Source organism: Mercenaria mercenaria, chromosome 4 (genome assembly GCF_021730395.1).
Source record: "Mercenaria mercenaria strain notata chromosome 4, MADL_Memer_1, whole genome shotgun sequence".
Classification (NCBI taxonomy): Eukaryota; Metazoa; Mollusca; class Bivalvia; order Venerida; family Veneridae; genus Mercenaria; species Mercenaria mercenaria.
Genome location: NC_069364.1, coordinates 67,741,465 through 67,865,907, shown reverse-complemented (window position 1 = coordinate 67,865,907; position 124,443 = coordinate 67,741,465). Strand labels below are relative to the sequence as shown.

The window sequence follows — 124,443 nt, the reverse complement described above, 5'->3', positions numbered from 1 at the left end:
ATATTTAGAGTCGGCAAGAAGTCAACATTACAACATAAGCTCTGAAGAGCTTTTGAACAGACTATTACACAAGATGAAAACATTAATGACATATTATATAAAAAGCTAAATAAAGAGAGGTTACTCAAACAGGTCAGAATTAAAGCTATGCCGGATTTGCTGATCTTGACCCAATGGTCTAAAACTACTATAACAGGATTTGTGTAAAAAACTGAAACCAAATACAACACAATCGTGTTAGCTAGAAAATGGTTTTAAAAGACCTATAATTAGCACCCCGAATCAGATTTTTAAGGGAACTGATCAAGTAACTCCCTCACAGAGGTACAAGTTACAAAGCACTCATGGATAAAACAAAGGCAATAAACATCTAAAAGAAACACAAAAACCTGTAAAGGCGCAAGAAACATGTTATCTGGGATTATACATATGAGCAGATGGTAGTTAAATACGTAAGCGGATGAAAACACCACCAGATGAGCATGACTCTATAGCTTAGTTCAAATAATACATTTACAAGTACATGCAGGTTGTGGGAAACATAGGCAAGCAAATTGAAAGCAATAAATGGAAAGAAAATTAATCGACAAAATAATAAACAAAAGGACCATGATGGTCCTGAATCGCTCACCTTTTCCCACATGACCCAGTTTTGAATATGACGTCGTTTTTTCTATTATTTGACATAGTGACCTAATTTTTGAGCTCATGTGACCCAGTTTTGAACTTGCCCTAGATATTATCAAGATAAAAATTCTGACCAATTTTCATGAAGATCCATTGAAAAATATGGTCTCTAGAGAGGTCACAAGGTTTTTCTATTATTTGACCTATTGACCTAGTTTTCGAAGCTACGTGACCCTGTTTTGAACTTTACCTAGGTATCATCAAGGTAAACATTCTCACTAATTTTCATGAAGATCTCATGAAAAATATGGCCTCTAGAGAGGTCACAAGGTTTTTCTATTTTCATACCTACTGGCCTAGTTTTTGACCGCACGTGACCCAGTTTCAAAATGACCTAGATATCATCAAGGTGAACATTCAGATCAATTTTCATGAAGATCCATTGAAAAATATGGCCTCCAGAGAGGTCAAAAGATTTTAATAATTTTAGACCTACTAATCTAGTTTTTGACCGCAGTAGACCTAGTTTCAAACTTGATCTAGATATCATCAAGATGAACATTCAGACCAATTTTCATACAGATCCCATGAAAAGTATGGCGTCTAGAGATGTCACAAGGTTTTTTTTATTATTTGACCTACTGACCTAGTTTTATAAGGCACGTGACCCAGTTTCAAACTTGACCTTGATATCATCAAGGTGAACATTCTGACCAATTTTCATGAAGATCCATTCAAGGGTATGACCTCTAGAGAGGTCACAACGTTTTTCTATTTCAAGACCTACTGACCTAGTTTTTGATCGCAATTGACCCAGTTTCAAACTTGACCTATATATCATCAAGATAAATATTCAGACAAACTTTCATACAGATCCCATGAAAAATACGGCCTATAGAGAGGTCACAACGTTTTTCCATTATTTGACCTACTGACCTACTTTTTGATGGCACGTGATCCACTTTCGAAGTTGACCTAGATATCATCAAAATGAACATTCTGACATATTTTTATAAGGATCCATTCACAAGTATGGCCTCTAGAGAGGTCACAAGGTTTTTCTATTTTTAGACCTACTGACCTAGTTTTTGACCGCACATGACCCTGTTTCGAACTTGTCCTAGATATCATCAAGATGAACATTCGGACTAATTTTCATACAGATCTCATGAAAAATATGGCCTTTAGAGAGGTCACAATGTTTTTCTATTATTTGACCTACTGACCTAGTTTTTGATGGCACGTGTACCACTTTCGAACTTGACCTTGATATCATCATGATGAACATTCAGACCAACTTTCATACAGATCCCATGAAAAATATGGCCTCTAGAGAGGTCACAAGGTTTTTCTATTATTTGACCTACTGACCTAGTTTTTGACCACACGTGACCCACTTTCAAACTTGACCTTGATATCATCAAGATGAACATTCTGACCAATTTTCATGAAGATCTCATGAAATATTTGGCCTCTAGAGAGGTCACAAGGTTTTTCTATTTTTAGACCTGCTGACCTAGTTTTTGACCGCACGTGACCCAGTTTCAAACTTGACCTAGATCTCATCAAGATGAACATTCTGACCAATTTTCATGAAGATCGTGTGCAATATATGGCCTCTAGAGAGGTCACAAGGTTTTTCTATTTTTAGACCTACTGACCTAGTTTTTGAAGGCACGTGACCCAGTTTCGAACTTGACCTAGATATCATCAAGATAAACATTCTGACCAACTTTCATAAAGATCCCACAAAAAATGTGACCTCTAGAGTGGTCACAATCAAATGTTTACGGACGCACGCACGCACGGACGGACGGACGACGGACGCTGCGTGATCACAAAAGCTCACCTTGTCACTATGTGACAGGTGAGCTAAAAATAGCACAGAGAAAACAGAAACAATCAGCAAATAAATGAAGAAGAAAAAAACAGGAAATTAATGCACAAATAAATAAGGAAGGAGATCATGACAAAGGATCTTCACTGAATATTGGGAGCAGCCCATGTGTTGTGTCACTCCTTACGAACATTCAACTCCCTTACAATCAGTTCCCGTCCATGAACTGACTGAATCTTGTTTCAGTTCTGTAATCATCTGGTTAAGAGTTCTGCAGCACGAGGGCAGCATACCTAAAGGAATTCTTACCATAACGTGTTGTTTTTACTCTCGGAACCTGCAAACTTCGTAAGATCTTGGGTCATGGTAATTTTCCAAATGTATTTGGTAAAATTATAAAACGTTTTATTAAAAAAGGTTACGACCCAACTGTTTTGAGACATACCGCATGTTTAGTGTTCAACCCGTTTACAGTTGGACACTACGCTTCCCTCTTTGATTCTGTCTGACGGAGGAGGGGGAGGACTCTTTGATTCTGTCTGACGGAGGAGGGGGAGGACTCTATGATAAGCAGTTTTTAAATGTTTCGTCGGGCCATTAAGGGTGTTTCTCTTGTTGCTCTGACTTCTGAAAAGGCATTGAGTACATACGTTTTTGGTTCTAAAGGTTTGCTTTTTATATTTTTATACACGAGCATTTTTGTGTTTTACATGCCATGCCTTTTTGTTTCCGTTACGTGTGTTAGAGATTCACCTGGAGGGGATTACTTTTATTTACACTGTCCCGTGTCTTTGGAAAATAGTGGGGGTAAGAGTGAGGTTGGGTGCGCACCATAAACCGGTTTAAGCTCCCCAGTGGTGTTTTTGCCACTGACCGTTCCAAGGCGGTGCCCCACTGTGTTCCTTTGTTTGTTCGTTTTGTCCTCTTGTGTAGGCTTTGTGTGTGTGCGCCTGTATGTGTGTGTGTTCCTTTGTTTGTTCGTTTTGTCCTCGTGTGTTGGCTTTGCGTGTGTGGTGTGCACGTCTTGGTACTGTAGGTTTCGTTTTGGGGAGGCTGCGATTTTGGTACGTGGTATTCCTTGTTTGATATCTGTTTTTGTTGTTTAAGTTGAACGATGAATTCCCTTTTAAAATAAGATTTGAAAGTACAACTTGATAATTTCAATTAAGATTCTATATATTTCCATTGCCATTATTCTCATTTTTATTTTTTATCAGAAGATCGTTATCACTGGAATAGTAATTTAAGTTGGTGTATCTCCGGCAAGGTCGCTGATATTCGTAAGTGTCCAAATTTGGTTTAGCTCCGACAACGGGCGCTGTAAAAGGTCTTTTGTCTTGTTCATATTTTGGAACAGTTCAGACGATGATGTGTAATTTGACCATCTGTTTCAGCCATGACGGAAAGGTGAAACTGAAAGCAGAAAACACAGGAAAGAAAAAGGGTCGGGGAAGTGGTGGGGTTTTGTTTTATAAATTAAATGAATATTAAACGTACAATTTAAGAAATGTAAATAATTTTTGATGTCTACCTTGCAATGGAGCTGTCGTGGAAAGAGAAAGTTCTAGAGATCGCTTTATTTATATAGAGGATGAGTTGTCCCCCTTGAAAACTCTCTTACACAAAAAGAAATCTAAGGAGGCCCTTATGAGATATTTGGTTCCGGTGATGTGTTGGATAAAATATTTATCCTTAAACGAATAAATAGAGTATTATCCAACAACAAAACCGGAAAGTATTAAAACTAACAAACTGTAATTTTAGACTCATTTATTTTAAAAAAATATTGGCATGAAAGTGGCCATGGCTGAAAAATTATTGGAAATTTATATACTAATGATTTGCCCCGGCAACGGATGCAAAAAAGTATTTTATGCTAGAAAATGCCATAAGGCCACGATCACAGTGTAAGAAACTGGGAGAAGTGGGCTTCCGCCAAAGCGGGCTAGCATAAAAGAAAAACCCTTCAGACAACAACAGAATTAAAAGTCCTAATTGCCCCTGTTATGTTGTTTAGCATTAAACTATAGCCAAGGTTTGACAGATGTGTATCGTCTTGTGCGAAGAATCTTTGACTTTCATCAATGTCTGGATATTTAATGTAAAATCCTCCTTGTTTAATAAAAAATGTACTAATACAACTGTTGATTCTAGAACGTATTTTATTGGCTATAACATTATCAGAAATATATCTCCAAGATCTCCTCGGTAAAATTTGAGACCAAATTATTTTTGTTTCTGGCATTTTAACCAATACTGTTTTAGTAATGAAGTCTTTGATAGCCCATGTAATTTCGACCATAGGACGTTGACCAATGTCATTGCCGCCACAATGAATAATTAAAAATTTTGGTGGACGGTTAAAATTAAGAAGATATGTTATGGTATCACTTAGGTCAGAAACTTTCATTCCCCCTAAAAACTCCCACAAAACATTACCGCTAATAGACTGGAGTCCCAACTGTTCGCCATTGATCCTTTGGCATGCGGTGAGATATGCACCTTTAATTAGAGAGGATCCCACAATCCAAACCGTGAAGTTCGGTTGGGAGTCTGAAAGCATGGAATTTAGTTTGTATCTTATAAATTGATAAGGTAATGATTTGTCAAGTAATAAATCGGACTGCGTATATCGTCTGCACATAATGCAATATATATATCAAATATCATACATCATTTTGCACATTTAACCTAGAACATTATTATTTGCACATTATGCAATAAAATAAGAAATCGCACATTATGCGTTACATATCCATAGCACATTATGCTTTTAATATGAACTATTTATTATCCGCAGAATGAACTGGCAGTTTCCTACAAAAAATGGATGTGTAATGGCCCGGCAACGGCGCCATACACAATGAAAAATATCATTAGTTTGCCAAAGTTGGATCGCCGGCATTCACATTACAGCCATTTGGCAAATCCAGTCAGATAATTTTGAAAATATATTACTAGCGGATATATGATTTATAGGCATTTGACTGCCATCTTCCTCTGTATTTTATATCATTAATCGAGCAGCCTTCTTTAAACATATTTGTAGCCCCGCCTATTCTGAAGGAATGTGTTTTGAAATTGTTTGTTTCCAGTCCTACCCATGCCAGCGCTTTATTTAAAACGGCATTAAATTGGTATGTTGTGAGTGGACTACCGTCAAAATGGCAAAATAGTGGGCCCTGTATTTTCGTTCTATATTGTAGAAATATTTTTATTTTTTCATAACAGAACTTGTTTTGGTCAGTTATTGGGACATCAATCGAAGATCCCATGTATCTCTGATCAGTTTTTGAACATTTGAAATAAATGCGTATCATATCTTGACTAATAACTAAATCATCTATATTCAAGATGGATTTTTTCGCGTTTTTCTTAGGCAAAGCGAAATCACCAACTCTTAGAAGAGCCATGTAGGCCAGACTAAAAGCGGCGGAAAACATCAGACATTCATACTGTGTATGACAAACAAATCTTAAGGCTTCAGTAAGGCTTGTCAGTACGCCTTGCGTTATCGGTCGTCTGATGTCATGACTTTTTCTGATCCTCCGTAAACCTTCTAACATACTTTTGATAACAAACTGTTTTGTATGATCTAAAAAATTGTTAATTTTGTTTACATAACTGATCGCCGATATATGGCAACTAACTGTTGAATATGCGTATTGTCTTAAAGACATGAAAGAAATATATTCTGCTATTTCCTCAACGCTAGGTGGCCAGGACCGGGAATATCCCGTTTGGAGTCGAAATTCTTCAAATGACTTTAATCCCGCTTGATAATTTTTGTGTGTACTCTGAGATAAAGATGCGTCAATTAATCGTTCTTTTTCCGCTCGAAGATACGGAGAAATGCTTCCGGAATTGGACAAGGTTCTTTTGCCCCATTGTGTGGTAATGCCTGGTACAATCTCTGCCACTGAAATCGACTAATACTATCACATATTGTATTCTTTGACCCTTCAATATGTTTAGCTTTTACTTGAATGTTATTCTTTAACAGTAAAAGCACAAAGTGACGAATCAAATCCATGACAGGTTTGTTTTTGGATGATTTTTTATTGATAATTTCTACCAAGGCATTATTATCGGACCAAAGTATAATTTTCTTGTTGCAAATTTTTTCCCCCCAGGTATAAAATGCCAGAATAATAGGTACAAGTTCGAGGTATGTAATGTCTTTGTAAATATCGTCTTCCCAAAGATGTGGCCATTTAAAAACAGTCCACTCGCCATTGAAATAAGCCCCGCATCCTAAATTTTTATTGCCCGAGGAATCTGTGTACAATTCTAGCTGAGTATTGTCAATCCATTCTTGTTCGCTAAATATGCAATAACCATTAAATTCATCAAGAAATGTTAACCAAACATTTGCATCACTTTTCATACCTTTGTTGATGCGGACGAAATGATAAGGTTTTTTCGCATAAGCCATTGCGTCATAGAAACGCCGGTTAAATGCTCTTCCTGAAGGTATTGCTTTTGAAATAAAATTTAAGAGACCGACAATCGATTGTAATTCTTTCAACATAAGTTTCTTAGCGTTAATGAGCTGTAAAAGGGATTGTTTTGCTTTCTGTATTTTTTCCAAGGGGACCCGGACAGTCTGATGAACAGAGTCTATTTCAAGACCTAAATATGTTATATTTGTAACAGGCCCCACCCATTTTTCGTTGCTCAGTGGTACATTTAGTTCCTTGCATGTGGTATAGAAAGTTTGCATGAGATAAAGGCATTCTTCGAAAGACCTTCCGGCCATGAAAAAATCATCGAGTAGATGGTCAAAATTTTTTGAACCTGCTTCTTTGCAAACTAACCATTGCAGAAAATTGGAAAATTTTTCGAAGATAAAACATGAACAAGATGCTCCTTGGGGAAGCATCTTCTGTATCCAAAAACCTTCATCCGATTTAATGCCGAGAATTTCAAAATCTCCCGGCCAGATTGGGCATAAATTGAATGCAGACGAGATGTCAGCTTTTGCCATAAATGCGGATCTCCCTAACCCTTGGACCATTCGAACTGTATTGTCAAACTGCGAATATTGTACGTGACAGAAACTGTTGTCAATAAAATCATTTACACTGTTTCCAGTAGGGAATGAAAGATGCGTAATTAACCTCCAGCCCCCGGTGTTTTTTGGAACAAGACCTACCGGATTGATTCTAAGATTCGAGAGTGGCGGAAATCTGAATGGTCCAAGCACCCGGCCTAATGATAAATCTTCATAGAGTTTAGAGGTTAAAGCTTCTTTCTGATTTATTGCAGATTTTAGATTCTTTGAAAATATTGAAATACGCGGACCCATATATTCTAGCCTAAAACCTGTACTGAAACCATGTAAAAGGTAATCGGAGTCGTATTTATTTGGATACTGAACAAGTTTTTCTGCAAGAACACCAATATTAATTGGTGAAACTCCTAGGTCCCATAAACCTCTTTTGAGTAGACTGTCCGAATAATGGTCTGGGATACTGTGGTTGGTAGCCTGGTCTGAAACGTATAGAAGGCCTTATAGGACGCATAGACTGGAATTGTGGGGGTTTAGCGTAACAATATATAGATGGGTGAATTCCGTTGCATTTAATGCATTTGTGCATGAAAATACACGACTTAGCGGCACAGAAACCTTTATTGTTAAAATCATAACATTTTTTGTTACCGTTCTGGAACGCTGGCTGGTTCTGGCCCTGGATAGGTTGCATATACAACATCCATAATTCTGGGTCAATGTTTTCCCAGGAAACGTTTACTTGCACGGACATTTTCAATCTGAACTGCCGATCATACTCGAACCAGCCAACGTTTCTAGAAGCCGCTAGCCTTATATTAGATAGATATTTTAATAACTTATTTGCCTGTTCAGGATATTTATCAATATAAATGCTGATAAAAATGATAAAAGCGTCTGACCAAACTTCAATTTTTTCAACTTGTTTTGGGTTTTGCTCTTTCTTACTAACCAAAAATTCACCATCTATAAATTGAATTTTTTGCTTATCTTCCTGCGTCACCGTTTTTGGTAATAAAGTTTGCAATTCAATAAATTGATTGTTCCATATCTTTTCTTTTAAACTTGAAGGAACATGAGCGGCAAGCATTGAACCTGAACAAGCGTTAATCATTAATGTATTAGAAGAAACAGAAACTGTGGCTGACTGCTGCTGCTGCTGAATTGTGTCTGCAGATGACGACGCCCTCTGATGGATATCTTGCAGATTGTTATCCAGAGGAAGCTGGGGTGGCAGCTGATTACCTTGAGGTTGAGGACCGTTTTCTGTCTGAAATGGTGGTTGCACCTGGTTCGCTTGGTTAAGAGGAGGTTGTGGGAGCTGAATCCCTTGTGGAAGAATCTGGGTTCCTGGATGTTGATCATTAGCCATAAGGTTAGACGGTAGCTGGTTCCCGCTGTTACTGACAGTTTGAGACCGTTTTCTACCATAGCCAGTCCGCCTTCCAGATAGTGTTGCAGGTTGTGGGGGATCAGTATTTCCGTCTGCGACCCGTCGGCGTGAGGTCCCGGTGGATTTCGCTGTTTTTGTGCGTGATTTTGGCATAGTTCAATATGAAAGGAAAACATAAATGTCAGTAAAATTGAGCTAGTTTAAGATATAATTAGATCTATTTATATAGATTAATATTAATCATTAAATTCATTATGAAAAGTAAATAAAGTGTACTCTGGGACTAATCAGAAAAAGAAAAGAAAAATAATGGTCAAGATATATATTGAAAATGACCGAAATATCTTTTGTTGAGACCGATTCACCGAACAATTGTTTCACTGTCTGGTTTGACCTAAATGTATCTACCTCATCAGGTCAATCAGTGCGTGTGAACTACACATTCCACAGACATTACGTAATCTTCGCTTTATGTTATTGTAAAGTCACTCGATTGATTAAACTTATATCAAGCTGAAATACCAATATTTATCTTACGTTGTCTAATATTTTATTGTGGGACTGGGAGGAAGATTTAAAAGGTCCAAAATATCGTCTAGAATTAAATAATGGAATACCACGTGGTCACCCACTCAACGCAAAGTCGACGTCTTCTTCGCCAAGAATGACAAGATTAGATCTAAATAATCTGAGAAACTAAATTATACGTTTTTCGTCTCATAAATTAGTCAAATTTCTTAATTGTTTTAGTAAAAACGATTGTTAAAAAAAATAAAATAAAATTTTAAAATCAACATGGCGCTGTTTGAAAATGTGGTCGCCATGTGCTTCGGATTAAAATAAAGCAGAAATTGTCACTAGTAATTATTTCGTATCAATAAAGTATTTTTAAAATGTTAATAATTTATAAAAACATCAATAATAGTTTTGTTTTATAAATTAAATGAATATTAAACGTACAATTTAAGAAATGTAAATAATTTTTGATGTCTACCTTGCAATGGAGCTGTCGTGGAAAGAGAAAGTTCTAGAGATCGCTTTATTTATATAGAGGATGAGTTGTCCCCCTTGAAAACTCTCTTACACAAAAAGAAATCTAAGGAGGCCCTTATGAGATATTTGGTTCCGGTGATGTGTTGGATAAAATATTTATCCTTAAACGAATAAATAGAGTATTATATACAAATCTTAACGGCCTTTCTTGCAGCTTTTCCAATTTCTTAATGTTATATTCTGAGCAAAAATGCAATGCCATTGGACAGAAATTATAGTTCGAAATTATAAAAGTATGAAAGATTGTAAGTTTGTTAAGCTTATTTAAGTTATATCCAAGGATTTGAAGGATATTTAATTGCCTACCTGGTTTTTGCAAATATTGCCAATATGGAAATTACAGTTTAGCTTAGGAGTAAAAAAAAAATGCTTGTTTCCGGTATCCCGACCTACCCTAAGTTTTTGACCCGACCCTTAATGTTTTATGGCCTTAGAGAATTTTTTTTCAACCTGCATAGTTATATAAAATAGAAAACGTGGAAACTCCACAGATCGATCAACACAACAAAAATGAAAATGCTGCAGGCTCGGCCCGATCGAGCCCGCCCACGGACGGCAGCTAAAATACACGCCACCGTCCACGCCCTCCAGCCCCGGGCCGAGCAAAACTCAAGATTTACACATGCTATAAGTACAAAAAACAATTTAGACATCCGCAGATGTGTTCATACGGCGGTGCACATGGAACCTTCAATGCTACACTAGCGTGTAATTCCATGAAAAGCGGCGTATGGTCCCCAGTTAAAATAATGGGTTTGCCCTAAACGATGAGCAGAACTAAACAGTCTGGAATTTAGAAAGGGGATCTGAGGTTATGGAACCTGCATATCACAGGAACTGCCAAAAGACAAGCACCATATCCGACGAGTGATTAAACAATACCCAAAGCTATGAAAGCGGGAGTATTGGAACCACCCAGGCCGAAATGTTCATGCTGAGAAACTAAATAGTACCGGTAACACGACATAAAAATCGTGCTGAACGATCTGAGAAGATCGAAATATAACAGCCCTGTATAATGTGCTTCATTTTGTATGAAGTAGAAAATATCATTTACAAAGAAGTTAAATAGCAAATGTCCTAAAATAGAGCTCTGGGTAAAAAACAAAGACAAATATCAAACAGGGAATGCCACGAACAAACAAAGGAACACACACACATACACGCGCACACACACAAAGCCTACAAAATAACCCTTATTTACTTTGGCCCACGGACTGACACTGTTTCCAATTTTTATTTGTTTTTTTTCTGTTTCTAAGATATGACTGCAGAAGAGTGGGGGCAGACCCTGACAACCTGTATGCCCTAATTTGAAAGAAGTATATTGTGTGGAATGCAGTCAAATGCCTTAGAAAAAGACATTAATATTGCTGTTACGTATTCATTTTTGTCAATAGCCTGTCTCCAGTCCTCCAGCAGTTTAAGAAGACTTGTCTGGCAGCCATGACCTTTTCTCAATGCACAAAAAAGTTATCAAAAATGTTTTCAAAATATGCAGTTTCTGTTGTTTTTTTTCAATTTTAATTTTTTTCTAAAATCGCCTTATTTGATCAGCAGGTTTGTAAAACGAAGAATAAAAAAATAACGCCCTTTGTATTTGTATGCTGTCATGTTTTCCGCTGTATTTGTATTTTGTCTAACTTGTATTAATTTTGTAAATTGCCTTTTATCACATGTATTTGTAAATTGTGTGGTTATTCTATGCGGTATTGCAGCGGCCGAGCCATGTGTCCAGAAAGTACATAAATTATGTGATTCTACTGACAATGATGTCTCTGCAGTGTTAAAATAGTCTCAAACATATAGTCAAACAGAAGGGATATGTGCCAACAAAACAAGTATGTTTATCAGTTATTGTCGAACATTTACGTATTTTATGATATTTAAGCCGCGTTTGTAATAAATTCAGTAGGAAATGCAGTATAAAGATTCCTGTTAGTATTTGGTCGACCGTCGACTATTCACGTTATAATGTTGTTCTAGAATATAGTCGGAAATAGTTTTTTTCAGTATGTTTTCTTGTCCGGTGAAGTTTAGAATTACATTGTCCAAACTTGTGAATCGGCGCTACAGACACGTTCAAAATTATCAGTCTGATAGAAGGCTCATATACAGGTCCGTTTGTTTTGCTGATTTTATGTTATAACACTTTTACAAAATGGTTGACGAGATACATTGGTTCAGACAAATATAGAAAGTGTGTATCAAAAGAGGACTCTAATGACACGTGTAGGTAAGAAACTTCCGTGATATGTGTTGTGCAATCAGTACTTCTTAACAGACTCGAATATTCTATATTTTGCTTGAACTCGTGCTATGCTTCAAAACAATTTGTATAGATTGTATTCAATTTGCTGTTCCGGATAAATGCGTTTCAGGTAATCTGACAAGAAATTACAAACTTTGAATTAAGGTGACTGTGCATGAAGAAATGACGACCAGTCATACTTTCTGCCTCTCCAATATGAACATGAAATTGAAATAGTGATAACTGGCATTTGAAAACAAGTTCTCCAAGACTTTAAAAGCATTCAGCTGCTGAAAAGACCTCACAAAATGTGTTACACTGCATAAATTAAATTGTATGTTTATAAACAAATACGTATCAAACTTGATATACACTGTACATGTAAATTACATTTGCTATACCTTATATATTTTATTTTATAATGCATGGTTTGCAAGATAGAAATCTTGATATATAATACTCAGTGCGAGAGTTCAGACTCTTTTGCGTCTTCAGTATTCAGCCTAAATTCCATCCAAAAGATGCGCCCGTCAAGTGTAGAATTCTACAGTAAGCTCTTTTACACTGCATTGGTAGTACGTAACGTTATATCTGCGATAACCACCTCAGGTGTGAAATAATTATTAAATCTGTTTCTTGATACTTTCATATGATGATGTATCTGAAGGAAAGTCATATACAAACAGATCTAGGATAAGCTGATCGGAAACTTTCATTCTTTACAGGAAACATTTTAATACTTTTAAATACTCACAGCGCCATAAAATATATTTGGAAACCTTGCAACATTATTAAGTGTCACAGAGAAATGTCGCACGTTTTGCTTACAGTACTCAAACTAGAACTTTAACAAACCGGACGGACTGTTTGTATTTATGTTAATTTCTTTTCATGAACACGCGTTTTCCAGGCCATACTCTCGCGATTATCATATACCAATACTTGTCAAGTCTGAGCAGAAGGTATCATTAGTAACAACGCATTAACATATCAAGTCAACATATGAAACGTCACACTTCTTGTCTGGTCCATAATTCTGCCTCCCATGAAGGGATTTTAAAAAATACTGACACATACGTTCCCTATAATGAGACGACGTGTCCTGCGCAACACCTAAACCCGTAGCTCCAAGGTCATGGTCACACCTAAAAATAAAATGTTAACAGCGTCTATTTTGTGTTGGCCCAGGGTGGGCGTTTGTCTGGTCTGTTACGTTTTTGTATTGGTGTATATTTATATAACTTGGCATAAATATTCAGCAATACAAGACAGTATCATGTGCAAAGGTCAAGGTCACAGGCAGCCAATCTATTTTAATAGATTTACCTCCCTTTTATATGATAAAGTACAATACATTTGTTTTATATCAGTTTTCTCACAAATTTAAAATAGAAGTATGTTTCAAGTAAGATAATTGGTTTTGAGATAAATATATAAATCTCTTTACAGTTGTAGGATTCAAACCCATGCACAAGTTAAATGTTATATGCATTTCATTTGTTTCTTAGTTAACTTCCTTTGATAAAACAAATCGTCGTGCGTCCTTTCTTGATACGCGCGTACTTCTAAGTCTTAACAAACAATTATTACCTGTGGCCTGGCAGGTATATTGGAGTACAACAAGTAGTGTTACAGTAGCACATGGTGACTGTGTGATTTCACGTGACATTTTACCGATATGCGATTTGCATATCGCATTTATGGAACTCCGTTTTTGCAATATAGCTGGCACTCTATATGATATATAGGGAAACGTTTGTGACCTGAATTCCTCATTCATTATTTCATATAATTCATTCAAACATTCAGCAATGATCAATATTGATACCTAGTTGTGCATAAGGATTTTTGTATTAATTGCTCTTCAGTTTCCTGGATTAGGGTCCTGTGTTGTCAACGAAGTCCAGGTGAAGGCATGAATCACGTTTGTGAAAGCTCTAGTAAAGTATTTCAATATGGTCAAGTCATGTGACCAGTTGAGCTAAAAGTTATGTTATACATGAAAGGGAAATATAGTTATTTTTGCTCAAAACAATAACTTTCAAAATGAAGAAATACATACATTTCATAGATCTACTTGTAAATCATGTACAATGGAGTAATATTTCCTACATTAAAGCGTAATGGTATAATAAAAAGTAACAAGTATAAGTTACTTTTTAGGCTGAGTGGTCACATATATATCCATACCAATTTCTGGTCTGTATAACATCTGGCCGCAGGAAATCTTTTGACTTGTTTATATCTTGAGATTCACATTGTCGTGTCCGTTACTGTTTCGCTGTGGTAATGTTTTCAAATTGAGTTGCCACACACGTATATAAGGTGTGGATATATACAAGTCTTGATTTCACACATTCGATGAATTTTAAATTTCTAAATGATAAATGGCAGACATGGACTTAACAAAATGAAAAACAAATGATTTTCAGTCTTCTAACAAAACATAGTTTGCGTATATGTGTATTTTTATGATTGTATATTTGAATAAAAATCGTCTGTAGAATGCGGCACCGAACGTTGAACATTGTCATCAAAATAATGTTAAATGAAGCGGTGGTTTAGTCTAGTTAAGGAGTCGGCGGCTCAATTTGTGGCACGTGGGCTGTAGCTCTACTGTGGTCACGATAACGCCTTCTCATGTGTCACAGTTCTGTTTTTTTTTTCTCTCAAGGAAGTGGACTCGAGAGTGATTAAATAAATGCTTGAAGCTTTCATCTACACTAGCTACTATCTGATAATAAGTTTATCTTTTATATACTCATATTTCCTAGTCAGAGAACTTTCATTTATAGATAGCTCCCTGCTCTGGCTGTATTATCTTATTCGGCATCAGGAAAAGGTAACCGTCTTATAACTATGAAGGGAAGTAATTTAATATAAACTATAAGAAGAGCCTATGACGGGCAAATGTAAGAAAAATATGAGAAGAGACTATGACTGGCAAATGTTAGGATTGTGACCAATCTAGCTTTCACCACAATCGAGCTTTTATAGTTTTAAAATGAATTAAAATGTATTTACATTTTCCACATATTCATTGTCTAAATCATAAGGTGCAATGTGACCTTACACGTAAACTACAATGTATTATGCAAATTTTATATCCGGTTTATGACAATATTTCTGATGTTTTTTTATGATTCATCTCGATAAAAAAGATAGAAAAAAAAAACGCCGATGTATTCAATTTTACCTAGTAGGCTGACATATAATATAAATGCGTATGAAATAAATAGATTATTAGTTTGCGCCATGAAATATGAACCCTGTGCTTTATTTGAGTAAAGCTGTGCTGCTAATAATATCTGCAGAACATCTCGTGCAGAGATACAAATTAAATAACATATAGTTAAACGAATCTCAACCACCAGTCGATTTCTTCAAAACTTGAAACATAGAGCCATAGAACAGTAATAACACCGACTGCATTAACACCATTCGAATACATCAGTCCTCCATAACGGATGTTAACCGACATAAAATATGGCTTAGTGCCGGAAGTGGCAACAGTTTATGCAAGTTGAAAGAGACTTTTGTGCCACTACATTCCACACCCACATTTCATTGCAACGTGATTGGATTGCTGTTTATGTTGACAAATTTCTATTTATAACTGATATCATTTTTGCAAGATCTGTTATCATTAATAAAGGGGATTGCCTACAGACGCACATCCAAACATCAATTTGAAAACAAAAATTCAATGACATATTTTAAAACATAGCAACTTAGTCATTGGTTTATAATGAAATTGAATTGTAAATACTATAACAGTAACTGTTACTGATGTTAAGATCTTTATATCATAACTAAACATTCTTATCTTATGAAAGAAACTGTGGTCATATGAGTATTTTATTGGTTCAGTCATGGGTGCAACAGAAGGTATTAAATAGCCATGATATATATGTTATATTAATAATTAATGAATAATTCTCCGTATTACTGTCCATTTGCAAAGTTTCATGCGACTGGCTGATTGGCGGACAGTTGTTTGTTTGTTTTGTTTGGAGAGATGCAAATTCGAAAGTCCCCTCTGGTGAAATACTGGCGGAGAAATGAATCATTCAGTGACGTCAGTACAGTAGTTCGATTGTAATACAAATGAGCATATACGTACCAAAGCTGTCACTAACAGGTTTTGTATTGTTCTGATTTGGTCAGTGTAAATCTTTGCTAAGCTTATATAAATAGATAAAAAGGAGTGCAAAAAAAAGTTTCCTTTTAGACCTTTGTACAACCGAAATTTGAAGAAGTAAAATAAAATAAATCGCTGTTAGATAAAATTCTCCTTTAAATTTCATTTACCTCAGTTAGAAACTAGGTAGTGAAATAATAACTTTAGGCTTATACGTATCGACTAGACATTAATTAATTGTCGGCAGACTATTACATTGACTTACATTTAAAAAAAAAAAAAAAAAAAACAGAACAATTAAAAACATTGTCATTAAAATAATCAGAGCAAGATCACGTTACATAATCATGGAAACTGAAAATATAATAAAATCAGTAAACAAAATACTTTGCCATTTAAATGATGAACTGAAAGACGAAAAATCTCCTTGTTTTTGCTCGTTTTCTTCATCCACGTACAAACATAGATTAAATCTTACTTTAAACTTGTGGTGTATTAAGTTTGAGTGGTTTACACACGAATTGTTTTATGTTGAAATGTTGTTAATGCATTTCAAAATACGTTGCTGAAGTCTATATATAAAGTAAGATGATTTAAGCAAGTAAACATAAAGTATTTGTTTACGTTTGTTTAACTCGTAAGCCAAGTAGATCAGGATTTCAGTACTGAGGTAAGTCACTACCGAATGGATAAATGGAAATATAAAAATATTTTACTAAACAAATGAATTTAATTAAGTCGATGAATATAGAAATACTAATGTAAAGTTACTACCTGGAATCAATTAATTGAGGGTACTCAGTAGAAAGCTAAGTTTCATTTAGATAATGCTATGCTTTGTTAAACAAAGTCTGATTATGGAGATAAAGGTTTCTGTCTGTGGACGAAATAAGATGAATAAAATTACAGTTCATAAATTATGAAGTAAAGATTAACTTTTTTGATCCGCAACATCCTTCGCGAACTGCGGCTTAAGCCGCACCATGAGAAAACCAACATAGTGCATTTGTGACTAGCATGGATCCAGACCAGCCTGGTCAGGATCAATGCTGTTCACTTTCAAAGCCCATTGTAATTAGAGAAACTGTTTGCGAACAGCATGGATCCTGATCAGACTGATGCTGGTCGCAAACGTACTACGTTGGTTTTCTTATGGTGCGGCTCATTTCAAGATCCTCATTTAAATTATGTATCATGTCGAAGATTTTCGTTGAATGAAATATGTTCCTTAATGTTAAACGCGGACAAATTCTTAATTCTGTAAAATGATCTTCGCATTTTTTGCATGGAAAGGTTTAAAAGTTTGATCTTCACCAAAAAAACCAAAAATGTTTTGATGTCCAAAATTAGATATACAAAGAAGTAAGTATTACACAGATGTTCAACAATCTATTTATTCGTTTGTGAGTAAAGACTTTATCGGACACAACACCGGAAATAAATTAATATGTTATTTGGGCCTGCTTGAAGTTATTTTTGTACAAGAATGTTTCCAAAGGATATAATTCATCAACTGTATAAGAAAACAGATTTCTGGAACTTTCCTTTTTTCTTGTCAGTTTCACTGCACGGTAGTCGTCAAAAATTATTCAAGTATCTTATATTGTTAATTTGGTATTTGATGTATGAAAAGTTGCTTTTGTAAGATAAGGATTTCTGTTTATATACTTTTCTTTACATTTTAGACAGTATTAGTGTCTTTACATCCATTCGTCTTGTGAAATTTTAAGCTTTGGCCAATATCACCATATAGGGCAGCTTTAAAACAAAATCGAAAAGAAAACCTTGCACTTTTTCCTGTTTGAGCAATCTAAACTATTTTTTTTTTCACAGTGTTTTGGAGATCAGCATCCGGCCGATAAACTTGTATTAATTTACTAAAATAACCATACAATCGCAGTTAAAACCACATGTCATATTGACTACAGAGCTATGTCACAACGCAGCTTGAATTAAATATGTAGTCAGGATGATGTGTTTGTACGTAATATCAATTCGCACATGTAATTTAAATATAACGCACCAAGTCAGATGTGAATTTACATACGCCCAATAGTCGTAGGCAGTCATCCTAAATTTTGCAATGAAACCTATTTATGACCAAGCAAATTGTGTTTGTTTTACATAACCGCGCGAGTATGGTTATACAATGTAACAAGTTAATAGCTAAAATGCAATGGTACATTATGTGTGGAAATTAAGAGTAAACTTTGTTGAATTCTTAAAGAATGTATAGTTAATGTAACTTAAAGCAATGGTAAAACAAACGTATATACAGTAATGAGTATTATAATCATTGTGATAGATTGAGTAGTGAAGTTAAGCTCACATACTACCAGATGCTCGCTCGTGATGTAAAAATGCACGGAGTGGCACCTGGGGTCTTCCTCCACCATTAAAGATGGATAGTCGCCATATGACCCATCATGTGTCGGTGCGACGTTAAATCAAAAAAAAAAAAAAAAAAAAAAAAAAAGCTAACATACATTTTTCGACAGTTTTTATGCGAGTATACCATGATGCAAATTATTTAGTGCCCTTGTATCTTGTTTTGTCCACCTGTCATTTATGACGCTCGATTGGACACTTTTGTTTACAACTGGAACATGAAATTCAGTAAAGATACAGAAATAGATAGCATATACGTGAAAGATATGCATTATAACAATGACATCTATTTCTGACCTCTATCCTAGTAAGCATGAATTATCAACGACTTTACTAACAAGGTCGCAGGAGTTGTCTTCACTTTCTGAAAATGGCATACATTTCAAGACATTTAATATTTGTGATTATTAACTGTATAATTTGTGTTCAAGTTGCAAAAGGGAAAAACAGATTTTAATTGCAAGAAAGTATTTCTTAACTTGGCCCAAGCTCAGTAATGTTTATTCGTAGATTTTGAATATTTTACAGTGTATCTGTCGAAAGAGTCAGTTCTTATAATTCATAAAAATAATTCAATGGAAATTTTTGATATTTTTCAGTTTAAGTGACATATTCACCTTTGATTTAATATTTCAGTTGTAAAGGATATAAGTGCGGAAAAGCCATCTTCATTTTATTTATCAAAGTATGCATCTATAAAATAGCATACGTTAGTCTTTACGTGTCATTTGAGTATTAACGCTAACTTATGTCCTATTTATTTGCTAAATTGAAGTGTTTACTGTAGCTGTAAAAAATATTGTTCACTTAATTATATATTCTGTTTGCAACTAAGCAAAAGCTTATTTTAAAGTAGTTTTATTGTTCAATTTTACTTCAATATGTCTTATTCAGTGTTACTTACCATCATGAAGTTACTAGTGACATTATCAATGCTGTTTTGTATATGGCTTGGAAGTTCCGGTACGTATCACATAGTAGTACATGTATTGTTTTAAAATTCTTATCACTCATCAAATGTACACTATATAAAAAGAAAAAGAACATTGTCGTTCCGTATATTTAACAAAATTCTGTCCGAAACCAAATTAAAGTGACTTTGATTTTGTATAATTTAGAGTAATTTGTTCATCGTATAATAAACTTGATAAATATACAGGAATGAGTTTAACAGATACAGGAGTATTTACAAAAGTGTAATTCTTTTCTTTACCTACTGCACAGAGCTAGTAACCATGGTAACTGAGAGAAAATTTTGAAACTGCACTAAATGACTCCAGATGCAGCTTGTTGTCAAGGTTTAATTTAAGTAAATACAGTTCCTATTTCACAGCAGGTTGTATAATAGACGATGTTCCCAAATAACAAGGTAGAAGGTTGGATGTTTACCCATGATGCTAGTATGTCAATTTTGCTGCCCCCACTCAAAATTTGATTTGTCATTGTTCATGTGTGAAGGAAGACTGAAACAAAACCATCTCTTTCAGATGTCCTTATGACGTTTTATTTCCTATAATATAATATGAATATGCATATGACAACGTTGCTACTGAGTTTATCATGACCAAATTCAATGCAGTTAGCATTTGTCACTATATTTATGTATTTTTTTTAACATCTAAGTTTCAGGTCAGACCACCACCTCGACCCAAGATAAAGACAGGTGTAGTATTAATGTGTTCGATAATTGCACAGATGAATTTACATCCCTTGTGTATAACGTCACAGAAAACGAAGTAAACTTTGATAAAGATGCTCTACTGAACTTCTACTGCAGGTAGGTATAAAATGACATTTGTGGCAACGTTAAATGTCGCAACGCCGCTAAATGTCGCAACCACCGTTAAATGTCGCAAGGTTGGCGTTAAATGTCGCAACCACCGCTAAATGTCGCAAAATCGTCTGCCGCTAAATGTCGCACCTTTAACGTTAAATGTCGCAAAAATTTGCCCACCGTTATATGTCGCAACACCAACGCTAAATGTCGCAATTCCTATTTGACACTATGACTTGTGTATATTTACTTTTTTGAGGGAAGAAAAATTAGCAGGTTTAAACCGTTTATGTAATACAAATAATTATCTTAATGATAAGTGCTGTTACGTATAACAACAAGAGGGCTTTGTTGGCCCTAGATCGCTCACCTGAGTTCCACACCTTGCTTGAACAGTCACGCAAGAAAAATATTTGTGAAATTATTTTGTAATAGGGCCAGTATTTTAGGACAGAAATATTCTGAGGTTTCTTCTAACTAAATACGATTTGGTAATAGTGTTGTATGTTTGTGGGGGTTGGGTATGGTCGGGGAACGGGGTAAATAACGACACAAAAATCTAAGACACAAACACACAGCACCAAGAAAATTAATAGAAAATATAAATATTTACATGTATGAAGGGGGAGGGGGGGGGGTGAGAGGGGGTTATGTGTGGGTAGGCAGAAAAGTAGGATAATGAGGGGAATGAGACTAAACCAAACAATTTTAAGAGACTAAAAGTAAACAAATATCAAAATTCCCGCTTTACCTGAAAGAATGTACAGAGGGCCACATAGGATCTTTCTCCGCCATAGAAGCTTGATAGTCACCTTATGGTTTTAAATGTAAACCTCCAAACAAAGAAATAGAACCCATGGCTGATTAATAGAAAATCTTCGTTTTCTACAGCTGGTACAAAAACACAGTCTTCGTGTCGCGTAGTTGAACATCCTGTTGTGTAACAGGCCTGGATTGTTGCCCGAGCCGATTCCTCCACCCCAAACCCCACCTTTGTTGGCTTACTAGTGACTTATACTCATCAAAGTTGCACCCAACTATTTTGGAAATAATATTTTCTCAAAATGTAGACCCAAAACGCCCCAGAGGCGAACATTTTATACTTATATTTCAAAATTCCCCAGGGGGAAGAACCCTTGACCCCTTAAAATGGGGGGAGTACCCCTCCAGTACCTTAGAATTAAGAAAAAATGCACCAGAGGCAACCAGTTTATACCTGTTTTTCAAACTTTCCCGGGGAGAGACCCTGAGCCTTCGAAAATGACAGGGATAACCCCTCCCATACACCGAAATTTTGAACAAAAAATGCAATAAAAGTCCTCATTCCATACTTGTATTTCAAAATTGTCCATGGGAAAAGACCCTAACAACCTAAAATAAGGGGAGTGCCCCTCTAGTACGTACCTAAAAATAGACAAAAATGCACCACAGGCCAACATTTCATACCTGTATATAAAAAACTTTCCCACAAATACGGACAGAGGAACCCCGTACCTACCGCACGTCGCCGGTGACGCTTTAGTTTAAAACTGGTGCCCCCCCCCCCTCCCCCACCCCCGCATCCCCACCTCCCATCCTCGATCAACTATTTCTGGCCCCCGGCCTGTTGTGTAACGAAATTCAGGTCGACTAAAGACATGCGACAATACGGAGCCCGAGCTTAATGTCTCATGAGCTAAACAGGACTCTATAGAATGAAATAGTTCAGACCTAAAATAAATCTAGTACTGTGGCGAGTACCACGTTAGTGCTCAAACCTTTACATATGAAATATAACGTATGTATGGTGCGGTACCACTGAAAAGCAAACGTGCAGATTAGAGTGAAAGATCAATTCAGCCCTTCCCAAATCAAGCATGCATTACCCAGTCTTATCTCTAAGTTGTAAAGACTGTTTAACTTACCTTATTTTGCTGTGCGACATTTAGCGTTGGTGTTGCGACATATAACGGTGGGGAAATTTTTGCGACATTTAACGTTAAAGATGCGACATTTAGCGGCAGACGATTTTGCGACATTTAGCGGTGGTTGCGACATTTAACGTCAACCTTGCGACATTTAATGGTGGTTGCGACATTTAGCGGCGTTGCGACATTTAACGTTGCCACAGACATTATTCATTAGATAAATAACAGTTACGACTTTTCATACAGATAGTTAGAAGTTTTGAGAGTTTTTATTGCATAAGGTAAGGCCTGCTTATAATTAAAAGAAATATATGTGGCGGCCCAAAGTTTGATTCAGTGATCATATATTTTCTGGTTTGGGATCCTGAAAATCCATTTAATTTTGCTATAATAGAATTTCACTGAGCCTGGTGCAAGGGGAAGGTGAAGGGAAAGGTGGAGGAGAGGTGCGTAAGGAAACACTTGAAATGTTGCACATTTAATTTTCTCCAATGAGCAAACACCATCAAACCATGTCTGTTACTTGTTTTTCATTGTGTTCCATGATTATCTTTTTCTGCCCTTCAAAACTGAACTGCGTAAATAAAATTCATTATAAAATTTTAGTCTGTGTGGCGGACAACAAAACCATTTTTATCTTCACTGTTTTAAAGAATATACAATGTATTCTCGTTTAGAATTTATGGTGAAGTGACAATTACAGGTGAATGTAATGAAACATGTCATACTGACACAATAAAGATAAAGTGCCGGTCATTTTATCCGTTTGTTTCGCCTCTAAAAACGCCAACACTGCCCAAAGCGGAAACCTAAACGGGGGATCATGAATTTTCCGCAAGGAATCTTTCGTAGAAAACATAACTACACGTTGCACTGTACCTTTCGGATTCAAGTTGAAATAAAATGGTAGATTATGTGAACTGTACCATGAGAAAACCAACATAGTGGCTTTGCGACCAGCATGGATCCAGACCAGCCTGCGCATCCGCGCAGTCTGGTCAGGATCCATGCTCAGCCTGTTCGATAAAAGTTTCGTCAATGCCAATAGGCTTTTAAAGCGAACAGCATGGATCTTGACCAGACTGAGCGGATGTTGGTTTTCTCATGGCGCGGCTCATGTCTAGAGAATTCACTGTTATTCCGGTGATATAGTTTTATTTGCTTGTACAGACACATTTTAACGAGGAAGAATATTAATCATATAAACATATTAGGTGAAAATATAGGAATGATCTTGAAAGATATTTAAACATGGGTCCGTCACACAAAAATGGCAAAACGAATGTATAAATTCATACACAATCTTTCATTCATTTAACGTTAACGCCACGACTTCATGTTTGTTAATTTTGTCTTTTGACAGTTTATATGACATGCAGGATCCATAACCTCGGATCCCCTTTCTAAATTTCTGCCAATTAAGTTTAGGGCTAAACCATTATTTCAATTTGAAACTATACGCCATCTTGTATGAAATTGCTCTCCATTGTATCATTGAAGGTTCGATGTACACCGCGGTAAGAAAATACCTGTGGACGTCTTTAACTTGTACCTTATTAGTTGTAACATACGTAAATATAGTGTTCTTGTAGCATGCATTGCATCTACTTGTACTTTCCCAGAACAGGCTAAATCAATCAGTGTCTGTAACATTTTCTTGTCTGTCTTAATTGGCGACCTGTGGAGTTTTCACTTTTTTTCTGTATAAAATGAAGATCAAATTATCTTACACTCGAGAAGATTTTATATTTGCAAATGATGACCATCTGGTTAATGAAATATTGATATTACACTGAATCAAACACACTGTATCTACACTTTTTCAGCTCTAATATTACGGAGATAATACAATGCTTGAGGGACCATTTAGATCCGACGTGTGGCCCAGATACTGCAGCCTACACCATAAATAGAACACTGGCTAGTATACCTCCTGAGTTTTCATACGACAAGTTCTGTCGTAATGACAGTAAGAAAGGTATAGTAATTTTGAATACAGTCAATCCTGTGCTAAAGATCACCCATGTATAAACACCGTTTGCTTCATTTCCAGCTCAAACAAAAACTTTGGTAGCTTTCTATCTCATTGGTTGACTGTGTATCCCCGGGCAGGTCGTTACAAACAGTTTTGGCTTTATATATCTTGCGTTTTCTTTGTAAACATGTTTGATTGTATATCACCTTAAAGATCATTATTAAAGCTTGAATGCATAAGGAAAAGGTTAAATAAAAATGACTTTATGTTTTTGAGCATCGCCTATTTATCTAGTAGAGTAAAAAAAAACAATCGTGACACAAGTATTCACAAACGTCAATATATTATTTCGAAATATCATAGTTCCATTTTTTTTGTTGGGTTTAACGTTGCACCGACACCATTTCGGTCGTGTAGCGGCTTTCCAACTTTAATGGCGGAGGAAGACCCCAGATGCAAGCGATTGAGGGGCAAGCGATTTGAAGTCAGCGACTTTAAACAATCGGCAACGGAGACTCCATTATTTTCAAAGATACATCAATAGGATTTTATTTACTCATCAAATTGTTAGTATAAAAGATACGAGAAAAGAAAGAAATATTTCTTCAAGTCATAGCGTTTTGTTATGGCCTAACCAAATTTATTACATAAAGCAACCTACATGTATATCACGTTTATCAATATGCACTTCTAGGACGGGCCCATTTTAACCGAACCAATAATATTTTCATCTATTCCAGACTTTGACGAACTGGTTACATGCCAAACGTTGTTTCCAAATGTTAAAGGCTATGCTGACTGCATTACTGGTGTAACACTAAATAAGACCCTTGATCCTACAGACATATGCAAGTAAGATTTTCGCTGTTGCACAACATTATACAGCTTACCTTGACCTTGAAATAGAAGACACGTAATCACGTGCGACAATTTCCGTGGGGATAAGTATTCTTATTAGGAAATTCGGCATTCTTTGGGTGTAAATGTAGTTGAACACGTACATTGCTCTGCGTAAAAACGAGGGAACAGGGATGATATGCATTTTGCCGATTGCCTTTACAGGCCTATTACCCTAGTTTAAAAAAAAATCTAACTTTTTTGCAGTTCTACAGATTAACACTTTTATCGGTACTATAAGATACAGTGTTTGAAACTGTAACGTTATGCAATGCCATTTTGAACTACATCTTTTTGTGAAATATGATAACATCCGTATATACATTGGGAGAATTTTAGGCAACTTAAGTTCTACAAAGTAAAACTGCATGTTTCCTTAAAAATATCCATAATTATTCTTAAAAATGGAGAGAAAATAATAGCCCCTTTTGGGGTCTCAAAATATTTTAATTGACGATTTGATGCATGATACCGTATTGTACCCAGCAGTGCCTACGGGTTTGCTAAGAAGGCATCTTTTCTTAGTTTACCAACTGTCAAAGTATACATACTAATATGTTTCCAAATATCATTACATGTTGACTTTAATCTAAATGGGAGTCCCTTAATGTTACAGTAGTGTCGGCAATATCCGTATCGGCATAAATGGTCGTAATACAATGCGCTTACTGTTTTGTTTTCAGCTTTTTGAACAGTACATTGGGATGCTCGTACAAATACACAAAGATTATGTGCCCTAATTCTACGAACGCATTCAAAGAATTCACAGCAATCAACACTGTACCTTGTAATCTTGAGTTTGGTATGTAGAGCTTTTACTACGCTCCATAACTTTTGTTGCATCACGTTTCTAGTAAAAAAACATTGAAAACAATTCAGAACTAGTCAGTCTGAATGCAAGAAATGTCTACTTAATTTCCCATGTTTATTACAAATTAATTCTTATCAGGAATTGCCGGCAAATAACGTCGATAATTAGTAAATTAATATGTAATGTTGAGCCTTCTTTTGCATGTCACGTGACAGGACAATATGTAAAAAAAATCACGTTTTGTAACATTAATAACTAACAATTGTAATAAGAAAAGAACAGACCATATGTATTTAGTTCTCATAATAAACCAATGTAAATCTATACTGATTTTAATATCGTTTTATAAACAAACTTCAAAGGCAAACTGGTTTTTGTATTCTTAAAAAATGTTGTTTTTTTTTATTTTCTAATATAAAAAATTACTTTCCATCAAAATAATGGAAAAATCGTCCTTTTATAAATATGCTTAAGATGGTGTACGCAAAGCAGACTTAAAGAAATTAAAGGAACATAAGAAATCCTCTACTTCTAACCAAACTTTCACAGCATCTACATGCTTGAGCATTCGTAAGCTGGGTCAGCGTATGTTTTCTTCTCCCCTGTTTATCAATAAAAATTTGAGCCGTGCCATGAGAAAACAAACATAGTGGGTTTGCGACCAGCATGGATCCAGACCAGCCTGCGCATCCGCGCAGTCTGGTCAGGACCCATGTTGTTCGCTAACAGTTTCTCCAATTCCAGTAGGCTTTAAAAGCGAACAGCATGGAGCCTGACCAGACTGCGCGGATGCGCAGGCTGGTCTGGATCCATGCTGGTCGCAAACCCACTATGTTGGTTTTCTCATGGCGCGGCTCAAATTGTGATTAATACCCTCTAACATTACTATATCCGATAAGATTATAATTTCATATACCATATTCTAGTACAAAACATGCATTACTTTTTCACTCTTATGTACAAAAATACAAAGTGGCTGGAATAACTCTGTATTCTTATATTTATTTTAGAAAATAGTCCGGAGGCGATGTCGTGTGACGATAACATGGAGAAAGCATGTTCCGTGGCTTATAAACCACCTCCATTTGACAGTACTACTGGTGAATTTATAGAATTTATATGTAGGTAGGTACATGTACATGTTGAATACTCATATTTGCATTCTGTTAAGTCGAAAAATCCTAATATTAAACCATCATGGCTGATTTTTGTCATTCTATACATTATTTCCTAACTATTACATTATATTACAATGCATCGTTTAAGGAAATGACAAAATACAAGACTTGCTTTAAATAGGACATGATGCGTATTTATATGAAATTGATATAACATGTTTGTGCCAAGAATATCAATCATAACCAGTTGCTACATTGTAACTAATACTATTCAAATTAATTTCTTGTTTATCTTTTGGAATAAGGATTCTAGAGACAAAGATATTCCTGGAGAATGTACTAGCCATATTGTGACGCTATTTACAATGCATAATACCGGAAATACCTTTATTTTGTCTAGGGTTAATCATGGAAAATTAACCTCGTTTACACTTGGTTTCTGATTCCATGTTTTAACTTATCTCTCTAGTAGGGAAATCACTACGATACACAGACAGTCGTGAAAGTCCTTCTATTTGTAATTTTTAGGACCCTCCCTCTTAAATAATTTATAATGAGGATATGTCTTTGTTTCAGCGTGATATCGAAAATATCGTCATCTATATGGGAGACAATTCTGATATTTGTACTTTTATTTTATGCTTATTTGTGAACATGAACACATTTTCTGTTTAGTACATGCTTAAGTGTACACGCAAATACAAAAAATAGGTGGAAGGGTCGCAGGGGTGTTAGAAATGAAAGAACAAATTAAAAATGAGATACTTCTTTCAGAAAAAAAATGAACTTCAAGCAGTGGTAAATGTATTGCTCAAATAATTTTCAGTATTGCACCAATTAGCATGAAATAGATAGGAATTGAGAAAACCAACATAGTGAGTTTGCGACCAGCATGGATCCAGACCAGAATATGATGAAAATTAAATATGACATAATGTTGTGTACATTTTAAGTTATGATAATATTTTGCAGTGATTTTCAACAATCAGGATATGTTTGATATGGGGATTTATTGTCGTGAATTTGGCACCAGTATTTACTTGTTCTCTGCAAGTAACGTAATTGGATGGGGGATGTCTCCTGTCTAACCAGTACAACATCTGTTTTAAATATACATGTAGCTTTTACATAAATTCTTATAGCTGAGATTTTTTGTCTGTTTAGCGAACGGAGCCGAGAATTACAGCAATGTCTTCGCAAAGTGTTTGCGATGTGTAAAGACAAAAATGGTTACAACATTTCTTCAATCACTAGCGATATTCAACTTTATGAAACTCAAACGGCCATGTTTTGTTCCAACAACAAAGGTTAGTTTCGGTAAGACTAGACTAGAAAGCTATTGTAGCTATTCTTTTGAAATTCCCCTTTCCCTAAATTTATATAGTAATGATATGGGGATTGCATCTAAATAATTTGTGAATTTATATTTCTTGAACATGAAAAACGCTAACTTGTTTATGTTTTCCTAAGCCGTTCTGCATTTTATTTGATTAGAACGAGCTGGTTATGGGTTGAATGTTTAATTGCAGACATACAGAAATATACAATGCTGTGATATGAAATGAATATTATTTATGTAGCAATGATTCTGCATGCAACGTATAATTTATGATTGTAACAGACACTTGAAAAGTTCTAACATTTGTTTTATACCAATGTCTATTTTAGAACAAAACGCATTGAAGAAGTGTCAAGCAATGTTTCCTAAAGTCAGTGCCTTTCAAGATTGCGTAACTGGAAAAAGTCTGAACAAAACGATTGACCCAGCTGATCTGTGCAAGTAAAATTATTTAGAAGTTATTTATTTTAACTTTCGTCATTCCCTATGTTTAGTACTTGAGATACATGCAATGCCGCTTTACAAGCTTTAATGTGTTTTCTGCTGTATATTTGTACATACATTAAACTTTTGTTAGCAATGCATACAATTGTATCAGCTTTACAAAGTGGAAGATATTGCTAAGTAATTTTAAATTTTATTCATTATTTTCAATTTCATTTGAATATGCTCATTAACGCTGTGTACTGTATCCACTGATCATGATGGTATTACCAATGTTCAGAATGCTGCATTCACATCAGGAAATACCGCCTAGATTTCTTGAAAGCCTGTGTTAATATCCCTGCTACTTTCTCATCGTTACTAAAAGTTTGTATTGTATGCGATTAAGGACGTGTTGTCTACCCAGGATTTTGTTTCAAACTTCTTCAGTAAAGATACATAAGAGATATGGGATGAGGAATTACACATTTTATTACCTATCACAAAGAGACTCATTCAGACCGAGTTTGTTACTAATTTGCTTGGTTGTTTTCTATGATTCTAAAGAGTAATCTTATATATTATTTCTTGACAAGTCGATAAGACAGGTTTGTTATAAAAAACTTGTTTTTAATTTCAAGCTTCCTCCAGAACTCAGTCGGATGTACTTACAAGTATACAAATCTGATGTGCCCAGAATCTTTGGACGCATTTAATAAATCTGCTGCTATTTCATCTAACTGCCAGCTAAAGATAGGTAGGTGTAACTTCTTTCGGAATCTCAGAGTCTTAAAACTCACAGACGAAATTAAACATGTTATTACAGTTGCTCGACTTGTCAAGTCCTTTCTGAGCGGAATTTGAACGGATATTTCAAAGCTGTCATCCGTAAACGTAAACGTAGCTTGAAACATGATAAACACTTAAGCACCACATTTTAACATCCTTCAGAAACAAGATGGGGTTTAGTAAATGTAGAAGTTTTGTATGTCTGGCATTTCATTTCCAGTCGATTGATTTTTTTTAAAATTTGTACAAGTGGTCAATTGTAATACATTGTATAACTTAAGAAAAACATGTGATTGAATATAATTTTCATAGCTTTGAACTTCTAAAGATGAAGAATAAATTTCTTACCAAAAGACAATATGCTAATCTGTATTGTGTGTAATTTAAAGATAAGACTGAAGTTGTCAGCACTTGCGACAATAACATTGACCAAGCCTGCAGCGTTGCGTTTAGTCCACCTGTAACCAACGATCCTGAAGTATATGTTCAGTTCATATGTAGGTACGTAAATTTTAGTGTATACCAACTTTTATCAACTTGAATGTGGCAATGGCTTACATCTGACCGTTCCATCGCGGTGCCCTGTTGTGTTCCTCCTTCATGTATGTTAGTGACTCTTTGTTTCTCTTCAGGCATGTTTGTGTCTGTTTGTTTCCCTTCTTGTTTGTTTGTGTCTGTTTGCTTCCCTTCTTGTATGCTTGTGTATGTTTATTTCCCTTCTTGAATGTTTGTGTCTGTTTGTTCCCCATCTTGTATGTTTGTGTCTGTTTGTTTCCCTTCTTTTACGCTTGTGTCTGTTTGTTTCACGTCTTGTAAGTTAGTATCTGTTTGTTTTTTCCTACTTGTGTGTGTCTGTTTGTTTCCTACTTGTAAATTTGTGTCTGTTTGTGCCCTTCTTATATGTTTTGTGCATGTTTGTTTCTTCCAAGTTTTCATAAAAGACACAGGGTAGTGTGCTTGACTTTTTGCTAGGTTGATTTGAAAAATTTGGACCTCGCGCAATATTTCATAATGGGAGTCTATGGGAAAATCATAACTTTCATAACATTTTCGCGAATAGAATTTATTTTACAATGTAGATTTTGATGAAACTTCTCAAAGTTGTAAATAAACACATGGCCTAAAGTTTAGTGAAATAAATTGTATAGGTTCGTCTGCTTATTTTTGAGATATTTTACCATGATTAAAGGGAACCGGATATTTCACGTTAATTTTAAGACATTATTTTGATTTTTTTTAACGTGACACATGTTTTAATAACATATTTGGACTTTAGAAATGAAATATAACAACAGTGCAATTGTAACAAATTTACTCACAGGTTTCGATTAATTCATAAATTGATTTTCATTTCCGTACGCCAAATCCAGGCTTTATTCTACGTTTTCCGGAAAAATGACGTTACGCCATCACTTCCGGTTTTTCAAACGTGCAGAACTACATTAAGCTTGAAAATTGTAGTATTAACAGTAAAAGTGTATTTCATTTAAAGGTCCTATTCAAATGTGAAATACATTGCAGATGCAATATATCGATGTTGACATGTTTAAGAATGTAAATCTGTTTGTATATTGTCTTATAAATCATAATCCTTAGTATTTGTATATTGTCTTGTTATCCTTTGTATTTGTAATTTGTCTCGGTAACCTCTGTATTTTGTTTTGTTCTCTTTTGTATTTGTACATTGTCTTCTTATCCTTTGCATTTATATCCTGTTATGTTATCCGTTGTATTTGTATTTTTTCTTGCTAATCTTTTTACTTATAAATTGTCTTGTTATCCTTTGTATTTGTAAATTGTATGGGTATCCTTAACGGTATTGCAGTGGCCGAGCTGAAGGATATTCAGCATGTGTCCAGAAAGTAGATAGATTATGTGATTCTGCTATCAATGACGTCTCCGCAGTGCTGACATATTCTCAGTCCAGCGAAAATCAAACAGAGAGGATCATATGTGCCGACAAAACAAGTATGTATATCAATTATTTTCCATTATTAACGTTTTAGCTTCAGTTTAGTTACACAGCTCTGCGATACCATTTAAGCCACGTTTATAACAAATTCAGTAGGGACACATCTATAAATGTAGTTTAAAGATATATTTGTCCGAACCTCGACTGTTCACACAAAACGTGGATTTACAAGAGAGTTGGAAATAGGTTCTTTTAGCATGTTTTCATATCTGGTAAAGTTTAAGATTACATTGACAAAATTTGTAAACTGGTTGTACAGGCATGTTCAAAATAATCAGTCTGATAGAAGGCTAATGTACAAAAAATGTTTACTTTGCTGATTTTAGGTTATAAAGCTTTTGCAAAATGTTTAACGAGATACAGTGGCTCAGACGAATATATTAAGTGTGTATCAAAAGAGGACTCTAATGACACGTGTAGGTAAGAAACTTCCGATTCTAGGGAGCGTGAGATGTGTGGCGCATTTTAGTACCTCTCCTTAACAGACTCGAATGTGCTATTATTATGTTTGAACGCGTGCTATGCTTCCACGTGATTTTTGTGGTCTGTATTTAATATTCAAGAATACTATAAGATGATCTAACAAGAAAATACAAACCTTGAATTAAGGTCATCGACTATGTATAAAGAAATGACGACCAGTCATACTTTCTGCCTCTCCAATACGAACATAAAATACTGAACTATTAACACTTTGCATTTAAAACAAGTTTTCAAAAAGTCAACTACTGAAAAGAACTCACAAAATATGTTACACTGAAAAGATTTTATTGTGCGTTATAAACAAATGCGTTTCAAATGATGATATAAAATGTACATGCAGGTTTCATTTCTTATACCTTATATAGTTTTATTTTGTATTGTATGATCTGCATAGGGGAGATGTAAGAATATAATACACAGTGCGAGTTATGACGCTTTTTACGTTTTCAGTATCCATACGTGCAGCCGAAACTCCATCCAAAAGATGTGCCCCTTAAGTGCAGAATTCTACAATAAGCTCTTTTACACTGCATTGGTAGAATGTAAGATTATATCTGCGACAACCACCTCAGGTTTGAAATCATAATTAATTTCATTTCACTGTACTTTCATTTAATGTATTTCAAGGAAAGACATATATACAAATAGACCAATTATTAGCTGATCGAAAATACTCGTTTGTTGTTAAAAACATTTTTAATACTTTTAAGTACTTACAGTGCTACAAAATATACTTGGAAACCTTACAACATAATTCAATATTACAGAATAAATGTTGCACGTTTTGCTCACAGTACTGAAAATAGAACTTTAACAAAATGAAGACGCATGGTCCACCAATTAGCATATACCTGTACTTTTAGATCCTACGTTATTACAAATAAATGGAAAATCGATTTATTTTTCAAACATTGTCATTTCAAATTCATCGTTCACCTGAATTTAAGATAAACAACTTTATTTGCGATTTTCGTAACTTCCAGGGACAGTTGATATACCAACAACAGTTTCGTCGAGCAGTAATCTACAATTATCATTTCTGGCGCTTACATTCCCTGTTTGGTGTGCTTTGGTTCGAGTTTCTTAGGTTTGGCAGGGAGAAGTCAGCACTGTCTGCTGTAAAAATTAGATTGTGCGTGAAAACTTTTAACTGTTGCACACAATGAATATATATCGGGTGACATTAATAAAAGTGACACTTTTGATGATGCATTGTGACGTGATTTGAATTTCAAGTGATAGTGTAATATAGAAACCCCAGTTCTGAGCATGAGGTGTCAACAGTAGCAACTTTCAACATATCTAGTCAACATATAAAACTTTTCTATCTATTTGTACCTTTACAACACCAGAACTGTATCATGTTAATAGCATTTCTGTTTATTGCAAGCATAGACCTTATTATAGGAAACACCTTTTTAATGGATGAACTACAAACTTTCAAATAATGACATTTGCCAATTTTGTGTACGAATATGAAAAGTGAAAACTCTAGTAGCACAGAATATAAAGTGTAAAGATAACCACGTGTGGTCAGAATGTGTAATTTGTAAAATAAAATTTAGAGTAAACGACAGCAGATATGAAGAGCAGATGGAGATCTAAATTAGACAAAAATGGCGGGATACTGCAGAATGTTGTTTCAAATGATCTAGTAACACGATAACGGTAAATTGGCCTTATCACTGCCATCAAGTTTGAAACTGCTGAGAGGTGTCTACAATTGGAAAAGTTGCTATATGACTTAAATCATATTGGTGTGACTCTAAATTCAACATCAAACATGTTTGATAGGTCCCTAAAAACGTGAGCAATACTTGGGTTTGTGTAATGAGGTGTGGCTTAAAGCGGCGCAACATTGCCAGTAAAATACACTGCGTGCAATGCTTCCCAGGCAAATGATGTATTTCATTTACAAAATATGATATTGTAAACAATTAAAAGATATCATCCATGTTTTTGATATTATTTTTATACGTAAATAAAAAATATGTAAATAAAAAACATGTTGTTTTCAGTTTTACATGTTATGATTGAAGTCTTACATCATATTGCAAACAAGATGATTACTTAACTATTTCATTTGTATTAAGTGAAGTGTTGATTATTATTTTATTTAGAATATGTGGTGCGTGGCGCTCTATCAGCGTTTCCAAAGTACTTGAATTATAACGTCCTGCATCAATAAAAATTCAAGAGATCAAGCTTTTTAGTTACTTAGATGATGTTAAAAATTCCAAGCCAAACTCCAACGCAGTGATCTCCCTTGCCGCTCCGCTCATAAATGAGCGAAGCGGTAAGGGAGATCACTGCGTTGGAGTGAGCGAAGCGGCAAGGGAGATCACTGCGTTGGAGTTTGATTCCAAGCATGCGTAAGGTTATATTTCTGCTTGTCGTACACATACGCAGATATCACATTTATGCAAGCATACAACTACCTAAATACAAAATTGTCAAACAATGTGATTATACCATTACCTAGGTCTCTCCACAGATAATCTGGTTTTGTTGTATTTTATGGAGTAATCATTCGTATAGATTTTGAAGAATACTTGGGTGCTGTATTCCTTCACTTAAAAAGTGTAGTAGGTCATGTAAAACAATTAATATATAACATAGGTTTGAGTTGTGCGTTCGTTTAGCATTATTAAGTACGATGATATCGTATTTACAGGAAAAAAAAATGTTGATCAAAGTTTGAAACTTAATACCCCATCCCATGAAATTACTTCCGTCGTTTTTTATGTTCTTTTATTACTGATGATTCTACACTGAGGATACAGAACTGCAAAAAATTTGAACACTTGAATGTGATTTAAGATTGTTGTTCAAATAAAAGGAATTCATTCTGTATCAAGTATGTTATGAATTTTGCAGAGGCTCGGTGACTGAAGCTCAGTGAGTTAAATGTAGTCTTCATCAACAGAAATCCTTACCAGGGTTTGAGTACCGGCTAAACAATGTGAAAACAGTCATTTAAGTTAAAGATGCAATAAAGTTAGCATCGTTAAATAATTTGAGCCGAGCCATGGGAAAACCAACATAGTGGGTTTGCGACTGGCATGAATCCAGACCAGCCTGCGCATCCGCGCAGTCTGGTCAAGATCCATGCTTTTTGCTAACAGTTTCTCCAATTCCAGTAGGCTTTAAAAGCGAACAGCATGTATCCTGACCAGACTGCGTGGATGCGCAGGCTGGTCTGGGTCCATGCTGGTCGCCAATCCACTATGTTGGCTTCCCATGGCACGGCTCAATTTTGCTCATTTTTACCGGTGTATCAATCGGAGTTTGTTAACGCTACGAGATGCAAAGTCTTGTCTTGACTGCATCTCCGTAAGTATTGACCTGACACTCATTAATTTTCGCCAATATATTCGGGTGTTTTCGTTATTTTACGCGATAGTTGTGTCCTGAAAATATCTAGATTTATCAAAATAATCAAATTATATAACCAACTGCACAGTGGTGTAGAGGTAAGCTCTCCGACTTGGAAACACGTTACCATGGGTTCGAGTCTTTTATAACCATTTTTTAAAAATATAATTCCCTGTGTTTGTATTTGTATCTATGATATTATATTACTTTATTGAACATTTCATGTGTCGCTAACACTAGTTCTTTGAATTGTCCGTTGAATGAATGAATGCTTGTCCGGTCCTGAAGATTTTAAACGACATTTTGTAGAACGGTTTCATGAACGTAGAAAATTTTTGTTCGATAGAATCTAGTAGAATATTTCGTTTATAAATTATGATAAGTGTCTGTTAATTTTACAGATAAAATAAAATAATAATAATAATAATAATAATAATAAAAAAAAAAAACAATTTGGTCAGACAGCGGACTCGAACACACAACACTGAGATTAGTGACAAAACGCTTTGTCCACACAGCTATATCTGCACATGATATAATTGGCTTTTCAATAGTTATATCGTTGTTTAGGTTCGGAAACCGAAAATTAATTTACGGAAACATACGGAATATTCATGAGTGCCAGGTCAATACTTACGGACAATAATACAAACTGTAGGACTGGTCCAATTCCATGACATTATATGTTAAAATAGATAAGACGGGCAGTTTTGACAGTATACTTCGATTCAAAAGTTGTTTGTCTACTGATAATGTACTAAACACGCCTAAAGCGTTTATGGTTATCTGGTCAACTCACATGGTTTAACATCAGTTATAAATCAAAGTCATTATATAGACGCGTGTGAGAGCGGGATTTAGTAGATTCAATTTCTGCTTTACGAAAATGTGTGTGTGCGTCAGTGTCACCTTAATAGCTGGTGTGAAACATAAAATTGCAATTTCATCAAACCTTTCTTATTAATTTATGTACTGTATCACGAACAAGCAACAGGTAAATAACAGGAAAGTTCACAGTAAAATATCAGCATTCATCAACAAGTAGGTAAAGTTTGGAAGCACTCTTTCATGACGCATGTAGGCCGACAGGACATCAACACATATAACAGGGAGATAATAACTTAGCATGCAGGCATCTAGTAAGTTACTACACGCGCCTTATAATCAAATAAGGGATGATACCATTCTGTTATATCATTTGGTTATGTTATATAAAATATTAGATCAAATTGTGGTAGCTTCATTCCTCGGGGCCTGTATTGTGTAAATGTGTTTTAATGACAATTGTGAATGTTATTGTTGATACCTCCAGTGATCATATATCATCTGTCTAAAATTAGATAATAATGTGGTCATTTTCATATTAAAGAAACCAGGAAATGCAAGCTATGCAATCTCGCACGAAGAAAGAGATCTTTCCGTAGGAAACAGAATACATGTATTTGCATGCTCGAGGCAAAGGCTCAAAGAGGCGATAGTGCATTTTATAAACACCAACACAGAAGTTTGCCGTAACAATAGTTCGTGTGCCCGCCAGTAAAGATTCCCTTTTTTCGCCTACAATATTTCGTTTCATCGTGTCCTCACCCCGCACTAGAAGACGCGAAAATACGGCAAATAAACGGTCGAAATTGTCGTCTTTACATGACAAAAAAAAAATGGAACGGCATAATCAGTCATACCCTCGGTCCAGTTGTTCGAAAGCATAATCGACTGTTAAAGTATCCATCGGTAAAATTTTGATTCAATACATTAGTCGTGGTTCGAAAGATTAGTTTGATGGTTTTAATTTTACTTCAGGTACACTTTCATATCCATAACAGTTTACTAATACATTTGAATACATTTGTACATTTGTTTCGCTAAGTCCTATAGAGTCTCGAAATTGAATTAAGGTCAGTCGAATTCACCTATTCACCTGTTAATAATCCTATGAAAAAAGCAGACAGTCAGGTATTTAGTATTAATAGATGATAACAATTGATATTTCTACCGCTCTGTATATGGTTATATATATATTATTTTAAAAATGTTTTAAGTGTAATGTCTTCTCGTTGATACGTAAATGACATTTGCGTAGAGTCGCCCTGAAACGTATTTCATTCATTTATTCAATACTCTCATCATATGTTGTTTTGCAAGTCGGAACAGAATCGAAAATCGAAGTGCTCTCTCTCTCTCTCTCTCTCTCTATATATATATATTCTACATAGAGCTTAATTATATTTAACATATGCAGCCTTTGTATATTTTCAAATCGTTATATTTAAAATATTTTTGAATGTATAAAGAACTGGCACTGCATTCATTTATTTAATATATATTTGGATACGTTTCTTCCTGTTTAAGAACATCAGTCAATATTTTTGTTACGCTTACCATAGATGTCTGCAATTTCCAAAAGTTCAGACAAAGAAATGAAAAGAACTTTTGAGCTGAAATATACATTCATTTCAAGATCAAAAGAAGGTTATCAAAATTTTGTTTCTACAATCTACATTACTTAGTTTGTTAAATGTGTGTTTTTCTTTTTATTTTACAAACCTAACAATGCTGCTGCTGTTATCGGTGCTGTTTTGCATGTTGCCTGGCCTATCAGGTGGGTGTCGTGTACTGTTTTCTTGTAAAACTGATATATTTGAACAGCTGATTATTTTGAAAATATATTTTCATTTTTTTCTCAAATGTATGTCTCTCAATAAAAGCTTACTTTCAATAATTCCATTACAACCCTAATTTGAAATTGATTTGAATTACTTACAATGAATTTAACACTGTTAAATAACTTGTTAATAAATATTGGCGATCGCTATTCCTATTGCGCGAATTACATGCCAATATTAAAAAAAAACAAGAAAAAAAACAACAACAAAAACAAATCCAACTGGATTACATTGTCGTCCCCACACCCAATTACGCAATCATGTATTTCCCGTTTCAGTAGGATTCATCTTAGACGATGTCTCCACAACAAAAGGTAATTATCCTTGAAATTATTCTTAATGTACCTGTATTTTTGTCCCGCGATGTTTGTATATTCGTTCTATCTCAGTTCACTTCAGATAACGTTTATATCTATCACAAACCGCGGAAACGTTTGATGAAAGATCTTGATAATAGTAATTTGGAATGATTTTGTTTTATCAAACATGCACCACTCTTGGTCTGAAGAGAAAAAGACAATGGTTTGAGCTTTTAATCAACACTTTCTGAAATAAGACAATGCTACAACACACGCCTGTCATGGCGTCCGACATCCGACATGTAGCACGTACTATTTCATTTGACTACATGAAATTTGTAAACATCCACAGTCTACCGAGCAATATAACCTATAGAATGTTCCGCCTTTTTGTAAGTGACGTCGTAGTCACGTCAGCTTTTTAGAATTTACATAAGTTTATAGTTGCGAATGTAAAAGCAATATAAAGTTTCAACACTAGCATCTAAGTGTTTTTTCAACAATATATTTAACACATGCCTTTTAGGTACAACAGTGACAAAGCATGCACAAGACACATGCAGTATTGACATGTTCAAGAATTGTTTAGCTGAATCTGCCTCCATTTTTAACGTCACAGAAAACGGCGAAATAACCTTGAATAGAGAGGGTTTAATGAATTACTTATGTGGGTAGGTGTTCCCTAAATAAAATAGAAAATCCTGTATCAGACGACGTGGTATGAATATAACAATGATAAAAAACTGTTATTCATTATTCAAGGATTCCCAAATTGATTCTTACAAGCTAAGTTCTCATAACAGACAGATTGACTATTGTTTCAAATCTTGATTCCACTAAAAACTGGTAGTTTTTCTTTCAAACATTATAATAAGAAGTCTTTTTTATACAAATAAAACTTGTAAATAGATCCTTTTTAAACAAAGAATACAATCAAGCAGAATACTAGTAATAGCAGACTCGGTTTGAATAAGTCTGTTCATGAGTTTTGAAAAACTCAAGTGTTAAGTTGTTGTAAATTGAAAGCGAACGCAAGGTCATTTGGTGAGTTATTTGTAATATTTATTCTTAACAAAAGATTGTAGAATGTAAGATTCTTTCTCTGGCTTCAGATGCAGATGATAAATATGGGTCTTGAGTAACTGTTTATGTAACTCGGTAGATCTTTGTTACTGCCTACCCATTACCCTCGTGTGTCGGAAAGTCCCGTCCGCACCTATACAGCAAGAAAAAAGAATTGCTTTTGGAATCGAAGAAAAATTTACTATATGGAACAAAAATTAAGGTTTTAGATTGTAAACCGGTTTTATGTAAATTAACAAGTTATTTCAAGAATTTACTACAAATGTGTAGTTGGTTATGCGTGGTTTACAACACTACTTCTTTTGTCTGGTACACAAGAAAAATCATCTGATAGACGTCCCAGTCACACGAAGAAAACATTTTTAAATATTCTATTTTTGAAACGATGCTTGAATTGAGCAATGTTTGCTTACAATGTTGTACATTTGAAACATCTGAAATACTCTAATCGTCATAATAAAGCTAAAATGGTGATCGACTTTATATCATTTGATGCTCTCTTGTTATGTTACTCTCTGTGATAATTATGCAGATATTCCACATTCCCCACTTAGACCGTTTCTTAGTTAATACACGTCATTAAAGCGGAAACCGTTGTTCAAAAATATATTGAAACTTTCTAGTAATTTTGCCCTGCGTACATAAAGTTTCTCTTGTATTTCCTAATGCATGTATCCAAATAATTTTAGAACTTGTACGTAATCGTTTATTGCCGACTCAACTTAGTTGAGATGTAACGTTGAAAACCGTTATGTGGTTATATACACTGAAATGTAAAATTCAAAAAACAGCTTAACACATTTTCTATTTAGTAAATGTTTCAGGTTCATTCGGTAGACGTTTCCGAAAAAATGAACACGTTAATGAACTTTAATCATCATAACCAATGTAACAAAATATTGTTCTGCAAGACAGACTATATCAACTTTACAAACATTTCAGTTCAGAAGCTTCAGAAACCTTTCAATGCTACAAGGACCATTTAGATACAACATGTGGCCCAGGCACTTTTGCTTACACCGTAAACAAAACACTCGCTGGTAGTCTACCTGATTTCTATTACAACAAATTGTGTCGCAATAACACAGGTATGAACAGTTTTTAAAATACTACATTACCGATGTGTTATTATTAAAGTTTAAATACCTTTTCATCAAATTTTGCTCTATTGCAGATGTGTATGGAATTCCGGTGCGACATTTTTTTTTGTTAATTACCTTTTGCTGTTTTGCATTATTTGCTTTTTTTCGACGGTTTGTGTTTAAGATACAGTCTGTGCTGCTGAAATTCAAGATCTGCTTGATTTTTGTTTTATAAATTGCTTTGTTTGTAACATTAGTAATATAATTGTATGTAATGTTTCGTTTAGATAAATTGCACAATTAATCTGACTGACGTACACGATCTTACTAATGAAGCATTTTACGAGTAGATTTTAGAAAGATTGAAGCTCAATAAGCAAATGACAAAAAACGTAGACGAAAAAGCAAATAGCAAAGAGCTAAGCGCAAGAAACAAAGAACAAAACACAAAAAGCAAATAGCAAAACGGAAGAAACAAACGGAAGAAACAAACAGCAAAACGCAAGAAGCAAATAGCAAAACGCAAACAGCAAAGAGCAAAACACAAAAAGTATAAACGCAAAATGCAAACAGCAAAGAGTAAAACAAAAGCAAAACGCAAATAGCAAAAAAACATGTCGAACTTATGGAATCCCGGTGCGACATGTTTTTTGCTTTTTGCGTTTTGCGTTTTGCTTTGTGCTATTTGCGTTTTGCACCGGGATCGCATTTTATGCAGTTATGTACATGTTAGAAAATACTACACCCAAAACACAAAAAGCAACACGCAAAAAGCAAAACCCATGAAGCAAAACACAAACAGAAACAACAAGAATCAAGACGCAAAAATACCATAAAATCAAAACGCTAAAAGAATAAAACATATTGTATAGGCAGCCGATCTCACTGCTATAGAAATTCAAAATACTACGTTACCAATTATATATTTTTTAAAGATGCTTTACGTTGATTTCTTATGTTCTGCTTCAGCCGGTGCTAAGGGGTGCAAGAGGTGTTGCACATTTCATTACATGTCATGAACAGACTCAATCAAACCGTGTCTGCTATTATTATTTTTCGTTGCATTCTTTAATTGCTTCCAAAGGATCTTTTACAGATTTTATAGATTTTATTATTTATTGCTACAGGCATATATTTAAAAAAAACTAACAAAAGACAAATAGCAAAACGCAAGTGCCAAAACATATATGCAAAAAGCAAAACGCATAAAGCAAATAGCAAATAGCAAACAGCAAAAACCATGTCGCACCGGAATTCCATACGAACTGAGATTCGTAAAAAGTCAAGCAGCAACAAGAATGGCAAAATCCCCAAAAATAGGCCGGCTATAACACTTGTCAGTAAACATTCTGGTAAATCTAGTGAACATTGGATTAAACATGTTTAAGTTATGAAGTAGAAAATGTCAATTTTCACAATACAAGTAATTAAATGGCCAAAACACAAACGTAATTGTGAGTATCCGGCGAGGACCATGACTTTAGAAAGACTTGGAGGTTCCAGCTGGTTATCATACTTGGTCGAGAAATTATACACGTAAACATTTTGACCGAGTTTGGTGAACATTGGACAAGGACTGCTCAAGTTAGAGAGCGGACACTGTCAATTTTTGTAATTTTGAGTAATTCAATGGCTGTAAATCCAGAGCCACTGGGACAATCGAGCTGGTTATCGAACTTGGCCGAGACATTATGCATATAAACATTGTGACCAAGTTAGTGGATATTCGATGCATGTTAGTTTAATTGACTCTGCCCGCCGCCGTAGGTGTTCCAATAAAATAAATACGTCTCGTCTCATGGGCGTATAAAAGTAAATAGCAAAAGACATTTCGCACATGATTTCCATAAAATACAATTAAGGTCAGCCTCAGTTTAAGATCTCTTTCATGAATTCTTCTTGTGAGGAAGCCATCTAGCTGGCTTACGGAAAGTCGGTGGTTCTACCCAGGTGCCCGCTCGTGATAAAATAATGCACGGAGGGGCACTTGGGGTCTTCCTCCACCATTAAAGCTGGAAAGTCGCCATATGACCTATCATGTGCCGGTGCGACGTTAAATAAAAAATAAAAAAAAAAGCCTGTATAGATATCTTTATAGCATTTAGTTGTTGTGTTTGTCATTGCTATTAAAAACAAAACGCAATATAGCAAAGGCATATGGCAAAAAGGAAAGCGCAAAACGCAAAATCAAAACGAAACTCAAATAGCAAATAGCATTTCGCACCGGGATTCCATAGATTTGACCAAACGGACCTGTTATCGATTAAATTATATTGTTGTTAACTTAACAGAATTTAATGGAATGTTTTGTCAATAATGTATGTTGTATTAGAACGTATACTTTGTCTACTGCTCCTGTCTCCTTTTGCATAATTGTCATTTTTCTTCTTTCTTCTTTCTTTTGTTTGTTGTTTTTTATTTTATCAAGTCTATATATTTCAGATTATTACGAGTATCTTACATGTCAGACAATGATTGTCAAAGTTCGAAGCTATTATGATTGTATTTCCGGTATAATACTGAACAAGACTTATGATTATGCAGAAGACCCTTGCAAGTAAGTTCCTGCTTTTACGTTACGTCCAGATGACATGAACCTTTTAGGTACAATAATGACCATGGTGTAAAAGTTCTGAAGAAAAACCCTATATATATATATATATATATATATATATATATACAATATGAACTAGTATTATTTTTTTCTTATATAGTATTACTCTTAGTTAAGTGCATGCATTAGGAAGCATGTCAACAAAACACGTTTCTAGCCTGAAAAAAATACATTGCTTGCATCCGTAGTGCTATAGAATGAAATATTCGAAGACATTTTACTCGCTTACAGATATATATTGCAAATACCGATAATATTTGCATATAACAGTGTATAAAGATATGAAAAAGGAAGCAGGTAGGAAACTGCACTTAGAAAACAAAGTTATATATGGCCCTTAGTAAACAGTGCTTTAATTAGTCTCTCTTACTACGGGTACATAGTTTGTGTTCAGACCATATGCTTTGTTCATAGGATTGATTTCTGAGGCTATTCAATGTTTGTATAATTATGTCCCTTTTCTTCTCAAACACACTGGCAGACATAGTTATGCAGAGCCAAGACTGGTGAAGTCAGAATATATAACAGAGTTTATTTTTTTCTAAAAAATAAAACAAATAGAAAACGACAAAAATTATCTTGTCCGTAGCCAGACTATATGGTTAAGCTGAAACTACGTATCAATTTGTAAATACCTTTTTAGTTCACGAGTGTTGTCTGATTCTTCACACATTTTACGGTCAGTGCAAAAGGCCTAATGAAATATAATTCACTTGAAATACGATTAAATCTCTTTCTAATACAGAAGACAATAATTATCTACATAATGTATATGACAAATTATAAAGAGGCACCTAACACAAGTTAAAACATTGTAATGTAATTCTAGCCACGTGTATGTAAACGTTAAAATGATCATCTGCTCATAAAAATCCAACGTTGTGAAAATTTTAAGTTTGCACAAACTCTGACTCTGCTCCGGGCAGCGCTTCATACACTGCTATTTTGAAGTAACTAAAATAGTGCGATTAAGATCAGAAAGCTTATCGAAATATTCTGATCTTATGTGAATAATCAATAATAATAATAATCAAAACAAATTCAGTTTATTGTATATATAAATTCCCAAATTATGAACCCTGATGCCAGTTGGTATTAAGTACTCGAGGCGTTTCTCTTACATGCGCCGTTCTATATTTTTTTTTCTTTTCAGCAAACTCTTCAAACATTTTTTCTTCTTGACTTGATATTACGAATTTACTAAGTACGTTTCGTCTGAACAGTAACATTTTTGAAACAACTAAAATTGAATGAATAAGGTCGAGTACAATTAGAGGTAGTGTGTAGACGGCAATTAGAGGAAATGAGCAGTGAAATGCTGTGTAACGAAATCTCGAGTATTTACTGATAGTTATCACTATTTAACCATAATGATGGCAATAGATACGACTGTCTATCAGACCCCTTGTTCAAAGAAAAAACAACAACAAATAAACAAAAAATAAAAACAAAAAAAAACCAACATTTTCAGTCTCAACTGATCGTGTTTGATAATGAAACATTTTTTGTCACTTATGTCTGAATTACATGTTTAAAATCAAACGCGAAGCAAATGACTATTTCCAAGAGACTACTCAGTATTAATTTTATGGTCATTTATGGTCAGTCTCAATCTTAAAATCAGCGGAGAGCTAATTTTTTGTGTGAAAGTTTCTACCTGCAGACCACCTTTAACAAGACTTTTGTATTTGTTTTGACCTCAATGGTCTAGATCTCAAATTGTAAAGTAACTTTTAATGTAGGTTCTATACAAGGGTTTCTCATAACCAAACAGGTAATATCATTTATGTCGTATTAATGTCATTAACTGATTTGTTTTAGTGCCACAAATGGTGTAAGTGGATGCATGTATAAATACCTCAATATAATGTGTCCAAATGCCATTAAAGCATACAAAGAGTCCATCAATATTTCAAACAACGTTGGAACTTGTATGGTTGATTACGGTTTGTAGAAATTTATTATGACGCTGTGATGTCGAGCCTGTTGTACTTTTTCTTTCAAGATTTATGTCTTTTGCAAATTGAATCTTAAACCTTGAGGTATGGCTTAAAAATAAACCAACAACAATAATATTTTTCACGTTTGAATTCACATGTGTCTTTACATGTATAGTCAACTTTGGCTTAAAAAGGTTTAAACACTGATCATTTCATTAATTATCCATGTGAAAAGTTCTGAAATAATGACAATAACAATATTTTTCATAGAGTCACACTTTGTATGATGAACTACAATTTTCGCGTAACAATTAAAGTTGCTTCAGTTTAAAACATTACAAAACAAACAATTGACTTTTACAATAAGTGTATAATTAAAGTATATTCAGTACCACCCGAAGTTGTGTTATATTTTCAAATCACTGTTTATTATCATAGCATTATTTTCTAAAGAATACTCCTCAAAATGTATAAACGTCAATGAAGCAAATCTCTCGTACCCTGGTTAAAAAAAAACTCTGAACAATATATCAGAAAGCTAAATAACTCCATAAGTTTCTTATTGAAACTATGCAACACGTCTAGATGGTGCATAATTTGATACGTTGCTTACTGAAAGTAAACGAAATGTGAGAATACTATACAAACACATTCGTTGGACGTTTAAATTAAGCGAAATATCAGAATGTTATATTACAATATAGCTTGGTTATAAAGATTAAGCGAAATGTCAGAATGCTTTATAACCTAAAAGGTCGGAATGATATACATTTGTTTTAAACACGAAACAAAATGTCAGAATGTCGTATATCTCCAAACGTTCGCTATCAAGTTATAATGCTATAAAACCCGTACGTTTATTTTTGGCACTAAGCAATTTGCCAACGTACATGATGCGAAAAGTCTTAATGCTACATATTGCCGCAGACTTATTAGAAGCACTATGCAATATGTCAGGGTGTTATTTTCCTAACGTTAGTTATTATCAAACGGTATCATAACCTTTTATGCGCATTTCTTTGGGGAATCCAGTGTTGTTACTTTTCAGTTAATGTTATCGTATATTAATTTAAGAAAATAGTCCGGAGGCGATGTCGTGTGACGGTGACATGGAGAAGGCGTGTTCCGTGGCTTATTTACCTCCTCCTTCGAACAGTACAGCTGGTGAACTTACGGAATTCATATGCAGGTAAGGTTATAATTTACTGAAATATCCATTTTGTTTATATTCAGTACAAATGCTTTTTTATCTATTTTTTTTGCTATTGTTACACTAGAACAGGATAACAAAAATAATTTCTGATTTAATACGCATTGTTTACATTTATATAAATTGTCTTTCTCGTTGTGTTTATATTTCTAATATTATTGCATTTATGGTCATCACTGAAGCATTCCGGCACTTACTTACTAAAATTTATGAAATGTTTCAATGCGTAAACGTTAAATAATATTACATAATCATCTCGTACAATTGTGAATTCTTAATGGACAAATATTGTTAGAAATTTTGGTTTATTACGTATGGAAGCCGAGTAGACAAAAAGGGGCATTGTAAAAAGGGGTGGTGGGGGGGGGGGGGGTTGTTTGATAGAGATTATGAAAGGACTTCGGACACTATCATATGCTTCTAGCCTACATTTTAAATGCAAATTTCTCCTTAAGTATTTAAACAATACCCAAATCGTTTCGAATCAATGATAAACCAATGTATTAGTTAATTTATTACAGCAGAGACTGATTTTGTATCTGTTCCTATCAAGATGTTTTACTTATTTTATCTGGGCCAGGGTATATTTTCTTGAAAAATAAAATGTTTAATTTCCGTAAAAATACAATGTCATCACTTTACGGAAGTTTTAAATATTTGAATTCCAGTCGAAAACAAGTGACACAATCTGTTTATTTAAAGAAACAAATAACATTTTAAGATTAAAATCCTATAAATAAATAAAAAAGAGATCGATATTTTTGCAAACAACCTGTACTTGATTTATCTATACACTGTTCGTAATGTAAAGTTATTGACGCATTACATGTGTGAATATGTATACATGTTTAAGTGACCGGTCAGTTTTATTACAGTGGTTCAGGTAGTTATTTAAGTACGTGTACATGTCTGTATAGCTCTTTTATAAGTGATGGTAGATATTTGTGTGCTGTTTAACATTAATACTAAGAAAAGGCAGTAATCTTATCAAGGCCGTAGGGTCGGTAGTCTAATCAGGATCCATGCTGTTCGCTAACGATTTGTCTTATTCCAATAGGCATTGAAAGCGAACAACATGGATCCTGACCAGATTGCGCAGATGCTCAGGCTGGTCTGGATCCATGCTGGTCGCAAAGCCACTATGTTGGTTTTCTCATAGCACGGCTCGTTTCTCTTAAACATGTAATCAAAATGTGTCCGAAATGACAAGCCTCAGTAAACTAGATCGGAAAAAGTTAAATCGGGATAAGTCTGACAACAACCCATCTATAGATAATGTTGTCCATTCAGGGCTGAAGTTGTGGGCAAAAATATTCGAAATGTGTCATTTGTAGGGCTAAAGTAGAAGCAGGTCGCTGCATAAAAATTCCATCTGAAACTCGGCTGGACTGTTTAGTTCGTTTTCGCGTCTAGCCGTATTTGTATATGCCATCTGCATGGAAAGCAACTTTCGTTGCTTCTCTCACTACTATACATGCATAACATGCCTATATGTGCCCATTCAAACATTTGTATAGTATTTTAGTTACAAACAGATGTAAAAATATGTGACTATCAAATTATTAAAAATAAATATAAAAAGTACCAATACTTTACTTTTCACTCTTGGGGTAGGCAAATTCATATAGAAAGTGTCCGAAGTCTTTAGTAACACAACGTTATCAACAACACGAATAAGAACAAAATCACAAAGAAACATAAAAAATGCTACTTGATCCAAAAAGGCCAGACGCAACTTTAAAAAGAATAGAAAGATATTGCTTTGTAATGCGTTAAAAGACCAATCTGTATAAAACATATTAAGAATATTCTCACTGTAATTTGATAACAGGAATTTGAAGTTTGTCATGTTGGGTTGCATGTATTTAATAAATGCGTCTACACTTTAACTTTCTTTTAGCGGACGAGCAAAAGGATATACAACATGTCTCACGAAAGTGCAAGAATTGTGTCGTTCTACTAGTATTGACGTTTCGTCAGTGCTAACGTATTCTCAATTCGGTGAACATGAAAAGGAGATCATTTGCGCCGACAAAACCAGTATTTCTAACAATAATCATCAATTATTTACCATGAAACTAATAATATTTAGCTTAGAACTGATACTCATGTGCGCAGCTCATTTACACAATGCACATTAGTATTTTGCTAAACAGAGACTCGTGCTATTTGTGTAATCATTTAGTTCATTTGACAAACCTTTTATAAATGTCTAGTAAAACGTGCTTACGGGTCATTGGTCGACGACCGTCTATTAATATCATACCAAAACGTTTATTTTCAAGACTGTGTATATTTAAATAAATAACTTTCTTCTTTCATATCAAGTAAAGCTATCCTTTTACTGATCGCAATTGATATCAATCTGACGCTGAAAAATTGCAAGTAAAGAATTATCAATATTATATATAATTCAAATTCAATTCATATCTGGTTTCAGGTTATGAAGCTTTAGTGGAATGTATGACGAGTAACACCGTATCAGACGATTACCTAAAGTGTTCATTGACAGTTAAGTCCAATGACACTTGTAGGTAAGAAGTCTTTCATCGATGTTCTAGATAACATATAACAAATACATAGTAGACGAGTTACTTCAAATAGACATCTAAAAGTACATCTTTATTATGTTACATATATTACAATGGAGATGGGGTAAAAGTTGTGTTTGTTTTTATTGGGTTTAACATCACACCGACACACTTATAGGTCAGATGGATACTCTCCAGCTTTGATAATGTATGAAAACCCAAGGTGCACCTACATACCTGTATGTATTGTTTCAATCTTAGGCGGACACCTTGTTAGAACGACCAACCTTCCGTAAGCCAACTTGGTGGCTTCCTCACATAAAGATTTCAGCGCACTGACTAAGGCTCTAGTCCGCATCGGTAAAGGGCAAGTTATTCGAAGTCGGCGGCCTTTAAAAGGGGAAGGGTAATGGTAAGAGAAAATGGGAATGTATAAAAAGTGGGCATGGAGTTTAAAGGAAGGTTGTTAGAGAAAATCACCTCCATCATAACAGACGATACACATTACATATAAGTCAGTGTTATTGCTCTTCTTGGTTTGTAAAAGAGAAGTGTCTTACTAGGTGTTGGTTTGGATTATATTTCACAGTAACCACACATGCGTTCTCAATGCCATCCACAAGATGTGCCCATCCAGTGCAGAATTCTACAAGCGCCTCTATAACAATGCATTGCAAGCATGCAATGATAAAGCTCTGACCACCACACCAGGTAGGTTTAAAATCATTAATTATTACATATATTTTCAATAGAGGAAGGACTGATTTGCAACGTATTTTACTGAAAGATCCAAATTTAGCATGGCCAACTGGCCTACAATATGTTTTACTTAAGGGTACTTATTCAGTGTTGTTAATACCTTCTTCATATTGCCTCAAATGTATTTAGATATTTAGAAAAAACAGTACCACATTTCAGAATGAAAAACGACGTATTAAATCAGAACTGTTTCATTGACAAAAGCCGTTTTTCTAAACATAAACTAGTACAATCGCACAGCTAATGTCAAACATGCTGACTGTCATATCCTTTTAGAGATAAATTTATTTCATTTTAAAGAAATCAATCTTACTTTCTTTTCGAACATCGTTAACATAAAATCATTGTATTTGAATTTTGGATATGCTTTATGTTTGAATATTTTCACTTTCAGTTACAGTTGTTATACCCATACTTGCTTCATCGAGCAGTAATCTAGAATTATCGACGCTGGCACTTGTCGTTTTGGTCTGCAATGCTCTTGTCCAAGTACTTTTCCAGGCTTTACAAGGAAAAATATCAGTCTAATAAATTGAAACTATCTCATCTGAAACATGCATATTGTGAAAAAAAAAAGACTTACATTTCTGTTTACCATTTATACAATGTAATTAAAAAAAGCTGAATTCGTACAACAGATTGCGTTTGGACGTAGCCACGAGTTTCAGATAAAATGTATAATCTCTATCTTTTGGTAAACAAACATAAACAGAACAGAACATAACAGAACATAGTTTTATTTCAGTAACTTATACATATAAAGTATCTCGTTACATACATACAATTTAAAATATAATAATTTCTAGGTCACATGATAAACTTATAAATACAAGGATAAATATCAAATCTTAAGTTAGAGAAAAAAACAACATATAGCATATTGAGGTCATATTTGATGTGTGGAGAATAGACGAAAATATATTTTGCTATATCAATACATTTTAAATATAATAATTTCTAGGTCACATTTCAAACTCATAAAACAAGGATAAATATCAAATCTTAAGTAGAGAAAGAAAGAACATGTTGCATATTTAGGTCATCTTTTATGTGTGGAGAATAGACGAAAATACATTTTGTTATATCAATACATACCTGGCATACTATCATACGTTGTGCATGTTATACAGGTCATACAGTACCAAATAACCCCGAGAAACTTATCACAATTAATTTATACATGCATTAAGAACGCTGATAAAGTCAATTGCACTACGGATGTCTAAAATGTTACCGTAATGTTTCTGTTTTATAGTGAATTGTGTATATGGTAACAGAATAAAAGCTGTTATTTTCATACAAACTGGCACTCAGCCCGATAAGACAATTTTTTGTCCATGCATTTTAACTACAATACATATTACCATATCGATCAAAATACATGTCTAACAATCGACCAATAAACACAGTAAACGTAAATAAACGGTACTTAAGGGGTTGCCAATAGAAATATATATACGGTATATTTTCATGGACAATTAAAGCATATTACATCGATGACTACCATTGGCAACGAAACCATAAAAGTTATGCACGACGATTTTAAAATAATTATAGCATAAAAAACATCTCTATTGATACAAATAGGCGAAAATGTTCATTTCAAGAGCAGTACATGAGCCGCGCCATGAGAAAACCAACATAGTGGCTTTGCGACCAGCATGGATCCAGACCAGCCTGCGCATCCGCGCAGTCTGGTCAAGATCTATACTTTTCGCTAACGGGTTCTCTAACTGGAATAGGTTTTGAAAGCGAACAGCATGGATCCAGCAGGCTGGTCTGGATCCATGCTGGTCGCAAGGCCACTATGTTGGTTTTCCTGTGGCGCGGCTCACATAATAGTATGTATCTGTTTTACGTTTACTAACCTGACTATGAATTACTGAGAAAGATGAAACAGCATTTAGAAAATAGTATTAGTTACGCTGCTTGTTGGTGACAAATTTGACCATATCTGATATGGATTTTCGAGACAGGGTATAATATGAAATAAGGCACTGCCTCAGTCGGGAATCGATCCAGTGGCAAATTATACCATAAGATTTGAAAAGATCTGTCTAATGACAGCATCGATTCCGTATCATTTTAAAGGTAAAGTTTGGAATAAAAACTACACTGTCCATATTTGTACTGATTTGCAAGACGTTGCGGTTCGGACAAGTTATGTGGACGCTTATTAGACACAAGGAAAAATTGTATTCTTCCAGAAAATCTTAAGTCAGTAGTTTTTGGCACGTGCCGGAAGAGCACATTTTTTAATTCGAGTGAGGGATCGCTCCCGATTTTCGTCGATATAATCGATTCCCTAATATAAAATAAGCCGCTGCCTCAATCGGCATCGATCTGACTTCAACTCATTCCATTAAATATGAAAAGAGCACGGAAGGACACATTTCTTTCAGTTCGATAGTGAATATCTCATTCGGTATATCGCATGTAACCGTAAAGGAATCGATTCCGATTTTCGTCGCTAAGAATATGATCGATTCCCTATCAATTTAAAGGTAGATTTTGGAATAAAAAGAACACTGCACATATTGTTTTGTGTTACAGGTAATTTCCGCCTCTTGGAAAGGCGCTACCTCCGGAGACGTATATCAATTTACATGAACTGTGCTGACTAGGTTCTTTTATACAAAAATGCATATTTGTACTAATGTGCAAAATGTTGCGGTTCGGACAAGTTATGTAAACGCTTATTAGGCACAAGGAAAGAGCGTATTGTTAAAACAAATTCGAAGTCAGAAGCTCTGTGCTCGTGCCGGAAGTACACATTTTTTAATTCGATAGTGTATATCTCATTCGGCATAATGCATGTTACCGTAGAGGGATTGATTCCCTATTACAGGATACGGGATATACACTGTCAAGGAAATACATTATCTGGTATAGATTTTCGGGACATCGCAAATCCCGTATCCTGTCACCATTAAGCTGTGTAAAGATTTCATCTTACCTACTGCTGTACCCTTTACTTTTATGTTATAATCGACATTTTTTGTAAATTAACAAACCTTCTTACAGTACAGACTGGAATCCTGCAATCATATGTTTGGTCATCATGTTTTGTATATAGCTGATTAACACCAGCAATAGAATTAACAAGGACCTGTGTTTTAGGATCCTACAACAAGATGCTGTGTAATAAATGCGCTGATTCCTTTGCAGAATGATAATCTAACTTAAAACAAAATTCCATTGGCTCTGTCTCCACTACAGAGTTTTTATTTTTCTATTTCCGCTTCTTACGGCTAACTTTAAGAGCCTGATAATTAAATAGAAGAATAAAAATGGCAAGAAAACACAAACTTTACTCTCGGAAACTATATATTATAGTGAGCTATAGGCTGATTTGACTCAACTATACCAGCGATGCGGCAGCAATATTGTTTTAAACAAATTCATATCTGAAATGTACTGGCAGGATATGGAATATATCCTGTCTCCACGTGACGTTTATTGTCCATTAGATATGCAAGAAACTTATGGGGCGAGAAAATATTTAACGCATGTGAGGTACATCTACACGCATTTGTTTCGAAATAAGTCACTGTATGTTATCATCGTTATTGTATGAGTTTTAAACATGTAATGTCGTGATCTATTTATTAGGCTATAGCATGCGCATGTGCGCTAGACTATTATATACAATTCTCAAAATTCAGTGCGACCCATGTTCTAATATGTGCTTCCGAAACCAGAAAAACAACCTTTAAGTTGACGTATTTTGAAAACCTCTTGTCCATTTTTCCGTGTATTTGGTAAAACTAACTGTTACTTTTTTATTAACCAAGAAATATATTTCAATGATACATTAATAATTCGTCTTTAAGGCAAACATATTCTAAAATAAAGTAAAGTAAGCATATTTTATAAGGCGTTCAAAAATAAAACCAAGTGTGCCGCATGTATGTCAATTCGCTTCACTTTGCCTGAAAACACATGTTTTTTGACCTGGGATAATTTATTTTTAAGTAGAAGAGGTAGGTAAAAGTTTTACACAAAATATCACATTTTATTTTATCTTTTGCAATTACAAGTATATTGTTAAACATTTTGGCAATATTTATGACATTTAACATCTATTGAAAGAAAAGTTCAAGAAACGGTTTACTCCCACCCTGTCAACGACGAACACTCTTTCTTTGCATATTCTTAAATATTAAATCATTGTTCACTTTATAAAGATCAAATATTTCGACTCGGAAAATTTGTATAAAACAGACTATAACACCCTCAAAATCGTTAGCTCCGTCTAAGAAAACACATGCTTTACAGAGCCCGACAGAACAATATTTTGTCGTCCTGTCGTTGTGGCGTTGACGAATAAAGGACATACAGGCACAGCGATGGAAAAGAACATATCGTTTTTGCTTCGGTGAAAGAAAGATATCGTCCGTTTCTTTCGTTCATATGTTAGGCAAAACGACAAAGTAGAAAAAACCGGCAATTTGTAGTGCCCCGCACATGTGTGTTGTGTCTTTCATTCTATAATTTTAGCGAAAGCGACTGAGCTAGACAACGTAAAAAGACGTATCCGACTCAGTTGTGACAGATTTTGTGAAATAGATAAAAGTAATCCACATTTGGTTTGTTTTTTATTGTAATTACAATCCTGGTATGTGTTTGAAATGCTTATATATAACCTATAATGATATCATCAATTAAACACTCAAATAAAGATAATTCTATGACTGAAGGATGTACGAGCGTTTATTTCAGGACATCCGCCATTTTGAAAATGTTTCTTCGAGTATTGCTTTCTAACAAAAGTTCTGCCAAAAACAAACACTAAATAATTAAAATATGACTAATAATGTACCGTTTAACCAAACAGATTCTACTTTTTGCGGAAAATTCACCCTTATTTTTGGCTGGCATTTGCCTAAAATTGACGTAAGATTTACAATGGGTTAGGGGTAGGTAATTTCAAATATCTATGACAGTAGATTAGGTTTGGTTTCGATATTTTCCTGACTGATATATATAATGATAAGCTATAATTTAAACAAAAGTTTTTAAGATAGCACTTTATTTTATCTAGAAAATATAGATTAAAACAAAAAGAACGAAAAATAACGAAATTCACTTGTCTTTAACAGTTGTTTCTTATGAAATGTCTTAGATGCACCATGACCCCAACCTTTTTTCCGTTTTGAAGCATTTTTGTGTGCCATTAAAGCTGCAAGATATTTTGAAAATCATACAGTCAGAATTTGTTTTGTATATTTAAATACATTTTCCCATTCAAAATAATGTGGGTGGGGTAATTATGTCAACATGTAAAAATGAAAGAGATTTGTTAGTGACATTTATGCTTATATAATACTGACATCACGTTGTATTCATATTTACCTGTAATACATGAAATCCCTATAATATTAAATGAGATATAATATGTTTTATAAAGTACCACCATTTTTCAATTTAACAAAATTTCAGAAATGTTTAAACAGTCGGTGAGGAAAATGGCCTATAAAAATAAAACGAGTTCGGTGACCTGTGTTTTTTCTTCTCTTGCTTGTCTTAAACTATTTTTCTTCAAGCTCACAGAGTATGAAAAAATTATTAATGCTAGAAAAAATTCGCTCCTACATACTTAATGTTGAAAGGCCATAAGCCATAATTAAAAAAAATTCGATGACATGGCAACTTTTCGACGTACAGATCATATTTTTGATACCTTTTCGTACTTATATTTGTATTAAAAATTTCCGCCTTATTTACGAACGTCAAAATAACTTAAAATGAATAGAGTCATTTAAACAATGAATAGGCAGATTATAAAAGTACGTAGGTCAGTTTTATAATATTATGTAATGGTATATAATTTCAATGTGGTTCAATGTTCTGGATCTTCATAAAGAGATAAGTCGTGTTTGTGATAGTATAGTTCTCTTCACAAACTGCACTGTACGAGTTCTACAATAAAATTCACGTACGCAACTGAGCATTGTGACTGTGTATTAGTATCTTTTTCAGTTCTAAGGTTGAAGCATTTACCATTGGAAGCTCAGAAGAATGCAACCAAACGATGTTATGTCCGCTCATGTTTGGTTCCGTCTGTTCATAAACGCTGTTGTATATAGATACACTGAATTGACACCTGGAGAAGAACATATTACAAGAGTCAATATATTTTCCGCTTTTAGCTAAAGAACTTTGCTTAGTTGTCACAGCACGTGTAATGAAATTTAAAATTACATTCATTATCATTTTTGCTGCATTTCAAGCGCCGTGTAGTCGTAAAATGTCTCAGCATACTTCGCACTCTTCTAGTTGTTTGGATTCATGGAGACTCAGTATATTCAATTTTGCTTTGATAGAATTACGCATAAGGACAGTGGAGTTTTTTTTTTTTTGCATACATTGTATTTCATTCCCTCTCACTAACATTCAAAGTCAATCCAAGTATATTCTTATTTTGCACCGTTGATTTCTATGCTTCCAAAGGTTCTCTTATGAATTTCATTAGAATTGTTACAGTCCAGCTTCCAACCATTAGATATGTAAAACTAAAAGTGAAAAGTTAATTGTCCGACTTCCATTTATGTCGGCTTTGATCTATTTATTAGTTACCGTAAGTAAATGTTTTAAATAAAATCGACCTGTAATAGAAAGTTTATATAGTGATATTTCAAAATATAAGATAATGAATATCATATCAATATCTCGGATACCCTCGTGTTACGCAAATATTTAATGTTTGATTTATCTTAAGTAGGCACAAAACATTTTATATCGGTCAATGCACATCGCAGTTCCTACATTTTTGACCAGCTTGCATTAAAGTGTTGTTGGTGAGTTATCAGCCTCTAAATTCAATTCACTTGCGCTAAAATATTTGAATTTGAAATTAGGGCAATTTGAGTTTCATACTTCACTTTTAGAGCAATATTAGATTTAGATGTATTCGAAAACAAAATTGTTTAAATAAAGTCAGAATGCAGACGTCAATTTATGGGCAATTTCAACTGAAGAAAAAGGTATTGAATATCTTGACTTTATCTTAATCCGAACACCATCATGTGTTCAAGGTTTTACGTTTACAACAACATAGTGTAAGTTATTACATTTTCTTTTATTCATTTATTGCTTAACTTCAGCATTAATTTGGTATTAATTTTACTTCTTTCCTTTTTATCGAATAATTTTGCTTATTTGGCAGAGTCGTGCCAAAAATTATTATTTTTAGCGAAAGGACAAGTGAAAGCTAATCAGCTGTCTGTCAAATTTCCTCACCGCTGTCATTGCAAATATTATTGACTTGAATAAATAAGATATGTTTAAACTAATATTTGTTTATATATCCTCCAGTTTCTATTTTTGTGAAATTTAGTAAATGTTTGTTATGTCGAAATTTGAACCGAAGTTTTGACCTGAAATGTACATTCGTTTGAGAACTATAAAAGGTTTATTCAAAACTAGGTTTCGACTTATCATCCAAGATTTATCGTTAAGTATAACGTACGAACATGAAAGTGTTTCAAATACTGTCAGTGCTACTTTATATACTGAATGGAATATCAGGTACGTGCCGTGTTTGTTATTTTTACAAAACTGTTTTTTTCCTTTTTTTATTTTTTTTTCTTGTTTCTTTTTCTTTTTTAACAAATGTGCAAAATGTTGTTTAAAAAGGAAATTAAAACGTTTGACGGGACGACAATCGGTGGGGCGTCATTACGACGCTTCTTATTGTGTCGCTGCGAAAAGCTAAACCAGGAAATTGCAGAAATCAGTTACCACAGTATACCTCTATATGATTTTCTGTTGTGGCGTGTTCCAAATTAGGTAACGACTTTTTTTGTGGTATGTTCATGTATTTACTTGTACCAATCGAAAATCTCCAAATGTTTTCCCAAATTTATATCGTAAATATCTGTTGCTTATCCTATCTCGCTAGATAATGCATTTGTCTTGTTTCAGTAGGATTCATACTGGACGATTTCTCCACGACAAATGGTAAGATTTTGAAAGTAATTTTTAATATTAAATTTATCGTGAATTATATTGTGCCGCGTTTCTACAATGTTCCAACCTTTATCACAGCTGTTTTATTAATCTTGGTTTGACGAGAGGAATATTCATACTGACTAAAATGCTCTAACACGCTCGAAGGTCCCTATTTAAACTTTATATTAATCCATAAAAATAGATGTCAAATTGAAAAAAAAAAAGGCATAAATATAAAAGCACTGTATTTAATATCGCACTTAAATTGGCAGAGCCATAATAGGCGGTAAAATAAGAATTGATTTCAAAATACAAAAAAATATCCACTATGCTATCAACATTTTGAAGACTAGGACATATGCACACGATGTCAATTACCAAACATAAGAAATTACAAAAAAATGATAAATGAGCCGTGCCATGAGAAAACCAACATAGTGGCTTTGCGACCAGCATGGATCCAGACCAGCTTGCGCATCCGCGCAGTCTGGTCAGGATCCATGCTGTACGCTTTTAAAGCCTATTGGAATTGGAGAAACAAACTGTTAGCGAACAGTATGGATCCTGACCAGACTGCGCGGATGCGCATGCTGGTCTGGATCCATGCTGGTCGAAAACCCACTATGTTTGTTGTCTCATGGCACGGCTCAATTATTTGTTTATAATGATATAGAAAAATGTAGCAGCAAACTTCACACATAGGAAGTTAGCAGTATATGTAGCAGCGAGCAGTAGAAAAGTAAGAAAATATAAAATTTGTGGTAGAAGTAGCAGAAGTAGCAGCAGCAAGCATGCGAAATTCACAGTAGCAATAACAGGAGTAGCAGAAAAAAAAATCAGAAAAGGGCTTGGTTCACTTATAGGTTAAAATGGCACAACATCAAATGTTGTTGAAATATTATTATAATGAATGATCAACAACTCAGAATGCAAAATCTCATATTTTAATTCATTTGAAATTGTGCTGTTGCCATGGCAACCGATTGATTTTCTTTATGGAAACACGAAAATCTCTTATAACAATTACATCAGAACGTACAATTAACATTCAGATATGCTAAGATATAACCCTAAGCAACGCCTATAATTTGAGGCAAAAAAATATATGGTTGCCATGGAAACGGAGATAAAAATGAGAATATTTGCTATGTCTGATTTTTATGGAATAAAACCAATTTAGGCTATTCTTTAAGAAAAATAACATATGTAATTTGTTTGTGAAGATCATTATTCATAAATAATACAATACATTTATGTTGCTATGGTTACAATGGAGTTGCAATATATGCTTCAATGAGACAACAATGACGTTTTTGCTAAGTTATTGTAGAACACTTTCAGCATTTACCATTACATGTAAAAATTTTAAAAAATGCACCACTGAAAAGAGTTCTTCAAACAATGTTTTTTTCAAGACATGATATAGAACAACAGAAAAATGTTTCCATGGTTACGCAGTTAATTCCGTAAACATAATACTACATAATCTCATTTAACACACAGTAATAGTTTAATAAAACTGCCTTATTAAATGTCTTGATCATATTAAAAGAGTTAGATGATACTAACGGCAATAATATATAATTAGGCATACAAAAACTAAATTGTTTCCACAATAATCCAATGTGTGTTTTACAAATTATACATATATTGTGCTTTCAAGACAGGTTAAATTAATTGTTCATGAAAAGTGAAAATAAACATGATACTGCCGACAGAAATGATTACATGCAGTTTGAATACAGCAGAAAATATTCGTAGATCTATATAATCTAACTGTCGTAATGAAAAAAATGTACATTACTACCATATATGTCACAATTATTGTTGAAAAATCTTCCAGTGTTTTAGAGGAATTTCACATTTATACTGTGTTCAGCCTTAGGCAATAGAAAATTAGTTTTTAGATTCTCATCCCCGCCCGCCCCTATCTGAAACCCCCCGCCTCGAAATTTTTTATTGGTCAAAATCCAGATATCCAAAATTTCATGTCCGGATACTGGTACACTTTCATAAACATTGCATAATTCTAGAGTTTAAAGAAAATGTTTAACATATTATGGTAATGCAAAGACAATTTAACAGCATTTGACAGTATCTGATATTAAAATTTACCATGACATTACCTCTTATTATAACAAATTAAGAAAAATGATCATAAAATATCGGCAATTCACACGACTAGCAGATGTTCTGGCAACCTACTTTCGATTTCAAAAACTTTTAGAAAAAGGTAAAGCCAATGTATTTTCTTATCCTTATTTGATTGTTATTGATTTTTATTGATTAGAAATAAGTATCTGTTGTCTGGATTTCAATATTTCAATTGTGTTTAACATGGACATTTGCCTTCGTGGGGAAGCCTGACATGCCATTTTCACGTGCAAAGTATACTGAATTACCGCGCTATTTGTTTTATAGATATGGAAATAGGATTAAAATATGCTGTACATGCAAGTGCATCTAATTAAGAAATATCTGATTTTTTTTCAAGTGTAGAAATACTAGATTCCTCGTATTTTAAACTTTAAGCTCGAAAGTCAATATCATCATCATCATCGGTTCCACGGGTATATAGCTTTTAGCACATGCTCAGCAGGAATGGCAGATTGATTGTTTTCTTTAAAAATCGTGGCTGTACTTCGACAGAACTAAATATTTTGAATTTTCAAATACACTGAACAGACAAATATAAATTTGCCGTTGTTGTAGATTTACTTTTTTGTATAGGATACAATCAACCATCAGACAAAATGATTTACTATCACATTATAAACAAGATAAAAGTTTATGATTAAAATTATTTTGTTCATTTCAAAATTATTTCAAAATGGGTTTTACATATACAAGCATTTCAAAGACACAGCAATACACACTAGAATATCAATACAGTGATATTTTAAATATAATTTGTCAGATTGACCTCCACAATACCATATTTCCAAATTAAAAAATAAAAAATAAAAAGTGCCCACCCGCACCATTTTTTCTCAAAATTCGGATGAGAATCTAAACATTTATTTTCTCTGGCCTTACATGTATATAGTGAGTCAATATTTAACAAATGCATAGTACTGTTGACACCATAAAGTTGTTAATTTAATGTTTACATAAACTATATGTATCATTTGTTCTTTTTCAAATATATGGAATTTGGGTCTAGTACATCTTCAAAAAATCAAAAACACTTTCAAATTATTCAAAATTTCAGAGCTCTTTCTCTGTATTACTTTAAATGTTAAACACTTTGTTTCCATTCATTCTTCGTTTTAAATGACTTGAATTATCAATTTTAATGGCTTTGACACTGCTGGTTTTGAGCATACATTGCTGTTGCTGCAAAGGGGCACTATTTCATTATACAGGTACCACTGTCGACTGGCATCCAGCTCAGGAATGGTAATACGGTTGGCGAATTTGCCTGTCATGCCAACCCCCTGCCTAAAAATATTAATCTCCGTCTCTGTGTTGAAGTTATAATCCTTCAAGAATACTATCTATACCAGGTCATGCAGAAGACATTCTGTAATGATAAATGTATCAAATATTTAAGACAAAGAACACATAACCTTTTCATCAATCCTGAACAACAGCATTCCAAAAGACATCCCACACATAATTACATTAAATAACATTTTAGAATTTTATTACAGTAATAACTTCTTTTCATGAAAACATTCAACCATCGCACATATTCTACATCAAGTAAGGGCCATGATTTTGATCTCATTTTAACAAATAGTTCTTTAACATGGTTAAGAAAAAACAGTTACTTTATTAGAATTATGTTATTTCTGATTAACTTGCTTGCAGTGAGCTAGACACTCTTTAACAACACAAACATAAACAGAAACTGTGGTATTTTAATATAAATGGCTTCTTTACAGACATGATCTCTGCGGCAAGTTTTATCAATACTTGATTATTAATAAAAACATAATTGATTAAAGAGGCTCAAGCCAAATATACCTAAACATGTTCAGGACTGAATTCTGTATGCCGGGCCTCCATCAGGTTGTACTCCAAGTCATCATGTAGACCCATCATAACAAGCCACATTCCATAGCTAAAATAACGGGTATATTTAAACAATGAATTCTTAAACAAAAACTTCTAAGTAGCAATAGTGAGTCCTTAGAATATAACATAGCATCACTTTATTAAAACAAATAAATGCCAGCTACACAGTTTATTTTCTTACATACACACCTAAGTCTTAATACAGTATGTTGTGTAAGTATGCAATATTCAAATTGTAATTCAATGTTTATCAGTGGAGATATTATTTTTCATTTAGATAAAATTATGCACATTATATATATAAACTGGAAACTAGTGACTTTCCAAACTGAAGTGTATGAACACACAGTAAAATTAAATATTTCAACATCAAATTCTGTGTGCTTAATAAATATTTCTTTATTTATTGGGAATTCTTACCTTATTACAACACTTTTCTTATAATTTTGTCCACTATAATTGTCCATATGTAATGAAACATTCTTTTCTCCATAGCCATGATGCTTGAAGTGATGGTGAACCATAGATACCACACTGTTTGCTCCTCTTCCAACAGCAGTACTGTACTTTTCATACAAAAACAAGAATAGTTTATAAGAAATGTATTAAATTCTCATCAAAAATGGAGTGAATCAACACTGACCAAACAGTTCATCCTTTCTTATAAATATTGCTTAACATTAACTTGTATTTATCAAAATTTAATTGAATTCCAATTCACAGTGCTTATGATATAGCATCTTTATTATAAAGCAATGCAGTATTTTCAACCCAATTTCAGGGATTTACAGAAAGTTCAGTGAAAAAAAAAAACCATAGAAATTAGTAATATCAAGTCTTAACAAAATATAACTTCTTTTAGATAATTTTACTTGACAAAATTTCTGCAAAGGTGTCACTATAATTCCAATGTAAAATGTGCACTGCAGGCCTGAAGCTTTTATTCATAGAGTCAGGCATGATTTGTTTGAAGACTATGGAATTTAATTTAGTGATATATGGAATTTCATAGTTAAAATTGATATTGAAAAAGTGCATTTGAGGATACTGACACTGATATGAATGTAAACACTAACTTCAAAATCTTATACCTGCATGAGGATTCACAGAAATACAAGGGCCCTACTTGCTGAGCATAGTATGGGGTCAATACTTGTTGAGCACTCAAAACTGCAGTGAGCCTTTATATTTCTTACTGCTGGAGGTTATCCTGAAAAATATAAAAAAAGAATTTCTCATTTATTTAGTAGCCTACCAGCATGCTGTCTACCAGTAATGGCAGTAGTGAGAATGAAAAAAGTAGTTTTTTTTTTTGTAATTTGCATGTAGAATTTTTAAGAAATTTTCAGGAGGTCTATTTTAGTTGCTATAATTACAACAAAAAGTGACAATTTAAAACACCACTTTTCCTGTGTTATTGTACTATAATTTTCAATTTTCATAGATTCCACTGTGCATATATATAAATGACCATGTAATTATTAAATTGTTCACATCTGTGACAGTTTAAACAATGTACAATATCTTGTAATATTGGGCTATTCCAGAAAATATCCACCCCCTCCCTGTGGAAGCAGTTTTTTTTTATACAACCTGAGAGGAGGGGAGAGGGGGTATTTGGAGGGATCCTATTGGGAGGAAGGGGAGGGGGGTATTTGAGGTAACCGGGGTGTGGAAAGGGGGAGGGGGGATATTTTCTGAAATAACCCGAGAGGAGGGGAGGGGGTTGGGTATTTGGAGGGATCCTATTGGGAGGAAGGGGATGGGGGTATTTTCAGGTAACCGGGGTGTGGAAGGGGGAGAGGGGGGTAAAATGTCTCCCGGAGGGGGGGGGGGGGGAGTTTTTCCCCGAAAAAAACTGCTTTCACAGTGGGGGGGGATATTTTCTGGAATAGCCCATTCCTGTTCATCAGTTCATTTACCTCTTTACAATTTCTAGATAGAAAGTTTCATACAGAATGTAGGCCTACTTAACACAGTAGATGCCCGACTGTCTTGGGTACAAGTATATTCTGCCATCATGAAAACTTCCAAATACACAGGAAAGATATTAAAAGTATTTGACAGCAGACAGTCGAATCGAAATGTCAACACTGCTATTTTTCGCTGCAAAGTTGTATCTTCGATAAGTCAACAAACGAAGCGGTCTGTCCATTTTGTTTTGCCTCCAATTACGAATAAATTTATAATGAAATTTAACACTTACCATAACAATTATTAAATCCGCCATGCACTTTAAATATCCGCGTATATTCAGAGCAATAACTGCATGTATTCTCTGACCCAGTTTCAGACATGTATCCACCGATAATGGCGTGTTGATTTCAAAGGGAAACAATTCGCTAATTCACTCATTAGGTTTGTGATATTTCACTAAATGTTGAAACGTTAACACTTAAAAATCTTCGTCCGATATTATTGATTTTAACACTAGCTCTAATGGCTGTTGCTTGAAAAACAAATTAATGAAAACAAATATCTAATTAAGTGACGTCAACTTCAACGTCATTTTACCGAAATCGAGGCTTGTGTAATTTCGGATAAAAAAGTGTCTCTGAGACGGACGTTTTTTTCGTTTTTGAACATGGCGGCATTGCTCACCAGCGATGATTTTTGCACTTTTTGTTGGTTTTTAATGTACGAAGTAGTGGTTAAAATATTAAGACTGGTAAAGGATGCCGCCAAGGCGAAAATCATAAATAAAGTCTCAAATTTCATGGAAAATTCACATTTTTTGGGAAAGTGGGGCATGTTTGGAGTAATATATAAACACAGCAACACATTATTTTTCAAAGTTTATTACTTATATATGAAGCATTGTGTTTACTTGTTACAAACAGCATATGTATCAATGTAGAATAAGTAATGTATAATATGGCTAAATTCGGTGCCATTTACGTACATAAGTGAACCAAGCCCTTTGAATTATCATAAGCATCAATTGCAGTAGCAGACATATGAAACTGGCAATAGCTGTAGCAGCAGTAGCACTAAAAGGGTAAGTAGTGGCAGTTTCAGTTGCAGCAGTAGCAGTTGTGAAGTTTGCAGTAGCACTGATCACGATGGACAAGATTGGTTCTGCCTTTGCGACCAATGTAGATCATGATTAGCCTGCACATCCATGCAGTCTTATCAAGATTTGCACTGTTCGCATTCCAGTTATTACTTTTTTGGCAGGGTTAAGGTAACGCTTACAACAGTTAATGGTACTGTCTAAATTGAAAGATTGACACGTTCATTTTAGAAATTTAGCAGGGTAAGGGTTAAAACTAATTAGGAAGCTTTACCAGCAAGTTTATTATTTATATAACAGCGGATCATACTTTAACCTTTGGCGTTTAAACCGAGTTATGATATTTGGCACGTGACTTTTAGGTTTAACTGCGACCACACCTGCACAGCCCAACTGTAAAATTGACGTGTTCGAGAACTGCACAAATGGTTTTACATCCCTTGTAAACGTCACAGGAAATGGTGAGGTTACCTTTGACAGGCAGGGTTTGTTGGATTTCTATTGCGGGTAAGTGTTAACTGTGTATAATCAATAAAGTATTAATGTGTGTAGTTCAAATGCAGTCGAATCGGCTGCCAAAAGAGAGGCTCAGAAACTGTAACTAACAAGCAAATACAGGAAGAAACAGGAATGCCCACTGACCATTCTTTTGTTCTGATATATTTGTGAATACGGTTTTCTGAATAGGTAGTATTTTCTTTCATAGGACTAAATGTAGATATAATGTGCAAACAAAGTACATGTAACAAAGTATTTCAGCAAGTTCTTTGTAAATTCTGTTCACTGAAATACATGAGAATTGTTAGATGCTGCAAAAAAAAAAAAGAAAAAACAACAACAAGTGAATGAAGTATTGCCATGCAATACAAAGTCCCCTACTGGAAGGCACCTAATTTTAATCAACAAAAGACTTAAAATTTGTATATATAAAACCCTATAGTTGTTTTTAGCATTTTTGGCCGATTATCAAAAAGGTAACGTTATTTATAGTAAAAAAAAAAACTAAAACAAAACAAACAAAACAAAACAAAAAAAAACAACATATAAGTCCACACAAAACTCTTTACCAGGTAGAGATAGGTCAAAATACACCTAAACGTTGGATGTAACTTGCATGTTGTACCACAGAAAACTGGTCTCGATTTTTCCCTACGGCCTGTAATAAGTAAGTTACAATATAAGCTATTTATAGTAAAACAAAGGGACATAATTCTAAAACACAAAAGTGCCTCATGTGCCAAGTTACATCAAAATCCCTCCATGCATAAAGAAGAAATGCTCCGGACAAAGGCATTCTTGAATTTGGCATTTGACCTCTATGCTTGACCTTGACCTTAGACCTAGGGACCTGGTTCTTGCGCACAACAATCCGTCTCATGATAGTGAACATTTATGCCAAGCTACATCAAAATCCCTCTATGCATGAAGAATAAGTGTTCCAGACAAAGTCATTCTTGTATCTGACCTTTGGCATCTGTGTGTGACCTTGACCTTCGACCTAGGGACCAGGTTCTTGTGCATGACACTCCCTCTCATAGTGGTGAACATTTGTGCCAAGTAATATTCAAATCCTGTTTTGCATGACAAAGTTATACACCATACAGGAAAAATGTCCCATTAAATTTGATCTCCAAGTGTGACCTTGACCTTTAAGCTAGGGTTCTGTGTGTTGCGCATGACACGTCGTTTTATCATGGGGAACATTTATGCCAAGTAATATTAAAATCCCTTGATGGATGTCAGAGTTCTTGACCGGACAGGAAAAAAAACCTATTGACGTTTGACCTCCAATTATGACCTTGACCTTTGAGCTAGGGGTCAAGGTTTTGCGCATGACACGTCATCTTATCATGGGGAACATTTGTGCCAAGTAACATTAAAAAACCTTCATGGATGGCAGAGTTATGGACCGGACACAAAACAGACCCTGTTCATGCCATGTTAACATTTGACTGCCAAGTGTGACCTTGACATTTGAGCTAAGAGTCTGAATGTTGTGCAAGACACATCGTCTTATTATGAGGTACATTTGTGCCAAGTAATATTAAAATCCCTTCATGGATGACAGAGTTATGGACCGGACAGGAAAAAAGCTCTGTTGACCTTTGACCTCAAATTGTGACCTTGACCTTTAAACTAGGGATTCGACTGTTGTGCAGGACACGTCATCTTATCATGGAAAACATTTGTGCCAAGTAATATTAAAATCCCTTCATGGATGACAGAGTTATGGACCGGACACAAAACAGACTCTATTCATGCCATGTTAACATTTGACTGCCAAGTGTGACCTTGACCTTTGAGGTAGGGAGCTGAAAATTGTGCATGACACATCGTCTTATTATGAGGTACATTTGTGCCATGTAATATTAAAATCCCCTCATGGATGGCAGAGTTATGGACCGGACAGGAGAAAAGCCTTGTTGACTTTTGACCTCAATTAGGACCTTAACCTTTAAGCTAGGGGTCCGGGTTTTGCGCATGACACGTCGTCTCATCATGGGAAACATTTGTGCCAAGTAGTATTAAAATCCCTTCATGGATGACAAAGCTATGGACCGGACACGAAATTGCGGACGGACGGACGGACGGAATGACGGACGGACGGAAAAGCGCATTCCTATAGTCCCCGAAACGGGTTTTCAACCAGTAGAGGACTAACAAAGAAAACAATATGTAGAGATGGTACCTAAGGCTACGTGTTCAACGACAACAACAACAAATCAAGTGCAAAACTGAAGTGCATATCGTGTAAATTAGGTACATTTGAAAAACAAGGTGCTTCTCATAAAAAGTGAAATAACCTCTTTCTGCATAGTTTTGGTATGGTTATGGTGTGACTATACGATAGTATATACATTTTTTATATCGCTCTGATTTTAACCCATACAGTTTGAGGCCTTGATTATTCTTGGCACACGAATCTTGTAAATGTTGAGGGATTCGATGTCGTAAAATTCATATAGTTTGTTTTTTTCTCACGAATAATGTTTTCTTTCATATGATCATACTATAACTGTTAATTATCGACAGTAATCAATACTTTTGATGTCTTTTGATTAGTTCATTGGAAAATGAAAGATAATGCTCAATATTTTGTTCGAATGATCTTGAAGTAAACAATATTTTTGGGAAAAACAACCGAATCCATGTATATCGCTATGTTCAGATAACTAAATCGTCCTTTGTCACTGGCTTCACTTTCCGAAGTAGGACCTAATTTTTCATATTAAATATTACCTTTCAAAATTAAAAGTGAATTATGAAAGTTAAACCATTATATAATTGAGGTACTCCGGTATCAACTTTTCATCGAAAAGTAATATCAGATGCAATTCGAATTTTTAGGTACCATCTCTGAAATATGAATGATATTGATGTTATAGTGTTTAGGTGGGTAAATCGAAAAGGTAGAATCCTTATAAATAACACTTACAAATGATACTTGTATAAGCCAACTGAACTGTAACAACTTTCGAATCTCATATTTCATAATCAATAAAAAGCTTTTGTACATTTTTATTATTTCTTGACAATAATGATAACGAGCGACGACCTATCTTAAAAAGGCAAACTTATATATTTTCCAAATTTTTTGTAATCTTAGTAAGTAAGCGGCTTCTGCAAAAAGATTCCATAAGTGCTGCTTAACCACGATTTCCTAATACGTCTGTCATTTAAATTCATTTGTGGTCCAACACTTTGGTTTCAAAAATTTGATTTTATAATGCTTTACGTTTAGATAGTTCTGAATGTTTTTGACCTTCCTTTCATAATGTTTCGTTTTCTTTTTTTTAATTTTCATACAAAGATATTTTAGTGAAAAAATAAAAATGGTCTCCAGCGCTGTATTGCTACGCTAATTTGAAAAATTTAGTTCAGCTAGAATGTTCATTTGTTTTGTTTTTTAACATTGCAGTCCTAGTGTTGCGGAATCAATACAGTGCCTGAAAGACAATTTAGATCCAACATGTGGTCCAGATACTGACGCCGCAGTCATAAACTCAACACTTGCCAATATTCCACCCGATTTTTCGTACGACAACGTTTGCCGTAATACCACAGGTGTTAACATTGTTTTAAAAGAATAACAATAAATATAATAGTAACTGTAAACACATAAATACTTTAAATCATTGTAATAAAAAAGGAAAACAATATACTTTTGAGCATTTGATATATCTTCTGCAATACATATTATTTTATCTTTTACAATTTTGAGTAACTCTTATAAGCATTTTTTCTTATAATACAAGTCGAACATCAACATTAATTTTAAAATTTACTAACATTTTATGTTTGAACTGAGTACCGCCAGGTAAATTCTAGTATATCTCGTAGAACCAAATAATAAATGATGCCTATGAAAATTCTGAGTAGAACATTCCGAATTCAAATAAAAGTAAGTTTATTATAAATCTCCTAATAGAGAAAACATTTTAAGGATGCCTAATTTTTTATATTTTCCAGATTATAACGAGCTTCTTTCTTGTCAACTACTTCTTCCAAATATTCAAGGCTACATTGATTGTATTACTGGTGAAACATTGAACAAGACTTTAGATCCTACAGACACATGCAAGTAAGTTTCCTGCTCTTCAGGTGACAGTGGATTGTTGCATATTACCATCCCCGAAACTTATTGAATGGAATGGTACATATCTTACAGGCATTTATTTTTCAACTGGTGAATATTTTTGCAAGAGCATTTGTTGAGTAAATTAATGATTACATCGAATTTCCTAGGTCCTTAGAAACGGTCGGGTTAAAAACATGTCCTGAGGTATCAAACGTCACTGGACTTTTGACCAGAAACGTTTATCCATCGAACAAGATTAAGCTATAAACGCTTATTACAGTTGCTACTTCTAGCCACAATTCTATTACTATAGAATATACAACGTTGAAGGAAATAGGTGGGCGATATGAAACTTTTTGAGACTGATAATTCAATCTGTTCATCCAATAAATGCCCGAATAAGCATACTGAGTAAGTGATAAAATGAAATGAAGTGTATGGAGAAATAGATGTATTGTTTTCTCCTGACACGTTTATTTTATCTCATATATTTTCGCACAGGTTTCAACGCGCCTTTTCGGAAATTTCCATTTAAGTATACCCCACGCATCCCCCCCCAGCCTCTCCGTGATATAAAACTACTGACAAAAACGTAGAAAACAGCAATAGGGTTACAATACAATTTCAAGGTCATAGCATTTCTTTCTGAAAATTACTCTTTTAATGCCACTGAGTATTGTCTTGTAGGTTTTTCAAGGGTACGCTCGGATGCTCATACAAATACACAAAACTGATGTGTCCTGATTCTATTGGTGCATTCAAAGAAAACGCAAAAAGCACTGGAAATTGTAATCCGGACTTTGGTTTGTAGAAAAGACATGCATTTTCTACTTTAACTCTACACAAATGGAAACCCTTCTGATTTATATTACCATTCCTTTTTTAGTTAAAGTATTAAAACTGAAATCAACATGCATTATATCTCTTGTCTCATTACATAATATCATGAAATAAAAAGCATATATACAGTATCCTGCTCAGTTGATCAGCAAATGTATCAGAACAACTCAATGTGGATATCCGATAAGTCGTCTTAATACTTACTTAACAATTTAGAATTATATCATTTGAACAGACTCCAACAAAATTCAATTCAATTGAAAAATCCCCAAACATTTTGACAAATTAAACAATGAATTCAAGTGTTTGTTAAACATCTAGGCTTAGATACATCGTCGTTTAGACGTAGATTTCAAATTTGTATGAAAGATGTCACAATATCCGTTGGTGTGTATACTGGAAACTGTTTGACGAAGGTTTACAAATTAAAAGTATGTAACACTTTTGACATAATACCTATCGTTTGCACAAGTGACCTCTATATATTACGTTAGACTCACTGTTCCCGTAAACGTCAAGAAGTTACTGCAGCTCAACAATGGCTATTTGACCAAAGTCAAACTGTTACAAATAGAAAAAAGTTGTATCCGTTGTTCCAAAAGTACTAAAATTGGTTGAGAAATTCCATCTGCTTATCATTACTTTTCTGTTCAATGCAGACAAACTTTAATAGTAATGTGCTGTCACGCAAATTGTGTGCATAAGTATATTGCATATCCCATTAGCATATTTTCCTTTTAGCCCTAAAACATCAAAAATGTTCTTTAGTATAAAATCACACCGATCGGTTATCGCGTTAATTCTTTTATTATTGTTAGGCCTTTTCACACGATCTTACTGCATTTATAAAATTAGACACTTTTACCAATGTCTTCTAGTCGTAAATATTGGACCCTGCCATTTAATAAATAAAAATACTTTTATAATAATATTAAGTTTGTTAAATTACTTTAGAAAACAGTCAAGAGGCGAGTGCATGTGACGAAAATATGCAGGAAGCATGCTCTGTTGCTTATAAACCTCCATCAATGGTAAACTCATCAGCTACGGAAATTGCAAATTTTATATGCAGGTAGGATATTTTTACCTTTTATGTAAATTGCACTTATCAGTTTCGTTAACCTTTACATGTAAAAAAACTAATATAGTAATATCATCACATGACCACTAAAGCATGTGTCCATAAATTGTACTTTTGGCAGATCCTTAGCCTAACAATAAATTTTGCAAGGCTGAAGTCAAATTTTGAGAAAAAGTATGAAAATTTATTCTCTGGTCTCATGTAATATAATGTTCATTGAAGGCTTGATCAAAAAGGTATAGCGTACTGTCATTCCTCAACATGTGCAGAATATTATTAGTATATCAGTAATCAGTATTGCTATATTCTTTGTTCTTTTCGGATCATAGAGTACGATCATTTTTACGTATCTTTAGAATTCCCTTTAAACCGATGCTAGGGGGCGTGCGTTGTTTCGCATATTTCATTACACCTTATAAATAGTTTCAACCAAACCGTTTCTGCTACCGTGTTGCCTGGTTGCGTTTTATATTCTTTTACTTTTATTAATTATCACAATATAAAAGTCCCTCATGACTCTATGTCGCCATATTTTCTTGTCCTTTGGGATCATGTAGTATACTAATTTTTACTATAATAATCATAATAATATCCGCATAATTCAGTGCTGGTCGGGTTTAGGTTGTGAGTGGCACTGCACATTTCATAACCTCTTATGAACAGACTAGAATCAAACCAATTCTGCTATTGGGTTGCTTTGTTGCACAGATTTTATTGATTTAATGAGCAAAGAGTACTGCTATATGATCTTTGTTTCTTAACTTTTATCAGGTTTGAATCACATGTTGAAATAAGGAAATTGTAACAAAGAACGCACTTTGAGAAAACAATGATGACGGGTATTCAGTTAAAAGATATTTGTTTCGCTTGCATTTGTGTAGCCATATAAACTTCCATTAGATTGGACAGTAGTCGAAGGTTACAACATTGAAATATGTTATTACATATTAATTGAAATCTGAAAAGTCATCATCTGAATATTTAAACTAGCTAAATAAATATAAACGTAATACTGCAATCATGATGAATATGATTAATTGTTTTTATTGTATATAATGTATGCGGTCTAGTAACAGTCCTTAATTTTTTTCAGGGACATAGATAGTCATTCCTTTCTTACAGCCCAGTTTTTGACATATACATGTACTTATTTTATGATTATATACTATATACTTATATAGTAACAGCTCCACTCAGTACCTCCCAAGATTAAATATAACTTCATTTTTAATCTTATTTTGTTTTCGAAATTATGCTATGTGAAATGGCACAATGTCCCGTCTTGAAAAATAAAATACTATTAGACAATTTCATTTTTCTATCAAATGATACATCTTAGACTTCAATTAAAGGAACGAATCTCAAAATTTGTTTTATTTTTGTGCAATTTATTTAGTTAACATAAGATAAGATATGTAGAAAAGCTCGCGAATGAATTCAGCCACGCTTTAGAAATTGACGTATCTGTAAATGTAAATTGATGTAAGGAATCTACACTTGTGTCATAAATCAAAAGTACAGAGTACAAATGTAAACAGATGCATGTATTTATGTTTAAAATAATGTTTCTTTATCATGTTTATGTTGATCTGGAGGCATGATCTAAGTAGTTAGAAACATGATGTTTTTGGCGTTTTGACCCCATTTGACCTTTTGACCCTTGGTCCGGACTGACCAATGCCGGACAATTTAAAATCCATAGGTTTTAAACCCAGCAATTAACCCAACCCTAAACTTATAATACTAACTCGCGAAGCTGAAACCTTCGGGGTCTTTGACCCAGTCAGACCTACAGTCTTCGGTTGCACTCGGTACACTTGTACCCTCAAAATCTAACGACACCGGTGTCATTTTCTTTAACAAGTTTATCAATCAATATCGTTTGTGAAGCGAAACCGGTGTCGTTCTATTGATATTTACTTTCATTCATAAAACCGATATGTTTACATTTGTAGTACAATTCGTTTAAACTTCCTTGTGATCGATTTACGTTTTACAGCTGATTTAATATAAATGTCATAGGTAAATCAAGTGCATTTTTTAAAAATGATAATGTGGGAAACCACAAATTCAACCAATCAAAAGCCTGCCATTTTTCTGCCAAATTGGCAGCAAACTATCATTTGCTTTTACTTTGGCCGAATCTTTGGCAAAACTTTGGCAGAAATTTGGCAGATTATTTTTATTAATAAAATGTAAGATATTTGATCTTACTTTCAATTAGTAAGCATATTATTAGGGTACACGTAGTAATTAAAGTTTTAATTAAAGTTTTAATTAAAGTTTTTAACTTAAAAGTTTGTTTACAAATTCAGGTTCATTAAATATATGTTCATCCGATATATAGAATCTGATGTAACTATCCTTCATAAGCGTAAATGTTACTTCTGTAGATGCTGAATCGTTATAAGGATGAATATCAAACATTGTCCCTTGTGTTAAATAAATCTTAATTTTTTTCTTATAAATAGATATTAACTGATCAGTGTCATAGTCCTCAGCTGCTATATTTACAGTATTGATAATTGTACTAAAAACTAGATCATCATCATTATTCCACCACCTAAATATAAAATATGATATTGGACGTTCAGTCGGTTTATACGGTTCACCTATAGGGCTCGAACCCGTTAATAAAATCTTAATATTTATTATATAAATTCCGGTTTTTTCGACCACAAACACACCCCTCAAAAGCACATCTGGTACAGCTATTTTATGTTTTTGGTTTATTTGTATAAAAATCTTTATAATCTACAATAATTCCCAGGTTTTAATTCAAATATATTTATATAGTTCAGACCGATCAGATTTTCATATGTTGAATATATCCAGGCACCATGACGGTTAAAATACATTTTTTCATTTTTATGTAATCAATAAAACTGTTATTATAGTATTCGAAGAGAAACACTTCATGTCCCACTTCCTCTAACCTTTTTTCTATTTTTTTGTCTTTCTTTTTAAGTTGAAGAATTATTTCAGCTAAATTATCAAGTCGTTTTGTTGTAGCAACTTCAAAAGCAGATAGATTGTTAACAGTATTCTTTGTTCTAGCTAATTGTGTTTCTTGTTTTAGAAAAGCATTTTTTACTTTTGTAATTTCTTGGGTATTAGTAGAAATTACTTGGGTATTAGCAGTGATTGATTCTCCTTGTTTAGCTGATATTTCAACTACAGAGTCCAGATCATTTATTATTTTTTTAATTTCATCATTAATTTTATCATTAAATTTATCTTTAAATTCATTAATATCTTTTTGTAATAAACCTGTAAGTGTACTTAATTCCGCGTACCTTAAATTGTGGCGTGTGTCAACAGTACTAATCAAGTTCCGAAGTTGTTTCTTAAAATTTTCTAGCTGATCATTAATTGTGTTAATTGCTTTAGTATTAGCAGTGATTGATTCTCCTTGTTTAACTGATTTTTCAACTACAAAGTCCAGTTCACTTTTATATTTTTCAACTTTAGCATTAAATTCATTAATATCTTCTTGTATTTTTTTTGTAATATTACTTAAGTCTGCATACTTTAAATTATGACGGTTGTCAACAATACTAATCCAATTTCGAATTTGTTTTTTAAAGTCATCTATTTTAGAATTGAGCCCTTTTTAAGGTTATCTAATGCTGTGTCATGATCATCACCTCTTTGTGAAGCTGCCTTTTCCAGTTCAGATTTATATTCTGCAATTTTATTTGAAATTAATTCTAATAAATCTTTATGCTTATTTTCAGTTTCAGTATTTAGTTTATTTATTTCTGTTCTGATTTCTAACTGATACATATTTTGTAACTTTTTCTCAGCCTCAATAATCTTGTCTTTTAGTTCTTCATGTTTAATCATACTATCTTTTAATTCTTAAATTTTGAGTGAATAAAATGTTTAAATTAACTCGAAATACTTCTTTTATGTTTTTCGTCTGTCAAATCAGATTTTCTTTCAAGTTCTTTAATAGAATCAACCATAGCTTTCATTTCTTTTTCAATTTTATCTTGTAATTCAACCATTAATAATGAATTCTTTTTAAAATCTTTTGTTAATTCTTCAATATTCTTTACTTCTTCTTCTAATGTCTGTTTTATACTTTTAATATCTACAAGATTATAGTTATCTATTACACTTTGAACTTTTTTAAACATAAATCGTCTTGAAACTGCATCGTTGGGTTTATCTGGATCTCCTAGGTTTATAAGGTTATTACCTCCCATATAATGCTCTGTTCATTGTGTTATCAAGTTCCTTATTTTTGTGAAGATACGATTCCGTTTCCTTTTAATTTTTTTGAATTGTTTTTTAGTAGCATAATCACTTAAATCAATATAAAATTTTAACTTTACTTATACTGTCAGGTTCACTTATTTGTTCTATATTATTAAAAACTCCCATTATATAATTATTATATATTACCAGTAAAGTTTTTTCTAAAAAACTTCCCTTGGTTTGTCAATATATAAGAAATCATATTTTGATTTGTTGCATTAGCAAAAGATTTAGGATTAATATTTTGTTCATTACAAATCATATCATTTTCTCGTTTACCTGGACTTTCAAATAAAATATAATGTGAACAGTTAATTCGGATATCTTTTGGTGTTTTATAGTAAGACTGGCTTAAATAAATAACACAACAGTTTTTGTGACGTCCTTGAATAAAGTATTTTGTTATTTCATTTTGAACTTTTTTATCTTCACATACAAAATCATCAAATATTACTACTTTTTGTTTTTCTGATTCAAGATTCTCACAAGGTTCAATTTGGTTAGGATCAGCTGAATATTCAAGTATTTCATTTGGATCTACTTTAATTTTTTTTGCAATTTGACTTAATTGGTTAATTAAATCTTGATATTTAGATTGTTCTAGGTTTTTAGCATATAAGTATAATTTATCATAATATATAAGAGGTTTTCGGAGTATATGCATTAATGTATTTGTTTTTCCAGATCCAGAAGATCCACATATTAACATTCTAAAACATGAATCCGGCATAAAAGGATAACGTTGTTTAAAGTTATTGGATTTATCACTTTTTGTATCATAATTTGGAATTTCCATTTATATAATATTACATTATTTTACATTATTTTACAATATCTTACATTATCTTACATTATTTTACATTATCTTATGTTATTATATAAATGCAATCAAAACTTAATGAAATAAGAATAAGAAAAAAATTAGTCGGGCAAAAGATGAATGATCTTAGAGAAGAAATAATGAGAGAAAAAATTAAAAAAGCTACAAATCGGGACATGTACACTGAAATTTATAAGCCAATTACTGAAAAAATAGAAAGTCAAAAAGAACAATTATCAAGTCAGTTAAAAGCATTACCTGGAATTAAGGAGCAATTAGCGTTACTTCCAAAAAGGTTTGTTGATAAAATACAAGAAGTAGAACAACAACAAAAATTGACAGATTTATTGGAAGAACAACCACCCTCGGAACTACAACAACCATTATTACCACTATTACCACAAAAACTAGACGAAAAAGAGATTAATAAAATACTGAAAGATTATTATAGCAGAGAAAAAAAAATTCCTGAAGATCATATGGGTTTGGATGATGAAGATGATTATGAGTTTGAAGAATCAGAAGAATTGGGAGCAAGACCAAAAGAAAAGAAAATACCTACAGTAGATTTAGATGCTTTTCTGGATGATAATGTTTTAGAAGAATATGAATATTACAAACCATCTGAAATGTTTGACTTTTTTACTGCAGATGAATCTAATCCTAATAAAATAAATAAAAAGAAACTTAAAGATACAATAGATGAGGTTACTGAAAATATTAAAAAATTAAATGGTCCAATAAATAGCAAATCAAGATCAAAAGATCCAAATAAGCAAGAAGAAGCAAAAGAATTAAAATATGAACGAGATGAACTTATAAAGTACAAAGGTCGGTTGATGGGTATTCTTGATATGGCTCCTACATATGGACAAGGAATAAAACATCATAATCCATATAAAGTTTCACCAAATGGACAATATGGTAATTTAATTATTAACTTAAATAAACTTTACGGACAAAATAAATTGGTTGCTAAGGATCAAAGAACTGGAAAAGAAGTAATTAATACTGAAGTAGATAATGATTTGATTGATTTGATTAATAAAAGATATAACAATAATAAAAAACATTCAATTCATTCTAGAAAAATATTTAAAGAATTAACAGAAAAGTCAGGATTACCTATCAATAAAAGATCTATGAAATTTAAAAAAGTAATTAGAGGACAAGGTTATGACGTTTGTCCATGTAATCCAGAAGAACTGGTTAATGAGTTGGAGTTAATTTGTGGTTCAATTAATGCTGGAAATAATAATGAAGAACTAAAAAATGAAGGTATTAGAATAATTGATGAACTATTAAAAATGAATTCACTCTTACCAAAAGAACATGAAATGTTATATAAAAAATATTTTTCTTGAATATATAAATGGAACAAAAAATAGTATTAAGTTCTGAAACAGTTAAAGATAATAAAAATACTCCGAGTGATTTTACAATCAGATTTAATCGTTCTTTAATTTTAGATAAAAACAAAACTTATGTTGTTGGTTTGGATAGTATTAACACTATGACCTATTCTTGGCATAATATTAGTGATGAATATGATAATAAAAGAATTCGTTATAATAATGGTAAGGATTGGAAAGATATTATATTTACAAATGGTTCTTACAGTTACACAGATATTAATAATTATATTACGGAAACATTAATAAGTAATGGTGATTATGAATTTGATAAATCAGACATTGCCTCAATAAGTTTTGGAATTTGATTTAAGTAGTTTTAAGATTTTGATTTCAATTCATGATAATTTTATGTTGGATTTAAGAATGTCAAATTTTCATACATTGCTTGGATTTAAGAAAAAAAAATTGGAAAATACTGAATGGGGAACTACAACACCAAATATAACTAACTCTGTGGATACAATTTACATTCATTGTGATCTTATTGATAATTCACTTGTTGATGGTAATTTCAGTGATATTATTTATGCTTTAAGTACTGCAGATTTAACTAGAGCTTATCCATTACAAAGAACCACAAAGAGTTGGATATTCTGAAATTAATAAATATATTATAAATTCAATTAGAATATATATTACAGATGTATTTGGTAGAATAATTAATTTTAATGGGGTTGAAACAAGTTTTACACTAATTTTAAAAGAAATATAAATTTTAGTTTTATATAATGTACAAGAAAGTTTATGACAAAAATAAAGGAATATTTATTTATGTTGATGCTCAGACTGGAGCTTCAGCTCCCTATGAGCTTTACGCTCAGACTGAAGAAGAAATCATACACGGAACAGGTATCTTTGACACTTTAACGAAATTGCTTTCAAGTTCAGTCGCATCTTCAATTAGCACAGCTGGAAAAAAAGCTTTGGAAACAGCAGGAAAAGCAGCACTTGAAAGTGGAACAAAAAAGGTTGGAACAGAAGTTGGAAATTTGGCTGCAGCGAAGCTTGTTGAAAAATTTAAAAGGAAACCTGCTCCGGCAGTTGGTAATTTAATTGCTAAGGAATTACAAGAAAAGAATAACAGTAAAAATAATGAGGAGGAGGATATTAATATGAGAATAAATAGAATATTGTCAGGATCTGGAACTTCAACTCAACGTAAACGTATTAACAGATTAATTTATAAAAACTAAAGTTTTAACTTTAATAAAAACTAAAGTTTTAACTTTAATAAAAACTAAAGTTTTAACTTTAATAAAAACTAAAGTTTTAACTTTAATAAAAACTAAAATAAAAAAATAAAATAATATATAATATATACATGTTTAGAACAAAACAACATTGTGAAAGATATGAATTAACTCCTATTCAATTAGATACAGCTTTAATATCTGTCTTGGGAAATAATGTTAAGCAACAAAAAAACGGTTATCACTTTACAATTAATGATAGAAGCTCATATTTTGATTGGTTTAATGGTTATTTTGAAGTAAGTTTTAAAGTAAATAAGCTTGCTAATGGTAATAATTATGCTGATGGAGATCAAATTGCTCTAATTAATAATGCAGCTTCATTAATTGATCAGTTAGTGGTTAAACAAAATGGAAAAATTGTATATGATTGTAATAATTTATATAAGGTAGTAAATGTAAAGGATTTAGTTGAACTATCTAAGGATTATGCAGAGTCAACTGGAACAAATGAATTTATCTCTTTAGATACTACTGCTGTTGCTGAAAGTAGGGATGACCAAGCTGAATATAATAAAGGTTTTGCTATTAGAAAGGCATTAATCCAGGGTGGTAATGAGGTAAATGCTAAAATTCCATTAAATAATTATTCATTTTTTCAGGGTTTAGAAACTAATATTATACCTCCAAGTCAAATTCAAATAACACTGCAGCTAACAGATGATGATGAATTAATTTTTAGAGCTAATGCTGCTGATGCTGGTAGAGTAATTGTAACTAAATTAATTTTGTGGGTTCCACGTTTAATTTTCAATGAATTTGGGTTTGATCTAATTACTACTGAAAGATTTAAAAAAGCAAGATGGTCATACCTTTGGGAAATGGTGACACAATCAACTGATACACAACAAAATAATATAACCTTTAGAATAACAGCTGGTGTAACAAAACCACAACATGTATTTGTTTATTTACAACGACCTGACAAAAGTAATTCACAACAACATAACCCACACCTGTTGGATACATTTAGGTAAATGCTAATAATTATAATTGCACTTTGAGCTCCTGTCGTCTTGAAGTTAGTAATGGTGTTTTTTATCAGAAACAGAATACACAAGTATATCAAGAATATATGATGATGTAATTAATTATTATTATAAACAAAATAATAAGACTACTGGAAGTCTGCTAAATAGATCAAATTTTTCTAATTTATTTGGATTTGTTCATTTTAACTTAGAATATAAAAAGGAAGTAACTACAGAAGATCCTAAGCATATTACATTAACAGCTAAATTAAATATTCCACCGGCAGCTAATTTTGTGTTTACGCAATTGTATATATGAGGAAACAGTTGAAATAAATACTATTGGAAATGAACTTGTTATTGTTTAAATAAATAAATATAAATTATATATAATGACATCAAATTATATTGAATATAAAGTTAACCTAACAGATGGACAAAAGAAAAATTTAGCACAAGCTTATAATAATAAAATTCCACATACTTTTAGATTAAAACATGAACAATTACATGGAAACTTCCCTTAATTATTAACAAAAACACAAATTAATCAAATTAAAAAAGCTGTTGCAAATAAGAAGGGATTAGAAATTAAAATTTCAAAAAAACAAATGTCCAGTCAAGGTCAAGATGGTGGATTTTTAGGAGCTTTGGCTGGTTTGTTAGGAAAAACAATTCTTCCAATGGCAGTAAAAATAGCTCCAAAAATATTAGCCCCTCTAGGCATCGGCGCCCTCTCTGGGCTGGCCAGTACTGGTGTTAGTAAGTTACTTGGGAATGGTATGATTTCAGTAGCTAATGATAAGAGAAATATGATATCACCATATCTTACACCTAATCAAAGAAAGCAACTAGTAGGATCTGGAGTGATTAAATTAACACAAAAACAAAAACAAAATGGCGGCTTTTTAGGTATGTTGGCTGCTAGTCTAGGGATACCTTTGATTACATCTTTGTTAAGTGGTAAGGGACTACAGATTGATTCTCAGAAAAGACCTTACAGACGAATTCCTATAGTAAAAAAAAAATAAAATTTAGTAAAAAAAAAATAAAATTTATAAACAAACCTATTTCTAACTTTGAAATTGAACAATGGGTAAAACAATTAAAAATTAAAAACTTTAGGGGTGTGTTTAGTAGAAATAATTTATTAAATTTATTAAAATCAAAAACAAAGGACGAGTGTGGAATAATCAATTTAGATGACTCTGCTGGACCTGGAACACATTGGGTTTGTTACTTAAATAATATGTATTTCGATCCATTTGGACTTCCTCCTCCGAAAGAAGTAATTAAGTATATACCAAATGTAAAATACAACAATGTTCAATATCAAGACAAAACAAGTATGCTTTGCGGATATTATTGTTTATTTTTCATAAAAATGTTACAAGATGGTATAAACTTTTATGATTTTATTGTATAAAATACTAAAATTAATAATGTAAAACAAATGAACAAACTATTATAAATTATTTTAACCAATAAGGACATTTATTTTAACTGGAATAATTAATATAATGGGAATATTTTAATAATATAAATGAAAAAGTAAATAAAATAGAAAGACAAATAGAAAGACAATTAATAAGAAAACCTCCATTTGTTCTTAACATGTTATACCGAAGTACGATAGTGGATTATTTAAATGGAAAACTGTAAATGCTAGTCCTGGTTTAGTTCAAATATGGTAATAATGTAAGAATTAGTTTAATTGCATTTGATTATTCTGTTGATGCAATTAAATTAGTTAAGGAGAAGCTAAATTACAACTAAAAATAAAGAAAATGTAATTCTTCAAAGTTACAATGCAAAAAAATAATAGAAAAATGAATCTATTTCTATTAATTATGCTATAAATTTAAAGTAAATGATGTTATTTCTATTAATTCTTTAAACGTTAAAAATATTCAGTTAACAATTTATGGTTCTATAATTTAATAAAATCTTTATAAAAAACTTTAATTAATTTAAGAATAAGCTAATGTTCAATACCATTACAAGAATATATCTTTTATCGTCATAACATGATAAAGATGTTTTATTTATACATAACTGGAAAGATTGTGTTTATTAGAACGAATAACTTTAAAGGTGTGATTAGTTTGGGTTGCGTTAAACAAAGTATCTTTGTAATTTTTATGAACTATTGTTTTCTTAACAACAAGTTTTTTAATTCCTTTACATTTTTTAATATTAACTTCGTTTTCTAATTAAATATGAATACATTTTACTTCTTAATCCGACAAATTCAACAATGGGAATGCCGGCAGCTTCATCTTTTAATTTTCCATTACTTTTTTATTATTGTCGAAATAAATTTTGAATTACTATCATAAGCACTATTATCAATAAATCTTTGTCCTTATCAAAGTCTTTATACGCATCTTTGGTTTTAATTTCATAACATAATGAATCAGTGTCAGTGAATAGTAATGTACAATTACCCTCGTACTTTTCCATAATGTAATTATAATGAAAATCTACATTAAATATTTTGATAAATCTAGAATGCACATTCCAACATAACAAGGTCTGTTAAAAACAAACTTTCTTTTATTCTATGAATACCAAAAAGGTTAGAGTTAAACATCGTTGAATAACAAATGAAGGTTTGGCTATATATTTTAATAAAAGTTTTCATCATGAGTTAATTTAATATTAATCCTCTTGCGTAATTCTCCATCGTCTTACCGAATACAGAGTTGTTCATTAACTTAAAAAGTCTTTTCAAATGAATTTTTTGCTTTAGATCTTTTTTGAGTATTAAAATCAATATACTTTTTAACCAGAGACTTTCGTCAAAAGTTAATATTTTGTGTATTTTGTTACTTTTAACCCTAATTGTGTATATAGTTCAGATTTTTATAATGAACTACATAATTTTGTTTTTTCATTTAAAGTTGGAAAATAATTTTTTACATTACTTTTTCCTATTTCAAATTTTTCTTTAATAGTTTTACCCATAATTGGAAAGCCATTCGTCTGGTATTTTTAATTTTTTCAGGAGCTAAAGGATAATTGTTGTGGGTTTTATGTAATTCTTTTGGATATTCAAGATCACATTCAACTATAAAGTTAGTTTTACCTTTTGCAATTAATTTCTTGAATTGTTTTTCGGATATAAATTTAAAGTTTCAGAGGGTAAAGGTTGAAAACATGGCCCAACCGTAAAGGTTATTGGCATCGAGGTACATATGTATTTGTTTTCTTCTTTTGAATCATAATCTTTCATATATTTATTGTTTGCTTTACTGTATCTGTTGAAATATAAATTATTCCTCCTCTCAGTCCTTTTTCAATAAAAAGATACATATCATATCAGTATTAAATCTAACTTAATTCCAGTCATTTTTAACATTGCATCCCAAGCTAAACCAGGGCTACTAAAATAATGACAAGGATCTAATTTGTAGTACTCTAAACATAGTTTTCTAAAATTTTCGAATACATCAGCTAAAAGTAATACGTCAGTTTTTAAATATAGATCATGATATTCTCCCATTGTTTTAATTTTAAATTTATTCCAAACGTTTTTAGCATGTTCGTATTCATTATCAGAAATATTAGTTTCATTTAAAATTGAATAAAAATCTTCTTTAGAAGGTAATTTGTTTCTTTGAATTTTTTAAATGAATCCATGTAATCATATGGAATAAACACCTTTTGTTTTTAATAATTCTATATTTTTATCAAATTCAGTTGAAGTGTATTTAAATTCTGGATATTTTTTACTAGGTTATCCATGATTGGAGACATAAATTGGAATGAATCAATAAAGACCAAGTCGGAAATCATAAATGCCATATATCTTTCCATAAATTTTTAGGAATAACATTAATTTCTTTTTTAAATTTCCCTATTTGTTGCATAATAAAATGACCGTCATAACCTCTTAAATTATGAAAAATAACAGGAATTTTGTATGTTAGTCTAAAATTAAAATTACATTCTGAGTGAGCACTTCCTCTGAATTTTCCTGTTATATGACAGTGGTCTCTTACTTTGATTGAATCTTCTATATATTCGTTTTCACAGATATGACAAAACTTTTGTTTTTTAAATTCACTTTCATCTTTTTTAGACATTCTTAGTTCTTTGTTAAAATGTTCTTTAAATATTTCTTTACAATATTCCTCTTCCTCAAGCATTTTTTCAATAAACTTATAAACTGCATTAGGACCTCTGTAAATCTGGGTTGGTTTAGTATATTTGTCATCGTAACAACAAACAACTTTATAGCCGTAACCACAATCTATATGATTTTGATATGGTTCAGTAAATGAAGATTCAGTTGATTGGTTAAAGCAGTTAAAACTTTTTTAGTTATTGATTCAAAATCAGCATAAATTACAAAAGGTTATGCTAAACCTTTATGATAATTTTTAAATTGTACTTTACTTCCCTCTTTTGGCATTTTTACACCTTGGGTACCATTAATAGCTAAACAGTTTGGTATGTGTTCATTTAATATTCTTTCTTGAGTAAAATGTTGCAGGCAAGATCTACAAAAATGTTTCTTGTTTGTATTTTTTGTTTTGTTAAACATTAATCTATTAAAGTCTTTTATCCAAACATAATGTTGGACTGGGGTCTCTGGTGATTTACAGTCATCATCAGTTATTTTATTATTAGTAATTAATAACATATCACAGTGTTCTTCGTATTGATATTTTGATATGTACAATGGATAAATACTATTTTCTTCATAACCAAAAATATTAAATGATATTTCATTTAAAACTTCTATTTTAGGTATTTGATTTAATGTTACAGGAAATTTTAAATTTCCCGTATATCAAGATCGTTTATATGTTTTTCATATTTTGAAATTTTTTGAGGGTCTTTTTCAACAGGAAATTTGGGAAAGCTAAATGACACATCTAAAACATTCGTTATCATCATTCTTTATATTTATTAATCCTTTCATTGGATGTTGTAATGGTTTTTGGTAATTTAAATAACTTGAATCAGCCAATGGACTATACTTATATTATTTATATGAGCATCACTGACTCTATTCTCCAGCCACTTCCTTCAGAAATCCAGTTACCAATTCTATTTATTATTTCATCAAAAGCTTGATGTAAAGTTTTTTTTATTTCGTTTGTGTTAATAATTTCTAAAGCTTTGATTGAAAAATAAGCTGATTATAATTGTATCATTTATCCATTTTTGCAAAAGTTATTTTTAAAACAACGTTTATTTTTTATCCTTTTAAAGTTTTAAGTTCAGATTTAAGTATTTCATAAGAGTCGTTTATAGTTAAAATATAATTGATTCTTTGGATCTTTGTCTATATGTAATTTTAATTTCAAATTTCTTATAATATTGTTTTGTAGATCTCTCGATTCCATCTATATATTATTTAGAAAATAAAATTCGTTAAGCAAAAAGGATTAAAAAAATAATTAAAAAAAATAATTAAAAATTAATAAAATAAATAAAGTTTTAAATTATCTGTAAGAAGAATTAAAATATTTAAACTATATCTTTTTCCATTAGTTTTTGATATTCCACATTTTACTCGGTTTTCTCCTTTGCAGCACATTGTTATTAACCCAGAATTAATACTAAGGTCTTTAGACGCTGCGTAATTGCTTTTATATGTTTTTCTTCATTAGTATCACAGTCGGTTACAATAACTTTTTAGGATTGTTTCGAATATTATTTGGTCTGGGACAATCACATAATCTTTCAGCATTTTCTTCTTCAGTTAATAGACAACCGCAGTTCCATTCAAATAATTATTTTTTAAAAGATAAGGATCTGTAACATTTTGTAATTAATCAATGACATGATTTTTATATTCATCGCTAACTATTTGATCAAGTTTTGATTTAATAACATTTCTTCTTTTAAGAACTTCTATATGAATTTTTGTCTGGATTTATTATTTCTCCTAAAGTGCTAGTTAATTTTGGATAATCATTCTATCTACCTTTCTATTAACCATCTATATATAATATACTTATAGAAAAAAACTTTTAAAAACGCACCTAAGAAATTATATTGATTTGAGAAATTTGTTTATATTATCTATATCTTTTGAATAAGATTTTAAAATCATTTTTTCTAAATTGTTATCAACTGTTAAAATTTTAATACTTCTTGAGACATTCTGTTTAACCATTCTTCGTGTAATTTGTGTAGTTTTTATAAATAAACTAAACCCAAATTGTTTTCTTCGTTCTGTTTCTTTTTTGAAGTCTTTTAAAACATACTTCTGGATCGGTTTTAACATAAACAAATCCCTCAATTGGGTTTTTTCCATATGGTTTATTTAAAATGATCAGTTAAGAAAAAGATTGTATACTGCCCACTCAGGGTCATTTATAACAACGTTGTCGTGATTGTGTGTTTTGTAAAAACGTTACTGTTAGTTAAATAACAACGTTCAAGGACAGAAATACATCAAACTGTTTAGCAAAAGATAACATTTTTATATGACTGTTTAAAGTTGTTAGCTGAAAAGGAAATAAATATTTGGAAGGTTCTTGAGCAGCAAGTTCAAAAAGGTTATATGAATTATAATCAGAGTCCATAATCTTTTGCCATTCGTGAATTGGTTCTGGAATTATATTAAAATTAGGATTATATTCTTTAATAATATCTAAAAACGTACTTTTTCCTGATGCAATATTACCTTCAATGATATAATTTTTCTCATTATATAAAATACTTATAGAAAAAATCTTTAATTAAAGTTAAAGTTTTAAAACAGCTCTTCTTCTTTTTTACTTTTAATCCGTTAAGTTTTAAATTTCCTTCATATGCATTTCAAGAGGTTTGAATAATTTTTTTCTTTCTGCATTTCTATAATATTGTAAAAATATCCTGAATAACTTTATTTGGATCTTCTTTATTTACTTTTCCAATCTGTGCTTTTGTTATAAGTTGTTTTATTTTGTGATGATGTGTTTTTAAAATAAATTTCTTGTCGTCAAGTTTTAGTCGTTAGTAAATTATGGTAATTACTGATGGAACAGCACCAGCAACTGCTACAAATACAGGAATAGCTGGAACAAGTGCTAATGCAGCTGAACAACCAAAGACATCTGCTGTAATATATAACCCAGTACTTACTCTCCACAAAATTTATAACTTTTTCTGTAAGCAGCAGCTAGTTTAGTTAAGTGAATAATTATTGATCTATTGTTTCTATTCCATTATTATTAGAAATTAGATTTTTATACTCATTTATATAATTAAACTTTTTATTTTCTAAATTAAATTTGTTCAAGATCGCTAAACGGAACCCACTATTAAATTTTTCGCTATAACCTTCCATTTCACTAAAGCTGTTTTTTCTTATAGTCTCGTCTAATAACTTTTTCAATTCTAAAAACTTCTTGTGTAGTAGGTAAAAGTTCTTGTCCGTAAAATGAACCTTGAATTATTTCATCATTTAATCTTTAATAGTGTATGTTCTGGGATTTGTATTATTAATTTTATTTAAAATTTTAAATATTTCCTCTGTCCAGTTTGGTGTATATCCTTTTTCGAAATGTCTTTTAAGTTTGCTTAAGCGAACTCGATCACCAATTTTAAATTTTGCTTTGCTCTTTGGTATCTTTAAATCACCATATAAATTAAAGTAAACAGTACCTTTGTTTAAGTTTTTACTGGCTTCGGTTGGTGTCATTTTTATACTAGAATGTTTTGTTTTGTTATATTATCAACCATTATCCTGCAAATTATCTAAATAAGTATAAGTATTATTTGTTGTAAAATTTTTCCACATTATTCTTTTTAAAGTTCTATTGAATCTTTCAATTACTACAGCTTTGCCTTCATTAAATGTATGATACATATTAATCTTATTTTTATTCAAAATGATTCAAACTTTTTATTATAAAATTCTTTTCCTTCATCCACCCATAAATTTATTGGTAATCGCCTTTTAAAATTTTTTTTTTCAAATGCTTCTGTAACAGATTCTCGGTTTTATTCTTTAATGGAATAACCCAAGCATATTTACTAAATATATCAATAACGGTTAACAAAGTACTTTACTCCTTTATTATTTTTGAAAAAGCTTGCATGTCAACTAAATTTAGCTGACCAAGTATCATCAATATCATTAACTATCACTCTTCGTTTCCTAAATTTCCTTTTAATTGGTTTGTGTAATTCTTTGCTAATTCATCACTCCAATTTATTTCGGGGGTAGTAAAAGTTTGCTCTACCCCTTTTCCCGTTTTATGATTTTTGTTGGGTGTTAAACCCATAGGGACTGTTGTTCCTGTCCGAGACCAAGTTTGTATTTCGTTTTGATAGCTGGTTTTACAACTAAATGTTTTGCAATCTTTTCTCCAAATGTTTTTGACTTAGTGTTCTTTAAATTGGAAAGCATTTGTTATCACATTCACTTTTACTTAGTCCTGAGTCGTTTGCAAAAGTCATGATTCATACATACTGCATCTAGTTCGTTGACAGGAGGTCCCTTATCTAAAGGATTTCCTGGTCCACAATAGTTATATCCTGGAAGTGTTAAACCTTTTTTAGGTAATAAAGGTAACATTGCTTTATGAATATCTAAATTACTGCTTTGATAGTACTTTTAACAAATTTTGCTTTCATTTTCCCACAAGACGAACAGGTAGCTTTTATCATTTTTCTCCATTTTTTGTTATAAACATAATGGGGGTTTATATTATCAGTAAATCTTCTTTCTTTCAAACAATATATTTTTTTTTTTGTAAATCATCTTATTATATGTATTTAAAAAATTCTTAGTTGATTTTAACTGGGTTTAAACCTGTGGATTTTAAATTGTCCGGCATTGGTCAGTCCGGACCAAGGGTCAAAAGGTCAAATGGGGTCAAAACGCCAAAAACATCATGTTTCTAACTACTGATCTATTTTAAGCTGTTGCACTTTTTGTTGTTACTGACATTGATACTTTGTTTTGTTTTGGTATTTACGCCGTTTTTCAACAGTATTTCAGTCATGTAACGGCGGGCAGTTAACCTAACCAGTGTTCCTGGACTTTGTACCAGTACAAACCTGTTCTCCGCAAGTAACTGTCAACTTCCCCACATGAATCAGAGGTGGAGGACGAATAATTTCAGACACAATATCTTTTACCAAATCGTCACGGAGAACACACGCCTCGCCCAGGGCTCGAACTCACGACCCTGCGATCCATAGATCTGCGCTCTCCCTACTGAGCTAAGCGGACGGGCTACTGACATTCATACAGCTCATACTTTGTGTCTCACTTCAGCAAAAGGAGCCTTGAATATCAAATGTGTCTTCGTAAGGTATTCGAATTGTGTAAGGATAAAAATGGTTTCGACTTTTCTTCAATTAGCAACGATATTCTGCAGTACGAAACCCAGACGGCCATGTATTGTTCCGACGACAAAGGTATTTGAATTAAAAACTAGCTTCCCTTCCAATGTATCCTTTCAAGTGTAAGTATTATACAGTTAAACTTCGAGAATTTCGGTTTATAAAACCTCTATTAAATCATGGAAAAAATGCAAACTATTATATTTTTTCTACTTTTGTTAATTTGAATACACGTATGACTGTATTCGGTTTGTAGGATAGCTAAATATATATATTTCAGTTCATTCAATGAAGAAAAGATATCACTTATTTCTGTTACAAAAAGCTAGATTTTTATTTTTCCTTGTATTATTTGTTTGGTACAGGTAGATTGTGAATAAGAACTAAAATGATGATAAAATTTCAACATGACGTTTCATTATATCTCAAGCATTAATAAGAATTATGCTATTCCGGACAGGAAAATTTTTAGATAATAATTATATCCAACATGAATTATGTAATGTCAGATACGAATTATGTATTAATATTTCAGTCATGAATAGGAATTTTGATTTTAAAGCGTACTGTGAAAAGGAAAGCAGTTCGTAGTTTCTGTACAATCTGTTTGAGTCATTCTAAAAATGATGAGAATAGTACTAGAATATGGTATACACTCTGTGTATATATTTAAAATTTAGTTTATGCCACCAATTTATTGGCCCTTGGGATCCACGCACTTCCGCAGTAGAGTAATCCAAGAAATGAACGCTGCTGTGTCCCTTTCGTATGGTCTTAAGTAACTGAAAATATCACTTCTACGTGCTTTTTTACAAATATTTACGCCCAGCCAGCATCATTTTCAGAACTTTCTCTACAGTAAAATAATTATGTTTAAAATGATTAATAGACGAATAAAGATATCTAAAACTTCTTCACCATTATTTAATAATCTTTTTTACTTAAATCCTGCAATCCAATGGGTTTGTTTCAGAGATCAGAGAACTGACGAAGTGTCAGTCAATGTTTCCTAAACTCAGTTCCTTCCAAGAGTGTGTCACTGGAAAAACGTTGAACGAAACAATTGACCCTGCTGATCAGTGCAGGTAAAATTATCTATTTTACTCTTCACTGTGTGATTATTTTAGTTTATTTATAGTCGCATCTGATCAACATAGATTATTCCAGAAAAACGAGTAATTTGTTTTTGTTTTCAAGGATATTGCAAGACAAGAAAGGGTAAATCAACTGCAGAGGATTCCCCATTAAGAGAAAGATGAAAAACACGCTACACATTACCTTGATTTTAGCACAGTACGAACAAAATATAAGTAATATTTTTTTTGCTAGAATAGAGCAAATAGATCTCGAAGCCCGTGGTTTCCCAAATGCAAAGTAAAATATTGCTAGACTATGTAAAAAGGGCCGAAACCCAAAAGGTCAATATCACAAACTCAGATGGAATTCTTATAACGATAGTCTCATATGCGCTCTATAACTTGGTATTAATCAATGTTTAACATTGCCTGATTTGAATGACATGTAAACAGTAATATTCAAGTCAGTCCTATGCCCAACAAGGTAATATCTAGGGTTCAAACGTATAGAGTTTATTTAATTCTGAAATCAATCAAAGGACTTACATAATGCAATATTGCCGCTGCAAAACTTTTCTTAGACCATATTTTGCACGTACACAAGATCTACACCCTCTGTGTCCAATATTAAATTCAAATCCACCTTGACTTGAACAAAGATAGACGCAGTTTTGATACACCGTTTATGCTTTTACTGGTATGTTCCAATTATTTAAAAAATGAGAAAAAATGTCGATCTTGTCAAGAAATGCACACTTTAGCTGTTAAGACACTTTAATTTGATTTCCAGATTTCTCCAGAACTCAGTCGGATGCTCTTACAAGTACACTGATCTGATGTGCCCAGAATATTTGGATGCTTTTAATAAAACTGCTGCTATTCCGCCTAATTGTCAGCAAGATATTGGTAGGTGTGATCTCGTGTGTGATTGAACTTTTATTTCCCAGAATAGATGATATTTTGCGAATTAAAAAAAAAAAACTATTCCAGTGGAGTTATTGCCACTGACTGTCCCAGTGTAGCGTTTCAATGTTTTCATTAATTTGTTTCCTGTTATTTTCGTAATTTCTTAACGGTCTTGTTTTGTCGATGTATATTTGCGTTTTCCAATATTTGATGTTAATATTAAAACTGTTTCCTTTGATGGGATTGCTATATGAGACTGTGGCTGTATCTTTGATCTTTGTGATCTATGTCCTATAATTTAATGGAAAGAAAAAAAAGCACAATTATTTATAATGTTTCTTTCATAGTACTTTGTAGAATAGTTATGAATAAATGAAAAAGTAAATATATAAAACACGTGCTCACCTGTACCAGAAGCTTGTTTTTAGAAAGTTATATTTGTATGCAGGTGCAGGTATATTATCTAAAATATTTTAATTGCCCGTGATTTGATTACAGCCTTGACTTCTGATCAAAGGACATTGTCCTTTATCGTGTTTCTTGAAATTTATAGATTTGATTAAAACGGTCACCACTTGCGACAATAACACAGACCAAGCCTGCAGCGCTGCATATAATCCACCTACAGCCAACGATCCTGAAGAATATGTTGAGTTTATATGCACGTGCGTATGCTTAATAATATATTTGTATTTGTGCTTTACTTTAAAATAACTAGTATGAGCTTGTTTGTGCCATCAGTTAAGCCATTTACTGCATAATAATACGTACATTAAGTAATGGTTAGAGTCAACATAATTTTCTTTTAAATTCGGTAAACACGACATTAATATCAATTTTAACGACTGCATGACAGATTTGTGTCCTATATTAAAACTCACAAGTAAAACTCTTCGCTTGGACGTATCGATGGACTTGCCTCTTTTTCAACAGTTGACGGTGCAGCGTTGAACTAACAGTTTTGTTAAAGGCACTTGCCTCCAGATCGTTCAAAAACAAAAAAGAGAAAGATTTTTTTTTGTTATCTGGAAATAAATGCTGTATTTTTAAGAATACTTTGAAACTAAAGTACTGACAGACTATTTGTTTAGGAAATACACGAAAATTGGTTGTTTTTACTACTTTATACGATGAAAATCTAAAAGCGTTTGTAACGCTTTACTCGAGGTAAATTGTCTCCATTATAAATATTTCATTTATCGCGTTTTGAACACCAAATCCTCTATAGCGGTATTGTTTATGACTATTCTGCTCCTTACGTTCTGCAAGAATAGAAAATTATGCACTGTTAAAGTAAGAAACGGAATTTTTAATTCGATAATTTTGATTATGTTTAATGTAATCATTTTTATTTAATGACGGTGCCTTATGTAAATCAATCTCTTTACAATTTTGCATTTTAGTGGACGAGCAAAAGGGTATACCATCTGTCTACAGAAAGTGCATACACTGTGCCAGTCTACTAACATTGACGTCTCCGCACTGTTACAACAATCCCAGTCCAGCAAAAATCAAACAGAGATCATATGCGCCGACAAAACTAGTATATTTGACAATTTTCAACATTTGCTCTATCTTTTCAATTCACCTTTATACCCCAATCTTCGAAAAACAGACGTATTATGTGATGGAGTGTGCGTTTTTCAGTCTGTTTGTACCTTCGTCCGTCATATGTCGTGCCGTGAACATGAATTACTTACCATTCAAGATATTGCATTTAAACTTGGCGTACAGGTATCTGGAGATAAGACGATGTGCACAAAGCACACACCTCATCAGTAGGTTAAAGGTCAAGGTAAAAGATTTTGATAAAATATCAAATTTATCCGTCATTTCATTTCCAGAGCATGACTTCATAACCGTTCGAGGTATTGATTTCATACTTTGTATATAGATAGGAAACGATAAAATGATAAGCAGTGTCTAAAACCTGGACGGTAGGACAAAGGCCTCTGTCATAGCAAAGTTAAATATGTGCGTTATATTCGTTCATTCTTGGTATTGACTTCAGTCTTATATAGGTAGGTGGTGACGGGGTGATGTGCAGAGTGCATGAACTATGTTGGTAAGTCACAGGTCAAGATCACAGCACGGACAAGTTAGTTTAATGCATTCGCGATCGGATAATAACTTCAAAACTATTCAAGGTATTGACTTTAAACTTGAAACATTGAAAAATAGGCTGGTGGTAAAAAAAGTTTGCTACAATCCATATTACTCCCGCGTTCCGAACATCAACTTTCCGTCCAAAGAAACACACCAAAGATACATAGTGTCCCGTCACAATCGCTAAATATTATTTTATTTAACGTTTTCTTCCTCTTCATTTGCTCTAACTTCTGACTTATATTGTCCAGCTTTGTAGAGCTCTTGTTAATATTTTCAGTACTAAAAGGCTTATATCAATTTGTTTAACATGTTATGCTGGTCATCCGTGAAATGTTCATAGATTATTATGATATAGAAAGTTAGCCAGCAAGCAATGGCTAGTGTTTCATTATCATTAGTACATGTCGTAGAAGAATATCATTTTCATATCATGTTAGGGTAGCATCGCACTGTTCAAAATGGTAGTCCAAGGGTGCAAGATGTCTGTAGCACATAATTTATTTTAAACCTCAATTTGTCTTACAGTCCAAAGTCTTACGAATAATATTTTACTATAGGAATTTGCCAACTCTCGCCAACATTAAACAAATCAGTGCAAAGTTTTGAGGTATGTATCTTGTTTTCAGGTTACAAAGCGTTTGCAAAATGTTTGACGAGTTTCGTGGTCTCGAACGAATATACGAAATGTGCATCAACGGTTGCCTCTAGTAATACTTGTAGGTAAGGAACTTTCTTCACCATATTGTTATCGTTACACATCAATTAAGCTGCATCTCCGTTTTAAGCATTTTCTACTGCTACAGTTTCATTACGGTATGAAAACCAAATGACTTTTTCTTTCTTAATTTGCCAGTTCAAAGGCCTTAGTAATGGGGCACTGCATTGAACTGAAAAATGTCTGAGTTAAAAATTTCCATTTTTATTTAAATCTTTATAAAATTTGGTACCTACATATACATATTGGCATGTAACTTGCAAGTACATTTATAACTGTGTGTAAGAAAAATACAACCATTCAGAATGTTCTATAACATTTTCAAGTATCCATGTATGCATCCTGAATTCTATCAAGAAGACGTGCCCCACTAGCGAAGCATTCTACAAAAAGCTTAACTATGATGCATTGGTGGAATGTAATGTTATGACTGCCTCAGGTTAGAAATTACTGTTTTTATTCTTGGTATTTCAGTGGTTGATCTATAGTTATCACTGATTTTCTAAAAACTACTCTTTGACAGATATACATGTATTTAATCATATAAGTTATATAGGAATGCCGAACCGGTATTGTATATATAAAGGATTGTGTTTATGATTCCAAAAGGTATCATTTTTATTACTGCACTAAGTCTTGTCCCAGCCAAGAATAGGTCAAATAAATGTTTATATAAAAGACCACATTTACAACCACGGCAATATATGAACAATCCGTTGTCCTTTGGGTTCGTAGAGTCCATGTTATATAGCTTTTAAAGTATCAGTATGACAATCACTGCAAGTACAGAAACAAATAGTTTTCATTTATTAGTTCCTTTATGGTCTGGAAGAGTGTTGCTTGTTTGAATACCTCTCATACAAAAGTTCAACGAAACTGAGACAGCTATTAGTTTGCTTGGTTATGCTTCTAACTGACCGTGTGTTTGATTTGATTCCTCGTAATGAAAAAATACATGTCATGACTAGTTTTACAAAAGTTTTAAGTTAATAATTATTGTTTACCTGAACTTTGGCTAACTTGGCTTTTCTTACTTTCAGGGACACTTGTTATACCAATGGTTTCTTCTTCGAGCAGTAATCTACAACTGTCAATGCTTACATTTATCGCTGCTGTCTTGAATGCTTTCGTTCGTTTTATCTAGATCTGACAGGCAAATTATATTTGTCAGAAACTTGCAAATAAAATTCAAATTTGTTTGCTAAAACACCATTCAAATGTTTAAGATAAACACAGAAATTTTAGATTGTTCATATTAATGGTACACCATGGATTGCACCCAAGACTGCCGTTTTTATAATTTTCACCTTGTCAGTTTTATGTTTTAGTCTTTCTACCCTAAGCAAAACATCTAACTTACCATTTTTGTGATTCATTTTTCGAATGCATATCGCATTATAATATAGTAATTTAGGTTCATTCATATCAGGGCTATCGTCTATTGTATTACAATATTGAATAACCTTAAAGAAGAAGCCGATGTATAATGACACAGAGTTGTCATTTAATATAAAGAACATCAGTAATATAACTGAACTAAACATTTCTTTGTACACTTATATTACTACTTCTGGTGCTGAGTTTGCAAATCACGTCCCCTTTACATAAAATAAGTTTAGAATTACAGCTACATGTTTTTCCATCAAAACAAAATCTGTGTTTAAAATATGTTTGGAAACTAATTATTCAACGTTTTGTTTGAGTTCCTTAGTGTTGTTCGCATTGCCAATGAGGAATTAATGCATTAGACAATTTACAGTCAGAAAGTAACATAAGCATCCACCATTTTGAAAATAACACGGATAAATCGAATGCCTATTCCTGAATGTTTGGATGTATACGAATGCCATAAATAATTAAATTAGCTTGATATATTTGGCGTTTTATTTGTTGATTTTTTTGTGTTTTCACGATACCTCGTTCCAAAAATGGTAAATCAAGGTTCAATGATCGTCACCTATAGTCTATCGAGTTAAAACGGTAACTGATATTAACTAACAGTTGCAAGGGACGGAGGATGTGTTGGGTTTGGGAGGGACGTGACCCGGATTGTCTGTGTTTTGCTCTTTACACTTACATTATAAACGCTTTTCTGTTACAGTAATCGTCAATTATCAGGACTGAATTCTTCATTTCAGTATTTACTATATAGTGTACAAGTATTTCTTAATTGAACTGGCTTATATTCTAGCAGAAACCCCTTTATGTGGTTCAAAAACGTATGTATTTAAATGTTACAAGCACAGCAAAAACATTGAAATAAAAGGACAATATGTAAGTGAACTATTATTCAACCACTGTAGAACCTTTTAGTTACGTATACTAGGCTTTAAACTTACCATTTTCACTGACTGAACATAGAAAAAAGAATCACTCCAAAAATAAAAGTAAAACTCAAAGTGATTATCAGACATATGAACTCAAAGACCAATGATATTAAACTACCCTATGATAATAAATGGGAATGAAAATTATCTTGCGTTAACCAAATTAGTTTGATAAGTGTATGAAGCAACTTGCATTCAACGTTTTCCGCACTGAAAAGCAAGCAATATCAGTTCAAACTTTTACGAATGGTTATTTTCAATGAGCACCGCCTCGCTCTAATGTAGACTTCAAAACGGTTTATGGTTACATAATACTAGGTCAGTTCCTTCTTTATTTCATATAATCTTGAGACCTCAGTTGTAGTACATAAGAAGATTCAATATTACTAAAACTATATATAGCCAGTTAATGTGGTATATTTTTGTACCAGAAATGAAAAAAAAATTAAGTGTTATGTTACATATAAGAAAAATAATCTGTTTTTGAAAAACAACACCCTTTAAAATGTTCCTTTGAAGTTTGCTGCTAAGCAAAAAGGCGTATGTATACTGTATAGACATTAAAACCTGGACATTCACAATGAAAGTGGTCTAGATATTTTCTAAATACAATAATCAATAAAACAAGTCCAAAGTAATACTGCCACATCATGTGCCTCATAATACCATATAAGATCAAAAACATGGAACTACATTTTGGACTGCTTCATTTAGAGCACTGAGTAGTCTTATCCTATTTGGTGCAAACAGTCCTTATGCCAAATAAGGAAATAAAACAGATTAACCCTTCTACACCTGTTGTGGGAATGTAAACACGTCCGACTGATATGGAAATAATACAACATTTAACCGATGTAATATCTGACTCAAATTAGGAAATTTCAACTATTTTATTATTCAAGCTTACAGTCGTCGGAGTAAACCCTTAATAAAGTCATATGCGTGTAGCTGACTTCCCGCTGCTAGGTCGCTAGGCTGCTTGACTGATAACTTCACACACATGATACATTCTGTAATCTATGAAACAAAATGACAAATTTAGACAATTTGAGATATTGTTTAATATCGCCATACAGAAATCAAAGCGAGTGAATCATGTATTATAGCCTTTTAAATCTTGAAAGATAATTTGAAGTATAAACAACTTAAAAGGGACAGATGTATTCGTGGTGTCCTTTTTTAAAATCATTATTATCAGACACCAAGTAAACACCATTTTATCTCGGAAGAGAAGGGAGGACATCGTTTTCAGCATTCTGTGTTTATGCTACAAGTAGATTATCTCTCTTGTGTCAATGTTAAATGTTCTTCCGTGTCTGAACTGACTATATACTTTCATATATTTACGACAAATTTATTCTACCATTGCGACCAGCGCAGACCAAGATCAGCCTGCACATCGCTATTCAGTCAGTAAATTTTCAGTGAACATCCCTTCGAATAATAAATGGAATTGCCCAAAATGAATGATGAATAAGTCCATTTTAGAAATTTAGCAAGCTAAGGGTTGAATGCACTCTTTGTGCTGTATAAGATATAAATTGTTATCGTTTTATGTGATACTCAATGACCATTTCAGCCCATGCTACGGGGAAAATAAAGGATTTGGGGAAATGTTGTATATATGTGCCATGTTTGTTTAACAAAGCTTTATTGTAGACCTGAAGTAGGATCATTAAAAAGTTGATAAATGATAAAGCATCTTACATTTATATAAAAAAAAACATATATATTATAGCTAGATAATCACTATCTACTGATGAAAACTTCAGATAAAATCAAAGCGAAAGAGTACATCCCTCCCCCATCCTCCTCGTACCACGCTTTGATTCTTGTTTCTTTGAAAATATGTTTCAAACAAAAACCTTTTTGTAGTCTATGTTTAGTTTTAAATCCTCCATGTTTCCAGTGCATATGCTCTTTACTATTGCCAGGAGATTTAATTGTAATTTCGCGGTAAGACATCATACATGAAACAGCGCTTCCTTTGAAAGTATCAGTCTGATCGGACTCTCATATATGTTGTTAAATAACTTCAAGAGTAAGGCGTTTACAATTATTGCAATGTAAATGTAACACAGTGGAAGAGTAATTTTATCAAATATGTGGGCAACACACATTTTATAACCGATTTGTACAATGTACTCCTCAAAAAAATTGTTTAAAAATAATAAGCCTACTTTTGTTCCGAATAAGGCTTGAAATGTAAACAGTTTAAAATGTAGGTCCAATTTCTTTTCTGTAGGTAGCGTCGCACAAAATTGTTCTCACAAAGATCAAATATCGCGAGACAGCAGCATGTAGTAACTCATTCGTTGGAATCCTTGATTCTATAAAAATACTAGTTCTGATAGAATACATCTACCTGCTGAATTCATGTCTTACGACACACACTTTTCTTACTTTGTTCGTTTAGGTGAAAGGCTATAAGTGTTTTGAAGGCATAGACACACACATATATAAACATTGAAAACAATAAATATATGAAAACAAACTCATTCTCACCTACTTTTATGTTTCCTAAACAGTCAAGTGATTGCTGAAAGAAAGTATAATCTATGATTATTGTTCAGGTTGTCAAGAATTTGCAAAAAATGAAAATGCTTCATCAGATAGCGTACCAATACGAAGCAAGCATGTTCTTGAAAAAACAATTTAGTCATGAAACTTACCTTACATTTAGAACTAATCGATAGTATTTTTGATTTGGGTGGACATATTTGCGAGGTATCATGGCAGAAACTTTAATCCAAGACGATAGATAGTTTCCGAAACCATAAAATGCTAACAGTAGATCGCACGTTTACATTTTAGTTAAGAAGAGAGATAAACTGGTACTTTAAATATACTGTTTATACAAATTATGAACTTCCATTTGAAACCACTTATAATTAGTATATTTAAGTACTAAATTTCTTTATTGTTCGACATAGAACGACAGAGTACTTGTAGTTCTACCAAGGGTTGTTCATGCCATTCGAACAGTACCAAGTGTTGGTAGTTATTAATGATATATCAAATGCGCGTAGGAATACCTATGAAACAGTCAATAATAACTTGGTTTCCTTGTACATATGATATTATGAGGTTATTTAACAGTGTTAAATTGAATTCAGAATTGTACTCAACACTGTTAAATTACCTCTTTATTTCACACCATAAAAAGATATACTTCATACATTTTAACTCTCAAACAACAACACACATTAATTTAAAATACGTTCTTCTCTGATACATTTAGATCTACTTTCGGTGCAAAAAATTTCGAAGACAGCTTTTCGTGAAATTTTGAACAGAAATCATGATAGTTGGATAGGAAACGCTCTAACTAAGAAATTGAGTGGTTACACTAATATAACATGTTTGGTTAAAACAAGGAAGTTATCACACTTTTTAAAAAATAATTACTGCTGTCGCTATATACAAGGTCCAGTAATTCCAAAACTCCTTATAAGGAATTGGAAGAGTTGTCCAGTCCGATATGAAAAAGATATGGATTTTTGGGACTGGAGTCCAATATGAAAAAAAAAATGGAGTTTGTAGATTGTAGATTTCGGATGTTACTATATATATATTTAAAAAAATGTGACACACAGTACAATACTGGTTTCTATTGTATTGTTACGTGATAGAAAGAAAAGCTCCTAATTGGTTAAAAATATACAGGTGTGAAATAAAATTGTTCTATTAGCAATTTAAGAATCGTGCAGATCCAGTGTTAGATCGAAAAGAAAGTAACGACAGAGACTGCTTTATCTCCAAGTGAAAATTTCCATAATCAAAAAATAATAGGTAAGGCTAGATTTTTCTCGGAAGCACAGAGCACCAAAAACACAACCCCAGAGCGTGTGGCATTGGTCTGCTGATGCGTCAAGTGTGGTGTGCTGTGTGTTGTGTGCATGTCACCTTCCGCTTTCAGCCTTCTGGTGAAAAAGGAGCCGAGTGCGTAAGTCTTCCCTGCCAGTACATAGCCTCTCTGCAGACAAGCCCTTTTGCAGTGCCTCCCAGTTTGTGCCACACGGTAACTGAGCACCTTGCGGTCTCAGGCAGAATTGCAGGGGACTCGGAGGAGGTCTGCCCCCAGACATGTGGCATGCCAGGCCCACCGGTGTGTGGACACGCCCTGATGCCTATGAACAGACCCCCAGCTATTGGACAAATAGCTCCTGTGTTCCCAGGATAGGGTTTTAACTCGGAACTAAGGGTGAGGTAACCCCGAAAGAAACCTATAGAGTTGAAGACAGAGGTGCTGGGCCATTTGCACTCTCTTAACGAACCATAGCACCATGCAATATCGCTATGACTACACATACACAACCCCAAAACCACGCAATTGAAAAGTAGGCCCACGACAAAAAGAAGCTGTAATCGAAAAAATATTTCAGACGGGTTGCTTCAAATATCCAACAAGTACATATTAATTTATGCTAAATATTGATGGAGGGGAAGGAAATGGTAAGGAGCGAAATGGGGTCGGGGGCAGGTAGGGGGAATAACTGGAAGAGAAATGTTGAACAAGGACGAATATACAAGGGAATGCCATGTTCTTTAAAAACAGCCGCACTACAACGTAAACCACAATAGAGCAGACACTCATGTACCAAAGATAAACACACAACTACGATCAACTGAATAACATAGAAAAACGAACAAACAACACATAAGAAAACAATAGGGCACCGTTATAGACTCACAAGGTAGGAAAAAGCAATCGAGTACCGTCTTATGATTCGGCTGTTAAAACAAAGGGGAGCCACGAAAAATTACTAAAAGTAAAGGGGGAGGGTGCAAAAAGTAGCGTAAATGCAAGGGAAAGGAGAGGGCAATAGGGGGAGTGTCTATCTAAAAATGAACCAGAAACAATTACAAAATTAATGTTGTCATTATCAAGTGGAAAAATCTCAGTGAATGTGTAAATTCCATGTATGCCCCGTTGGTTCTACATTGTTATTCAATAGATCGATGTTTAATGTTTAATGTTAAAACATTTGATCTTGGAAACTGTTATTTATGTTGTCTGATTATTCAGTTTTCACATGTACAATGTGTTAGTTATTCTAGTTTCGTAATTTTGCCTGGTCACATTTTTTACTGTTATTCAATAACATGATTGGGCGTTTTTACAATTCTATTGCAGACGTCCCTGTCATATGATTTTATGAGACGTTCGGACTAATCTTATTTGAAAACGCATTGAAAATAAACAGACAGCAATAGACGCGCATATAAGATTAAACTGGATAACAGCTGAAGGAAATTGGTAGTGCGTGATATTATTATTATTAATATTACTGTTATAATTTTTTTGGTTTCACGCTCATAAATTAGATGAGTTGCTCGCGTACTATGTTTTACATTTTCTATAAATAATTTACAATACGGCAACGAAATCAAGGTTTCTTTTTATTGACAATGTGTATTATCTCGCGTTTACGTGTTTATCATGGTTAAACTTAAATGCTTTATTTCTCGCATAAGAATTTTCTACATTCAATTATTGAGTATCTTTCATCGTGAATTCCCTCCATGTCCGTGCCATACAGGTATACGCAAAATATTATAAATGTTTTTATGTATAACAGATAGATACGGACTAGTGATGTTTACAATGGCGTTTATATCTATATTATAATTAAAGGGCTTGGCATATCCCTTGAGACATATCAAGATGGTGACATTATTATAAGAGATATCGTGAAAAATACTTGTTTTAGATGGTAGAGTCTTTATGAGTAGGAAATCTCGAATTCATGATAACTGAAGCAATATCCTTTTGTATCCGGACGGGACTTTACTGTGGTTTCACCGTTGCTAGAAAACTCCTTCTTACTTCCGGTTTGTAAGATGAGTTCGTGCTTTAAAATGACGTGTAAGGAACAATATCTATAAAGTACAAAAACAAACCAAGCAAACAACGAAAATGTAAACATAACGTCACGCTGCAGATGTTTACCCGCGTAAATTGCCTGCTACCCTAACACAAAGATGCTATGCGGACTTAATTTTCACTTACATTTGCTGATTACAGAATGCCAGCAAATGACATATCAGTGCTTGCTTGTGTAGATGGGAATACCCGACTCGGGGTAACTACTTAGGCGGTTCCCAACTGAGTTCCTTACCACAAGCTACCCTATAGTAGGATATTTCCACTTGCAACTAGAATAAGTGAAAGTAATTCTTATAATTCTATATTTCATGCTATCTTCATATGAGACAGGTGTGACGCAGGTAGGAAAACTGGAAACAATTTTGGTTTTCCAAGCATTTTACATTGTCAGTAAACTTAAGATTTTTTTAGTTAGTTCGTGCTGCTCGCATTTATTCGATGTTTCTTTTTTTTTTCTCATGTGAGGAATTGAATGTTGCGTGCTCAGTATAAAACGTAAAATTTATGCACCGTTAAAATATCTTTCAAATCGGCATGTTAGCGTCCTATAAAGGTATGTCTTAATCTCAGTTAGGCATATAAAATGACCCATATATTGGTAGTAAACAATGTAGTTTTAAGTTAATCCTAAGATATTGTCAAATTTCAAAACGAAGAAAATGAGTTTTGTTTTGCATAGCAATTAACGCTACATTCTTACCTGTTCAATGTCATTTATTCGATATTTATTTTCTAAAAATAAATACGCTGTTTTCAGAAAATCAAGTGTATAAATAGCATGTGAGGGACTTCTCAAAAGTGAAATAAACAACATATGAGGTTAAAGCTATTTACATTGTTATTGAATTAATTAAATTCATTTGCTTTATCTGTATTTAAAGTTCTGTTTCGCTTAAACAGCACAAATGTTGAGACTGTTCTAATGTTTTATACTATTAGAAATACCCAATAGCCGGAACAAGTATTATGTAATACATTAGACATTATTTTCACACGTCCGTTTTAGCCGACCCCTAAAGCCTACAACGGCAAATTGAGCAACGGAGCGACGGATTACAGCTGTTTAAATGCAAATCTGAATTTGTGTCTGTACAAGCGAAAGGTAATACTTTCTATGAGATTCTGTAAATGATTTAATATGTACATACAATGTTTAAAAGTAGTTCCGATACAAAAAGATTTAAATATGACTAACAACTCGTTGATTGAACTATTTGGTTTAATATCGATTTTACGTTTAATAATTGCTATTTACGTATAGTCTGTTTAAATCCATTTCAATTGATTAATATCTAGGGATACCTGAAAGGCATTCGTAATATTAAAATGTGAATTCTCGTTACAGGTAAGTTTTGCTTTTTTCTTCCTTTTTTGTATGTGTGCGGAGTAGTGGGTGTGGTCGAAATGAATATACGTCGTATAATCGTATAACATAGACTAAATAGCAGAAATCTACATACATTAGAAATCTGACGTAAGAAAGCGCTTAGGTAACAAATTTCATATTAGACAGACTTTCATCATATGAATGCTTTTGGTGCGTGGCATTCCCTGTTTGATATTTCTCTTTGTTTTTATACATTATTGCAGAGGGTTATTTTCTCCAACTGCACGTGAAACAGTTATGTTTCTAAAAATGTACAGTAAATTTATTGGTAAAAATGTAGTAAGAAATGAAAGAAAGTGTTTGAAAGAATAGTGTTGATTGTAATGATTATACATTATGAACTCATTATAAAATCTCTAAGGTTATCCTTGTTCTAGACTTTTCATAAGTCATGTTTCGCGCCATATAGGCAACTGACACTACACAACTTAGTTACTCATGTTTTCAATCTGATGCTTAAGAAGGAAGCAATCCTCGTGTGAATGGCGTCTTTTTGTACAGATTTCAAGATTGCAGCTTTTACAATCAGAGAGTTTTGTCAAAAACCAAGACCGTTGCACTTTGCCAAATTCTTTCTCAATGATCTTTTACCATATATGAATTCGAAAATATGTTTTATAATTGACGATAATTGGAATGATATTCTAAAGCAAATCTAGAATATCAGAGTTGCATAATTATGTTAAATAAAAGAAATATAGGAAATTCATTCAATATTGACTGATATTTTCAGATCAACACTTGTTAGAGTTTTGCTTATGAAAACATTAAAATAGTAACAAGGAGGTAATTTCTTTCTTTTTTTTTTAAATTTTGTTCTTACTAAATAGTTAGAACATTGTTTAAACAGGTTGTACCTGGAGCAATAGGAAAGGATTGAAAGAATAATTGTAGTAATGCTGATAATTATTACGGTCCTTTGCATTACGTGTATACATGGTTTATGCACATTTATTGTGTTAAATGCTTTAATAATTCAAATGCATGAGTTTAAGATTGTCGAGAAAAAAATTGAGTGCACATATTTATGGCCATTTAAAAGTAATAACAGTTTTTGTAACGGTACCATTACAAACTCTCATATACAAAATTCAACACTGAGGGATACTTGCCTTTAATTTATAGTTAATTATTTCTGTTAACATATAAACAACCGGAAGTGTGATATAAGACAAATAGTATGGCCATACAGAAGTACGCCCCATAGTCAACGTATTTGATTCATTGGTTTCTGTTTGTTCATCGTGCCGGTACTTTTGAATGTTCATGTTTTATGCTGTTCCGATTTTACAAGAGATAGTTTTATCATATTCTGTAAATAGTAGTTATAGACTCAAGCAAAAAAAACAAAAACACATTATTGGCCAAGGTTCATAGCTGCACTTTTATACTTTTACTTGGACAAAATCAATGAGAGAACCAATATTCAAGTAAAACACAAAGCGGACACCCACTACACATATACACAAACACACGAACGCACGTACGCAAATAAATAAATTTTAAGGAAAACATGATTATTTTCAATGCGACAATTGTTATCAATAGAGTCATTATATCAAGTGAAATCATCAGCATCATTATGTCAAGTCTTATAAATAGCACCATTATAATATGAGTTATAAATAGTACCATTATATCAAGTGTTATCAATAGCATCATTATAAAATGTGTTATCAATAGTACCATTATATCAAGTGTTATCAATAGCATTATTATATCAAGTGTTATCAAAAGCATTATTATATCAAGTGTTATCAATAGTATCATTTTATCATGTGTCAAGGCGAGGCGAGGATTGCTAATACGTATGGCCCTTTCAATACAGTATAACTGTAGTGAGCATTTTTACAAGTAAAATGAAAGTACCGTGCACTTGAACAGTGAAATGTGATATATACTACATGCGAACCAAACTATAAAATGTTCTAGCCTGCTGACGTTATCTCCGAGGATTAAGGCGTTGTTATGAATACTAGTACTTAAGAAAATTGATGAGTAACAGGGTGATAAGAAACTGATAAATTTAGTTTTAATACTTCCTGACAGGAAAATCGATATAAAGTACACACATAACGTCATTGTGATAAGCACGTGTGGTAAAATTTAAAGTATAAGTAACACAGACAGATGCAAGGACGAAGTGACTGATATGATAAATATCATTTTTATGATTATTCTGCAGATGAAGCAAACATCACTTTAGTTAATCACTTCAAAATTGACGGTTTGTAAAACATATGGTCGTTTCAGTTCTAATGTACTAGTAATACACTTCTATTTGCAAAAACACTAGTCTTTCTATTTTGCCACTATCATAACTGTACCCAAACGAACAGCTTTAAGTTTAAACTTTAAATTAATTTTTTGTACATTTTAAGCGAATTGAATATCGCCATCATATATAAGTATATTTATGTTACAATATAAACTCATCTTTATAATATCAAAGTACTATATATATATACATGGTCTCTAACTATAGGTCTCGTGGATATTTCCTACAGATTGTAGGTATTTTCACCTTTTTATTCCATTAAAATTAAAAACCCCGGATGTTCCTGGGATAATATAGTTGGTACATCCGAACAATGTTTTCTTGATTAGTTTCAGGTTCAGTTTGAATCTTCGATTTACAATCATCTCTGTTAGTTTTTTTTTTACAATGCCACATTGACATAGACGGCACTACATTGCTACAATTGTTCATCTTGTTACGCCAGTCTCTTGGCTTACCTGTCCGAGTATTTAAGACTGCTGGCATCGGATCACTTGCGCTTCGCCACTTTAGGTTTAAAACTTGGCTCGCTTTGAGTGTAGAATTCTTTAGAGAAGAAACTGTACAGCTGCCTTACGGTAGTTCTAACCGGGTGTCAATCCATGCAAGAAATAATGCTCACCTTGTATCTTCCTACACCACCAAGAGCTTGAACTGGATCGTCGTATGACCTACATTGTGTCAATGTGACTCTAAACCTAACAAAAACAGAAACTTATTAAGTAGGATTTTCAACACTTGCAATGCACGCAATGGCAAACCGTTAGATGCAGTATGGCATGGACCTTTCTTTATATGTTTTATACAATTCCTCTTGAAAGTTCATAAATTGTTCGAATTTTACACCTAGTAAAACAACTCCCTAGGTCTAACACTAAATGAGTATGCTTTTAAAATAGAAACTTTTGAAGAGTGTTTTAAAATTTCAGACCATCTCGATTGTTCGTGATTAATCAACAACAAACATTTTTTCTATAAACGGATTGACGTCTACAATTACTCTTTTTGGCTATTCTAAATCTGGCATTAACACAATTTTGATGAGATTACCCAGGTCACTGTACGTTAATTGATATCTACCACAGGTAGAATCTTACAATACATTACTCTCGATTTACACCTTCATATAAAACTTTTACAGCTTATTTCTGTCGAAATTATAACTGTTTCCAATGATGTCTGACAACGACAACGGCATTAGAAATTGTTAACTGGGTAGGAGTATCCATATTTCTAGTAGGAGAATGCAATCCGTTTACGTCTTCAAGCAAGAACTACATTGTGTATTCATATTTAAGTTCCACAATAAACGTTATCATTTGCCTCAACAAAGAATAAGTTTTGTTTTATCTTCTCGATTGATTAGGTTTACAAAAATCATATTTTATCTTTCTAGGGAACTTACATTTAGATTTGTAAGCCCAAATAATTTAACAACTGACAACGACGACCAAGCTGAAACTGCATAAAGCGCGGTAACAGAACTAAACAAAATGTCGGATGAGGTTGGTGATAACGGGTAAGTACAAAATGAACGGCAATATTTTCAGAAACAAAACTGGCGTTTTATATGTAATTGTTCTTGAACGACCCCTACTCTTTCTACTGTTTATTAATGACATCGAGCAAAGTATTGACTTTAATTCTTTGGCAGATAAAGACTTAGAACTGTTATCTATGTATCTTATACTTTTTGCTGACGACATAGTGTTATTTACAACAAGCCCGACCAGTTTACAAGCACAGATTGATAAATTGCATGAGTATTCCAATAATTGGGGCCTCAAAATTAATATCAACAAAACTAAAGTATGCGTATTTAAAAAAAGAAAATCAGTACATGATCATAATTTTATTATTGATAATCAGAGAGTTGAAATTGTTGACAATTTTGTTTATCTAGGTGTTAAGTTTACGTATACTGGAAACTTGCTGTCAGCTGTTAAAACTTTATCTGACCAAGCTCTCAGAGCATATAATAGTTTATTATCGCTTTTCGACCGTGTAAAACTAACTGTTAAAACAAAGCTTCAATTATTTGACTCTATGATTTCACCTATATTGTTATATGGATCCGAGGTATGGGGTGTTTACAACTATACTGAAATAGATAGAATTCATATAAGATTTTGTAAGTATATATTAGGGGTTCGAACTCAAACACCTACCAGTGCTGTATACGGTGAACTGGGTAGGTTTCCATTATCTGTGATAGCAAAAGAAAGATCATTAAAATTTTGGCTGAAAATACTGAAAAATGAGAACTCTCAATTATATAACATGTATGCTGATCAATGCAATAGTATAACTGGTACTTTATTAGTACACCGCTAAAATAAGTAAGCCTACAGTATTTTACAGAGAGAAAACTTGGCCAGTCGTTTTAATCCGTGGCATTATTCGCTAAATGTTATTCTTTTTTTTAACGAAAAGGAAAATTCTTTTTTCGAACTAGGTTGTATTTCATATGAGTTAACATACGTGCACTTTATTACTTCCAGTGAATTGATTGGGATATTTGAAAAACCGATGAATGTACAAAATGACAATGATGACCATGATGCAGTTGTAAACGACACGATGGACCTAGAGCAAAGTCAAGAAGAGGCTGACAAGACTGGGTATGTACAAAATGAGCGGCTGTTTTATCAGGTAAAAAGAATGTATTGATTCTGTTAGTTCTTTTATGTGAATCAGTATACGGACAGGTATTATTCTTATTTCGCTTATGCCTTATTTGTGCGAACAGGTATTATTCCATTTTATTTTACCATTTTCCTTTAAAAATGGAATATAAATTTTTCAGACATGCCAGGGGCCTTAAAGTTTTCGTATAGAAACAGGAAATATTTAAATATTATATATTCTAAGAGATTACCGTTTACATCCGTCTACAGAAACGAAGTATTTAATTCTAGGAATTGTTTATATTTATATAAAGCTCTATAAATTTTCTTATGGACTGTATTAAGTTATATTTCAGTCTGTCTATGGAATCAATGAAGATATCTGAGAAACAGATGGAATTAAAAGCTCCCGAGTGTGGTTATCTTGAAGCCGTAGAAGGCGGCGCAGAAAATGACCAAGAAAATCTTTCAGAAACAGCTAATATACCCATGTAAGTACCATGTGAGTTGTGATTTGTTCAGAAATGTTTGACTGATCGTTTTATCGTGTGATTTGCTTCATGTACATAAATTGTTTACATCTACAAACAAAAAATATTATAATTGTAGATGTGAAGTGTGTTCGGGTTTAACGTGTTTACTATTTTTACATCTTTGGTAGGACGCGGCCAGGCATCGAACCCACGACCCGCGCACTCGAAGCGTGCGCTCTACCACTAGGTTACCTAGGTGGTCATGTTGCCTTTCAACAATACAAACATCGATGCTCATCTTTTCAAACAGGAGATTTTTCTATTTCAGGTGGCATTCAGATGCTAGTTGTCTTTTCAGTCTTACAATACTTACTCGCATTAACGTTTACCATTTCAGTCACATAATATATGCCTACAATTTTCGAAGTTGTATATATTTTTATGTTATTCACCGATGAATGTTACAATAGACAACAATATACTCAAATATTCTAGGGAATCAATTGAGATATTTGAGAAACCGGCTGAATTAAAAGCTGATAGTGTTGGTCATATTGAAGTTTTGGAAAACACAGTCAATGACTTAGAGAAAATGTCAGACGAGTTTGGCAAAAATCGGTAAGGTCAATAAGAGCAGTAATATGCGAAGGAAGAAAACAAAATTGTTTATGTTCTATTGTGTCTATTTGCTAAACGTGGATCTGGCAATAACATCTACAAAAAGGAAAAGTTCATATAACAGACATGCATTTATCGTTTTCAATTTAATGTAAAAAGTGAAATATTGATATTTCAAATTTGTTTATGTTTTTATGTAATAGTTTTGTAGAATGTTAATGCTTAATAACTTGTATTTAATTCTTTCTGTAGGGAATCGTTGGAAATCTTTGAGAAACCAATAGAGTTAATTTCTGCAAAGGACGGTAATTTCAAAATTGTAGAAGATACAGTTAGGAACCTAGAAAAAATTGAGTCTCCATTAAATGTTGTTGCAATAGCAGGTCTGTACAGAACAGGAAAATCATATCTGATGAATCGTTTGGCCGGCAAGACAAATGGTAGCGTATTATAGTCTTATTATTGTCAATATTATGTATAGCAGTTTTTCTATGATGCCAAGTTGTAACAAAAATTGCTGAAGTTTGAACTATAAACTTGCACCACATCAGTTACAAATTACGAAAGCTATATATATATATATAATGACTAAAAACCGCTCCGTAAACGAACTATGATAAGACAAGATAGATAAGTTCCGCATAATCAATAAAAACATAATTGACAGAAGTAAAAGTGTGTCAAGCTCAAGGAAAAATGCTTGAATATATTTCAATTTCTCTTAACTTTCTTAACTTTCTGCATAGGCTGTATAGTTAGTTATAAAAGAGTTTATCAGCTTAGAGCATGTAGAAAAATACATTAGCAGGTACATTTTTACTCACCCCAGTTTCACGAAAAAGCTTAAGTAATTACTTAGTTAAGTCAGTTACTTTAAGATTGTGCTATTGCTTAAGTTATAGTCATTTTATGTTGTTGTTTTTTTTTTCTATTACAATGTATTTATACTAAATTATACTATGGTTAGTAGTATTTGTCTGCAGTACTTATTTCAGTCACGCAAAGATGATATTTCTATTTAAGCACGATATAACGAACTTAAGTATTTGCTTAAATATATTTCTTACTTTTATACTTCATTTTCTGTAATATTCAGAATTGTTGTGTTTTGATCTATGAAATAGTCATGTACGGGTCTGATATAGATGAAAAAGTCAACATTGAAGACGCATAAAGTGCAAAAACAAGCATTTGAAATAACAGACTTAGCTAAGCAATTACTTAAGTTTTTTTCATGAAATTGGGGCCAGGTGTTCTCTGTTATAGTTTTGTAAAGTACTGACAGAGAAACACTTATTAACTATCACTAACATCAGCCAACATTCTTGATGAACAGCTAAATCTCAGAAATGACTATTGCTTCAAAATAAATATTGCCTCATATACATCATTGAATTAATATCATGAAATTCTACAAACAAAGCAGTTACTTAAAATATTACATGAAAAATGTGATATCTACAATGGGAGGTAATGGGATTTAAGAAATATATACACTGTGCATAAAAATGTTGCAAGTGATCTTCTATGCTTGAATAATTTAATAATTCCATGACTGGACACAGTTTATGTATGATCGTATTATCAGCGGTGATCCCTCCGGAACATTTTCCAAAACATATCAGTTTCTTCGGTTTACAAAGGAGAAGTATTTAACAAACGTTTTAATTGGTCAGTACCAAAAGGTAGTAAGTGCCTTCTTTATTTAAATGTAATTACTACCTTATCCCTGGAAATCAATGTTCTTAACGTTTTCTAAATTAAATTGTGTGATAACCCGTTGTTTTAGTGGTAAATTTTCATATAATCATTAGTGTAACACAGCCCCGCCAAATCATTGCGTTGCGGCTCTGGCTGACTTATATATCTCCCACTCTGAAACAAAATCTAAATAAATTAGCCCTAAGGACTTCAGTACCTGTCAATGCAGTTTATCTGTATAATTCACTTTCTTAACCCACTTACTCATTTCTTTAACTCTTTGTATTACAATACAAAGAGTTTTATTATCATGCATAGAGTCAACATTCTAGGAATGACTTACATTCATTGCAGTTAGTCTGGAGTTTACATTAGACAATATCAAAATGTTCTTATTTAGCGTAGAGTTTTATTGTTTCAGCAAACCTACATAAAACATGATGGTATTAGTATGTTTTTGGAAGTAATATACCATTTGCATTAAAAGATCAAAGCAGAATATTTAGAGCAGAAACTATTTAGATAAATTGAGCGACATGATGAGTAAAGGCTTTCTTGTTATTTTGTCAGAGACACTTTTAAGCTCAAATTTGGTGTTTATAAAACATGAGTATTTAGCTTGTCAACCTGCTATAAAGCTTGTTGTTATACTTCATTGATAGCTTTTTATACTTGGATATTTCAGACAAATCATTAAATAACAATTATAATAAGTCAAAACATTGCAGCGCGTGTTTATGTCATAATTCATCATTTTAGGATTTATTCTTGGAAGTTCAATAGAATCAACAACGAAAGGTATATGGGCTTGGTGTAAAAAGCATCCAACAAAAAAATCTCAAGTTTTACTGCTGTTGGATACTGAAGGTCTAGGAGATGTTAAAAAGGTGAGACAAGTAATCTTAGGCGCAGAATAAAACAGAGTAATGATAGTTTCCCTGGTATATTTATATAATTTTTTATGGTATATTTGATGTCTTAATTATCAACATGAAATAATTAGATGTTTGTTGTTCATGATTGCTTGTAATCCTAAATAGCACATATAATACCTAATACATGTAAATGATTATCAATGTATAGACAGACCTAATAATTCTTATATGTAGCATTCCAGGTGCAACCAGAATTTGCCGTTTTCCTACAATTACGGCTAGCAGTTAACCTAAAAGTATCCAGTATTCAAACAACAAATACCTCTGTATTAGTACTAGTGTTCCTCCTTGTAACTGCCAATTCTATGGAAAAATCAAAGGCGTAGGATGGAAGATTTCAAACATTTTTTTTTATCCAATTGTCACGGAGAAAGTTCGTCTCGCTTGGGGATTGAGATTACGACCCTACGATCCTACTGAGTTAAAGAGACGGCTGGTTTTATGTATACATCAAAATAATAGTGAACTGTTCTTAATATCTATTCATATTTGATATTGTTACATCTGATTTCAGGGGAGCATCGATCATGACAACAAAATATTCACCATTGTCACTCTCCTTAGTAGCACACTCGTATATAACACGATGTCTGCCTTTAACCAAGATGCAATTGAGAAACTTACGTATCCTTTACAGCGTTCGTTTGCTTGATCTTGTCACAATGCCAAATGACATATATTCTTCCTGTAATGGTATAATGAGAGGGGTCCCGTTATGCCATTAATGTTCATAAAGCAGTACACCATTTTCCTTTCATTACGCAGCTTTATAGCTTTCACATATGGCCAAACGAGCTAGGCAGTTCGAACCCACACATTTGATTGGCAAGTGATTTTCAACGAAATACTCGTATACAAGAAGGGCACGGATTTATGAGTTTCTAACAATGCAGCCCATGAATCAAATTCCTATGTTAGTGTATGCATAGTCGCAGAACCACAATAACAAAGTACATACTACAGGAATAGACAACGAAGGCAAATAAATCTATAAATGAACAAAAGTAGGGCACAACCTTGAAACTGGCAATGACAGAAACAACAATGGGATGTTTAAGTATACAATTCCTCTTGGTTCTAATATTGTAATACATGTAACATAAAAACACTTCTAATATTGATTAAATGGTGATATTGTTAACAAACGTCGTGCCATTTTCTAACTGTGATCTCTTGTGTTATAAATGTCTTAATGATAGTGGTAAAGACCAGAATATTTTGAGAAACACAACATGTTTGGTAATAGGCCATTTTACAATTGGTTGTAAGACACTCCACTCCTCTTTGTGTCTAACAGAACAGAATAAACAAAAGTAACTGGGTAGTGTAATTGTAAGTAGCAATATAAAGCGAATCCCTAACAAACAGGTAATGATACGTGGGAGCAAAACGTGTAAAACTATTACATAACTTGTGTTACACATATTTTGATAGAATCTAATGAAAAGCGCGTTCGTGCGCATTCAATTAATCTCATGTGGTCTTTTGATCTTCACTGTCCCGTTTGGCGCAAAGAGCAAAGGGTTACGTCGAAGTATAAAAGCTTAGATTACCAGAAATGTTTTATGTCTCAAAATATTCTGTTCATAAAATCTCACTGTAAAATATTTTAATATATAACTGAACACAACTGAAAACAATGGCATGACCTATAATCTTACGATGTTTGTACACACTGTCCTCATAAAAGTCAGATTTCTGTCTTTAAATTATTATAAATTAATAATTGGATTTACCACTGTAAAATAGTAGCAACTTATGATAGCGGTGCACAAACCCACAGTCACACTCCCTCTCTTATCTTAGAAAACAATTAGTGTTTATTGTTACGGACACTCATAAAACCTTCCATGTACTTTCATTTTAGCTGCAAAGAACGTAAGAACATTATCAATGATAATTGAAATAATGTTTAAACGGGTAATTGTATCACCTTAATTACACCATTTGCAGATATATTACTATGTTGTCAAAGAACATGAAAGTTACGTCAAGCAGTTCTTCAGATGAACGGCTTGATTGTATAATGCCACAATTTGTGCTGTGTTTGCGGGATTTTAATCTAGAGCTACGCATTGATGGTAAAGAGATCACCGAGGATGAATACCTAGAAGACTGCCTCAAAACCAAAGAGGTAGAAACGCCAGAAGATGAGAAGTATAACCGACCCAGAGAGTGCATTAAAAAGTACTTCACACGTAGGAAGGTGTTCACATTCGACAGACCAGCAGGAAGAAGTGTCATGAGACGCTTAGACACAGCTCAAGACGAAGACCTTAACGAGGAGTTTATCCAAGAAACAGAGCGGTTCATGTCCTATGTATATGACTGCCCTGAGAAAGTTCTTCTTAACAAATTGCCAGTCTCAGGCAGTAGTAAGTATTTTTCATTTTTATATTTTAGTTTAAAAACATTCAAGACCTATATTTAAAGAGGTAAACATTAGCAAAAAACGCTCTTGAAACAAGAACTGCATTGAATACATAGTATATAAATTATTATTACTGTTAATGATTATCAGTATCAACTTCACATGTGACACCATCATATTTTTCCATTTTAAGATTCTACTATGAATTAGAAGTTATACCTAGTTAGCCTTGTAAGTGTGGTGAAACCTGTGGTGGTTATTGTTATAATCTATCTATCTTAAAACCGTTTTTTCGTTGTATAGTGTTAGCAAAACTTCTCCGTGTTTACGTACATGCAATAAACGAAGGAAGTGTTCCATGTGTTGAGGATGCAATGGTGACAATGTCAAGACTAGAAAACGAGCGACATACAAAGAATGCCGTGGAAGAATACAAAGCGCTGATTAAACAAATACAACTTCCAGTCTTTGACAAAAAGAAACTTCAGCAATCGAATTTGGAATACCAAGAAGACACGTTATCAAAATTGCATTCTAAACTATTGTTTGATACAGATAATAAGATGGAAAAAGCTACAAAGGTAATGGGTTTCGTACGGTTCATTTCGTATCGTGAAAAGATTCAGTCAAACCGTTTGCTAGTCTGTAATGCATCTTTCTTATAGATTTTACGAAACATGAAATATAAAAAATAAATGTGAATATATAATTTGAAATTATTTGTCTCAATACACAGTGATTTAATCTTTGTTTAAAATCTTGAGACAGTCGTCTGGGTATTCATCTTCGGTGATCTCTTTAAAAAGCATACAAAACACCACTTCGATTTAACCTTTGTTTAAAAAGCATACAAACACCACTGTATTTGGTTGGCGTGGCCCTTATGGACAGGGACCCTCATCCTGTATTCATGAATCTTGAAACAAGCCGTTATAATGAAATGAATGAACTGGCACGCAGAAAAGTGCCATTCAAATATTCCAAATTTAAATGTAAACACAAAGTCACCGCATCCGAATGTTCAAATGAAGTAAGCATAATATATGAGCACTACTACACTACTGCATCAAGCACCACCACAATCCGATAATATTATAATACAAAATTAATTCAGAATTAACAGTTCTATCAATTCAGTATTCACTATAATATTCAAGAATTTTAAAGGTGGCAGTTTACAGACAGCGATCTGCATACATTTTAAGGTATTGATATTGATATTTAAAGTAGCAGTCCTAAGGTAGTGAGTTTTATATATTTTAAGGTATTAATTTAATAGGAAAACGAAAATAAAGTAAAATAAGGTGTCATGCATCCTTAGCCAGCACTACAGACACTATCTTTCGGTTCAGCCTGTGCTGGAAAAAACCAAAGAATATATGACATTATACATCCCTTGTGAAAATGTAGAACAAACACCAATTCAATGCACATGAAGACATTGCAGTTTGGGTATACCTTATATTTTTACAGGCTGAAATGCAAACACTATATGAACAAATCGACCAGCAAAACGGAGACCTTTTATATGAAAATTGCATTGCTAAGATCCATGAAATGCATAAAAAAATTGTCAAGACTAACATGAAGAAGGGAAAGTATGCGGTCGCAGGAGGACATACAATCTACAACTCTGACATGCATGAACTATTTGAGGAGTATAACAGAGATCTCAAAATTATTGATTTAGCTGTGGTACGAATGACTGTTGTTGTGTGACGCACTTTTATAATATAATATTTCTGTAAATGTAGAATTATTTTACACTGAAAATGTTGATAATTTCTCTTTTAATGTAACATATTTCTACAAAAAAATTAAAATACATATGATATATTTTATGACATTTGGTAGTATTTATAATTCCGAATAACTAGACATCATTCCATTTCAGAAAATAATAGACATGCTATATAATATGGCTTTGAAAGATTTCCGTTAGGTAATCTATATAGAGATCCTTTAAAAGCATGCGACACAAACAAGCATCAAAACATAGAGGTGTCGGCTAAAATTTACTTATTCATGAGCAGTAATGAAATGTCACTGAGTCCCAAGTAGGGTACGACTGTTCACGACCCTCTTGTCAGAATGCTATTGTAAAGGTGCATCAAAGCTATATTCGATTCATCAAAATAATTTGCACTTTCCCTTTGTCTAGCGTTTATCTTAGAAAATTGACGCATCACGTCAACATATTCTATCATTTCAGAGACAAAGAGCTCAAAACGAGTTTGAAAACGAAATGATTCCCGAAAGCAAAACGATCATGGAGGAAGATAAGATGTATTCGGGGAAGGCGATGAAAGGTACATTCCGTGCAGCCAAACAGATTATAATGCTAACTGCTTGTGAACCAATTTTATTTATTTTAGAAATACAAGACATACCATTAATTGTAGATATTATTCATTCTAGTTATTTGAATTGATTTAACCATGCACCATGACGAGAAATGTCGATACAATTAGTATTGCCGAATTTTGCTATGGAAAATAATCTTTAATGTACCGATAAATGTATATTGTATAAGTTAAGCAATGAATTTACGTCTAACATGTGTTATGTCATTCAGAATCAGTCGCAATAAAAGTAGAGACCATTAAACAGGATTTCATGAAAACACAAGAAGAACAACACAAAACGTTTATGGCTGAACTTGACCGCCAAAACACACGACATAAAAACGAAATGGAAAACATTCGAAAAGTTGAAAGAGAAAGAGAGGAAAGAAAACTAGAAAAATACAAAGAAGAAGCTGCGGAAATGCGTAGAAAGGTTGCTGAGTTAGAGGCTAATGAAAGATTACGTCGTCAACAAGAAGCAGAGAAACAAAGATATAAAATGTTGGCTAGACAATGGGCGGCTGCGGAAGTAGAAAGCACGAGGCGGTCTCAAGAAAAGCGGTGTATATTATCTTAAATATTTGAAATTTGATGATGCACACTATTTCTATCTTCTTATTCATTTATTCTTCATGTGTATTTCTTTCATTTTTTATCAACGAGAACAACTTTGATTGAAATTAATCAACATTGTGTATTAAGTTAGACGATTATCTCATTTTAAGTTGTACTTAAGGAAACAGGTTTGATACACAAGGTAAAGTAAGTAATATTGTTATAGTACATTTTACTGTAGAAATTCTAATTGTTACACAAGCATTTGATTATGCCTCCCACGTATAGTGCGAGAAACATATGGATTTAGTGCTGTACGTCTGTCTGTTAGTCTGTTTGTCACAACGTGTGTCCACGCAACCCCTCCGATACAACCGAAGGGATTTATTACATACTTCAAAAGAGTCGCTTTTACAATGCTTAAGCCGATGCTAGGAGGCGTGAGAGGATTTTTGCACATTTTATTACCTCCCATGAACAGACGCAATCAAACCGAGTCTGCTATTGTTCATTTTTGGTTGCAATCTATGCTTCCAAAGGATATTTTTACAGATTTTATTGGTTGTTTATATTATCGGCATTTCCTGGTTTGATCATTTTCAGCGGAGTTATGACCCTTGATTCGTCTAATTTTATAATGTTTTAACCACTTCTTTTATATTATTAAGTGTATTTCCATCAAACCTTACAGGGGTGACCATACATTATGCCTTTTGCGGCAGTCTTAGATTCGATGACGTTGTCGGAGTTATGGTCTTTGATTCACCAAAGTTTATGGTGTTTTGGCCACTTGTATTATCGGGAGGCCTTCCACCAACTCTTACATCAGTGATCAGTGCTAAGCCTTGGGCTAGTAATATACATTATTGGCATATTCCGGTTTAGTGATTCGTTATGGGGTTATGACCCTTAATTTGACTTATTTTACCTTATCCGGGCAACTGCTCCGATACCACCAGGATGAATTACATAAAACTTCATAAAAGTGATTATTGCCAAGCCTAGTTGTGTATATCGTGGTCATGCCCCTTAATGAATCAATTGATATCATGTTTTAGACACTTCTCTTATATAATATGGTAGATTTTAATAAAACGTTACAGGAGTAATCAGTGTAAGGTCTTATTATGCTTAGTATCGGCATGTTCCAAGTCAGTATTTTTCAGGGGAGTTCTGGTCTTTTATAATTTTATGATAAAAATTGGCAACTTCTCTTTGGCTGAGTTTCTCCCAAAAGCTCACGAGTGATTAATGTGAAGCACAGTTTTGGATATTATCACCATGTTCTGATTAAATGATTTTCAGCGTAGTCATACCTATTGATTTATCAAATTCTTCTATACTACACTAAACTTTATAGGAGTTATCACTAGCAAGCCTAATTGTGTACATTGTTGGAATATTATTGCCCTTAATTTTTGGCTTTTCACAATGTCTGCATGGTAAGTGGTTGGAGACATACGTTTCATACAAAAACATTTTTACAACAGGAAAATCAAATCGAAAAGACGGGAATAAATATTTATCGAGGTTTATACGACCTTACCAACCTTAAAGTCACTCGCTACAGTTTTTCCGGACGGGTCGATATTTACCCCAAAACCGTGCCAATTTGGTTGTGTTTCTAATCGATGTAGCTTACTACAGAGGTGGAGCGGACTTCTGCGTATGCCCGGAAGTGATTATCTAATGTCGCGTACGGCAAAAATTCGCAGATTATTGTATGTTCGCATGCATGTAAAATATGTATAATATACTGACTAAATGTTAGGGTAAGTATCACCATGGTTACAAAATATATACATTTAAAGTACATTTAGTTCAAATTGCTTCAATCCGACATATACTGGAGTCTGTAATTTATACCAGCGCTCCAACTCTGCATTGAGTCACAGCTCTTTCTAATCCCGTACCGTACCCATACCGTACATCCGTATTCGTAAACTATAGGTTTTGTTCGGAGAAAGGCGGAAACTTTCATCATTCTATGACATCAAAATGCTTCAGAACCACCTTAAATCCGCTTATTAACAAATCTACTGTTTGATAATTTGATATATCTCTAAGTCATTTGCTCAAACACTGAAAGAGTACTTTGTACCAACCTGCGTTGTATAAATGCCCGCTACACACCACCTCGTTGTAATTTGATTTAAGCGAAATTTAATTTAATATGGTGACCTATCAATTTTCTTTTTGTTTTTGATAAGGCAGACATTACCAAAGGTATGTGCAGAGTTTGATTAAATTCTATTATGTGAAACTCGATAAAATAGCAGAAGTACCAAGTTAAAATTGACAAAAATATGCAAAAACAGCCCTTGGGTCTGCTGAACAAGTATTCCTTCCTTTACAAAATCAGTTTCTTTTGATTTCTCTGAGCATGTTTCAAATAGATATATTGTTTTCCGTTATAAAAATGCTTAGATATCAAATTTATACTGATTATCGTATTTTACTGAAATATATTTTAGGATTATAGAAATTTTGAAAAATGTTAAAAATAGCACCATAACTAGCGGCAAATAAAATTCAAACAAAGCTGGTGACCTAGTATTTTTATTTCATTTTTGCAATACATCATAACATGATCTTTTAATACAAAACATTTCATCAAAATCTATTATTGAGAAAAAAAAATACGAAACTGTAGCGAGCGTCCTTAAAAGAAATATTATATCGATGTACTGATCACGTGTTTGAGAAAGCCCGTTGTTGTATGAATCGAACCCACCCCAAACGAAAAAAAAAGGGGGAAACAAAACACCTAAACAAAACACTAATACTATACTGTGTTTTGATGATGTTTTATTAGTATAGCAAATGACATGCAAATGAGGTAACAAAACACTAACAAAACACTAACAAAACATTGCTAACGAAATACCGACAAAACATGATAATTATGCAAATTATGTTATAGGTTTATACAAAACACTAACAGAATACTTCATGTTTTGTTAGTGTTTCATAATATGTGCTAAAGAAAACACTAACAAAACACTGCTAACAAAATACCAACAAAACATATGATATGCAAAAGAATACTTCATGTTTTGTTAGTGTTTCATTATATGTGCTAAAGAAAACACTAACAAAACACTGCTAACAAAATACCAACAAAACATGATATGCAAAAGAGCTAGGTTACAAATTTAAACAAAACACTAACAAAATACTTTATGTTTTTTTAGTGTTTCATTACATGTGCTCAAAAAAATACCATGTACAAAACATTATTAACATGCATGAAACAAATTTATATGTGAGCCGCGCAAGGAGAAAACCAAACATAGTGGCTTTGCAACTAGCATGGATCTATATCAGTCTGCGCATCTGCGCGGTCTGGTCTGGATCCGTGCTGTTAGCTTTCAAATGCTATTGAAACCAGAGAAACCATTAGCGAACAGCATAGATCCTGACCGGACTGCACGGATGCCAGAAAAGGTATACACACAATATTGTGCTAAAATGTCACCATTTTCTACTCAGTTCCAAAGTCATTGAAGTATATCAATATTTTCCACTTTTTGCCATGTTTTATTTTTTCAACAATCTTCTGATGTATAGTCAGTCACTTTCAACTGAATGTCACTATTGGTTGAGAAGTTTTCTGTAAAGGTTAGCCACCATCAGTGTTAAATGCCACAGGTTTTCACTAACCGTCCAAAGCCATCTTTTGCCATCATTCGTCTCACTGCAAAACTTGTAGATATAATAAACCAAGAAATATTAAACCATAAAAGCAGTTTCTTCATTAGTTTTTCCTTTGTTTATAGTTTCAAAATTAAATTAATATCATACATGGTAATTTTTGATATTCAGAATAGTGCATCTTTATGATACAGGCAACAGTGCAGATTTTAGCAAGTAGTAATTATTACAACATTTAATTGTTTTATTTTTTAGAAACTGTATTTTTTAATTTGATTTCAAATGTTGGTATAGAATAAGGTTCCAAAGATGGCAGACAGATATTCAATGTTTTGGGGTAGTGATTAATAGGTTGGACTTATGCATTGCTATTTGTAACCATTACCATATTGTATAATTAGTAACTTAGTTTAATTTCTAGCAGTCACCTGCACTAACACAACAAGTTATGTTGACTGTCATGTGATTACTTAATTTGGTATTTTCTAATTATTATACATGTTTATATTGATTTGGACTTGATATAAGGGAGATAATTATAAAACCTGCCATGAGTTTGCTGGAAATAAGTTTTAAAATTGATCCATTAAATCATGTTCGGGGAAATTTTTTCAGTTGCCCACATTCAATCAAACATACAACTATGGTAGTGTGTACATGTATATATAGTAATATATAATGCCAGTATACTTACATGTTTTTGAACTGCTGGATTCATTAAGTCTTCTTTGAACACAATAGGTTGATTAAAGTCCGAATTCATTCATGTGTGCCCTATTTAATATACACATATGGTGCTATACCTGAAAAATAGATTTAGTTTAAAACTTAAAATGTTCATAAAAAATTTGGTTTATTATTGGGTATGTCAATGACCTAAAATTTAAACTGTATACATTGTGATGAAAAATAGGCCAAAAAATGTTACCAGCAGCTTCCAAGTTCTACCAAATGTATAGCAAATAGAGGGTTACATTAGTCTTTATTCTTGTTACATTATACTCTTTAATAGATTGAAAGAATTATCTGGATGAACATGATTAAATTAATAAATTTGAGTATTTATAAAAAATATTTTTGGAGAAGTTATTCATATGTTATGTTTTAAATTAATTACCCCAATCTTATAAAATAAACAATATAATCATCTATAACAACAAGCAAATAACCCATAAACAATTCTTTTTGTTAAAAATAATTTTCATTTACCTTAACATAAATGTGTGCAACACCAACAGACTAATTAAATGTAAAAACAGGTTAAAAAAAAAAACACTGATTTTAAAGCAAAATATCATTCTCTGAATTTACAGACTGAAGTAAACAGTGCCATGGTAAGCAGACTAATAGCATTGTTTACCCTGTAATTGGGGAGATAACTACTGGTTTAAACTTTTTGTCTCTGTTTCATTTAAAAATATCCACTTTTCCTTTTAGTAAATTAAAAGCATGATAAACTAGAAAATACAGCTGCTTAATAGTTGCAAAACAAAAGCATTATGAACAAAAATATATGTGTAGCAAAAGTCATTTGTGAAAGCTACCCAAACGAAAAGTAAACAACCTAGCTGCTTCCAGTTTAAATCCATGATTTACTAGAACTTACAGGTAATCTAGATTACTGTTGGAAAATGAATAAGTTATATTGACTCACCATTTGTATTCTTTTCATTGCTCTTCAACTTCCATGTTAAATATAAACTGCACATAGTAAACAAAGAGCTATATAAATAAACTTCTTTGTAGTGAAATAACTCCATCCTGCTCTCAAAGAACTTCCTGTTTAGATTTGAAATGTTGATATTCTTGGGCAAATGTGTCATTTACAGTCAGCTAATGAAGGATACATCTAGGATGTTGAAACTATTTCTGTACTAGAGTAAGATTTTATTCCATTTAGATACACATAAATTTTAAAGATTACTCTGATAAAAAACAAAAAAGTTAAGGATTACGTTTTGTGGTACATGCACAGCCCCCAGAAGTAGTTCACTGACTTTATTTTCTTTGGCTGACCTCTTGGTAGAGTTTCTAAATATATAACAAGCAAGATCTTATCAGTCTGTGCTAATCTCCTGTTGTGAGACAAGCAACATGTACACTGCAGTAGATTAACTTATCATCCCTTAATAGCCAGGTGGAAACAATTGCAATATTATCTACGCAACTACTGTGATTGATGTTCTTTTTGGTGTTACTCTAGGAGAAAAAGTAATGATAATTATTTCAATAAATTTTAAATTAGTTCAAAATGAACTTTTCTGCAAGATGAATACATACAAGTTGCATTACAATAAATGTTTTAATCCCATTTGTTTTGTTACCTATCTAATTAAGTTAGTTAAGAAATAATTTATAGCAAAACAGTGCTTTATTACTATTTATACACGATGGGTGGTTATAGGTCGGGCGCAATAATTTCATGAGGCGGCAGCCCGCGTGAAATTATTTCGGACAACGTATAACCGCCCGAGTGTATAAATAGTGATAAAGCACTGTTTTGCTATAAATTATTTAGATTCTAATATGTTCTTTATTGTAAAATTTATATCAAATATGATGGAACTGTTTCTTCGCGTAAGCATGGGGCCAATAGTACGTCTTGTTTATACACGCCAGGACCGGAAATGGTTAAACGTCTTGCGGCAGAGTTCCGTTCGGGCAAAAAATATTGCGAAGTATTCAGAAAAGCAAATAACTAACTCAGTTTGTGTATAAATTAATTAACACATTCATGCAAAGTGACATTTTGTTTAAAACATGTTATTAAGTAAAATATTTCATGAAATTTGAAAGCCCTATTTCTTGATGCGTACATGGCGCTAAACATCACGTTGACGTGACGTCAACATAACATCGTTGTGATGATTAAAGCATTGTTAGTCATATTAGAATTGTAGTTATTGGTCCTAAAAATACTTATCCATTAAAATATTCTATGTTCACAAGAAATACCTCCTTAAAATTCTGTGACTATAGTTTCCATCACAAAAGCTTTCTAAGTTATTTTTCATGCTATTATACTAATTAAGTCCAACTTTCCAAGACAAAAGCTCCTGTTTCTACAAGTCAAATGAGATACCAACAAAATATAGCATGTACAAATTCAAGTGTAATGAAACACTAAGAAAACATAGTTTTCATACTCCAAATTGTAATAAAACATCAATAAAACATTACTGATATAAGAAAACATTAACAAGATACTAAACACCTAAAATCCTGGAAG

At 32.9% G+C, this 124,443-nt stretch overlaps 4 protein-coding genes and 1 long non-coding RNA gene across 13 annotated transcripts; 4 read left to right on the top strand and 1 right to left on the bottom strand.

Moving 5' to 3' along the window:
* The first annotated feature begins 16,860 nt into the window (after nt 1–16,860).
* Nucleotides 16,861–34,195, top strand: LOC123552045 (uncharacterized). Of its 5 annotated transcripts, none has more exons than XM_053541609.1 (15): nt 16,861–16,983; nt 19,596–19,664; nt 20,331–20,478; nt 24,209–24,360; nt 25,098–25,209; nt 25,938–26,056; nt 27,076–27,190; nt 28,348–28,490; nt 28,852–28,963; nt 29,587–29,702; nt 30,124–30,235; nt 31,560–31,702; nt 32,033–32,126; nt 32,640–32,761; nt 33,173–34,195. In XM_053541609.1, exons 2-15 carry the CDS (start codon nt 19,610–19,612, stop codon nt 33,274–33,276), a joined length of 1,647 nt encoding a protein of 548 aa, XP_053397584.1. In that variant the 5' UTR covers nt 16,861–16,983; nt 19,596–19,609; the 3' UTR covers nt 33,277–34,195. The 5 variants fall into 5 exon arrangements, 4 of the variants coding, with proteins under 4 accessions (XP_053397584.1, XP_053397583.1, XP_053397582.1 ...); XM_053541608.1 differs by having other exon boundaries at nt 16,862–16,983; nt 20,325–20,478; XM_053541607.1 differs by lacking the exon at nt 16,861–16,983 and having other exon boundaries at nt 18,831–19,664.
* Nucleotides 34,196–37,943: 3,748 nt separating this feature from the next.
* Nucleotides 37,944–50,968, top strand: LOC123553468 (uncharacterized). Of its 3 annotated transcripts, none has more exons than XM_053541605.1 (11): nt 37,944–38,163; nt 38,506–38,541; nt 39,053–39,197; nt 40,552–40,697; nt 43,134–43,248; nt 45,127–45,251; nt 46,320–46,434; nt 48,356–48,456; nt 48,896–48,989; nt 49,576–49,697; nt 50,140–50,968. In XM_053541605.1, exons 1-11 carry the CDS (start codon nt 38,115–38,117, stop codon nt 50,271–50,273), a joined length of 1,182 nt encoding a protein of 393 aa, XP_053397580.1. In that variant the 5' UTR covers nt 37,944–38,114; the 3' UTR covers nt 50,274–50,968. The 3 variants fall into 3 exon arrangements, with proteins under 3 accessions (XP_053397580.1, XP_053397579.1, XP_053397578.1); XM_053541604.1 differs by having other exon boundaries at nt 37,949–38,163; nt 38,509–38,541; nt 48,356–48,495; nt 50,140–50,967; XM_053541603.1 differs by having other exon boundaries at nt 37,949–38,163; nt 48,356–48,495; nt 50,140–50,967.
* Nucleotides 50,969–53,009: 2,041 nt separating this feature from the next.
* On the top strand, nt 53,010–95,932 carry LOC128556432 (uncharacterized). 2 transcript variants are annotated; one of them, XM_053541601.1, is made up of 15 exons: nt 53,010–57,275; nt 57,672–57,707; nt 65,094–65,238; nt 68,651–68,796; nt 69,202–69,313; nt 69,998–70,113; nt 71,105–71,222; nt 89,180–89,322; nt 90,221–90,332; nt 91,114–91,229; nt 91,783–91,894; nt 92,633–92,772; nt 93,965–94,058; nt 94,380–94,492; nt 95,094–95,932. In XM_053541601.1, exons 1-15 carry the CDS (start codon nt 57,221–57,223, stop codon nt 95,195–95,197), a joined length of 1,662 nt encoding a protein of 553 aa, XP_053397576.1. In that variant the 5' UTR covers nt 53,010–57,220; the 3' UTR covers nt 95,198–95,932. The 2 variants fall into 2 exon arrangements, with proteins under 2 accessions (XP_053397576.1, XP_053397577.1); XM_053541602.1 differs by having other exon boundaries at nt 53,012–57,275; nt 57,675–57,707.
* On the bottom strand, nt 60,734–64,505 carry LOC128556433 (uncharacterized). The gene is made up of 5 exons (XR_008370657.1): nt 63,925–64,505; nt 62,810–62,928; nt 62,139–62,284; nt 61,668–61,764; nt 60,734–61,221 (listed from the first exon to the last, which is right to left on the bottom strand). It is a non-coding gene; the product is annotated as an uncharacterized LOC128556433 (long non-coding RNA).
* Nucleotides 95,933–102,983: 7,051 nt separating the features above from the next.
* Nucleotides 102,984–119,373, top strand: LOC123552043 (guanylate-binding protein 1-like). 2 transcript variants are annotated; one of them, XM_045341435.2, is made up of 13 exons: nt 102,984–103,372; nt 107,332–107,454; nt 108,437–108,556; nt 108,919–109,053; nt 109,531–109,653; nt 109,906–110,093; nt 112,114–112,241; nt 112,804–112,913; nt 114,243–114,664; nt 114,964–115,241; nt 116,134–116,355; nt 116,873–116,969; nt 117,236–119,373. In XM_045341435.2, the coding sequence occupies exons 2-13, from the start codon at nt 107,429–107,431 to the stop codon at nt 117,580–117,582; spliced, it is 2,196 nt and encodes a 731-aa protein (XP_045197370.2). In that variant the 5' UTR covers nt 102,984–103,372; nt 107,332–107,428; the 3' UTR covers nt 117,583–119,373. The 2 variants fall into 2 exon arrangements, with proteins under 2 accessions (XP_045197370.2, XP_045197372.2); XM_045341437.2 differs by lacking the exon at nt 109,531–109,653 and having other exon boundaries at nt 102,985–103,372.
* Nucleotides 119,374–124,443: the final 5,070 nt, after the last annotated feature.

Bases quoted from the DNA above. Each gene is read 5' to 3' on its own strand.
- LOC123553468 (XM_053541603.1), top strand. From the start codon at position 38,115: ATGCTGCTGCTGTTATCGGTGCTGTTTTGCATGTTGCCTGGCCTATCA. The intron at 40,698-43,133 runs GTATGAACAGTT...TATATATTTCAG, and splicing joins ATTGTGTCGCAATAACACAG to ATTATTACGAGTATCTTACA. The intron at 49,698-50,139 runs GTAGGTTTAAAA...TTTCACTTTCAG, and splicing joins AGCTCTGACCACCACACCAG to TTACAGTTGTTATACCCATA.
- LOC123552045 (XM_053541606.1), top strand. From the start codon at position 19,583: ATGTCTTATTCAGTGTTACTTACCATCATGAAGTTACTAGTGACATTA. The intron at 29,703-30,123 runs GTAGGTGTAACT...TGTAATTTAAAG, and splicing joins TAACTGCCAGCTAAAGATAG to ATAAGACTGAAGTTGTCAGC. The intron at 30,236-31,559 runs GTACGTAAATTT...ACGGTATTGCAG, and splicing joins TATGTTCAGTTCATATGTAG to TGGCCGAGCTGAAGGATATT.
- LOC128556432 (XM_053541601.1), top strand. From the start codon at position 57,221: ATGAAAGTGTTTCAAATACTGTCAGTGCTACTTTATATACTGAATGGA. The intron at 71,223-89,179 runs GTAGGATATTTT...GTCTCACTTCAG, and splicing joins ATTGCAAATTTTATATGCAG to CAAAAGGAGCCTTGAATATC. The intron at 91,895-92,632 runs GTGCGTATGCTT...TTTGCATTTTAG, and splicing joins TATGTTGAGTTTATATGCAC to TGGACGAGCAAAAGGGTATA.
- LOC123552043 (XM_045341435.2), top strand. From the start codon at position 107,429: ATGTCGGATGAGGTTGGTGATAACGG. The intron at 109,654-109,905 runs GTAAGGTCAATA...TTCTTTCTGTAG, and splicing joins GACGAGTTTGGCAAAAATCG to GGAATCGTTGGAAATCTTTG. The intron at 110,094-112,113 runs GTAGCGTATTAT...TCATCATTTTAG, and splicing joins TTTGGCCGGCAAGACAAATG to GATTTATTCTTGGAAGTTCA.